Source organism: Hippocampus guttulatus, chromosome 2 (genome assembly GCF_054856545.1).
Source record: "Hippocampus guttulatus isolate MCC_2025c chromosome 2, RoL_Hgut_1.0, whole genome shotgun sequence".
Taxonomy (NCBI): Eukaryota; Metazoa; Chordata; class Actinopteri; order Syngnathiformes; family Syngnathidae; genus Hippocampus; species Hippocampus guttulatus.
In genome coordinates this window covers 21,783,932-21,905,827 of record NC_141262.1, presented here as the reverse complement: position 1 = coordinate 21,905,827, position 121,896 = coordinate 21,783,932, and the positions used below count along the sequence as shown (strand labels likewise).

At 44.0% G+C, this 121,896-nt stretch overlaps 8 protein-coding genes and 1 long non-coding RNA gene across 14 annotated transcripts; 6 read left to right on the top strand and 3 right to left on the bottom strand.

Moving 5' to 3' along the window:
* Window positions 1-2,047: 2,047 nt before the first annotated feature.
* Window positions 2,048-16,766, bottom strand: nfkb1 (nuclear factor of kappa light polypeptide gene enhancer in B-cells 1). 2 transcript variants are annotated; one of them, XM_086101837.1, is made up of 23 exons: window positions 16,483-16,766; window positions 14,774-14,817; window positions 14,610-14,694; window positions 12,476-12,516; window positions 10,728-10,826; window positions 10,208-10,359; window positions 9,930-10,093; window positions 9,091-9,249; window positions 8,131-8,235; window positions 7,960-8,051; window positions 7,462-7,600; window positions 7,162-7,341; window positions 6,994-7,098; window positions 6,341-6,587; window positions 6,144-6,261; window positions 5,206-5,404; window positions 4,957-5,126; window positions 4,752-4,854; window positions 4,541-4,671; window positions 4,260-4,326; window positions 3,407-3,570; window positions 3,133-3,235; window positions 2,048-3,022 (listed from the first exon to the last, which is right to left on the bottom strand). In XM_086101837.1, the coding sequence occupies exons 2-23, from the start codon at window positions 14,810-14,812 to the stop codon at window positions 2,904-2,906; spliced, it is 2,781 nt and encodes a 926-aa protein (XP_085957963.1). In that variant the 5' UTR covers window positions 14,813-14,817; window positions 16,483-16,766; the 3' UTR covers window positions 2,048-2,903. The 2 variants fall into 2 exon arrangements, with proteins under 2 accessions (XP_085957963.1, XP_085957972.1); XM_086101846.1 differs by having other exon boundaries at window positions 7,213-7,341.
* Window positions 16,767-18,610: 1,844 nt separating this feature from the next.
* On the bottom strand, window positions 18,611-33,547 carry dgkq (diacylglycerol kinase theta). Its single transcript, XM_086101823.1, has 23 exons — window positions 32,876-33,547; window positions 30,511-30,590; window positions 30,332-30,431; window positions 28,674-28,759; window positions 28,453-28,578; window positions 28,027-28,180; window positions 27,728-27,796; window positions 27,546-27,646; window positions 26,679-26,878; window positions 26,490-26,580; window positions 26,353-26,407; window positions 26,214-26,275; window positions 25,438-25,588; window positions 25,324-25,362; window positions 25,059-25,174; window positions 24,440-24,591; window positions 24,155-24,303; window positions 23,754-23,929; window positions 23,564-23,664; window positions 22,600-22,746; window positions 22,405-22,516; window positions 22,081-22,233; window positions 18,611-21,327 (listed from the first exon to the last, which is right to left on the bottom strand). Exons 1-23 carry the CDS (start codon window positions 33,072-33,074, stop codon window positions 21,193-21,195), a joined length of 2,754 nt encoding a protein of 917 aa, XP_085957949.1. The 5' UTR covers window positions 33,075-33,547; the 3' UTR covers window positions 18,611-21,192.
* Window positions 33,548-34,910: 1,363 nt separating this feature from the next.
* On the top strand, window positions 34,911-59,756 carry mgat4b (alpha-1,3-mannosyl-glycoprotein 4-beta-N-acetylglucosaminyltransferase B). The gene is made up of 15 exons (XM_086101810.1): window positions 34,911-35,232; window positions 48,387-48,566; window positions 48,758-48,901; window positions 49,192-49,325; window positions 50,182-50,228; window positions 50,524-50,637; window positions 51,432-51,507; window positions 51,593-51,707; window positions 52,669-52,799; window positions 54,161-54,268; window positions 54,333-54,526; window positions 55,394-55,472; window positions 55,553-55,640; window positions 57,998-58,110; window positions 58,929-59,756. The coding sequence occupies exons 1-15, from the start codon at window positions 34,926-34,928 to the stop codon at window positions 58,950-58,952; spliced, it is 1,854 nt and encodes a 617-aa protein (XP_085957936.1). The 5' UTR covers window positions 34,911-34,925; the 3' UTR covers window positions 58,953-59,756.
* A 1,036-nt stretch (window positions 59,757-60,792) lies between these two features.
* On the top strand, window positions 60,793-72,270 carry canx (calnexin). 2 transcript variants are annotated; one of them, XM_086101797.1, is made up of 15 exons: window positions 60,793-60,861; window positions 63,730-63,936; window positions 64,011-64,084; window positions 65,179-65,237; window positions 65,305-65,446; window positions 65,542-65,623; window positions 66,952-67,144; window positions 67,215-67,404; window positions 67,604-67,717; window positions 67,794-67,950; window positions 69,677-69,892; window positions 70,878-70,997; window positions 71,546-71,678; window positions 71,763-71,878; window positions 72,071-72,270. In XM_086101797.1, exons 2-15 carry the CDS (start codon window positions 63,733-63,735, stop codon window positions 72,125-72,127), a joined length of 1,857 nt encoding a protein of 618 aa, XP_085957923.1. In that variant the 5' UTR covers window positions 60,793-60,861; window positions 63,730-63,732; the 3' UTR covers window positions 72,128-72,270. The 2 variants fall into 2 exon arrangements, with proteins under 2 accessions (XP_085957923.1, XP_085957914.1); XM_086101788.1 differs by having other exon boundaries at window positions 72,068-72,270.
* A 1,970-nt stretch (window positions 72,271-74,240) lies between these two features.
* Window positions 74,241-87,623, top strand: maml1 (mastermind-like transcriptional coactivator 1). Of its 4 annotated transcripts, none has more exons than XR_015098978.1 (6): window positions 74,241-75,684; window positions 80,850-82,172; window positions 83,949-84,188; window positions 84,868-84,997; window positions 86,028-87,004; window positions 87,383-87,623. XR_015098978.1 is itself a non-coding variant. In XM_086101776.1 (6 exons), exons 2-6 carry the CDS (start codon window positions 75,364-75,366, stop codon window positions 86,936-86,938), a joined length of 2,925 nt encoding a protein of 974 aa, XP_085957902.1. In that variant the 5' UTR covers window positions 74,241-74,630; window positions 75,357-75,363; the 3' UTR covers window positions 86,939-87,623. The 4 variants fall into 4 exon arrangements, 3 of the variants coding, with proteins under 3 accessions (XP_085957902.1, XP_085957895.1, XP_085957882.1); XM_086101776.1 differs by having other exon boundaries at window positions 74,241-74,630; window positions 75,357-75,684; window positions 86,028-87,623; XM_086101769.1 differs by having other exon boundaries at window positions 83,952-84,188; window positions 86,028-87,623.
* Window positions 87,624-87,777: 154 nt separating this feature from the next.
* Window positions 87,778-89,904, top strand: LOC147208906 (leukotriene C4 synthase-like). The gene is made up of 5 exons (XM_086131733.1): window positions 87,778-87,847; window positions 88,136-88,235; window positions 88,300-88,370; window positions 88,449-88,530; window positions 89,781-89,904. Exons 1-5 carry the CDS (start codon window positions 87,778-87,780, stop codon window positions 89,902-89,904), a joined length of 447 nt encoding a protein of 148 aa, XP_085987859.1.
* Window positions 89,905-92,348: 2,444 nt separating this feature from the next.
* ccdc69 (coiled-coil domain containing 69) lies at window positions 92,349-99,117 on the top strand. Its single transcript, XM_086101743.1, has 9 exons — window positions 92,349-92,671; window positions 94,635-94,680; window positions 95,094-95,302; window positions 95,391-95,478; window positions 96,057-96,130; window positions 96,234-96,335; window positions 96,403-96,522; window positions 96,753-96,850; window positions 98,143-99,117. Exons 1-9 carry the CDS (start codon window positions 92,651-92,653, stop codon window positions 98,303-98,305), a joined length of 921 nt encoding a protein of 306 aa, XP_085957869.1. The 5' UTR covers window positions 92,349-92,650; the 3' UTR covers window positions 98,306-99,117.
* Window positions 99,118-102,416: 3,299 nt separating this feature from the next.
* emx3 (empty spiracles homeobox 3) lies at window positions 102,417-113,570 on the top strand. The gene is made up of 3 exons (XM_086106003.1): window positions 102,417-102,944; window positions 111,290-111,474; window positions 112,405-113,570. Exons 1-3 carry the CDS (start codon window positions 102,587-102,589, stop codon window positions 112,573-112,575), a joined length of 714 nt encoding a protein of 237 aa, XP_085962129.1. The 5' UTR covers window positions 102,417-102,586; the 3' UTR covers window positions 112,576-113,570.
* Window positions 105,149-106,513, bottom strand: LOC147208904 (uncharacterized). The gene is made up of 2 exons (XR_015100293.1): window positions 106,398-106,513; window positions 105,149-105,926 (listed from the first exon to the last, which is right to left on the bottom strand). It is a non-coding gene; the product is annotated as an uncharacterized LOC147208904 (long non-coding RNA).
* Window positions 113,571-121,896: the final 8,326 nt, after the last annotated feature.

Below are 121,896 nucleotides of genomic sequence, written 5' to 3'. Positions count from 1 at the left end.
TTTACGGCTAAAAACGCCTTTCTTTACGTGGTCGTTTTTTTCGGCTAAAAACACCTTACTATACATGGTCGTTTTTTTTCGTCTAAAAACGCCTTCCTATAAATGGTCGTTTTTTTGTTTTTTTTTAGTTAAAACACCTTACTATTCATGGTCCTTTTTTTCGGCTCAAAACACCTTTCTTTACGTGGTCGTTTTTTTCGTCGAAAAACGCCTTACTATATATGGTCGTTTTTTTCGTCTAAAAACGCCTTACTTATACACGGTAGTTATTTCAGCTAAAAACATCTTATTCTACATGATCGTTTTTTTTCGGTGAAAACGCCTTACTAGATACATGGTCCTTTTTTTCGGCTAAAAACGCCTTACTATACATGGTTGTTTTTTTTCGGCTAAAAACACCTTACTCTTCATGGTCGTTTTTTTCGGCTAAAAACACCTTCCTATTCAGGGTCGTTTTTTTTTTTTTTTTTAGTTAAAACACCTTACTATTCATGGTCCTTTTTTTCGGCTCAAAACACCTTTCTTTACGTGGTCGTTTTTGTCGTCGAAAAACGCCTTACTATACATGGTCGTTTTTTTCGTCTAAAAACGCCTTACTTATACATGGTAGTTTTTTCGGCTAAAAACACCTTACTCTACATGATCGTTTTTTTGGGCTAAAAACGCCTTACTATATACATGGTCGTTTTTTTTTTCGTCTAAAAACTGCTTACGAGACATGGTCTTTTTTACGGCTAAAAACGCCTTTCTTTACGTGGTCGTTTTTTTTCGTCTAAAAACACCTTACTATACATGGTCGTTTTTTTTCGTCTAAAAACGCCTTACTATACATGGTTGGTTTTTTTTTTTTTTTTTTAGTTAAAACACCTTACTATTCATGGTCGGTTTTTTCGGCTCAAAACGCCTTACTTATCCACGCGGTTGTTTTTTCGGCTAAAAACACCTTATTCTACATGATCGTTTTTTTTTCTAAAAACGGATTACTAGACATGGTCGGGGTTTTTTCGGCGAAAACGCCTTACTAGATACATGGTCGTTTTTTCGGCTAAAACGCCTTACGATACATGGTCATTTTTTCTGGGCTAAAAACGCCTTTCATTACGTGGTCGTTTTTTTCGGCTAAAAACACCTTTACTCTTCATGGTCGTTTTTTTAGGCTAAAAACACCTTATTTCGGCTAAAAACACCTTCCTATACATGGTCGTTTTTTTTTTTAGTTAAAACGGACCATTAAAATGATACCATACTTTGCTATAAACAACCAAAACAATATGTCTTTCCTTTGTTTTGGTATAAAGAAGCACAAGAACATTTGGAAAATGTTGAAATTTAATGAATGTATCTTTTACAAAACATTTCATGAAGCACCTTACATTTCTTTCAACAAATGTGCAATTTACTCTTGAGAGTGTTTCTAAAAGTCCAGTCCATGAGTTTGTTTTTGATCTTGCTACGGGCATCCTTCACTTTATGGTGAAAGTCCTTGTGTCCTTATCAAATCCGTTCCACTTGATTTAATAGAGAACGTCCTTATTACTGGTCCATTATTATTACCAGTCCATTATTTCTCAGCGACCTTGCTTGCACTGGTCCCTTCCACGATTGCTTGCGTGAGAAGACGGGAAATTCAAAGCATTCAAGAGATGAAAAAAAAAACAGGTGTATGGACAAAAGGCTTTTCAACCAAGTCTTCATCAATGCTGGTACGAGCATTTAGTTAGCCCCTGCCTAACAGCAGAACGTCCTGCGCTACCAACTAGCTTGTGAATTAGTCTGAAACGATTTAGGATCTTCTGGCTGTTTCCATGGAGAGAGCTGTAGAGTGACGTTTATGCAAGATTGACATGCGGGCAACTGGCACAAGGGTTCCTCAACACACTCCCCCAAAAAATTAGGCACTTGGATTTCGTAAAAACAACAACAAAAACTATCAACGAAAACGCTTGCTGGCATATTATGCTAATCAAAAAACGGCAGGTTCCTTGTGCATTCAAAAACCAATAAGATCCTTAAAAATTCATCAGACAAAAAAGACCAGACAAATGTATTTTCTCTCCCTTCATCTTTATTAGCACATTTGGTATTGGAGTAATCCAAAAGTAATTACAAGTTAGATTGCTTTGATATTTTGTTACTAACATTATGTGACCAACTAATTTTTTTTAAACAGGTGTTAAACCAGTAACTATTGGAATACATTTTGAAAGTAATCCTCCCAACCCTGATGGTGGAGGACTTAATTTTGGTTTGGGGCTGCTTTGCTTTCCCTGGGCCTGGACACATTGGAAAAAGGAAAAGTTTGAGATTTGAGAGCATCCATTTGCCAAATGAAGCTGGACAGAAGACAGCCGAAGCAAAGGGGGAACCATGGATGAACATGTCAACGGTTGTGACTTGGAGGAACATCCCAACATGTTTGAGGAGCACTTTATGCAAAAATTTAAGCAATTACAAATGCATTTTTTTCTCTTTTTTTTTGCAAGTGTTTCCGTGGTCGAGTATTTGAGAGCTTCAGTTCCTGAGCGGGTGACGGACAAAAGATTTACATTTGAAGGAGTGTCTGCCAAGTGGCTTCCTGTTCAGGCGTACGGGAGAAAGGAGTGTGCACGCATCCTCACTAAGCACGAGTATGAATGTCGACACACGTGTGCGCGGCCATCCACTCCAAACTGGTCCACAAGTTGGAACAAGTTGAATGCTTCCAAAGTGGTTTCTGCGATGACGTGAGTTTACCTATGTGTGTGCGCATACATGTAAGTGCGTTCGTGTACACTGTCTTTTTAAGCAACGATTGTATTTCAAGTCGTACTTCCTGCCCCCAAATTGGTCTTTGCAGTTGGGAAGATGGGAGCAGGGGGGGTGTCTATGAGCATCTGCCAGTCTTCCGGCAACCAACCAGACACTCACGCCATGGAAAGCTCCACCCCACTGTCGCACACACCACTGTCCAAACGCCCGACGTCCACCTTGAGGTCCTCCAGCTGAGCGCACACCACCCCGTCACAGTCGCTGCCATCGCCGCCTGCAGGTGGTGGCAGGAAGTGTCATTTCATGGTTGCAAAGAGCCGGAAAATCGGATGAGGGCGGTGTCATGGAAATGCGAAAGGTTGAGCCACAAAGGCTTTCGCTCACCCGTCTTCTGGTCACACAACGCCTCCTCCAGGACGCTCAGCGCTCTGCAACAGCCAACTGATTTGAGAGCAGCTCCAAGGTCTCGCACCGTACCGCCAGACACCTGAAACGCATGCGTGCGCCTTCATACTCCATAATCATGATGTGTACTTAACATGTATTAAAATATATAGACAGGAACCGGGCCAAACCATGAATATCGAAAGTTCAGTTCTTGCTTGAATCATTCAAGTCATCTTTTGTTTGCAAATGTTCTTTGCGCCGCCACAGTTACCTCATAGGAGTCGATGAGCGTCTTGGCGGGGTCCGAGCTGAATCTAAACGCGGTCTTGAGGATTCCCAGACCGAGAGCATCAGCCAAGTTTTCCCAGCACGCGTCGTTCGCCACGGCGCCGCAGAGCGTCGTCTTCACCGAGGTTCCCAGGCTCTGAAGGTCGCCTGGGTCACAATAACGTGTCTTGAGCCTTCATCTTTGTGTTTTTTAAACAATTGCACCTAATTGCAGCCAATTATGTAACAACCAGACTTTGACAGATTAATTGTACAAAGAAGTCTTTTGACAGTACTGGACGCTCTTTTCTGTCAGTTGGTTCCAGGTCCATTAAATCGAAGTCCTGCTGTATTTGTGTGCGCGTGTGTGTGTGTGTGTTCGGAGTGACTGATTAGGGATGGGTACCTTTCATTCTGTATTTCGGTTCAAATTTTCAATACTGGTACACAACGGTAGCAATTTAACTGATTTACAGTGTAATATACACTTATGTTTACGCCACACCTGTGTGACAGACGTATGTTGTCATGGTGATCGCTTACAAGACAGCAAGTCAAAGTATTGAGTATGTAATAATTGTCGTAGATCAACAGTTTTCCATATGAATAAAGGCTTCATTTGCCTTCACCGTAGCATCCTATGATGCATAATAAAGCGGATGTCGTTGGTTGTCCGAAAGATTGCATGTTTGTTGCAAAAGCACCTGAAAAAGAATAATCACAATCACAATTTTGACGAAAAATAAATTAATAAAATAAATTTGCAATGAGATTATTTTCCAAAATCGTTCAGCCCTAATTTGTGAGTGCGTTGGTGTACACGAGCATGCATGTGCAACATCGCTCCACAAACTCACCCTGAGGTGGGAGAGCCACACTGGGACATTTGGGATGGTACTCATGACCGCTGAGAAGCTCCAACACCTGACAACACACAAAAGCGTGATCGTCTTGCCTCTTCCCTCTCAAGACATCATTTTACTTCTCCGGTATTCATTGCTTGTGTTTCAGCTGAAATCTAGGATAGATGGATCCACTGGAATCTGCTAGTTGTAAACCTTTCATTCCTGACATTGCTGACATTGCACTTGTTCGGGAAATTTCTGATGAAAGTGAATATTTTCCAAATGGGTGTGACCTGCTCAGAGGCGGCCATGTTGATGGGGCTGGTCCCCGGAACGCAGCCCTCATCATCATCTTCGTCATCGTCACCATCGTCTTCATCCTTGTAGAAGAGCGGCTCGAGGTTCTCCTTGTGAGGGTCTGCGCCTGAACACGCACGCAAAAGTGTGACGCTGAGCCGGATCATCAGTATGCTTGACTGTGTGCGTGCGTGCACATAGGCGTACCCGCTGCCATGAGTAGCGCCGTTAGCTTGACGGAGCCCCGCCCAGCGGCAACGTGCAGGGGTGTGGTGCCGTCGTAGGTGCAGCAGTCCACCTTTGCATTGCCCTGTTGACCACAAAGGTGCGGGGTGATGACATTGTCACCAAGCGTGGGTTATGACATCATCAGAGGGCATGCGTTGCGACGACGAGATGAGCGCGCCGTCACCTCGAGCAGCAGGCAGCCGGCGAGCGATACGTTGTCGGCCTCGGTGGCGAAGTGCAGGGCGGTCTTTCCGCTGCCCCGCTCCTGAGCCTCCACGTCGGCCCCGCCCTCCAGGAGCTCCCGCAGCGACCGCAGCTGATTGGACGCCACGGCCAAGTGGATGGCGCACAAACCTGCTGACGACAACCAAAACACTCAACCAACAGCGTGTGTATGTGTGCAGTCAGTGCTTGTGTGTGCACGGGTGCGTACCGGCAGTGTTGCAGTCGTCGACGCTTCGTCTGACGGCGTGCTGACGCAACAGCAAGCGCAGTATGGAACCCCCCTGTCGCGCGGCCAAGTGCAGTGGCGCGTCGCCGTGGCGGTCACTCAGCGTGGGGTCGGCCCCGGCCGCCAGCAGCGCCTGCGCCGCCGCCGGCTGCTGCGTCGTCACCGCCAGGTGGAGAGGGCTCTGATCAAAGTGAGATGGGGCGGAGCCCACGCGCACACATGATGATCTTGTATGCGATGGATCTTAGCATGGCATGTTTCACCCGACACTGGCAACCAGTCCGTTGTTTGCCTACATGTGCCCTGACACTGGTGGGTGGCAATGGTTATTAAACATTTTCATTCATTAAAAAAAAAAAAAAAGACGTTGAAAAAAAATGAAATTACATTTTACATTTCATCAAACTAACAAAATAAAAACAAATCCTTTTAAAAATGGAAACTGAAAGTGCATCTTACATTTTTTATTTTAAAAAAAAACTATAATTCCAGCCAGAATGAACTTTGCTTCGTCTTTGTCAATTAATTTCAGAAATGACAAGGCACAAAAGAACTTTCATTCTTTGAGCAATTTTACTTGATTACACAATACATAGTGGCCTCCCCCCCCCCTTTCACTCAACAAATGCTTCATATATTGAGAAAGAAAAAGCCTAAAACTAATACTAAAACAAAGCATTTTCAAAAAATATAACTTAATACAAACTCATATGCGGGTTACAAAAAAACAAACCTGAACCTGAAAAAAACTACACTGTCCATCATCCATTTGTTCCTATTATGGAAGCCCAGACTTGCCTTTTCCCAGTCTATGCTGTGTCTACATGTGACCCGACTGTCACTGTCCAATGTTACAATAACTGCCGACCACTGTTTTCTATGGTTTGTATGTGCAGTGACATTGAATGATGCGGTCTGACCTGGTAGAGATGGTTCCTCATGTCGAGAAGTCGGTCTCCCGGCGGCAGCGCTGCGAGCACCCGGGTGAGACTGTCCAGTGCCCCCTGCTGGCCATGCAGGACTGCCAGGTGGAGTCCCCTAACACACACAACACGCAGCGGCCACGTTCAACGTTCCGACAAACACCTGAGCGGAGAGGACATCAAGGCGCACTCACGTGTCTCCGTTGTCGTCCTGTGCCGCCATCAGGGGATGCTGTGAGGCCAGCAGGTACGCCGCGTCGCCAGTGGCGGCGTACAGGAAGACGGCCGATGCGTGCTCGCTGGTCGCCTCGTCGTCGTCGACATCTTGCTGCAGTTGCAGTTGCTGTTGCTGCGGTGGGCGCGTCACAGCGCGGGTTCCTGACCCGTCATCGGGATCTTTGTCTGTGTCATTGTCATGTGCCATGTTGCCAGGAGAATTCTCTAAAAGAAAAAAAAATGTCCACAATTGTCTTCTAAATCTGTCTTCCTCAGACTTCAAGAAAAAAACCTGTTGAGATCTGACTGCATCTATGAGGCAGCATTTCATCACCATAGGATCCTTCAACTATCCCAACTCCAGACTGTTCAACTGATACTTTACCAAAATTCATTGATTTTCAAAATAAAAGCCTTAAAAAGAAAAACAGTTCGTTTACTTGTTCCCCAGTCCAACTTGAAATTCAATTGTTGTTCCATGTCTTTTCGCGATTAATTCCTTCAGTGAGGGCGGGATTACATAAACCATCCCAAATGTGATGTCACAATGAGGCACGACGAGACCACGAAAGGCCGCCGTTTAATTTCCCAGTGGGCAGGCGGGCAATTAGCAGCCGAGCACGTTTCTCACCATTTTTGACTCCACCTCCTTCAAGACTTGTCGCATAGCCGGTGGGACAAGCTCCGCCTCCAGCTCCTCTCCCGTGACTGAACACGGACAAACCTTGGAAGTAACCTGCTGGAACAAAAGCCTTGATCAACACTGATGATGTCACGGCAAAGCCCTCGTTTTCCGCACCTGGCAGTGACACATGCGAGAGGGGCTCAAGACGGGCGTGGTATGTTTTACCGCCTCCGGCGGAGCCTGGCCCTCCTCCTGGTCCCGGGCCTCCTCGATACAGACTGCCGCCGCCGAGGCCGCTGAAGTCCTGGAAGTTGGGTAACGTCTTCTGACGCTTCCTCTGCACCTCCTCTTTGTCTACACACGGACAAGACAAAACTGCTCTCAACATTTGTGTGCTGTATGATGGTTTCGTGGCACCGCTGACATTTTATGGCATTTTTGTTTGCCGGTGTCACGGCGACGTATAGGACGTACCGATGATCTGCGGGTGGTACGTGAAGGGCTTGGGCTCGCTGGTCTCGCTATCCGACTTTCTCTTGAGCTGCACCATAACCGGCGTGGGCTTCTGCAGGTTCTGGTCACGATACTTGGGCGTCTTGAACACGATGGCAAACTGAGGAGGTGAAGTATGTCGCCGCGGTTACCGGGATTATAATGGTTTGGGATTTTTCATTACAGGTATGTATTTATTTATTTATTTATTCATTTTTGTGAGCAAGTTTGTTATTTTAAATGTGTTTTTATTTTTTCAAAAATATTTGGTGCATTGTTGAGCACAAGATAAAAATAAAATAAAAATTCATGAAGTATTGTGTAACTACAATACTTCAACAAAATGTCTTCGTTGAAATGGAAAAACATTTTTGGTTTATTTTATTTTGTTCATGAAATGCTTTTTCAACCATTTTGCTAGTTTTTGTTAACTATAATAACCTTTGGTGGTTACAACGGGTTGCGTGTGAAGGCGCTTACCTGTCTGTGCACATCCGTGGGAGAGAAATCTCCAAGAGCTTCCCAGGTGAGACCTGAGTCGTCTTCCTCGAAAAAGCGCACCAGGATGTCGTCTGCGGCACGCACACACGCACACGTTCGTCACGTGACACTCGGGGAAAGCTCAACGTGCACTTTTTGTGCGTGCGCAACCTTTCTGGACTTTGTCACACAGAAGGTAGACCTCCTCTCCACCGCTCACGCAACCTGCCGTACGGTCCATGCGAACTATCTTCAAGTTTGATGCGTTGGGAGCCTCTGAGGACAAAAATAAACAAAAGAAAACAAGTCAGGTCTGATTATCATCTACCAGGAAATTATTTTTTTCCTTGTAAAATCACTCGTTACTCTTAATACAGCTTTCTTCTTGAAAAAATACTTTAGTCTCATATATCTATGTTTTTTTTTCCGGGGAGGGGAGGTGGGGGGGGGGGGGGAATACATAATTGTTGGAAAACAAGGACTTTTTTTTTTAAACAATTTAAAACAAATTACTTTTCATCTTGAGAAATGATGACTTTACTCTTAGTCATAACTTTCTTGAAAAAGAAAAAAAATCAAGTCCACTTGTTTTTTTTTCTCGACAAAACGTTCTCACAATGACTTGAAATAGGGACAAACTTGATTTTTAACTCTTTTAAAACTATTTCGAGTCACGAGTAACAAAGACTTTTTTATTGGAAAATAAACATCTATTTTTGTTTACTTCTTTTATGGATACTTTTCTATTTTACTATTCACATTACAGATTTTTTTTAATTGGAAAAAAATCATGTAAACCTACTACCAAAAAAACAATTCACATTTTTTTAAATAAATCTGTGATATTAGTTTTCTAGAAAAAACATTGCTTGTGAATTGTTTTTTCAGCAACTCAAAAAGTACTACTTTCCTAATATGATTATTTTTCTTGAAAAAAGGTACTATTGCAAAATTAGGACTTTTTTATGTAAACTTTCTTGAAACTGGCTTTTTTTTCTTTCCTTGGTCAATGTGTGTATGTGGCTTTGTGTGTCAATGTATGTCTGTGTGTGCATGTTTGTGTGTGGTGGAAGCACGGTTCGTTGAGCCCATGTGCGCATGGTGAGGTTATTGGTGGGTGTGTGTACTGACTGCTGTCGTAGATGGGGTGCGAGAGGACGGGGTGCAGCGGCCGGGTGAAGGCGCCGTCGCTGTCGGGGAGGAAGGCGCTGAACATGAGGCGCACCACGCTCAAGTCCATCTCTTTGGCCTGCACACATGCTGCGCCGGAGATTGCGCCACGCTGCTGCTCTGCAAACGCCACAACACAAGATTACGCTCGTTTGCGCCGCCTGCGAGAGGCGGTGGTGCTCTGCGGGAAAAGCGCTGACACTTGAGAGGCAGCAGAAGTCAAATGTGTGGAACGGGGAACGCGGAAAAGCGGGACCGGCTTGTCCAGTCCAAACATAAAACAGTGAGAATTACACATTTAAAACAAGGAAATTCCTTCAGAACAGCCTGCTAGTTTACTGCTAACATCAATATAAAATGCCATTGAGATGCTAACAGCGACCGGATATTGGAACATATATGGTGAAATGACGCCTGTTGACAGATAATGGAACATTACTCACAGACGTATATTCTTTATCCTCCGTAAAAAGCAAGTATTAATACAGCATTTTCGTGAGGGGTAGCAGAAGTAGACCTCCCACCTATGTTCGCTTCGGGAAGGCGTCAAATTACAACCAATTTTGCCTTTCATGCAGAGCACTACCAACATTGCAGCAACTGTGTGCACATTCACACACGTCAGTAAAGTGACGATCAAGAGATGATGTTGGCAATTGAGACTTTCCGCTAACCCCTTTCATATGGCTAGTTTTACAAACTGGAAATTTGTGGGCTGAATTTTCCCCATGTGCTGTGTCAGCAGCTTTCACACAGCGACACGGGAAAGAAGAGACGCACACGCGGACGGATGGACGGACCGGAGAGCTGTCGGGGCACGCGGGCTTCGGCGCGTGGGGTGTCGACATCTGGGTGGATGGAAACCCCGAAGTTGTAGCCCATGCGGACCGCCTCGCACATGCGCTCCTCCAACGTCTTGGCCACATTTTTCTTTGTCACGTGCTGGATACCCAAGTTGGGGAATCTGAACACACACAACAAACGCATATGTACCACTGTGTGTGTGTGTGTGTGTGTGTGTGTGTGTGTGTGTGCATGTGTGTGTGTGTGTGTGTGTGTGTGTAATGGCCATCCCTACGTGATGCTGTCGTCTTTGGGGGCCACGTCGAGGATGCAAATGCCCTTGTCGCACTGCTTGCCCACCAGACTGTGCGCATGCAGTCGGGGGAGAGGCGTCAGCGCCGTCACCAGCTGGACCACCACGCGGGCCGGACCCTGGTAGTGACAAATCTACGCAAAGCACACCCACCAAAACTGTCACTCGCTCATCCGATGTAATGCCACGACAACCAGGAGAAAGCACGTTGTTAAAAAAAAAATTAGGTTGCGTTGCATAGAACTGGGATTCAGATTAACCCCTCAGCTCAACGGTGCGGCACAAATATTACTCATTCCACGCAGAGGATAAAGAATACATATCTGGGAGCATTGTTATATTGTTCACGTAGTTGCTGCACTTTTGTTTCCAATCTGTTGCTTAAATGATTGAAGCAATGAAAAATAGATTTTATCTTTGCATTAAGATAGCAGACTGAAAAGCTTAGCTAAAAGATTGTTTGAAATATACAAGATGCAATTGTCTTTGTTTTGGAAGTTACTTTGACGGCGGGATACGTTTTCTTGTTCTTCTCGCTGGTGGCTCCAGGCAGGCCGCCGTGAGACGGACCCTCGCAGCCATAACGGAAGCGGAAGCCTCGCTGACAAAACGCAAACACACAACGTTGGCGGTCCGTCACGTGACAACATCATGCTCACGAATGAGCGCGCTCATTCATTCATCCTTTCTCATCTTCCAACATTTACACATCATACATACAAAATGCAACAGGTGTCATATACATCTTATGTATGTTATAAGGAATACATGTTTTGTATCCAGTGGAAACTGAAAATGTGAAACATCTGGAAAAAGGAGTCGCACATCTGAGTGTGTAACATGCGTGACGTCTGCATGTTGCCAATATTACAGAGCCGCTAACCCTTGTGGCAATCTCGGCAAACCGCAAACACAGGGAAAATTCACCTTCAATATAGATTGAATCCATTCTCAGAAGTGACACCTGAGGGTAATTATAGTCACAAACATTTTATAACAGCAAAAATATCTGGTTAACACTTAAATGGAAAAACTGCCAGGGATTGAAATGTAAAGCAATGTCCAATTAAAATGAACACAAATTATGCTTCTTAAAAAAGTTTTTTATACTTACATCAAGCTAGCTAGCGAGCATTTTCCTGCGTCAATCAAACCACGGCGGCATTCCCTTTTTATCCTTTGACAGTATACAATAACATTTTTAGTCGTGTGTTAACCTTTAAATTGTCAAAAGTAGGGGTGTCAAACTCATTTTTGTCGCGGGCCACTGTGGAATTACGTCTTCCCTCGGAGGGCCGTTACGACAGTGAAACCGAATAAATGTTTAATCATCACATCATATTATGACTTGTACACAAAAAACAAAAAAAACGATGGCTCACTAGTTTTGAAATCAGTCAAGTATTTGTTCAATTATTATCCAAGTGAGTGTAAACCGGGTCACAAAGTTATTGCGAAATGTCACAGTTATTTATTACATATGACAATTCGAGATTTCGGTACAGATTTAAGCAAGGGTCATTCATGGAAGTTGACACATATGATTTGCTTTCGCGGGCCACATAAAATGAGGTGGCGGGCCGGATCTGGCCCCTGGGCCTTGTCTTTGACACCTGTGGTCTAAAGCACATTTAACATGATCAATTTCACCTCATGCGATTGGCTGGCAACTGATTCAGGGTGTCCCCCGCCTACTGCCCGGAGACGGCTGGGATAGGCTCCAGCACCCCCCGCGACCCTAGTGAGGATCAAGCGGTTCGGAAAATGGATGGATGGAATTTCACCTCAGTGTTTCAATAAATAAACTGTATATTGCATCATACAAGTCATGGGTTTGATTCTGGCCTTCCTGTGTAGAGTTTGTTTGTTGTCCCTGTGCCTGCGTTTTCTCTGAGTTCGCCAGTTTTGTCCCACATTCCAAAAATAATGCTGGGTAGGTTAATGGGACACTCTAAATTGTCCCTAGGTGTGATTGTGAGCGGTTGTTCGTCTTATGTCTGCCCTGCGATTAGCAATGATGTTTAAAACAAAAAAATCACTCGGATTTGTGCTACAAGCGTATGCGAACGGCCCACAGATGGTACGCCACATCGAATGTCAAATCGGGAGCGCCAGCTTTGTTGTAAAATATAGATTTGTTTGAAAAGGCACTTTGAGATCGAGACTCATCTGCAATTACAACTCAAAAGGCCTTCGGACCAATATGACGGGAGACGGGTGTTGTGCAGTTGACGTATGCCGGGCGCGTACCTGCTTTGGCTGCTCCAGGATGTGGAGGAAGGGGCCGTCCCCTGAAAAGAAAAACACAACTTCTTCAAAACGATGAAGTCAATTTCCCCATCATGGTGCAATAGCGTAATGGAGACTTGGATTGTTTGTTATAGCGCTCGGGTCTTTTAATTTTTTTTTTTTGTATTTACTGATATCTTGAAGGCTGGCCTATGTTTGGAAAAAAAAAAAAGTTGGTGACGATCCTTGGCATCGAATGAGTGGATAGCAACCCAATGTGGACAAAAATAGCCGCAAATCGGATGCTTATTTTTGATTGTTGTTGCAAGCATGAAGATTTAAAATATATATTTGGATCCTCACTTGATCACTGTGAGACATTTTTTAATCGGATTAATTGCGAAAAAAAAAATCAACAGTTTCAATCACTCTCTTCAAATAATTGTTATTTGAAACGATCATGACACAATGCATAATTGGTGGCTACTTGTCAAATTTCATCTGTTGCAAATTTGCTGGACCAGGACGCAACCCTGTGATCAAGCAGGCGTCGCTGTACTGAATGTTTCTGGGGAACAGGAAATGGTGGTCTCCATGGAAACAGTCAACTTGAGTGAAGGTGACTGTCGTCGTTCCTGCGTGGGCTCCAGTGATGACTTTCCATGTGCAACTTTTTTTTTTCAATATAAAAAAGTCGCACTGTGCCGTCAACATCCAGCGTGCATCACGTCAACGCCACAGTGTGAAGGCGGCCTGGCGTCAAGAGTGACAAACAGGAAGTGAAAGCGTAGGGACGCCGCCCGCTGTTGTCACGCCACGAAACTTCTTTCACCTTCCCACCACCACAAAGTATCGCTTGAGACTCAAATTTTCATTTTGTTTTCTTTTTTAACTAACTTCCTCTCTTTCAAGTGAGTACGAGACATGAACAGGATTTCATGTTCAGGTTGAGGGTTTCCGCACTTCATATATGATGAACTAAGAACGAGTGGAAATGTCTTTCAAGCTTGTGGGAGTGCTAAAACTATGAAAGAAAACATTTTATTTATATTTTAAAAAACAGTTGGGCGATTGTATCGTCTGGTATTGGACCTTTCCAGAATAATCCTATCTGCCCGATAGGATATTCGTACTTTCTCATGAAGCGGTAAATGCTGTTTAGTGCGGGAGTCACTCCAAATTATGTCCTTGTTTGTCCACTAGATGGAGCTCCAAACCCATTGCGCATTCCAATACACGTCTAAGGGAGCCAAAGACTCAGTTCTAAAAATCCTCATGGGAGTCGTGCGCAGGAACATTGACACCAACAATGTGGAAGTTAATGTGTTCCGTTGGTGCCGAAGAAGCTCTTGAGCACGACTTTGCTTTGACAGCAAAATCTTTCACTTGTTACCGTCAACAACAAGTGGAACAATATGGAGCTGGTCTTCTAAAAACTACCACATATATTAGGAAAACGTGTTGTTTCCGTGTTTGTGTAACTGTGGATGCACATTTCTTGATGGGAAACTTAAAAAAAGGAAGAAGAAAAAGATCAGGCTGCCTTCTCTTGACCACAACAACCTCAACCTACTCTCTCACTTGAAACGCGTTTCTCACTCACTCCGTGAACAGCGACAGAATTTCAAACGCAACTGTGTCAAAGATGACGTGTTTTGACATATGACAAAGTCATCATGCTTTCGTGTCAAAGAAAAGAAATGTGATTTCAGGTTAAAAGGGCATCGTGCAAAAATCATCTTTTGCCACGAATTTGACTCGTGATGTTGCTTGTACACACGAAATTTAAAAGATTCAAAGATTAACTCATGGGTTCATGCTTATTTTGTTTTGTGTTTGCATTTTTTTTTGCACTTGAAAATTCCTCTCTGTTGTTTAGTTCAACAAATAACAAAGTACAATTATTTAGGAAAACCGTCCAATGTTTTGCCTGCATGCATAACTGTCGTTGAAAGCATCCGGGAACCAAAAAAAGAAATGATTCATTTTTAAATTCAACTAATTAAGTTGATTTTTTTTCCCCTCAGGCAAATATCAGACTCGGCCTCTCAAAACTCCAGACAGGTTGGCCACCAGTCTCCGTGCGAGTGGGGATCACGTCAAATGTTTGAGCGAGGACAACAACTTCTTGTGCGGAAGGAAGTGATGCGCTTACCCATCCTGGTGGACGCCGGGTGCGACTGCAGCACAGGGAATTGTGGAATGTCCCACGAGGGATCCATCATCAGCGTGTCCAGGATCTGACGCCGCAAACAAATACAAACATTTGAAATGAAAAATTCAAGACATTGTTTACTTTGATGTAACACGCATGCACACCTGACTGCCAACAGGAAGGAAGTGCTCGTCTCCCGCCATGCTGCCTGAAAAGAAAGAATAAAGCGATTGTTTATTCTTGGTTGATTCTGTCTTACTATGTTGATGACTAAGAAAATGACACGCAATCATTTCCAAAAGATGTTCAACCGATATTGAATTGAACATACTACAAATACAAGATATTTAACATTCAAAAGGATAAACTTTGTCTTTTGCAAATAATCATTATATGGTTGTTCTGGTTGGCCCACAATTTAATGGGAGCAGCCCATCAGTCCATTTACAATATGGACAGCACACTGAACTAATCAACATCAGTGGCAAAGGTATGTGGTAGCAAGGTGTGGTCAAGAACAATGTCCATATATACATTTTCAGAAGAATTTGTCTTCAAAAAGAATACATCTGATTCTTACAGTCAACTATATCCAACATTTTCACAACAAAGCAAGCAAATGTGACTGAGAAGTGATTGTTTATCATACCATCCACAGTCATGATTTCATGAAATAAAAAGCACACAATTCCACAACTTTGCTGAACACATTCATAATATAAGCAGGAAACTCAAGTAAAAGTAAAGATAATTGTGAAGAATGAAGATATTGTTCTTTTTAGATATGATTTCAATGAAAGGGCCATTAAACACAAGATGCAAAATACATGTTTCCTTTCAGAGGAGGGGAAACATGTAAAACATGCAAGACACTGGCCTTGGAGAACTGAGGTTTGACACCCAAGCAAAGCAACGGCAAAGAAATTTTGTCAATTAAGATCAGCAAAATATTGTTACTTAGACTTGATCATCCTTGGATTATGTATGTGTCTTGAGCAAAGGTTCCGGATGTGTGTGCATTTTATTTCATTAAACACTGACTGTGGATGGTATGACAAACAATGATTTCTCCGTTAGATACAAGGTCGCAAGAATGTGCAGGTGTCCGTGAGGGCTGGTCAAAGCCAAAATACCAGGGTCGATTTTTTTGTGCTAGTCCAGTTCTGGCTGTAGGTGCTCTCCCCACCCGCGTGGACACCTGCCCCCCTCCCCTGCCCCGTTGGCCCCGCCCTCTGCACGCCCCTGAATACAATCCATGTCAAATCCGAGTTCAATTCAGTAATAATACCTTGAAAGATTTTAAAGTACCTCTTGACTATGTCGATATTTGTAAGCCAACTACATGCCAAGTACGAGTGAATTCAAGTATTACTGACTTGACGTTGAAGTGAAATGGAATAATAACAAATTGGCACTTGCGGGTTGACGAGCCCAGCAATTTGCTTGCCATACATTTTCATTTTGTACAAGTGGGTCTCATTCAACCTTTAAATCCGAGCAAAACGACGATGACGAAGTGAACCGACTTGAGTGGGGATCGTCGCTGCCTTCCCCGAACCCTTTCAAACTTCTTGCCCGTGGGAGCGAGGGAGCTAAATACGTACAATGTCGTCCCTTCCAGTCTTCCCGGGGACCCTTTTCAAACCCGCGCCCTATCCTTTTGCGATTGACCAACTTTCCCGAGTGGTCCGCCTCCAGGCGTGAAAACGTTTCGTGGTTTTTGGACGAGTTGGAGCGCAGCAATCGACTTTCAAAGCGACTTGAATGAGGAAGTGAGCGCGCGACAAAAGGACGCTTGTTTAGCGAGGCGACTTTGGCCAACGTTCGTCAACATTCGCCGGTGAAAGTCGCAGTTGAAAGCGTGTGTCGTTACCTTGTAGGTGGACCGGATTCGCCTCACTCGCTTCTTCGCATTTGTGTCAAATTGACGACTTGATTGACACGCGCAGCGCCGCCATTGCAGTCACAAGCCGCCGTGACGTCATTTCGCACAACAGCACGGAAACCAGGAGAAAGAGAGAGACAGAAAAGGATTTGGGCAAATGTCAACCAGAACACTTGCTTTACTTGTTCTTCATTGAAAAAACAAAAACGAAACAAAACATGCGAATCCCCGGCATTAAAGCTCAACTTGCTTCCCGTCGGGAAATTCCCCGTGCCTTGACGCACTGCAGAGATTCGCACCAACGTAGACGTATCACTCTGTTTGGCCACAACAAACGTCTCGACTTGATCTCATCATTTGGGGTGTTTCTTCAGCAAAGTAATTTTATGTCCATTATCAAGCCGTCTGTCGATTATCGTTTTCAATTAATCAGATTTATAAAAATAACTTTTTACAATGATTTTTGTAAAAAAAAAAAAAAAAAAAAATCAAATGGATATCACTGTCATGAAAACAGGACAGGGCGGCCCGGTAGTCCAGTGGTTAGCACGTCGGCTTCACAGTGCAGAGGTACCGGGTTCGATTCCAGCTCCGGCCTCCCTGTGTGGAGTTTGCATGTTCTCCCCGGGCCTGCGTGGGTTTTCTCCGGGTGCTCCGGTTTCCTCCCACATTCCAAAAACATGCATGTCAGGCTGATTGGACGCTCTAAATTGTCCCTAGGTGTGAGTGTGGGCGTGGATGGTTGTTCGTCTCTGTGTGCCCTGCGATTGGCTGGCAACTGATTCAGGGTGTCCCCCGCCTACTGCCCGGAGATGGCTGGGATAGGCTCCAGCACCCCCCGCGACCCTAGTGAGGATCAAGCGGTTCGGAAAATGGATGGATGGAAAACAGGACATGAATTTTACCCGATTGCTAATTTTGAAAATGCACGAAGAGAAATTATTGTCTTCCAGGTTTGGTGTGCAAAATCTGTCTGAAAATCAGACGAAGCACTTTTCATTTTGTGGAATCAAAGCAGATGTTTGCACGTCTCAAGATAACCATGACTCCAGAAATCGGAGCTTCCCCATTAAGAGGCTGAACTCCTAAATATTCCAGTTACAACATCACGAAAAGAAAAATCAACTAAGTAGGTGTCTATTCATTAATTAGTTTTCAATTCATTCACGAATTGTTGCACTTCTAACAACAGTCCCATTTACATTTATAAAAGAAACAAGTACGGGGTGGGAGGAAATCCAATCTCGAAGGACGACCAAAGAGGTCAAAGTGGACCAAGCGCACATGACATGAAATAATGTCGCAAAAAAAAATGACAAATGTTGATTTTTTTGCCCTGCTTTGCACTTTGTCAAAAGTCCTTCACTTCACACTGGTTTGCATTTTGCCATACAGAGTGAGCTCTCTACGTACGTTTTGAAGATCTTCACTGGGGGAACCTCCTGCACCCTGCTGGTCAACTATGGCAGCACCACAACTTCCACTTTTTTTTTTTTTAATTAAACAAACTCACGATCAGTTTTCAAGCAAGGTTAAGCTTTAAAATTCAGGTTTCACGCCTGGAATAACAAAATTCAAGTCAGGGGTAGGGTTTCAAAGTGGAGTCTTAAGAGTTCTGCTTTCAAACAAGGGAGCAAGCAAGTTATGGTTTTCAGAGTTGACGTTTCAAATTTCTAATTCATGTCTCGGTTTTGATGAGGAAAAAGTGTTCGGGATTCAAGTCAAGGTTAGGGTTTGAAAGTAGGCTTTTAGGTTGTGGTTTTAAACAAGTGTTAGGGTTACACGTCAAGGCTATTCTGAGCAAGGGTTATGGTTTGAAGGAAGCGTTCAAGATATACATTGGGGTTTCAAGTCAGTGTTAAGATTTTAAAGTAGGGGTTCGGTGTTAAGGTTTCAAAGTAGGGTTTCAAGTGACAGTTCGGGTTTCAAATTAAGATTTTAACCCTGGGCTAGGGGTTTAAACAAAGTCAGGTTTCAAGCCTGGCTTAGTGTTACCTGATACCAATCACAACAAAAGTGGTGGCTAAACTAACATTGTTGTTTATGTTGCCGAGCTGAAAGACAACTTTGACTTTTGACACCCCGGGTGGATAACAACATGAAACAGACAGGCACGCACACAAATTATTTTTTATTTTTAATACTTCCACCAACATTCCACAATGTCGAGACAGTAAAACAAAGCAAACGTGACGCCATGAGCACACTATGACGTCATCGGTGGTTTGGAGTGAGTTGCTCTTTATTGTTGACAAATGTTCATGACAATTTGCATCGGTCAGGCACTGCTCACCAGTTGTTGAGAGCCCTTGCAAGCATTGCTTCCATATCACTTGTAAGATGTAGTTGTCCAAGTATGCCCAGTGCCCAGTATGACATTTCTGCATAATGTTATGGGGGAGTACGTAAGACACAGTTGTTCTACTAGTGCGCTGAACTGTCTCACTAGTGAGGCCGAAGAATGTAGTAGTGGATGGATCTGATATCAAGGCAGTTGAATGAATGCTGGGTTCATAATAGTCATCATACTAGTGCAGTGTTTTTTTTATCCCACGAAACAGATATGATGGGGGTGGGGCTTAATCACCACAACCAGGATGGACGGACAGATGGATGGACACTAGTATACTGTAGTCTTCATTACGTTATGAAAGCACATGAGCAACAAGATGTCAGCAACACAGCGGCGGAGTGCACCACCTTAGTGTTGGCGGACATTTCTAACAACTCGCAGTTGCAAACGTGACACAACCGATTTAATCTGCCGATATTAGCTTTTAAAATTGGCAATTTTTTGGATCAAGATAATGATTTTGTTTTTGCCAATTTTTCTCTTAACTACTCGAAGACAAAGTATTGTCAAATATTCTGATTGTAATTAATGTTTATGGTTATGAGTGTTAAGGGGTTATAAATAAGCTATTTAGTTGATTTATTTTTAAATTAACCGGCAGATTAATTGGTTATCAGAATTTTATAACACTCAATATCAGAATTTCCCCCCCCCCCAAAAAAAAATCCATATCGGCAAGGCCCTAAAAAGAACAATGACGACATTTGTTGAGGTCACGTGATAGCTAATAAACGGGACAGTGTTCAAATAACACTTGTAAACACACTACCACTTTTCCCGCTCCCATTCATGTGTCACCACTTGGCTAACGCACTAAGCGACATGTAAGTAAAACAAAGGTAAACAAGATGACCATTTCAAGTAAGGGGGGGGCTTACAAATCCAACGTGACCTACGCTCATCTTTCTTCTTGGAGGATGAGCGAGTGTTGGCACGTTTCAATTAAACACGCTAATAACTTGCTAAAACCAAAAGCCCGCATATTCGTTTAGAGGGTACCCTGAAAATGGGATAGGAGCCACCGATATTCCCAGAAAATATGTAGAATGTTACGATAAAATGAAATTCCGTTTTAAATTAAGAGAAAAAAAAGTTGTAAAGTTATGAGTATGGTCCTATTTTAAAAAAGTCATGTTTGAGGAATAGAGTATTTTTTAAAGAAAAAAAGTTGGAATGTTACTATATATATATATATATATATATATAAATTGTAAAGTCAAAATGACAAATGAATATTTTCTCATAAAAAGTAAAGTTGCAGTCTTATGAGCATTAAGTTGTGTTTTGTCATGAAATTTGGTCAAGATAAAAATTTGTAATCTCACGATATGAATTTTTCTTTTCAAAAAAGATTGCAATATTCCAGAATAAAATATATTTTGTCCAAAAAAAGTCATTTTTCCAACAACAAATTCAATATTCAATAAATGTAATAATTAAATTGAAATAATTTTCTAAAATTAAATTGTGACAATTATGTTAAATTCAAACTTTACCAGGGGAAGAAATTCACTTTTTAACAAATGAATCTGAAAAATAAAATTTTATTCTCAGAATATGATGTGCCTTTTTGGACATTTATTCCTGAAAAATCTGTTGTTTGTTCTTGGGAAAAAAATATTTTTTCCAATTTACATGATGGTAGGTCCCGATCATATCAGAGCTTTCTATTGTGAAAGTAGGGAAGCGTCCTTGCTTAATCTGTCTTGTTAACGGGCTGGCTGGTACCCATCAGGGGGTGCAAAGCACCAAAATATGTGTGTCATTCACGTCCACATAATTGCAAAATACAAAAAAAAAAAATTACCGCCCCAAAATTCTTCAAGGAATATAACACCAAATATTTTTTCCCATAAAAAAATAAAGGATGGCTCCTAAAGAATAAAAGAAAATAAAAGATAAAAATAAATCTAGAAATCGGTGAACTCAAGTGTGCTGAAAGGCGAATATACAGGGTTCGCTCGCATATGAACATTTTAAAAATGCAATTACTTCTTGACATGATTTTGTCTGAGGACCCCAGTCTGAGAATCACTGCGAGTCGACATTTTCAAGTAAACATTTTACAAAATAAAAACATCTTGTCTTACACCATTTCTGACTTCACACATGAAGAACTTTTTTTAAATTTCAAAAAATAATTAGCACAACATCAGCAAAGCTATGTTAGGATGAACCAAACACATCGTCATGACAACAACATCCAAATGTATGAGTAGTCGGTCACCATGGCAAGCGCTCCTTTACAACAGAGTTTGCAGTGAGCGTTTCCAGCGTTTCCAAAGCGACGTCGTCATTGTTTTGTTTTGTTTTTACCTGAGCCACGTTGGCGTTGTAATCTGACATCACAGTGGGACGCCACCCGAGGAGACGGAGCTTTCCGAGGATCCGTCCCAGGAGGCGGAGCTTTCCGGACGCCCGTCCTTGGCACCGCCCGCTGACTTCCTGTGTTTGTGTTTGGACTTCCTCAGCATGCGCACCTGCGAGCCAGCAAGAGACCCCACCGTGGTCACTTCATTAGGTACATCAGATATAAATTTTTATTTTTCGAAATATGACTTTTATTTTGAATTATCGACTTAATTAAATGTAATCAGTTTGATTTGCATTTGCCCCAAATAATAAAACTCAGCTCATTCATCTAACAACAGAAGCTACAAAGTTAAAATAGTTTTTTAACTTGCGGGCCCAATTAACTCATTCAGTACCAGCCAATTCTGGACCAAGTCTGAAAAGACGTTTAAAAACGTCTTTGGGAGTGAATGAGTTAAATATCGCTGGCGTCAGGCCAAAACATTCCAAAACCAAATATGGTCGAAGTCCTACTTTTTTCCCCCTCTCCACAAATAGATTGTTTGTTTGTTTGTTTATTGAACATAAAACATATATACAGTAATAATTTGACAGAAAATAAGGTAGATAAAAAAAGTAAAAAGAAAGAAATCAATCTTCATTCAACACAGTTATTATGTTCAAGGGAGTAGGAAGAAGTAAAAAACATATCTAGTCCTACCCCGTTATGTGATTGTATCTAATAATTCTGTACGTCAGTCCCCATATTGAGCTTTTATTTTTGACAAGTGCTTGACCAATCTGAAGTGTTGAAAATATTTGCTCTTGCTGGTAAATCAACAAAAGCGCTTTATTTTTTTTTTTTGTATTTTTACGGAACAGGGACGTTTGCATTCCCCCGCCAAAGACAGCTCAAGAGTATGTCGTTTGTGTTTGTTGACCTTGGGTCCAGCAGCGGAGATGATGATGAGTCCTGGAGGTTGCAGCCACGGCTCTCCATCCACCTGCACGGGGAAAGCTTTCCTGAGCGCTATGCGCATGTAAGTCCCTTGGGCGATCCGAATGCCGGAGCGCAGGCCGCTCTGCACCTGACCCTGTGGAAAGGACGAAGCGGCACATTAACCTTTTCAGGGACAGCGGTGACTACAGTGGACAGCTTATCATGTTATCAGGTTACAGGTGGTCATTACTGATGCATGAAAGGGTTAAGCTGCGCCGGCGGCCGTATAGTAACCCATTGGTGGCTGAAGAGTACGTCTGCTCACCATGTGAACAACGCCAGTAACGCCCACCACCTCCAGCAGGCCGTCATCCACGCTTTGTTTGTTGTAGCGAGTGTCCGCATCGGACCCCCACAGGTCGGCGCCCGAGCCCCAGCTACAGGCGCACAAGACACGGGGAGGGTGAGGTCACGGGGAGGGTGAGGTCACGCGGTCGACGTGTACTGAGCTCATCCTCACCTGGGAATGTTGAGGAAGATGAGGCCTTCGATGTTGGGCAGTGCAACTTGGCGGCCATCTACTTGCAGCTGCAGTTCCCTGTGCAGACTGCGGGTGGCGCTGATCTTCTGCAGGCCCACCTTGACGTACACGCCCTTGTTGTGGAACCTGGCAGCCAAAAATAAAAAATAAACAAAAAAAACAGCGGCTGATGGGGAAAGTCCGTGGTGAGTCACATGTTTGTTTTATTTACCTCTAGTGCTATTTTCGCTTCACTTACTACACTTGCAGTACAGGAAGCAAAGTGGAAAAAAGGTGATGCAGCCACACTGCATGCTGGGAATTCCCTGCAGTTTTTGGTTTTGTTTGAAATTAGAACAAAGCTAAGTGTAAGATGAACGTTTGTGTTATGTTGACAGTTTATAAAACTCAATTTACTGTAGAAAACTTGAGGGAGGGAATTATTTTTTCGACACTGCAGCTGTGCCGAGGAGCTTCTTCTGCTCTTGGTTTGAGGATGACAACAAACATGTCTTTTGCCTAAGATTAAAAATATTTTTAAAAAATTCACATTTTTTCAATCATGTCAAGTTTTTGAGCTATAAGATCCCCATTTTGTTAAAAAATATATGAAATAAATGTTTGTGTATATAAATAAAACACTACAACAAGCAACAAGCTTTGAAAACAAACCAAAAAAATGCATACAACTCAATAAAACTTATTCCCATGGTTACAAGCTTAAGAGAAAAGTCAGCACTAATTCATTCCTCTTAATTCCTACCTTGCTCGCTTTCTGTTTGTAGATACTGTAATGCTTGTGCTGGCCGACTGGGAGCTGCACACACCTCTCACCACACTGTCTCAATTTAATATTTGTGCATTTTCTACAGTGCCAATTTGAAATAATGTCCTGGTTCAGAATAAAGTGATGGAAACATTTTTTTCTTTTTTAATCAAGCTGATGTTGACGATTGCGGCGTACCTGCTGGTAAACTTTTCCGGGTCGTCTTCACGGGCCTGGTGGAAGTCGAGGCTCAGCTCGGCGTCAATGCCCACTCCGAAGTAGTTGTTCATGTGGACAATCTGGGACAATGATGGACGTCAGCTGACACGGGAATTATTTTACTCCCTTCTGCGGAATTTTGGGCTTTGACACGGACAAGAAGGCGCACCTTGGGTGCTTCCAGGAAGGCATCAGCGCAGTTCTCGGCAAGGTCCTGCGCGTCCAGCAGGATGGTCCAGCGGTCCATCAGAACCTCGTCCGCCTCGTCCACGCAGGCCAGAATGTGAGACGGGTCTTCGCCGCTGTAGCCTGGGCCCCAGCGCAGGACACGTGACAGGTCGTTACCTTTGGGAGGAACGTTCGTAGTTGGACATCGGCGTAACGTGGACCACACTCATGCGCTCTGGCATTCAGTCTATCTCACACACCCACAACCACACACACACACACGCATACTCGTAGTCTCTCACAATGACAGCCACAGGCATGCACAGAACACCCCCCCCCCACACACACACAAGTACACTTGCAGTCACGCACACAGAGCCATAGACACAGAGCGCGTGTGACCTGTTCCAAGCGGCACGATGCCAACAGGCGGTTCTCGGCAGGCCAGCTGGTGCCGCAGCGCCTCCAGTACGCCCAGCACCCAGCCCACTGTGCCGTCGCCCCCGCACACCAACACGCGGAAGCTGGGAATGTCTCGGAAAGTGTGGAGGCTGCACACACGCACACACACACACACACACACACTCACACACACACACACACACACACACACGCACACACAAAGCAATCCTTATAATTTGCTTCCTGTCTCAAGTATAACGCTGGTCACAATGGTACGAAAGTCACCCTGGCAGCGGTCCTCCATTGGAGAGGTCAAAGACTTGGTGCGGGTTGAGAATCTTGCGGAAGGCATACAGAAGATCTTTGCCCTTCAGGCCGCCGCTCTTTGTGTTGACAAATACCAGCAGGGGGCGCACGTCGTCACCCAGCAGACTGAACTGCAGTGACACCACATCAATAACAGGGTTAAATGTTAGTTGCATCCCTTCAACAGTGACAGAACACCTGACCAACATGTCTCATGTGTGTTGTGTTGTTGTTCCCTTTTTTGGCCAACAGAGGTCACCCAGTGGCCACTTGATTAGGTACAGTACATAAGCTACAATAATAGAGCAGGAAGTTACAAAACCTGGACACTAGCAAGGGGTCAGGATGTCTTCTGTAAACATGCGACGATGTGTTTTATAAGCATGTGTGTCATTTACCATTCAAGTCATATTTTCTACTGGAATGTAAACGGTAACCGGTACATAAAAAGATTGGATTGAAGAAAAAAATACAAAAGGGCATCATGCCCTACAGTCTGAATCTACTTTTTAGGCACATTCAAAAAAAATAACAATAATAATAATAATTTAGATGGACAGGTTGATCATGTGAGCAAGTTACTGTTCCCCCAGTGTACCTGGATGTCCGGGATGACGAGTGACGTGAGCGACTTGTCGTTGACGGTCACGTCTTTGGCCAACATGAACACGCGCTCGGCTTCAGCGAAACAGGACAACTTCAACGCCACCGCGCCTGCACGTACGCACACGCACACGCGCGCACACGCGCACGCACACACACACACACACACACACACACACACACACACACACACACACACAAACGTGTACTGTACAAGAGTGATATCATTTGTGGACTGGTCACAGTAGCGACCAGCTCACCTTGACTTGCATACACGTGGCTGATGTCCGCCAGGTGACCTGCAGACAAGACGAAGATGAAGTCATGTTGACCCTGGTATCATGACTTGTGCATGCACGCATGTGTGCACTCACTCTTAGCGCTCAGCTGTTCCTGCACGAGCTGCCAGTACTGCTCTTTGGACAGCAGGGGTGGCATCCCTCCAATCAGCAGGCTCACCTGCACCGTTTGGCTCCGCCTCTCCGCCACGTAGAAGCGAGTCTGGTTCATCTGCCACAAAGACGTCTGGGGAAAAACCCACAGATGCACACACAGGCGGAACATGTGATATAAGTGCCCACAAAATAGACGTCTCTTTGGTCGATAGAAGACAATCTATCCTCATGCGATGGCTACCTGTCCCTGACACGTGACTCATTTTAATCACATTCTGTGACAAAATTGATATATAACTGACATGACTTACAAGCTATTGACATGGGCATGGATATTAACTCCTGACACATTTACTGACGCAACTGACATTTTACTGGCATGTTTCCTGATGAACTTGTACTGACACATTTGCTGCCAAATGGCTCATTGTTTGACTGAGACATCTGAAACCTTACTGACACGTTTTCTAACATGTGCTTAACATTTTAGGGGCGTGACTTGTTTACTGAAACACGATTGACTTTATCTTTCTGACTCAGATAGGTTCACGTTAGCACAGATTAAAATATATTTTATGTATTTAATGACGCATGTTCAACATTTAACTAACATTTTTCTTGGCATGTCAACAGTGACGTGGCTGATGTGACTGACTTGATTGACACCGGCGGTCACAGTTTCATTCACCGGCAAAAGGCAATCCATGCTGATGCTATCTGATGGTAACATCAATAATAATTGCTCCACGACTGACCTTCCTGATGTCATGCAGTTTGGCCAGAATGTTCTGCTGCGGTGTCAGCGTTTGCTTCTGCACTGAGGACACACAGAAGTCGTGACCTTTACTGTACTTTGTACCTAGGAAAAAAGCCAGAGGCCAGGGGGTCACTGACCTTGTTTGCTGCTCATGAGTACTTCCTGCAAGTCAAATTGTGTCACGCCGTCTTTCTGTAAGGAATAGCAGGACTTTGTTGTTATCATGTGACCGCTTCCTTCTTGTTGCGGAAGGTTCTGTGCTGAAGGTGCGTACATTAAGCTCCAGCTGCTCGAGGGCCTCGGTGAGGACAGATGCCGCCGTGCTGTCCTCGGACACGGACACGCTGACGTGATGCGATCTGGGGCTAAAATGCACACCCGCACACTGTTGTTGACTTTTTTTTTTTTTTTTTGTCGGAGGCCGGCGAGTGCGCGCGCCATCTTGAAAAAGAAGCAGCCTAACCTGGTGACGCCGCCGTACACCTTGATGACCTCAGGCCGGCCCCGTTTGGCCCTCAGCATCCAGGCGTCGCCTCCGTCTTTCAGCGAGCCGCTGTTCCGGTTCAGGACGTCGTCGCTATGGAGACGCTCCAGTCCGCCCACCTCCTGCAGCTGGAACTGCTGAGGGTCATCTGGCAGGTAAAAGGCCCGCAACGCCGCCTCCTGTGCCGTGACGCCAACACATCTCAGTGCATGCACATGGCACCTTTACTGACATCTCACTGGCATGTGACTGACATGTTATTGCTAACTCTTCAACACCTTCAATCAATTGTATTGACGTGTGGCTAACACCTTAATTGACATTAGGGAAGTAACAGAGATCTTACCGATATGCGATTGAAATGTTTGTCGACGCGTTACTGGCACATGACAGACAAACACTGGCACGTGGCGTTTGCTGAAATGACATCTCCGAGTGAAATGTGACTGAAATGTAACTGACTCCTTTACTGACATGATGAGCATCTTATTGATATACAATGGATATGTTTGTAGACACGTTGACTGACACAGGCCTGTCATCTTGATTGTTTCCGTCATGTGATTGATAGGTTGTTGACATGATTTATGAGCAACTGACATCCACCTCAAGTGCCCGACTTCTTACTGGCACCTTCACGGACGTGTCCGTGACGTCTTAACAGTTTTAAGGAAGGGAAATTCAACTCGCTGGTGTGATGAGCATCTTACATATTTGAATGACACATGCTTACCGACTGGTTGTTGACATGTTTTATTCGTGATTGAGATTGGATATAAAGTATTTAATGAGACTGTTAATGTTTATGGATCTTAGTGATGATGGTCGACATGCTGTGTTTCCTACCAGAACTTCCTGGTTCCTGGTGGCTCTGACGATGGAGACGAGACGGAAGTGACCGCGCCTGAGGCCGTCGTCGCCGTCATAGACCTTAAGAAACTGTTTGCCTGCATCACAAACCCATCGAAATCGATTAGCGCAGTTGCTTTTTTTTTTCAACTCACAAGAGCAGTCGTGCGACAACCGACCATGCTCGGGCGTTGCCGGTTGACCGTCTTTAGATGCCACAGCGGATGTGTCCACACCATCGTTGTCATCTGCAGGGCGATGTCATGAACATAACTGAACAATATTATCAACATTGTGACAATTTAAGACACGGGTGTCAAACTCATGGCTTGTGGGCCAGATGAGACCCCTTGTGTCATTTTATGTGGCCCTGCGGTAGATGTCTGGTCCAAACTGCTTAATCATTATAAAAATTGTCAACTCATTCTCATTATTCTCATTAGATGCCAGGCAGTGAGGAACTACGGCGGGCACATACCCAGCTCGTGGCCGCCAGTCTCTGTGATGCGGAAGCAGTGATGCTTGCTGAAGTTTCTAGATTGGAGGCGCACGCAGGTGGGATGCAGCAGCATGCGGCGCAGACGGCCCAGGGTGCACTGCGGCGCTACCCTGAGATAGCACGCCGCGTGACACTGCGGGGGTGAGAAACAAGTGTCAACACAGATGGCAGCGAACGCTACTCACAACGGGCAAAGGTTCTCTCAGTACTTAAGTTGAAGCGGGAAAAAAAAAAGTAACCCGCCTATTTTGAAAGTACAGAAGTCAAATGCAGGGAGGGAAAAGTGAAAGTTGTCAGAAAGAAAAGTCTGTTTCAAGTACTGTGACAAGGTACTTGCACTTTATGACATCCCCTGACCCCCACGGGCACAGCTACCTCCGCCTACGGCAGGAAGGCGCTTCTTACCGTGATGCCGCACCACTCGCACCTCATCCCCGCCAGAACGTCGGATGAGCCGCAGGAGCGCCGGCACAGCTGGCAGCGCGCGGCCGACGCCAGGTTGCCCTCCCGCCAGTGGTGGTGAAACGTGTCCTGTGGGTACACGCAACCGCCGTGGGTCGGAAAACGCTCATTTTCCAAATTAAATGCATCGCGGGAAGTCCCCCGGGTGAGCGGCGGTCACTGACCTGCTGCCGAGTGCCGTCCACGTGACAAGAGCGGCAGTCGGCACACGTGAAGGCGGCGCAGTTGGCGTGCACATGCAGCTCGCACACTGAAACCAGAGCGAGAGCATCTCTTGTTTGAGTGTGCTCTTAGCATCCAGGACAAATGAAAATCTATCTAGAGGTGGAACATCCATCCATCCATCCATTTTCCGAACCGCTTAATCCTCACTAGGGTCGCGGGGGGTGCTGGAGCCTATCCCAGCTGTCTTCGGGCAGTAGGCGGGGGACACCCTGAATCGGTTGCCAGCCAATCGCAGGGCACACAGAGACAAACAACCATCCACGCTCACATTCACACCTAGGGACAATTTTTAGAGAGTTCAATCAGCCTGCCATGCATGTTTTTTGGAATGTGGGAGGAAACCGGAGTACCCGGAGAAAACCCACGCAGGCTCGGGGAGAACATGCAAACTCCACACAGGGAGGCCGGAGCTGGAATTGAACCCGGTACCTCTGCACTGTGAAGTCGACGTGCTAACCACTGGACTACCGGGCCGCCCTAGAGGTGGAACAATTTATCAAATATTCAATAACCATGGGCGGATCTAGACAAGTTTACCGGGGGTGGCAAAGGGGTCCCTGGAGGTTCAGTTGAACATTGAACTCAACAGCCGATGGGTCTTGAAAATGTCAAAATGCCCTAAAATGGCTGGGAGTGAAGGAGTTTTAAAAGGAGGATCAGTGCGGGAGTAAATTCTGAACTGGTGATGAAAAAGGTTATACAGTGAAACTCCTGTACAACGAAATCATGTTTGCAGCAAGAAATTTTTCACAACAGGGGGGTTTTCACTGTAGCAAATTTGATCTCAGATGTAAACACACACACACGCACACACACACACAAACACACACACACACACAAACGAGTGTGTACACGCACACACACAAACGTATGTGTACTGTTTATTTTTATTCCAATAGGGCATAAATATGAGCATACACTTATTTGACACTTCATAGTCAGTGTAGAAAGAAAAAAAGGGAAAGAAATTGCGAAATTTACAGTCAGCATTCAATTTCACTTACATCCATTTCTTGGAAAATGTATTTTATTTTGCTTCCTCCGTCTTTCATTTTGATCACTTTTACCCTCTCTTCCAGCGTCAGAGCTCTTCTTTTCTTAGCTGCTTGACATCCAAAGGTCCGTTTTGTAGCAATGTTCGCAATGCAACGTTCTTGCTGCGTCTGAAACTAACAATAACAAATACTTCCTGGACTACTGCGCATGTGTAAACCAGTGTGGTGGTTGCTGTTGCCGTTTCCGAACGAAGCAGTAGAGGTCGCTGTTGGATTAGACTTCGTTGTAGTGAATCTCGTCGCGAGGCAAGAGCAGAGAAAAAGATTTCGTATAACGCAACAGGGTTTTTTTTCATTGTTTGGGGGGCTGGAGAGTGGGAATGCTGTTAATGCATGAAGATTTTTTCACACTAGGGGATATTTTCGCCCATGCAGGTTTCGTTGTAGAGGAGTTTCACATTGAAATTTTGAATTTGCTAATTTATTCTTGACAGATTCATTGACGATAGCGAGGGCTGGCAAGACATTTAGCAAAGCTGGCAGCTGCCTATTGTCTCAAAGAGAGTGCCTGCTGGCTGCGGAACCACGAGCATTGGGCTGACCTTCGCAACGGAGAGCGCCGTTTCCCTCCGTCTGTTTCCTGCAGACGCTGCACATGCGCCTCTTGTGAGTGTCCGGACCGAAGCAGTGGGCCACGGGGATCTGTAGGCGTCAACGTGAACACTGCGGCGTCATCGTGTGATGTCATCAACAACGATAATGACGACAATGCGTTACTCACCCGTACGGCAGAGGGCGCCATGCTGGAGCACAGCGAGCGAAGCGTCTTCAGACATTTCTCGTGACACATCAAGTTGCACACTGAGGAGAAAGCAGAAGAGAACATGCAGTACAGTATGTCTAACCATAGAAACAATAGACACCTTTGACATAGACCCACTTCACCATGACAACAGAGGGCATATTTCAAACGAGACACATTTTGCCAAAGCAAGGCAGATTTAAAAACAATAGACATCACCAAGCCAACAGATGACATTTAATGATTATTTGAAAAAAAAAAAAGTTTATAAGTTTTCACATGTATTCAATTAAATACAGGTTTCACATGATTTGCAAATCATCGTATTTTCTTTTTATTTATCTTTAACACGACTTCCCAACCTCATTGGAATAGGGTTTGTATTTAAGGCACAACACGTGTTAATGCTATCACCATGGCAACAGAGAAGCTTCATCAACAATTTGGTATCATGTGACAAAAGACACATTTTCATTGGCCAAGGACACACACACACACACACACACTAAGACTTCTGTTTCCATGACGACCAGAGGATCCAAGAGAACTGGTTCTCACATTGAGAAACACAAGCACACACTTTCACATTCTGCTCCTCACACGGATGACGGACAACGCGTGTGTTACTGGGCAGAACATGTGTGTACACGTGGTGTGTCTTTGTGAGGACCACTTTCAATGTGCAACAATTGTAGCAAAACCTGCTTACAGTGCATTGAGGATATTTAAAGACATGGAAGCATAGTAGAGATATTTGGAGACATTGATAGAGATCATAAGAAGGTTTTGCGTGTATGAGCCACCAGGCATCTGTCAGAAGTGGCCGCCACACTCTCTGCGGCGCAAGCAATCGCCATTTTCCATGTTTGGCTTTCTTGGTGTTTTTTACCTTGGCACTACATACCACGACTGACGACATGGAATGCGCGTCCTAATTTTTAATCACAACTTGGAAATTGCTCCGAAGAGCAACAAAACGTTACAATACTCACACAAATGGTCGATGCTAACCATGTATAGGACTTTAAATCTTTTCTGTTCCAGTTAATAAAGCTATTCTTTGTTGTAAGTTGGTCCATATTTCTTTTTTTATTCTCTTATACATTTATAAGGATACACTGTTATGCAGAGGTGTCCAGAACTTATAAGAATTTTATAGACAAATGATACTACAGGTATTTATAGTCGGAGGGGGGGGGGGGGGGGGCAAGATGTTTTCTTCTTCTTCGGGGGGGCATGACAGAAAATAATTGAGAACCACTGTGGTATAGTAACAGGCAAAACAATTAAATGCTCTTCCACTAGATGACAGATGGTACAAAGGTAACCTGTGAATTCACTTTTTGTGAATCGTTCTGAGAAGTGGTGATTTTTTTTTTCTGATATGAAATGTGTGCCTTGGCTCAGTAAAAGTTAGGAAACACTGATCACATCAATGGGGCAAATTTTCAAAACACTGCGTGCACTCGTGTATAATACTATCCCTCAATCTTTAATGATTTCCTCCAGCAGAAAATGTGTGTTATTCTCAATAATAGCTTCTTTTTTCGTTGAAAAGTCAAGCTCACCCTTCTAGAATGAAATTTGTATTATGACCTATGAATAAATCAGCTTACGAAAAGCCTCTTGAAATGCATTGTTCTACTCATCAAAGAAAGGAAATCTGCAGAAATTCCATGAAATTGGTAAACTGCTAATTTCCTCATCACTTATGAATCAGACATGGGCTAATCCTTATACTATTTTCAGAGGTTGAATTGGGCATAAGTAGAAATGTCCACATACATTTTGGTGGCAATTGATCATCGTTTTTCGAAATTATGAGCTATGTATGTACAGTGATTTTAAAAATGGACAAATTGTGTCCGGTTCCTCCGCTGACTCCCACCAAGACGTTGGGAAGTGGAAGGGAGGCACGGCTATATTGCTGTCGAGAAAGGAGCGTTTTTGAGAGTAGTTCGTTATTCATCGATTTCTCCAAAACTAATTGATAACATTGAAAATGCAAGCTGATATCATTGTCCTGAACAAAAACTACACACGTTTTTGAGTGAGAAATAGCCCATCCTAGACGGACGGATGATGCCTTTTAGCTATTTGAAGACACGATAAGGACGTTTACAACAAAAGAAACAGTGGGCCGATTGATGGATTCATTTAAGTCTCGACATGCATACACAACGGGTAGACATTGATAACATTTGAAAACACAGCTAGGACATTGAAGGAGGCAGTTAAGAATCTAAATCAGAGTAACGACATTTGACGACACAAATGTAACGGTGGTGACCATTGACATGTTGTTGACATGTTGTTGGTATGTTGTCGGCATGTTGTGCTGTACCTTCACACAGGAAGCCGAGCAGCCCCCACAGGAAGTCGCTGCAGTGGTGGCAGAAAGTGGGCTTGGTGAGCGTCACCCTTTTGAAGCTGTGACCAAGAGCGCAAGAGTCCTGCTGGCGTTTCTTGGTCCCCAGCGGACTCTCCGTCAAGTTTCGGCTGCTGTCCACAGATTCCGCTCGAGCCGGACTGCCGTCCGCCATGCTTCACGTCACGTCACGTCACAAACATCACGTCCACGCCACGTCACGCATGACGTTTTTAACAAAAATATTAAACGTCCATGCCCACCGCGTTCGAAGCCCGACAGGTCAACACGAGCGCGTTTGGGTCCACGAGGGTACCTTCGAGCAGTGACGTCGCGAGCCGGCGTGGGTCCCGCCCAATTTGCTTCCACAAGATCCCGATCGCGTTCACGCGCCCGGGTCTCGCTCGCGCGCGCAGTGAATGGTCACGATTCAAGACTTCCGCCTTGTGGCCGGACGGTGGAGGGGTCACGTGATGTAAAGCGCGTGCACGCTGCTAGTGTTCACGATTGAGCCCCGCACGTATACAGTATATGGCCTATTCATATATATGTCCGTGTATGGAGCACGAAAATACAAAACGCAGACGGTAACAAGTGAAGAACGATCTGCTACTTCCGCCGTCTTCTTCGCAGCGTTCATTGAAAGAGACTAAGTGCGTCACGTCCTTCCTGCCTTTGCCATTACCTACTTTCGTTCCCGACACGATGACGTCATTTCTTACTAAATATACTGTATTATTGAAGTGTCTGTCAAGAGCATTTCCTTGTAATTTCCTATCACCAAGCGCTGAGCTGCACTTACAAAATATGGCCACGTGGTGTCAGTGTGACTCCGCAAAAGTCAATGGGAGTGTATGAATCGCGTGTGCGTGTTTTAGTTTATGTACTGTCGTCGTGTGCGAGCGTGCGAGTGTAAGTGTGTGTGTGTGTGTGCGTGTAGCAGGGGTGTCAAACTCATTTTTAACGCGGGCTACATCTTATGGTTCCCTTCGAGGGCTGTTAGTACTGCAAACCCATGTAAATGTGTCCTAGCCTTTTGTTCTCATACATGCAAAACAAAACGATGGACAGCTAATTTTGAAATCGTAAATCAATAAATTGTTTGATCAACAAATTTTCGATGTATTTTATAGAGGGCATTAATGACAAAAAAAAATATCCTGCAATAACTCATACGTCCGTGTGTATGAGGGTGCTGGCGCACCGAAATGAGACAGGTCCACACTTATAACGACTTAATACCGCCATGGCACGAAATACTCTGTAAAAACATGTACAGGTATGTCATCCTGATTCTTGACGAACGCAAGCCAAAAAATGTGATTACACTTAGTAAGTGTTTTTAATTGTGGAAAAATAATAATAAAGATGCCCTATTTCAGATTGACCAGAGCATGCTATTGTTTCTTGTGATGTACTGTAATTTACCATTTAAATCAGGGCTGAATCCTCGAGAAAGGTAAAGTGCAACCTAAAAAAAGATAGTTTAAATAAATGTAAGATGAACATTACTCTTTACATGGAAAAAAGATGTCAACATGAAACGCAATACTGTACAATAAAGAGAAGATGGGTTGAGCAGCGGCAGCTCAACCCGTATTGTTTTGTGTTTTTTGTTATTGTAAAGTGTCCTTGGGTGTCTTGAAAGGCGCTTATAAATAAAATGTATTATTAATATTATTATTATTAAGAATGTGCAAGGGATTCATTTTGCGACGTTCCAAGTGACACACTCAAACATCAAGTCTCAAACATCAGACAAAAATCCTCCTCAGTTTGAGAAGTTGCGTTTGCAGCTAAAATGTGTTTGTTAGTGTGTTTGTTTTATTTCTTTAATGGAAGTGAAGTGGACATACACGGCCAACGTAGAAACCACAGATGATGAACGTTCAAGACGTACAAAACATACTAAAACCAATCGACGTCCGCCTACCTGTTTTGTCCCTCTCAGGCTCCTCCCTCGCTTCTATCTCCCCTCCTCTCCTGCGCTTTTCCCTCCCTCCCTCGTCTATCGTCATTCTCGCGGATGCTGCCTCCACATCAACACCTCTTTCTCTTTCGCCCGAACTCGCTCTCCAATCTGTCTACCTGTCTCTCTCTCTCTCTCCTCCTCCTCCTCCTCTCCTTCCTTGCATCTTTGCTTCCCTTCGTCCCTCGCTCAATCGCTGCCCCCCCCCCCTTCCCCTTTTGCGACCCGCCCCCCTCTCGGTGCGGACATGCTGAGGTCGGTGTGGAGATGAGGTTCCGCAATGTGTCCTTCTTGACGCTCTTGCTATTTGGACTGTGCGGGCTGGTCTCGCTGTCCTGGTACACCGCCTTCAGCTCCTCCAGAGGTAAGAACCCTTGCGCACACGTGACACGCGCACGCACGCACGCCTGCACGGCTCGGGAAGAAAATAGAGTAGAAGATGGTGCTGATGATGATGAAGAAGAAGTGAGGCTGCAGGCCAGGGAGGGAGGGAGCGCTCCATTCACGACAGAAGAGGACGGGGGAGCGCTCGGTTTGTTGGTGTCAGGTGAGGTGGGGGGGGGGGGGCTTGGGGAGACATGACGCTCCACGCTGGGTCGACAGTGGGGGTGACGGGGGTATCGGATCCTTGTTTGGGGGCGTGGCAAGTGCCATTGAGGTGGAGATGAAAAAAGGCCAGAAAAGATGGAAAGTGACATCTTTGATCTGCAATTTAAGTTCCATGTCTTGGAACCCTCTTTGTCCTCACTAGTAAATAATTCAGCGCATCAAACGAACAAATTTGTCTTCAGGACAAATATTTCACCTGTGTCACACACTAGAAGCCTTCAGGAGCCTCGTGTAGCATCTAAATGCCAACTTGTTGTTTTGCCTTTTGTAGTAGTCCTAGAAGTATGAAAAAGTTGTCGACTAAGTCACATCAAAAAACATCATACTTTCCATAAAGCACGCTACTAGAACAACTTTGTCTTAATAATACTATTTTTTTTCTCGCCGCTAGTGCCACTTTTGGCTTCTAGAATCCAGTTCAACCTTACTGGTGTAAACTACTAGACTCCACTATTGTTGCACTAGTTGGCATGTGTCACAAACTAGTCGCCTCAAAATGCGCACTTACAGTATTGCCTCATTCGTAACATGTCCTACTAGTATCCCAAAGTTATCCATTTTTTTTAAATCAAAAAGCATTCTAGTACAACAAAATCAGATAAATTCTCAACTGTCTCTCCGTAAAGAACAATAGTAGAATGACGGAGGCACACTAGTAGAACAACTGTCACTTCGTAATGTACATGCCGGACTTGAGGAGAAGAAATGACCTTGGAGGTCATTAATGAAGCGCTTGGTTTGCCCCACAGCACGTGCCGGCCTGCTGCACATCTGTGTGATTGTCTGTGTTCCAGAGGAGCTCTTCCTTTTGCCTCAGTGGAGAAGTTAAAAAGCCCGGTAGGGTGGCAAGGGGGGTGCGCTTGTTTTGTCCCACTGCACAAAATGCGTCAATGTGTGGAGAGGGGAACAACAAGTGCCTACTCAACAAAGATGAAGCGTTTGATTTGTGGTGCTGCACATGACAGTTGGTGCTTTGATTGAGATGCAACCAATACTATCGTCTCCAGGGATCACTTTGGTTATTCGTACAGCAACTGGCTGGGGGAAGGGGAGGTCACACCGTTGCTGTGACATCAGCTGGAATGGAGAGTTGGCCATGTTGTGGGTGGCAAGACTGGAGCGGTGTTTTGTGTGTATGTGTGTGTGTGTTTGTGTGTGTGCGTGCGCGCACAAATTTATGTCTATCCGTGAATGTGTATTTGTAAGAGAGTGTGAGAGAGTATCTGTGCTCCTGTGTTTGTGTGCGCGTGTATGTGTGTGTGTGTGTTAATGTTTTAATGTATTGTTGTGTATTTTTGTGTCAATCTTTGAATGTGTTTGTGTGTTTTGTTTGTGTGAAAGAGAGAGGCTTGCAACTGTGAGTGTTTGTGTATTTCAGTGTATTTGGATGTCAGTGCGCACGTGTGAGAGAGAAATTGTCTGCATCTGTGTGTCAGTGAGTGAGTATGTGTGTGTGAGTGAGTGTGTGTGTGTGTGTGTTTGCTGCACGCAGATGTTTCCGGCTGGGATAACTCCAATGTGCGCAACATGTCAGGGGACTTGTTTTTCCACGGGGGGGCTTGTTTTGGGATGCGCCACATACCATCCGGGTGGTGACAGATGTGTTTCTTGGCGAGCGTCCACGCATGACATCACGTGAGCGAGAACGTTGACACAAAGACTTTTTTGAAAAGCACGTGACACTTCCACACCTGAGTGTCACGACAACACCATGCTAATGGCTTGGCACGTCAAGATGGCTGCTAGCTTCAAAATGGTAAGCAGTGTTGGGGTAGTGCAGTCTGTAAACATTTACGCTGCCTTTCTAATTTGGTTGGAAAAGGTCAAGTTGAAAAGATGGAACAGAGGGAAGAAAAGGCAGGGCTCTTTCAAATGATTTCGACTCTACTCTTCCACTCTTCCTGTCCACAGGGACTACAAAAAGCCTGCTTGACGTATTCAGTTTAGTCAGAAAATCACTGAAGAGGCCAAACTTGCACTGTTGTTGAGTAATCATTCTTTTGATGGGGAGGGAATGATGAATGATTCCAAACGTAGGATTCGCTCATTTCCGAGACTCCTGATTCCATTGATTGTTTCTATTTTAGAGACAACAGGGTAGTCCACTATATCAAAATCCCTCCTTCATGATGATTAGGGAGTACAATGAACCCCCACATATCATCCATCCATCCATTTTCAGATCCGCTTATCCTCATAGGGGTTGTGTATACATACTGGCGCCTCGGCCTCACACTGCAGAGGTGCAGGGTTCGATATTCCTGCTCCGGCCTTCCAGTGTGGAGTTTGCGTGTTCTCCCTGTGCCTGCGTGGGTGTAAGAATAATAATAATAATGATGGGCATCAATGATAAGTGATTATTTGCTATTCACAAGAAGATAGCCAGGTTCCTATCCACCGCAAACAGTGGGGGTTTCAATTAATAGTGTGATTTACAGTGATGGAACGGTGGAGGTCCATTTTATACAGTAAAAATCCTGATATAGGGAATAAGTAAATGATTCCCAGCATAGCCAATATACTGTATGTGTATTTTGTGTATGGCAGCCTTACATTTCAAATGTCAATGTGTGTGCGCGTGCGTGTCTGTCTGTGATGTTGACAATGCTGTACTGTGTTATACCTTCAGTGGCTGCCCTCCAAAAAGAAAGTAAGCTTGACTTGTTAACAACACAGACTGTGTTTGACTCTGGGGGGGTTAGCAGGCTTGTGGAAGGTAGAGGCGAGTATTGGGGTGAGGTGTGTGTGGGTGTGTGTGTATTTGTGTGCGCTCGGCAAGTTCAGGCAAGCATGCTTGCTGACTTTGGTCTCGGGTGCTTTTTTTTCCCCTCTCCCTGGCTGCAAATAAATTACAGCGCTTAAACAATCCTGGACAAAGCACGTCAACATTTCTCCTTCCATTGCGTGAGTGCGGCACACGCCAAAAACCTAACACCTTCTTCCTCCAACGTTCCCTGGAATCAGTTCTAATGAGTTGGCAAACGCTACAGTGGAATCTCGACTGAGGAGTTTGTCCACTCACCTGCAAGTTTTCTGCTTTGTGTTGCAAGGCAAAATATGAATTATGAGTGAGATTCGGTTATGACGTCCCTCGAGTGTAATGTCCTGGCATGCAGGCAAGGAGAGCAAGAGTCGCCTTTTTCAGTCGTGTATGGCAAAGGACAAGTCAATCAAACATCCAATTTCAAAATGGCAACACTTGCAAGGAGCATGGAGCCGTTGCAACCGAGTCTGGCTTGAGTTGGCCACACGACTTAAAGACACACATCAATTCATTAATGCTACAATACATTTGTTTCTATATCTTTGTGTTGTTGTTGATTCATTGCAATGTGACTCCACTGGAGGTGATTGACATCAAACATGTGAGCTGCAAGTGCAAAAGTCAAAGTCCTCTTTAAGGTTGTGTGCGAGTGTGTGTGTGTGTTTGTTGAAATATATTTAAAGGCTCATCACATGATCTAAATATAATCAGTGTTGTGATGCCGTATCCAGGGGCTGTAAGAGACCTGACACTTCAGCTTATAACCACATTAAAACCAAAGCTCGACATTGTTCATGCCGATGCGTATTTGGAACCGAGAGTCGCCGCTTGGAATTGAAATGGATTTCCATGGGACAGGAGTAGTGAACCAATCTCTTTTTTCATCAATGGATGCTACAGCTTCTTGTTGACTTTGAAACTTAGCTTGTAGCCGACGTGTGCACATTTTCAGCATGACGTCTCTGATCCACTGGTTAAAGGACACTTTGATTCTCTCCTCTTTCATCTCAAAATGCTTCAAACAACAAAGCGTGTGACGGAAAAGTGGTTAGGACTGCACAACTGTCCATGTTTTATGTTATGTGTTGTGTTTATTATTTTACTTTATGTTAACTGTTTTGTGAAGCGCTTTGTTACAGCTGCCGCTGTTGTGAAAGCGCTATATAAATCATCATGTATTGTATTGTATTGTATTGTATGTACACACCAACTTAGTGTAGGTGTACGTGTGTGCCCGAGCGTCATGGAAAAAGTTTTGAACACGTTGATAGTTTTATGTGGATGTTTTGCTGCATTAAATGACTCACTTTGTAGTGTTGTGTGTGTGTGCGTGTGTGTGTGTGTGTGTCATTGCATGTGTGTGAGTGCAGTATTAAATGGAAAGTTGTAATTGTCCTCCGGAGGCTCATCAGTTTCTATGACGACTTGTTGCTTCCTGCATCCATTCTTGTTTTTGCGCTCATAAATGCTGCATGACAACAAACAGACCCACACACACGCATGCACACACTCACAAATTAACCAACACGGCCCGCTGTACGTGCGCGTGAGTAAGAAGTGATAAATATTTGACGAGAGCTCAGCTTTCATCTTGAAGGTTTCACCTCTTTTATACGGGCAACAAATCAACTTTATAAGCGTGATTGAATGACACTTCAGCAGCGCGACTTACTGGTTCTGCGTGTGATGATGACACCGCTAATGTCGAAAGAAACATTTGTTCGGCTTGAAGAGACCAACTCAAGATGAAAAATCAGCTCCTCTTCCTCCCACTGACAAACCATCTGTGTGTATGTGTGTGTGTGTGTGTGTGCCAGATGGTGACATGCACACTTGTGTTTGTGTGTTGGTGAGGAGCCAAACGAGACTGGGTGAACGGTTCATTTTACTTGAGAATGTGACACCCCCTTGAGTGTGTGCACACGCAGTAATCGATGACCATGTTAAAGCTCACACACACACACACGCACACACACACACACACACACACACACGCACACACAAATGGAATGACTGTCCACTATAAGTCCATTATATCAACATCCGTATGTATTGATTAGGGAGAATTTGATGAATGCATTTAATGCCTGGGTGTCCAATTGTTTTCTTCCAAGAGCCGCATACAGAAAAGTATGCGAGGGCTGGTTTGACATTCTCCGATAATCAAGTAATTGTGTATGATAGTTATTATAGCTTTTTTGAGGGGGGCGGGGGGTCATTTTTAACCTCTGTTAAAAGTGCTAAGAATTACCGGTAGGCTTTTTCCATTTTTAGAGGCGGGCCGTAGGCCCATATCTCGCTAGAATAGAGCCACCCTTGCCCCTGCCCGGAGCAGATCACCACATTCCAAAGCAAAGCAAGAGTCATTTGTAATAAGATGACCATTTTTAAAGCAGTGTTTACTCGAGGGTCTTCATGATTCATTCATGTGATCCGACCTTGACGTAAACAGCAGCAAGTGGAGGAAGACATTTTTGTCCACTGAAACAAAATTATTTTTATTCATGAGGCATTAGAAAGCAAAAAGAAGAACTCTTTCTTCATCGTTGGATTCATAATCGCTATTCGCATTGCGAAGGCGGATGTCACAACCGGCCCGCTTTTTCAACACCCGGGCCATGTGGAAAGTTATTTTTGTATATGCTAAGGGCTGCTAGGGACTGGTTTATGGGTTGCAAATGAGCCCTGGGTCACAGTTTGGACACCATTGTTGAATCATTTCTGCCTGAGACAAATCCACCATCTCAAGCCCAGTGTATGAAAATACTTTGTTGTGATTCAGGAGTAAGGAATGAAACTCAACATCATGACTGCCATCTGGCCCGAGAGAAGAAGGAAGGTCAAACAGTCATTTGAGAATTGTAGTTGACTTTATTACATCATACTTGATGACTTTTTTTTAAAACCTTTCACTCAACAAATACTCTATACGTTAGAAACAAAAAACTGGAACTAATACTAATAAAAATTCAACTAAAACAAAAAACTTTCAAAGAAAATGCACGCTAATAAAAATGAACAAACCTGCCCTAAAAACTAATTAAAATGAACTGGTTTGGTTTGGTTTGTTTATTGAACATAAAACATATATACAGTAATAATTTGACAGAAAATAAGGTAGATAAAAAAAGAAAGAAATCAATCTTCATACAACACAGTTATTATGTTCAAGGGAGTAGGAAGAATGACAAGTCAACCATAATGAAAATTCCACAGATTTCAAGCAGCGACGGTCTGACTGAAAATGTTGATTAGTCGCCGCTTATTGGAGACACATGTCACTGCAGCTGAGTTGAATTCAATCCACGTTGATCCAGTCTGGTCCAGTCCAGTCCGGTCTCGTCCCCTCTGAGAGAAGGTGTTGTGGAATAGTGACTGGCAGGTTGTGACAGGCGTGGCGCTTGAGGCGGCCTTCAGGCGTCTGCATGGACTTGAGACGTTTGGAACAGTGACGCTCTGTTCGGCGTCTCGGCTCGCTTCCTGTTTAACAGCCTTGACACACACGGCAGGCACACAAGGGGTGCAGTATACCGGTCGGCAGCTGTGGCTGTGGAGAAATGGACTGGTCGCCAGTTAACCTCAGGGAGTGTCTAGAGAAATGGCAGAGGTGGTCGCCACACAATATCAGGCCACATAGACACCCTCCGTATTGACTGGTCTCCAGCCCATTTCAGGGCACCTAGACAAATAATGGATTGACCACCCCTTTTGTTTGTTTGGAGGGGTTTTTTTCCATTCTCAAATAACCTGCTAAAGACAAGCATCTCCAAGTATGCGTGCGTGCGTGCATCATCGAGGTGCGGTCACCATGGCAACCGCCTCCCCATCAACCAATCAGATGGAAGGTCACTTCAGGGTCAAGTGCTGTCAACCTTCAGCTAAGTTCAAATGCTTGAACTTTGATGCCCTGGGTCACGCTATGCCGCCATCTTGGATGCCGACATGCTGTTGATCTGCCTACCGCCCCTCGCTGGTCACTCGGCAACTCAACCCATGTTGATGTAACTGCGCGAGCGCGCGAGCATAGGCACACAGGAAGGCATGATCTTATAGACAGGAAGTACAGCCACGCTGGAAATGGATGCTTGGTGCAACAGGAAATGGATGCTTGGTGCATAGAGGAAATGAGCTGTCCCACCCAGCTACACAATGCTTCTTAAATTCCATAGAACACTTCCGAAATACTTCAGAAATGTGTCGAGGGTCACGGTAATAAAACTCCAGTTGGTCAGCTGTATATATTGAAAACCTTTCCAGCTTGGCTACTGTCCACACGTTGGCACCACATTTGAATCTTTGGCATGACAATCATCCCTTTGGAAACAATGACCTGATTGTGTGTGTGTGTGTGTGTGTGTGTGTGTGTGTGTGTGTGTGTGTGTGTGTGTGTGTGTGTGTGCCTCGATGGGATCACCACCTTATCGTGGTGAGGCACTTTGCGCGTCTCCATGACCCCTAGAGCTATGTCGGCAGGAGTCCCGCACTCCTGGCAGGGTCACCCAAGCCGAACAGGTCGAAGGGTAGAGGCCAGACAAAGAGTGATCCCAAACCGGCACCTGGGGGCAGGCACAGGCGGAGTCCAACAGACCGGACTACCGGCAGCCCCCTGCAACTCTTGCCAGGAGAAGGTCGTCATGGGTACCCTCATGCCACCGGAAACCACCTGGCAGGAGTGAAGATGGTGGGAGTGAGGACTGCGCGCCCACACCCTCACCTTAATCCGAACCTCTGCGCAAGCTTCTTGCCCCAACCCCACACCCAATCCCCCACCCTGCATCCCCCTAATCCCCCAAAGTCCTGTGGCGATGTGGAATGGCGGTGGGCACAGGCCAAGGATGTGGCTGGGAGTGCCTAGCCAAACCATGCACACAGGCGGCAATGGAGTGATGGTCGTTGACACTGCGGGATGGAGCAGCGCATCTCTTCGGCAGCTTCCATTGTGACTGAGCAGCTCCACACTGCTCACCCCTGAGATGGGGAGGGACCTAGAAAAAATGGTCTAAAAATTGTCTGCTCTCCACACTCCGGACGGTAAACCGCAATCGTCGGAGCATCCCCCTTGCGGTCGAAAGGATAATAAACGAAATAGAAAAAATCTATGCATAGCTTCGTGGAACGTCCGCACACTGCTGGACCTGGCTGAAACTCCTGACAGGCCCCACCGGAGGACAGCACTTGTGGCCACAGAGCTCGCGAGGTATAACATCGATATCGCAGCTCTCAGCGAGACCAGGATACATGGAGAGGACTCCCTGACAGAAGTTGGTGCAGGGTATACCTTCTTCTGGAAAGGGGTCCCTGAAGGCACTCGTCGAAACCATGGAGTTGGCTTTGCTGTGAAGTCCCAACTGCTGAAGCGCATCCCAGAATCCCCCACCGGCATCAATGAAAGGCTGATGACATGGCGCATTCCCCTGGCAAAGGGACGCTTCGCCACACTCATCAGTGCCTACGCACCTACTCTGAATGCCGAGCAGAATATAAAGGAGGATTTCTACAGAACTCTGGACACCATCCTGCAGCAAACACCGGCTATGGACAAGCTCATAGTCATGGGAGATTTCAATGCTAGGGTGGGCACGGAACACCTGGTATGGAGTAAAGTTATTGGCCAGCATGGAGTGGGAAAAATGAACAACAACGGCCTTCGGCTCCTCTCTCTCTGTGCAGAACATCAGTTGGTCATCACTAACACCATTTTCCAAATGAAGAACAGGTTTAAGACCACCTGGCAGCATCCCCGCTCCAAACACTGGCATCTCCTGGACTATGTGATTGTCCGTCAAAAGGACATACGGGATGTCCTCATCACCCGTGTCATGCGCGGAGCTGAGTGTTGGACTGACCATCTCATGGTCAGATCCAAACTCCTCATGAGCATTCAACCCCGTCATCCAAGGACAGCTCCCAACAAAAGGCTCAACTGTGCAGCATTGAACAACCCCACCACCAGAGCCAACCTCCGGCGACTCCTTGCTGAAAACCTTGACAAGATCCCGGAGGAATCAAGTGACTGGCCAGCTCTGCACCAGGCTATCCAGAGCACAGCTTCGGAGGTGCTTGGCCAGTCAAGGAGACGCCACCAGGATTGGTTTGACTGCAACTCAACCGAGATACATACACTTCTGAAAGCAAAGCATGAGGCCCATAAAGCTCTCCTGTCCTGCCCTACATCTCTCACCCGTAAAGCCACCTTTTCTGCAGTTAGAACAGTGACCCAGCGAGCACTCCGTATCATGGAGGACACCTGGTGGGTGCAGAAGGCAAATGAGATCCAAAATCTGGCAGACTGTAACAACACCCAGGGCTTCTACAATGCCATCAAAGCACTGTATGGTCCCAAGAAGCGGGCAATTGCTCCAGTCCGATCAGCTGATGGCTCTGCACTCCTCAAGGACCACCATGAGATCCTTGCCCGTTGGGCAAACCACTTTGAACATCTTCTCAACCATACCAACCCTGTCAATCCACACATTCTGGACAATCTTCCAGACCTGCCAACAATCATGAGCCTCGACGCCCCACCATCCTATTCTGAAACCCAGCAAGCCATTGCGGGCCTAAAGAACAACAAAAGCGCTGGACCTGATGGCATCCCTGCAGAGGTTTTCAAACACGGAGGTTATCTCCTCACGCGCCGACTGCACCTCCTGATTCAAAACATCTGGGAACATGGGACCGTCCCGCAGGATTGGAAGGATGCTAACATCGTTGTTATCTATAAGCAGAAAGGGGACAGAGCAGCCTGTGGGAATAGCCGAGGAATCTCTCTCCTCTCCACCGCAGGAAAGATCTTGGCCAAAATCATGCTCAGCAGGCTAGTCGAGCACATCTCAGAAGGTGTACTTCCAGAAACCCAGTGTGGCTACCGGAAGACTAGATCCACCACTGACAAGATCTTTGTTTTAAGACAGCTAATGGAGAAAAGCAGAGAACATCAAAAGGACCTGTACATAGCCTTCATCGATCTCAGCAAAGCCTTTGACACCATTAACCGTGAGTTGCTCTGGAAACATCTCTCCAAACTTGGGGTCCCACCCAAGTTTCTCAGCATCCTCCAGCAGCTGCATGATGGGATGCAAGCCAGAGTGCTCATCGGAGGACTCCAGTCAGAGCTCTTCAAGGTGAAAGTCGGGGTGAAGCAGGGCTGTGTCTTGGCTCCAGTGCTTTTTAACATCCTCCTCTCTGCCACCACGTGCCTCTTCCACCGTGGCATGGGACATGAAGACGGTGTCCATATGGAATACCGCCTAGACGGAAGCCTCTTCAACATCAGACGGCTCCAGGCTCACACAAAGACAAAAATCTGTCAGATCTGTGAGCTTCAGTATGCTGATGACTGCACTATATTAGCTCACAGTTCAAACTCTATGCAGCACGCCCTCGACACCATTTCCAATCTGTACCAATCCTTTGGTCTTCAGATCAACATTAAAAAAACTGAGGTCATGTTCCAACTCGCTACCCCAACCTCCACATCCCCCAGCTTTCACATTAATGGCACTCCACTAAACGTAGTGGACCATTTCACCTACCTTGGCTCCACTTTATCTTCAAACTGTTCCCTTGACACTGAAGTCCACACCCGTATTAATAAAGCATCATCATCCTTTGGTCGCCTACGCAGCAGGGTCTTTGAAAACCGAAACCTGAAGACCTGTACCAAGATTGCTGTGTACAACGCAGTGTGTCTCTCCACTCTGCTCTACGGGTCAGAGTCATGGACTCCATATCGCCGGCACATTACTACCTTGGAAGCCTTCCACATCCGCTGCCTGCAAAAGATCCTTGGCCTGTCCTGGGAAGATCGAATTCCCCATACAGACATCCTCGAAAGCACCAATTCCATCTGCATGGAAGCGGCCGTGGCGAAAAAACATCTTCGGTGGATTGGACACACCATTCGCATGCCAGACAACCGCCTGCCCCGCCAGGTCCTCTATGGCCAACTGAGAGGTGCAAAGCGTTCTGCTGGGGGCCAAAAGCGGCGCCTCAAGGACTACAGCAGGGACCTCCTAAAGCGAGCCAACATCAACCCCACGCAGCTTGAAACACTTGCACTCAACAGACCAACCTGGCAGATCACTTGTGCTACTGCAATCTCTGAAATACACAAAATTAACCAAGCCAGACGAACCGAGAAACGCATTCAACGACACCAGCGGGCAGCTGGTACCCCCCTGGTATCCGGTTTCCCTTGCTCCATCTGTGGTCGAGTCTGCGGCTCAAGAATCGGTCTCTATGCCCACGAGAAGTGGCACCAGCGACAGAGTTGCTGACCCCCCCCCCACCCCCACCCCCACCCCCCTACCCATCCTCCCCTCCCTTGGAGCAAGTGTCATCATCAGACATGATGGACAGCTAGAAATGTGTGTGTGTGTGTGTGTGTGTGTGTGTGTGTGTGTGTGTGTGTGTGTGTGTGTGTGTGTGTGTGTGTGTGTGTGTGAGCTATGACTGACTTTTGCCATGAGAAAACCTTGCAACCAGACCTGTCCAAATTTTGATTGCAGATCTCTGCATTAGAGCATGTGCAATAGTTTTGATGCACTGCTCTTTCATGGTCCCATTTAACAACGTTTGCCTTTCTGGAATCAGTTTTTTCTTGCTCTTTGATGACATGAAAGCTGCTTATAAGATTCTCATGTTAGTACCACTTACTCACATACATTCAGTCCATACTGTGCATAGTAAATATCATGTAATCCACTAACTGCACTTATCCTCATAAATGGACTGTCATGTCAACTCAGTGTATTCACTTTAATCCACATGGGAAAACAGATGTTAGTACATGTCACATTCTAGTTTATTTAGTACTACTGACAACTGCAAAAAGTCTGGTCCATGGTATGGGGTAATGTCCTGCTCTGTGTTCTGACATATGTTTTCATCCCTATTTAGGTCTATGGACATGGCATCTGTTTTATGATTTGTCTATATTCTGTTTCATAGTCTGGTCTATTGTCTGGTCCAAAGTCAGGCTATCTTTTGGTCCCTGGTATGGTCAATGTTCTGGTCCATGATCTGGACTATTTCCAAGTCTATGCGTCTATGAATTTGGCTAGATTCTGACCCAAAGTCTGGTAAATGTTATGGTCTACAGCTTTGTTTAGATCTATGTTCTAGCATAGTTTTGGTGGATACTCTGGTCTACATCCTGCCATGTGGTCTTGGCTATGTTGGGGCCTACTTGTTTTGTACTTGTGTATAGCCAGATCCTTAGTGTAGTCTGTCGTCCTGATTCATGGTCAAATCTACATTTTGGCTCATGATCTGGTTGATGTTCTGGTCCATAGTTTGGCCAATGTTGTGGTTCCTGGTCTGGTCTTTTTCCTATTGTCGAGCAGGGTCCTGGGTCATATCCTTCCTTAAATTATTGTCTATGTTCTTGGTTATGTTGGGATCTGTGTGCCTACAATCTATTCTGTAGTCTTTCTGGTCGAATGTGTGTTCTGATCAATGCTCAGGTGCTGGTCTTTGTTCTATGGTCTTCCATATGTTCTGGTCCATAGTCTTGGCTACGGTCTGACAATGCTCTCATGCATAGTCTAGTTAAAACTTTGATTAATGATCTTGGCTATTGGCCTTGTCCGTATTCTTGTTCACACAGTGGTTAAAAATGTCATTTGAATATTGTTATATAAAACATACAGTACATATGATGAAAATGTGGTTGGTGGTTTCTTTACTTCATGGACAAGAGGAGAAAGTGTCATCAGTTGAAAAAATTTGAATCATGGGCGACCAATGATGACTTTTTTGAGTGCTCTCTGGTATATATTTTAGTCCATAATCACGTCTAAGTTTTGGCCCATGATGTAGTTGATGTTCTGGACCTGGTCTGGTATTTGACTATGTTCTGACACAGTTATCGTCCATAGTCTGTTCTACATTCTGTTGTACGATCTTGTCGATATTGGGTTGTATGCGTCTAGGGCGCAGTTTGTATTCTAGTCCATACGTAGGTCTCTGTTCTGATCTATCGTCTGGGGTATATTCTCGACCATGCTCATGACCATGTTGTTGTCCATGTTGCAGTCTTTCAGGCTGATGCTATGTCCGGCACCAGAGACATGGACATGGTACCCCATTTATGATTTGGGACTTGACCCGGGTATGTTGTTCATGTTGTGTGGCTCAATTAGGAGATGTGGTGGACATTTACCAGCGGGAATTCCTGGCCTTGAGGGAGCGCCTGCACTCGGCCGAGCAGGAAAACCTGCGCCGTTCCAAAGAGCTCAACCTGGTCCTGGATGAGATCAAGCGGGCCATCGCCGAGAAGCAAGCGCTCAGGGACATCAACAGAACCTGGAGCAGTCTCTCCGGTATGGAAATCCGCAAGTCACACAATCTCACTTCCTCATGACCATTTTCGATAGTGCTTTTCCTCATTGGGGTCAAGGGTCAACTGGGGCTGCCCCCCAGCTGACTTTGGCCGAGGAGGCAGGGTCGCTGACCGATGACAGGAAATCTATAGACAAACATTTAACTGGTCGCTGGTTAATATAATTTCCAGAGGAAACCAGGATGAAGTTGTGGAATGTGAGCATCAGCAAGAATTTCCTTCAGCTTCCCTCTGTCCTCCATCATCTTCCTCACCTCATCAACAGAGAAGATAGCCTTCAGCCCGCCATCCACGTGGGACAAGGACGCACCGGAGGTCCGTTAAGCCTTCTGTTGTGCTGCGTTTGTGTGTGTGTGTGTTTGTGTGTGTCCACGCTGGTGAGGAAGTCCCTCAGTCTATCCATCTGCCTGTCGGTGTGCTCATGTTGCGTTAAGGAAGGCATGTCCTTTCTCCACCGAAAACAAGGAGAGTGTCTTGAAACTAATTAAAAACAGTTAACCATTATACTGTAGCCTGTGTATTTTGATTCTGTTGCATTATTGAATGTATGGAGTCACCTTGTTGTTTGTGTCTGTGTTTGTGTGTGTGCGCGCGCACGAGCACAGTTTCCATAGTAATGGGCGTTCCTAGCGTGAAGCGGGAGGTCCACTCATACTTGACGGACACGCTCAACTCTCTGATGTCACAACTCAGCGCCGCAGAGAAGGACGACTGCGTCATCGTCGTCCTGATCGCCGAGGTCAGCTCACCACAGCGGCGCCTGTGTCTGCGCGGGCGTGAGCTTGCGTGCATACTTTGTAAAGGTCAATTATTTGGCTAATGAACCAACACACACGGAGTGTTAATGTCCGTATTTAGTGGATGTTTTAATGCTAAGAATAAGAGAAAGGAACCAAAAAAGAGAAGGAACGTAACTAGGAATCAGGCTATGAAAGAGAGAATAAAGGAAGGAAGGAAGGGGGGAAGGAAGGGAGGAAGCAGATGAAGATGCAAGGAAATGGAGAAAAGAGCAAAGAAAGAGGGAAGGAAGTTCTGTTGACAAAGAAGTTATTGTTGTCGGGTTTCTGGGATTTTCATTTGTCATATGATGTCACCATGTGACCCTTTTGGAGGCTTTTTTTTTCTTCCTTGAGCTAATAAACCTATCAAACCACCAGACACAATTCTTTTTCTCCCTACCATATACACACACACACACACACACACACACACACACACACACACAATCTCAGCCTTGAAGAACAAGTTGATGACATCTTAATTTCCACCTCCTGCTCAGCCAATCAGGAAGTGAGCAGTCCTGTGACTTGGGCGGGATCCAGGTTTTGAGGTCACACTAAGGTCATGCAGCTGAGTCACCGCCGGTTGTTTTGGTGTACTGGACAGCCCAAAGGGGTGGAGCTTGCAGTTTCGCGCCCCATTGCTGCCACCGCAGCCGCTGCTGCCCTTAATCAACGACACATGCGCTCGCTCCTTATGAAATCTTTTTACAACTTTTTACTGACCATTGTGAGAGAGTTACTGCATGCACGTGTCCCAATGCATTGTGGGCATGTGGCATGACTCTTCTTAAATGTATGTGTGTGTGTCTGCAGGCAGACCATCAGTACGCCGTGAGCGTGGCAGACAACCTGAAGCTCCTGTGAGTGGTCTGCATGATGGGATGTTGTTACCATGGCAACAAACACCTTCACATCCTGTCTGCTCTTTCATCTCCGAGTGCACGTGTGTGTGTGCGCGCGTGTGTTTCAATGTGTGATGTGTGTATATTTGTCAATGTGTGTGTCCTTTCCTGCTTTGTCTCTCTGTGTGTCCATCAGGCCACATCTTCCTCACTGTCTGTCATCTTGCTCGTCCAAAACTCCCCTCCTGTTTTTCCTCAAACGTTCCTTCGAGGTTCTTTTGACCAGCACAGACAATTCAATCCTCTGTGTCAGTTTCCCGTCAGAGATCCAGTCGGGCCTGTTGGAAGTGGTCTCGCCGTCGGTCAACTTCTATCCGGACTTCTCGCACCTGCGTGAATCTTTTGGAGACCCAAAGGAGAGAGTCAGGTGGGCTGCGGCAAAAGCACAAATCTCTCTCAAGCTTGTTGGTTTGTGTTGATGAGAAGCTGCCGTCTCTGCACTGCATCCACTTGCGATGCAGTTTTAATGCGATTTCAAACCACTTTGTATCCGATGTATTCCACTGTGGATTCTGCTTTTAATCCACTTTGAATCAGATTTTAATCCACTTGGAATGCGGTTTGAATTCCCTTTGAATCCTGTTGCCATCGAAATTGAGTCCACTTGGACTTTTTAGAGAAACAAATTGTGAAATAGAATGACAACTTGATGTGAATGGAAATGTCGTAAGAAGCAACAGGGAATGAAGGAAAGAGAAAAGGAAGAAGGGAAGGATGGAGGAAAAGGAAATGAGAAGTGATGGAAGGAAGAAAAAAGAGGGCAAGAGAGGAAAGCGAGAAATGAAAGAGGAAAGAAAGAAGGAGCGAGAAAATAAAAGAGTGAGGCAAGGGATGAATGAAGTAAGGAGAGGAAAGAGAAGGAACCAAGACAAGAGTGGAATTAAATGAGTAAGGAAGCGAGGAAGGATTAAGGGAAAGCAAAGGCAGGAAGGCATGAGGCAATGAAGTAATGTTGCTCTACAAGATGAAACCGTAGCCACACGATGACATCACATGACATGATCACATGACCCTTTTGGGCTTCTTTCCGGTTGTTGTTTTTCGTGATCTTCAGGTGATCATAAAAGACGATTTATTTCCCTCCTCTGATATCATATGGCTGGTTATCAAGGCTACAGCAGTACAGCTTGCCGATTGGCTGACGTGACGTTTGTGGAACAGGTGGCGCACCAAGCAGAATCTCGACTACTGTTTCCTCATGATGTACGCGCGCTCCAAAGGAACCTACTACGTGCAGGTATACACACACACACACACGCTCACCCGCGGGTGCATGCTCACTTTCGCGTGTGTGTGTGTGTGTGTGTGTGTGTGTGTATCAGCTGGAGGACGACATTGTAGCGCGGCCCACCTACTTGAGCACCATGAAGAACTTTGCCTTGCAGCAACCTTCCGAGGAATGGATGATCCTGGAATTCTCGCAGCTCGGCTTCATCGGTAAGTCTTGACCAAGAAATTGGCAGCAGTAATCATCAATCCACCACTGCCTCAATCCAAGGATTGAGAAGATAAGCGGCTCGGAGAATGGCTGGATGGATGTTGTTTATTTGGTACTGCTAATATGATAAAACAAACAACTTTACCACAATCAAGGAATATCACACAACGGATTGAAGCAGATTCAGTAACTGGTTGGGGCTTTTTTTTCCAAAGTACTAACAGATTTGTTTGTAAATGTCTTATTTTGATTAAACGCAAAAGATAATCAGCAAGCTCAGAAATCCGAATCATAACTGTTGAGAGGCTGAAATCAGAGGATTTGGACAATTTTAAGGTTAAACAATGGTTCTGAACTTTTATTCGATTGTTCAAATAGTTGTCCATTCATTTGACAATCGAGATTTGTCGATAGATCGATTAATATTGACAATTCTGATGTAGCGAGAGAGAGAGAAAGAGAGAGATGCGTAGGCATGTGTATTGATCCATCCATCCATCCATTTTCCGAACCGCTTGATCCTCACTAGGGTCGCGGGGGTGCTGGAGCCTATCCCAGCTGTCTTCGGGCAGTAGGCAGGGGACACCCTGAATCGGTTGCCAGCCAATCGCAGGGCACACAGAGACGAACAACCATCCACGCTCACATTCACACCTAGGGGCAATTTAGAGCGTTCAATCAGCCTGCCATGCATGTTTTTGGAATGTGGGAGGAAACCGGAGAACCCGGAGAAAACCCACGCAGGCCCGGGGAGAACATGCAAACTCCACACAGGGAGGCCGGAGCTGGAATCGAACCCGGTACCTCTGCACTGTGAAGTCGACGTGCTAACCACTGGACTACCGGGCCGATGTGTATTGATGATATACGTTAATGCATATAGAGATATGCAGATGTAATATATATTCATGTGGAACAACGCCAGCGGGACACTGACTCTGTACATTTGCACGCGCGCAGGTAAGATGTTCAAGTCTTCCGACTTGTCTCTGATCGTGGAGTTCATGTTGATGTTCTACAAGGACAAACCCATCGACTGGCTACTGGACCACATCATGTGGGTGAAAGTCTGCAACCCGGAAAAGGACGCGGTCAGTCCCCCGATTATTCAAAACCTCCTCACCGTGACCTCACACGTTTTCCCACGTGCCAAAAAAGCTTTCCACGGATAGAGGAAACCTCTTCCATGTCATCTGGCAAAGACAACATGCCAAATGGGGTAGTTATATGAGGTCTATTTTTTTTTTAGAAGGAACACAGACCAGCAGCCGTAATTAGCAAGTGAGCTAGCGGGCCGAATGGCTTGAAAGATTAATTTGTTCTCCTCTACTGTCTTAACTTGAATGTGTGAAGGGTCTGTTGAAAAGCTATTTCTGTATGTGAAATAAATACCTGACATGGCTGAAATTCAGAAAGAGCTAAAATGAAGATCGGCTCGAGTGTCGCTGGGGTTTATGGCACACACGTTGTTTTGATGCGCAAACATCAAGCTAGCACATTGTAGCCTCTTCAAGGGTGTCTCGCAAAATGACTCAAAGACAAGCCAAGCAAACACTTTCTGTCTACCTGTAAGGAAAATGAATGGGTTCCACAAATCTGATGATGGAGTTTTCCGTCACAGTGTTTCCCTTTACAAGAGGCTACTTTTTTTTTTTTAAATATGTTTATTGGTCGCTACTTCGCGGATTTTCGTTTATCGCGGGTGGTTTTCGTCCCCATTAACCGCGATCAACGAGGGATTACTGTATGTCTGGCGATCGTCTCCGTTTTTGTATGACATCCACTCCATTTGTCCTCCTTTGCCGCGGGTTCTGCTGTATTCATTTGGATTTCCGTGAAACAAATGTACAAAAGTTTTTTTTTAATTAAACTTTTTGATACACCTGTAAACATAAATCGTTTGCTGTCATTTTCAGTTCGATTCAAGTAAGCCCCGGTACACACGTAAGGATTTTTTCACATGCTTAAAGATTGGTTTTATTCACCACCGCTTCCTTGTTGGTCAGTCAGGTGCTTTGTTGTTTGGCTACATTGTGTTCACGTGAAATGGCTCGAGTACCACGTGGCTTTCCCCAGACACGTGAAGACTTTTGGTCCCAAATATTGAACATATTTCGTGTCTCAGATTTTTGGCGCTGAGTGACTCATTTGGACCAGATCATCAGTTCAAATCCACTATGAACAGACCTCATATAAAAGTATCATCCTGTAGAACAATCTTAGAAGACAAAAGATAGTCGGGTGTTTGACGTACTTGGTGGCGAAGGGGCAAAATTGGCACAAAAGCACCCCGATTGTCTTGGATGTGTAGACCGGGCCTAAACTTTCAAACTGGAAGTCTACCACCGCCTATCTTTCATTGACATTATGAAAAGGACCGTCCCTATTCTTCTTGTTCCACATGAACCATCAAAGCCATGCAAACAAAGCTTGTCGTCTTGTGTTTCCCCAGAAACACTGCGACCGTCAAAAAGCCAACCTGAGGATTCGCTTCAAGCCGTCGCTCTTCCAGCACGTGGGAACGCACTCCTCGCTGGCCGGGAAGATACAGAAACTCAAGGTGACGAACGTCGCCATCAACAGAAACGTGAACGTCAACACCAACGTGCGGGTTTTGCCTTCAGGACAAGGACTTCGGGAAGCAGAGCCTCCACAAGGGCCATGCCAACCCGCTGGCCGAGGTTACCACCAGCCTCAAGACGTACCAGCACTTCACCCTGGAGAAGGCCTACCTCGGCGAGGACTTCTTCTGGGCCTTCACACCAGTGGCGGGCGACTTCATCCGGATACGCTTCTTCACACCCGTACGCATCGAGAGGTTGGTACGCAGTCCCTATGGGGGGGGTTGCTTCGAGATGTTTATTTGTCACTTCCAATTGAAGTTGACTGGAAAACTGACACATAAAACAAAATAAAATTAAACATTGGGCATTTAAACAACGACCAAAGTACACTGGGAAAAAAAAGCTTTGACGTGACATAAGTTAAACATGTACAGTACATCGATTGCACATGATTAAAATGCTCTACAGTCACATTATTTATGATGAAACGGTGTGAGAATTTGTAAAAAAAATATTTATATTTGTCTCTTTATTTTTATGAAACTCGTGTCACGTCATCTCATACAATCACAAAAAAGGATGATGTAGCTATAGAGTTGTGGAATGACACTGTTGTGCATCTGTGTGCCAATGAGAATATTGAAGAAAAAAATGTGTTAATCACATTTTAAAACTTTCACGGACAGCGGTTACTACAGTGGACAGCTAATCATGTTATCAGGCTCCAATAATAATAATAATAATAATAATTTTAAACTAAAAGGACTGCTTTTTCAGTGCATATGATTCCACCTACCCAAAGTATGCTATCGTCAAACTCCATAGACAGGCAAATGGACATTAGCATAGACTTTAAAGCTTCAAACAACGGCCACTGTTACACACACACACACACACACACAGCACCAAAAACATACAAATGGAGCTTACAGAAAAACTCACGTGCGCACTGTCGCTTTCAGGCGGACGCAATCCTCATATCTCCAAAATCATAACTTCTCAGGAATTTTTCTTGAACCTCCTGAATCCCTATTTCAATACAGTAAAAAAAAATGGTGATACTTTCATTTTGGATGTCTGTGTCATATGTTGATGTTGCTAAAATGTCGTAAACATTCCAGGTATTTCTTCCGAAGCGGGAATATTGAGCATCCGGGAGACAAACTGGTCAACACGTCGGTAGAGGTTCTCCCATTTGATGTGAGGCTTTCAATTCATCTTGCAAACAGAATAAATGAGGAACCCAGAGTGTGACGTGACATACTTTGGCTGTTTTCTAGAACATTCAGGCGGACAAAGAAGCTCTGACAGACGGGAAGGACAAAAGTCAGAAATACCATCGCACAGAGGATGGATTCATCCGGATTGGTCAGTCAACATCTCCTCCTCCTCCTCCTCCTCTTCTTCTTCTGCATTTGCTGCATTCGGAATCATTCATTCATTTCCTACATCCGAATCACCAGAAAGAGATTTTAAATTGACATTTTATGGAACTATCCAAGTCCCATATTTAAAAAGTAGCCTAAAAAGTGAAATACAACTGAACTGTTTTTCTTTTCCAATCACAACTTTGATGTCCCTTGAGGATGTCGTTGACCAACATATGACATCATAAACAACATGATCCCAACCTTTGAATGCTTCATGGATTGAAAAATGATCCTTGCGGGACTCCTCCACTCACAAGTAGCATCACACGAAACCCACTATTGACCCCCTTAACCACCAAATCGCATCAAAACCCACCGAAAACCATCAATATGCTCTCTTATTGAATCAGACGATTGCGCGGGTGCATGAGCGTCAAAAGCAATAAAACAGACACATCCCAGCAGCAGCCATCAAGGTAATCCCATTAGTGCGCACATGCTTCCCGGAGCGGGAAGACGACCTCACACAGGGAAGCACGTGGATTATGATTAATGCTGACCCTAACCTCAGCCGCCCACACCCACCCACCGCCATTACCACCATCAACATCAGCCCATCCCCAGAACGGCTGAGCACTAATCACACATAAGCATCAGCTTTGCTTTAATGGACTCGCATGGAATACTACATGTAAGGTCTCCTAATGACACACGCAAACATTATACTCATGACAACCTCAACTCAGCGGTGGGTGGTGTTTGATTCGACTGTCCGTTCAGATTTCTCAATCACAACAGAATCTTCAGTTACTTCACGATCTGGTAGTGCTGGTTAGCAGGGCACGAACCGAGTAGTCGACTGTATCACTCGGCCATGGCGATTGGAGCTTGAGCTCGATTCAACATTTGCATGTTTTGGCAAGAACACGGCCCGCCTCGCAGGAATTAACACGTGGTGGGTTTGCGCGACAGGGGTTGTTCAAGACTCTGACAATATTTGACTAAAAAAACGAGACCCATAGCATGTTCACTGCGATGTTTGCAAATAGTAGGAGGAGCGCTTGACATGTGCCGGGATAATTTCAGTGTGTGGGATAGTGTATTAAGAATTCAAGAGATGGCAAGGACTATTCCACAATGTAAGCTTTCATTCACAACCGCAACGCCTCCTGGCAATACTCGGCCATCATTAGCGTAAACATCCTGGAGCTGCTCAAGTCAGGCCTTCAAAATAAAAAGCATGCCAGCGCCACCTGATTGAAAAATCCATCTTTTTTGATGTTTTTTCATCTTGACTGGTTCTCGCTCACGCATTCAAAAATGGAAGACAATTGATATGGACTCTTTCATTCACGCATCATTAGCAACCAGTCAAGGTCACGCTCCGAATGTCATTGCGGAGTAGTGAAGTCAACGACATCCTCTGATAGGTTGTTCAGAGAAAAACTTTACTGTCCTCTAAAATGTCACCCAATCGCCATTCTTTGTAGCCTGCTCATCCTTTCTTCTTTGGTTTCTTCTTTTTATCCCCCAAATGAGGTTTTCCTTTCCCGAATGTGGTTTTAAATAGTGCATTTTGGTCAACCGTGTTCCTTTGAAGCCCTCCAACACTCTTTTGTGATTAAAGCACTCCTATCCCACTGAGCGGCGAACACTTGTGAGTGTTTTCGAAGGCAGCGAATGTTGCGTTCATTTCAGTTTGTCAGCGTTCGTTCGCGGTCGCAAAAGTTCGCAAAGAGGTCGCCAGACGTTCGCCTGTACTCTTTTTGTCGCAGGGGAAATTTGAACATGTTCAAAAATTTCCTTGCGGCAATCACGACAACAGCATTAGGCGAACGTTTTGGTGAACATTTGCGACCTTGCACAAACCCTGACGACCTCTCATGTGAGCGCGCATTTTTGTACCTTCGCCAACAGTCGCCATTGTTTCCCCCTCAGCGAGAGAAGGGTTAAAGGGCCATCTAAACAAACTTGACTTGCAAAGCCAGCTGCACGCTTGAATGCATTTCATCATCAGCATCTCTGGTGGCTAATCTTTGTACTTGATTGAAAAGTTTGATGTCTCTGTAATGTTCGAAGGTAAATATTGATTGTGAAGTGCTCCAGATGATTTTGTACACTCCCAATGGTTTGTATTATTACCTTGGCATGATAGTGAGGCGATAAAGAGATGGATTGCGTTGGGTAAGTCCCCGCTCACAGCCCAGGCATCAAGTGTAGCATAGCCCGCCACTGTCCCTGCAGCAATCAATAGATATAGTGAGAAATCCCCCCAAAAGGCTTTTAGTCTGCTCTTATTCCAACGTAGCGTATCGAACCCATTGATCCTCTTCTCACTGTGTCGTTTTCTCTCAGGAATGTTCCAGAAAGGCATCGCAGAGGGGGAAGTGGATCCCACCTTTGGACCCTTAGAGGCCATTCGCCTCAGTGTCATCAGTGACTCTCCCGTTTGGATCATCCTCAGTGAGGTCGGACTGCTCGAACGTTGCTTCATAGAATGCAAAGGACAGGAATCCAATGGGTTCATTCCTGGAAGTCAACATCTTCCTACCTGGAATCAAACATTTTGATCAATTCATTTCCGGAGTACAAATGCTCAAATTGAAGGCATTGATTCCAGGGATGTTCCAGGAAGTGAACATGTTGATTCCTGCAGATCTCTCCACACCCAGAATTGATCTTGTTACAACACCAGGGATTGAATTTGTTGGTCCCATGAATTTGACCCGTTATTTTTAATTTAACTAATTCACTTAATTTGATTCCCTGGAATATAATTCATTCATTTAAAGAGTTCATTCTGGAAATTGTTGTTCACATGTTGAATGCAACGTTTAATTGCAATGAAAAAAAAGTCCTTTGAATTGACTTCATTTGAACATATTACAAGAAGGGAAAATTACATTCGTACATGATCTAATTATTCAAGGAATTGGATGTGATCACATGTGAAATTTAATGCTTTAAATCATATTCAATTTGTTCATACTATAAAAGAAATCCCTTTTAAGACCTAAATTAAAGTCCTGGAATTAATAAGTCTCTTCCTGGAATTGAACACGTTAGATGCATCTAACGTGTTCAACGTAGTCTACGCATGTGGAATTTACATTTTAACTCCTGAAATGTAAAGCATCAATTTCTAGAGTTTAAGATTTTACGTCTGCATGTGTTGATTTGAAACATTTTAATCACGGTGATTCCTTTCATAGTGTGATGATGATGATGATGATAATGACCATGAATGTGATTGTTTGTCCCGTGTGTTGTCTGTTGTCTCCATCAGATTTTCATCAAGAAAGTGGAGTGATGAATGAGCGGGGGACTCTGGGTCTTGAGGTCTCTGTGTCTTGGGTCCCTCCTTCTTGCTCAGTCAAGCCTCCCAACTTCCACAGTGCCACAGCGTCACCCTCTGGTAGCATCTGGCCCCTGCAGGTAGAAAAAGCTCAGTCAGATGACGCAAGGTCACGTGACAAGAAGTTGAAGTCATGTTAAACGTTCTGACACCCGAATGGCGGTTGGGGAAGGACTGACGTCGGATGATGATGGTAACGTTGATGACGGTGCCATTTTCGAGGTCTTATTCTCAGGCAGAAGCCACTTGGATGTCACGCGTAGCCGATAGTCACAATCCTTTGCTGAGACTGACACTGACGGAGGTGACATCCTGCGAAGACGTTCCTTGGCTTCCTCGTCCAAATGTTGGGAATGACTTCCTGTGTGCCTTCACAAGGCTGTACACTGGACAGTCAGATGCACGGACTGACTGACATGCAATTCCCACTGGAAGAGCGACGGTCCACATGACATCAGATGACAACCTTCTCTGCTCCAGTCACGTGACAGATGAGAGATGTTCACATGACAGCAACACACACACAGTTGGAAGGATGCCATGGTGATCCCCGCTCAGAATGAACTCTTTGCTGTACTTTGTTGGAAACTACTTTGTACTCCCAACTGTTACTTCAGAAGAATTACTCCGCTTTAGAGAGGTACTTTTCTGTACTTGACACTTTTCTACTTTTATGTCACGTCTAGTTTCTTGTCATATCAGTAGCTGATGAAAGGATAAATTATTAAAAGAATCATCAATAAATATGTTTGAATTTCATTGTCTTCTTGTTGAAATATAGTTTGATTTACAAACAACTAAGTCATTTATTTCAATTAATTTTAACATTTTACTAGCATCATTACAATCATTTTTAATAGTCACTGAAGTACTATTTTGTAATATACCTTGAGTTCAATTAAAGCAGGGGTGTCAAACTCAATTTTGTCACGGCTCATCAAGTACAACGGATTATTCAAATATTGTTTAAATTACTGTAATGAGGGGTTTGGTAACAGGAAAATGCTGACAATATCTCTATTGTTTATGAGATTTGAGAGTTAAAAATTTTGGTCGACATTTTAGCAAGCAATTGCTAAAGAAATTGGCAGGTTTAATAAAGGTTTTCGTAATGTTTGATTTGCTTACATGGGCCACATAAAATGGTGTGGTGGGCCAGATCTGGCCCCCGGGCCTTGAGTTTCACACCCGTGTACTGAAGGCACAACTACTTCCACTGTACACGGATATCTCTGCACTGTGAGGTCGACGCGCTAACCATTGGACCAACCTCCACTTATACAAACCCAATTCCAATCAAGTTGGGACATTGCGTTAAACATCAATAACTCGAATGATTTGCAAATCATGTACAACGTATGTTTAATTGAATACACTGCAAATACAAGATATTAAATGTTGAAACTTACGGAAGGGCCAATGAAGAAATAAAAGTAGAAACTGGTACTTTCTTTTTAGCAAATAATAGTTAACTTTGAATTAACGCTTTCTGTTCTTAATATTGCAATTTGTTTGTATGTATTCATTTTTACATATGCATAAACATGAATAAAACAATTATTTCTGGCCTGAAACATACTTAAATAAAACATTAATATATATATTTTTAAAACGATACGTCGTAACGGACGCTTCCGACAACCCGCTACAACGACCAATCAAGCCTTGACATCCGTCGCCAGCTTGACCAATCAGTGCCGTCCACGAGTTGCAGCTCCCCGTCGACCAATCGGCCGGTGACAGTTGACAGAGAACGTCACTGTGTCCTTCTCGTCGACGAATCAGAAGCAGGCAAGGGCGTTCCAGACAACTCTCCAATATTCCCACGTGATTGTAGACGGCAGTTCCCAAGCAGGCGGCAGGGGTGAGTTGATTTGTCCAAATAAATGGTGGATGATTGCTCAACGCGTCGAGTATTTTAAAGCGTTGTTTACGCTCTGCTTTTGTACACTACATGTGTGTTTCGTATTGTTGGGAGAAAGGCGAGGTTTGGGCGTTCGATCGAGAAGCTAAGTGAGGTTAACCTTACTGGCCCGCTAATGCTAGTGTGCTACGTTATCAGAACGTGTCGCTCGTTACCCAGCTAACTGCTCACGACTGGACGATGCAACTTCCCGACGTTCACTCGAGTTAGGATAACGAATTCAGCCTTGGCTGGGACGGCAGATGAGTGACAATAAGGCAAGGCCCGGCTAAGATCAAAGCTAGTCCTTTTAGTATCGCGGCGACTGCATTGCGTTTTTCAACTATTATTTTTTACTGTGTATCAATCTAAATCATTTTTGTCCACGATTTTCATGTTTTTAAGAATAGCCCCTTGAGATGCGAGGGGGTCCTTTCAACACATAATTAGGGATGCAACGATAACGGGGATATCGCGATATTTAAGTTTCCAGGATATCCTTATCGTCATGTTACATATTAAAAGCATCACATCTCTGTCAAAATAAATAAATAAAACGTTACTTTAAATCCGAACACAGTATTGTGAACTGCGAAGACCCGGATACATTGCTCTGCTGAGCCAATAGGGAAGCATGACAATAAAATGACTGGGCATGTCTATTTTGTTGGTCACTGTTATGGACAAAAACACATTATTCTGCTTTTATTTCCAATATCATATTTTAATTTCATAAAATTAATTTTAACAGATCTGTGATTTCCACTTAAAAAAGCATTTATTATGACTTAACATTTTTAAATATTAAATTTCCATTGTGACTGGTTGAATATGTGTTTGTGGACCAGCAGACCCCAGTCATTTTGTTTTTCAGACAAACAAAACACTTTGTCACACACAAGTACCAAACATTTACAGGTGTGTAAAGGCCTGTTCCTCATCCACATGGTAGGAGGCAGTGTTGCTGTCACCATTGAATAGAAACAAGTCATCTCCAAAAAGCCCCTCCATGAGCTTCTATTTAGTGTTGATTTAGCACAAGTCCGGAAACAAGATATGACTGTCATTTGTTTGCCTCAACCTTGCTTTGTCTTGACATTGAAGATCTGCTGTTGCTGCAGGGGTATAGAAGAAAAAACAGCAGCAGGTTTTCCGTTTTGAATAAAGGGGTGGAAATTAAAACCGTTTTTTAGATTTACTAATTCAAAATAGTTGAAAGATTAATCGATGATCAAAATAATTGGCAGTTGCAACCCTTATTTCCCCATATGGTCAGTTTAGCCAAGCAAAACTGCACAACCATAAATACAGTTCTCACGTTTAGCTATTTCTTGTTTTCCCTCCAACAGCGATACAATTTGGATTCCTTATAACGTTTGCAGTTTTTGCTTTCTTTGGCACCATACTGACTTTACTGTTAATTTAGAGGCACAAAAAAAAGCACAATTAAGCCAAGGGCATCCATGCCAATGTTTTTGAACTCAGGTCAAATTTCTTTGAAAATGTCGGTTTGGACACGAGGTTGCAAGCTTGTTTGGGATGAGAAGTGAACTTGGTACTGGCCCTTTGAGAAAGTGATCTGTGGCACCATTGACTGTTAGAATTTGTGAGTGGGTTGCTAGGAGACCAGAGACTAGTCCACATGTTTGGATCCAGTCTGTCCAGTGGATCTGGTTCAGCCTGATCAGCGTGCACGTTGATGCCAGGAAACCTGAATATAAGGGGGGGGGGGGTATTCATATTGATATCTGTATTCTTTGTGGTTTTAATAATTCTAGGCTTTTGTCTTATCAACATGGTTGTATTTCTTGAAATGTGTTTTTCTCTCAAGCATTAAAAGGTTATTTCAGGTCATTTCAATTTCTGGTAAATAGGCGCAGTTGTCTCGGTAAGCTATTTGGAATTTTCTCATCACGGATGAGAATGGAAGATGCAACACAGCAGTACACTGTAACCTAGCTTAGTGGTGTGCCTATGTAGCGGCCATGTTGGTCAGGCGGAGCATTCCTACTCGCAGTGCTGTATCCACGTTGAGAATCAAATAAAAACTCAGTTCTTAACTGATTTTCTTAAGGCATTTATGTTTTTGTCCAACGCTATGATGTTTCAAAGCACATTCTAATCCTACAGAATGTTTGTGGGAAGGGGGTGGGGGGGGCAATACATTCTTGTTCCTGTTTAGGTCAAGGTAATCTTTATTGTCAAATATGCCCTATGTACAACATACAGCACAGATGAAACTTCTTTCTTTTTGTCTATTTGGAGAAACAAAGCTTCAACAAACAAACCATGTTGTTGATTATCAAATGAACCTGAAAGGCATTATGTTTTGGCCCCCACCCACCTTTCTACTAAACACGCCCACACAATATAATAAGCACTCATGTGTGCCAGATGGCTGCCAAGTTAACGGCTACGTTCCTATTGCCAATACCACTAATCCCATTAGCCTGATTAGCGTCTGTGGGCTAACAAGCAAATCTTAAACCAGCGTAGCCACATTTTATTGGCAAATTGTCCTGGAGTTCATGCGACTTTTGTTTCCATGGTTCAGTCAGCTTCCCACCATGCATTAGTTTGTCATGTGACCACGAGGGCAATCCCCTCAGGCCTTTTGTGAATGTGTTCACATCTTTGTGTATGCGTGTCTGCTTCAACGTGTGCACGCGTGTCCCATGGTGTGATGATGTCACGAGGGTGACTAGTGTGCCCTATTGGGCCTTGGTTACCATGGCGCACATCCATCGCCACAGTAACATGAAACGTTTTTGTGCGCGTGTCATAAACAAAGCCTGTGATCTCTTCATTCCTTTTGCATGTCGAGTGCAGACGATGGATCGTACGGCGTGGTTGTGCGTTGTCTTGGCGACAGGCGTCCTCTGCCTGAGCTTGGCGCCGGCATGTGGAGCCCATGACCATGACGAAGACGTCCTGGACGACGACCTGGACCTGGACCTGGAGGGAGGTGACGAGGAACTGGAGCACGAGCACGACCATGATGCCCCGGCGCCTCCCAAAACACCGCCTACTCCCACTGTAAGTTGATTGTCGATTTGCCGCTAGTTGTTGGTGACGTAATGTGTAACAATGTCGTGGTGGTGGCGGCGCAGGTGACCTACAAAGCTCCGGAGCCAATGGGAGAACACTACTTTGCTGAATCTTTTGACCGCGGAACGTTGGACAGGTGAGCGGCAACTTTGCTATTCAGACTCGCTATACAGTGATGCCCTGAGTTCATTTTTCCCCATTGAAATGAGTGGAAGTGTCATTATCGATCCCAGCCTCACCATTAAGAACAACAAAATGTTGTCATGTCTAAGGCCTGATCTTTACTGAATTGTTTTTTAAAGCAATGAATTGATTTTTGTTCAACATTTTCAACACATTTCAATGTAATCATTACTTTATTCCATTTTTATTTTTCCTACATTCAAGCTGAGTGTGCATAATGTTGCAGCAGTTTATAATTAGAGGTGCTATGATTGACAACTAATCGATAATTGTTTTTGTCAATAATAATCAATTAAAGGTTTAGATACCTTTTTCCCGCAGCTTCTCAACAGGACATATTTCCATGGTCCTCCATGAAGGCAGACTGATCGTTTATTCTGTTTTTAATTCTAACACAACATCCCAACATCGTTGGAATTGGGTTTGTAAATATGGAAAATATTTACCCCGCCACTTGTCCTTTTCAACTCGCTTTGGTAATGAGGCAAATGGGTAGCACAGACCCTAGTGTTCTTGGCAGTGCGTGACATATATACATGCCTGTGCTTATGTTGTCTGTCTACATGTGTTGCTTCCTTGTTTGTGTTCAAATATCTAAAAGGTTATAACAATGACACCAGTGCTAGTCATTAACCCATCTGTCGTATTTTGCATTGTTTCTTTGCATTGAGCTAAGTGTACTTTCTTTTAATGGAAATAAAAACACACTTTGAACTACAATAACACTTACTCTGTGAATTCTGTACATACTGTATAGATGATGCATTTGAGTGTATGCTTCAAATTGTCCAACTTGAAGCCGTTGTGAGATTGCTGCCAGTACAGTTTTTTTGTATGAGCCCATTCGTTGTGTGCGGTCACAGTGCTGATCTCTAATCTAAGATGTTCATCTACTGGTGGTGCATCATGAATAATTCTCGCTTCCCTCCTCTATCCATCCCAGTGGGGGGGTGAAAACATCTGCTTGCCACTGAATGTTTGGATTCTAAAATGTGCAACCATGTTTTTGGCACAATCTCTAACGGCTGTCAATCAATCACCTTCCAGCTGGGTGCTATCCAGTGCCAAGAAGGACGACACCGATGAGGACATCGCCAAGTACGATGGTGGGTGTGCTGCACGCACATGATTATGGTGATCATAACGACGAATGATGGTGACGATCTGGTCCAGGCAAGTGGGAGGTGGAGGAGATGAAGGACAGCAAGCTACCCGGCGACAAGGGTTTGGTCCTTAAGTCGCGAGCCAAACATCACGCCATCTCCGCCCTGCTCCTGCGACCATTCACTTTTGACACCATGCCGCTCATTGTTCAGTAAGAAAGCATGAACCCGCGCATGCGCGCACACACTTGAAACACCCTTGAGTGACATACGGGATTGTGATAATGTGGTGTGTGTGTGTGTTCAGGTACGAAGTGAACTTCCAGGCCGGCATCGACTGCGGTGGCGCTTACGTCAAGTTGCTCACTCAGGTGCCTGAACTGGACCTGGTCAGTATCAGCACCCTTGAACCTACTACATTATACGTTACATATTAGGGCATGGATCGTCACTGAAAATTAACTTGCAAGGAATTTGTCAATGCAAAAAGCATCAGCTTCAAAAAGTTTCAATTTACAAAGCTGATTCGTCAAACGAGATCAAAATGGCACGATTTCCTTTTCATAACAGTTGAGGTGTTGCAAAGGCTGGTAAATTTTCTGTTTACTAAAAGTCTGCGCATTTTAGTCTCATTCTTATTTCAATCAAAATACTTTTTATTTTAGTCTTGTTTTAGTTGATGAAAACTGATGACATTTTTTGTCTATTTTTTTCTCAAAGATATAACTGATGACATTTTAGCAGAGGGGTTACTCAAAGAAAATTGTCTCTTTTCAGGAATGCAATTTCATTTCATCCTATCAGTATAGGACAAGTCCCTAATTGTAAAGATGAAAGCAACATTGTCCTTTAGCCAAAACAGTGTCTATACTCAAGAATACTTGCATTTCAGACATGGCTGATGGACTGATTTGAATTATGTTCGACAACATTTTTATTTTACCAAGTATCTTAGAAGTAAACACACATTCAAGAAAATTGTATCACAATGCCACAAACAGTCATGCACACACGCACACACACGCAAATGTGATGAAAACTGAAATCTGTCTCAACCATAAGAAAAGCTGTTTTGATCCTTTTAAATGACAACACATGAACTTGGAATACATGTATTCCCTGAAAAACACAAATTCAAAGTGCTTGTTAATCACACGTGTAAACACTGAAAACCAGTCGCATTGAAATGCCAAGAACAGTAATTACTTCAATAGCCACGAAAGTAAAACAAGCACACCAGGCTTCTCAAAGAATACAAAAATACTCGTCTGTCCATTCATTCTGTTCAAACTGTTTTCCAAGTGAACGCTCCAAACGTTTTTTTTGTTGGGTTTTTATTTGTTTTGTTGTTTTTTTAAGCTCTTTCGAAATTAGAAGCTCACATACGTAAAACATTAAAAACGATGGAGCGACAAGAGTTCCTCCCCAGCTCTGGAAGTTTTTTTGCCACCTGACCTCTGCAACTCTCTCTTACCACTTTGAAATCCAAAGTCAAAACTCACCCATTTAAGATCGCCTACTTACTGAAAACACACTGCATTGTATTTTTTTTAAATTTCTTTTGTATAGTTGTTTTATTGGTTTAATGTCCATGGGGGTCTCAAAAGGCGCTTCACAATAAAATGTATTATTATTTTTGTTGTTATTATTATTACTATTACAAGTCCTGGGTGTGCTTAATGATATACATGTGTTTGAAATGTGTATGTGCGCGCAGTCCCAGTTTGTGGATAAGACGTCGTACACCATCATGTTTGGACCGGACAAATGCGGTGAGGACTACAAACTGCACTTCATCTTCAGACACAAGAATCCCAAGACAGGCCAATATGAGGAGAAACATGCCAAGAAGCCCGACGCTGACCTGCGCACGTACTACACCGACAAGAAGACACACCTTTACACTCTTGGTCAGTTACACAAACACACCCACACACAAATATGTCCACATGATTGACTCATTTCCATCCACCCTCCTAGTGCTGAACCCCGATAACACGTTTGAGATCCTGGTGGACCAAACGGTGGTGAACAGCGGCAACCTGCTGACTGACATGACCCCCCCGGTCAACCCTCCCTCTGAGATCGAGGACCCCGACGACCACAAGCCCGAAGACTGGGACGAGAGGCCCAAGATACAGGACCCAGATGCCACCAAACCTGAAGACTGGTCAGTAAAAAATGACAGCGCCTCCTAAATCAGATGTGCTTGATTACAGAATAAACTTTTTTTTTTTTTGTATAAATGCGGCGTTGCAAGCTTTAGCCATGCTTCACCAAAGTTTTCTATTTCGGGATGTACAATTAAACATGTTGATTCATGGCCCAGCTCAAGCTGAAATGTCACAATTTTGTTGGCATGCGCGCAGGGACGAGGACGCTCCCGCTCAGATTCTCGACGAGGATGCCGTCAAACCCGACGGCTGGTTGGACGATGAGCCTGAGTACATCGGAGACCCAGATGCGGTCAAGCCCGAGGACTGGTGCGGTGTCGCCGCGACTGGTCAGGTTTAAATAGCTACCATGTCTCCACGTGTGACCTGTGTATGTGTCTGTCAGGGATGAGGACATGGACGGCGAGTGGGAGGCGCCTCAGATCCCTAACCCGGCCTGCGAGGCGGCGCCTGGCTGCGGCATCTGGAAGCGCCCCACTATCGAAAACCCTGATTACAAGGGCAAGTGGAAGGCGCCCATGATCGACAACCCCAACTACCAGGTGACCTGTCAAACCGCAGATGTTCTTCTTGCATATTTATGCCAAGGAACTACATAGGGGTTGGGGAGCTTCATCTAGATAAAAGTGGTACTTTGTCACCATTTTATGGCATCTTTGCCATCAAGAAACTATGTTGGAGTTGAGTTTTAGGTAGATAAAAAAAAGTACCGTATTTTCACGACCATTCGACGCACCGTATGGTTGGGCGCAGTCTCATTAATGGGTGCTATTTCTGTATTTTACACATAGACAAAACGCACTGTATTATTGGGCGCGATTTTAAAGTGGTAAAACATACGCCAGCTTAAACATACGGCATGCATGCGCGCACGCTAAAAACACGTTAGCTTGTAGCATACGGTAGCATGCCAAGACATACAGATACAAGCTAAAAACACGTTTTTAAAAAGGCAACGAAGCAAAACGGAGTTCCGTTGTATTTTATTTAGCCATCGTACAATGTACTCACGTTTTTCGATCAATCATCACCCAGAAATCCATCAAAGTCCTCATCCTCTGCATCAGAATTGAACAATTGTGCAAGTACCGGTAATCCATCAAAAACGCCGTGTTCCCTCTCGTTGTCAGTCACTCTCATTGCCATGTGGCTCCACAGAAATGATGCCGGCTTTGCCAAAAACTCGAACAACAGTGCAAGCAGACACGTTCGTCCAAGCAGCCACAATCCATTCGCAAATTGTGGCGTAACTCGCCCGGCGCTGCCTCTCACTCTTTGTAAAGTTGTGTTTGCCATCGATCATTCATTGTTCCCATGCCGCTCGCAACTTTACTTTGAACGCCCGGTTGATGCCGATGTCCAGCGGTTGGAGTTCTTTAGTCAAGCCTCCGGTAATAACGGCAAGCTCAGAGTTCATTTGCTTGACTTGGTTTTTCACCGCTGCTGTGAGATGGGCACGCATGCCAAAAGCATAACCGATGGCTTGAAGTTTGAACTGAGCTTCGTAGGCGTGTCTCTTTGTAGAATTTATTTTCGGGGGTTCTTAGAAACCAAAACCGAAGTTGTTTTGCAACAATGCACATAGCCACACTCTATACAGGTGTTGGTACCTGCTTGTAGCGTCGCTTTAGGGTCCACTTACACGCCCACCCTTCACTCATTGGCGGCCTGCTTCCCCGCATGCCTGTCACTCACGTCTGCCTTTTCTCTCTCTTTCTCTCCATATATGTATATATACACGCCCACCCTTCACTGATTGGCCGACTTCTTTGCCGCATGCCTGTCCACAGTCACTTCCGCCTTTTCTCTATATAAACAGCGTGTCGGCTGTCAGTCAGGTTTTGGAACTCAGCGCATAGACAAGACGCTCCGCATCATAAGGCGTCCTGTCCATTTTGGAGAAAATTTTAGACTTTTAATGGCGCCTTATAGTCGTGAAAATACGGTACTTGGCTGTCATCTCACTTCCAAAGAAGTATGTTCGAGATGAGGAGCTTTCGTGAGACAAAAATAGTACTTTCTGCCATCTTGTGGGATCTCACTTCCAAAGAGCTTTGTTAAAGTTGAGGTTGGCTTTGCTGCCATCTTGGTGCCAAGTAACTATGTTGGCGTTGAGTTTCACTTAGTCATATATTTTGCGTGAGCATGTCTCACACGTTTTCCCGATTTACAATTGCTGCAGATGGAATTTTTGGAGGGAAAGGGGGCTGTATCTTTTTTTCCCCCTTGGAGGCCCGATTGTGACGTGGCTGTGTGTGTGTCCTGTAGGGCATGTGGAAGCCACGCAGGATTGCCAACCCGGACTTCTTCGAAGACCAGCACCCATTCCGGATGAGCGCCATCAGCGCCGTGGGACTGGAGCTGTGGTCCATGACATCCGACATCTTCTTCGACAACTTCCTGGTCACTGACGACCGCAATGTGGCAGAGCGCTGGGCCAACGACGGCTGGGGCCTGAAGAAGGCGGCTGAGGGCGCTGCTGAGGTACCGAATCCACCGCTTTTATGCAAGATAGAAGGCATATAATTCATTTTGGCATAAATAGTACTTTTTTATAAGAATATATTCGTAGCACTATTTGACTTTTCTCTTTTAAATGTGCAATTTTGTAACTTTTTTATTTTTGTAAATACTGTATGTCACTTTCTGAACAAGCCGTTTTAGAAATGTGACCTTTGTGGAAAAAGCACGAACTCTTCGAGAAAATGTTTAACGCTTGTTTTGTCAAATAGTCTTTAGTTTACACCTTTTAAACATTTTAAGTGTACAATCTTTCCACAAATGTCCTCATAACTTGATTTGTATGACTTTATTTCCAGAAATGTAACTTTTGGGGCAAATATATAACACTTGTTTTCTCTAATTATAGTCTTTAGCGGAACTGGTTATAACTTTTTGGCGTTTTGTTGAAGTACCAGTAACCTTTTTGGTTGTTGTTGAAAACTGAAACTTTTTTTTTTCCAAGACTTAACTTGTATGGCTTTTTCAGACAGGTAAAACTTTATTTTCAAGATTTTTTTGGTAGATGTATGACATTTTTCTCAAATGACTTCTTTGGAAGTATGACTTTTTTTTTAAATGACTTGTTCAGGACCATATTTCCTTTTTTCCTTCAAATGACCTATAGAGTAATTTTTCAACACTTTCGGAAATACACAATTGTTTGTGGGGGGGGGGGGTTCTTTTTTTTTCAAAAATGACTTTCGGAACCGTATGACTTTTCTCAAGTGACCTCTTTGGACATACTTGAATTTAATCTCAAATGACCTTTTATTTCTGGATGTGTAGAACTTTCTTGGAAATATTCTGCTTTTTCAAAATTATAAATGCCTTTTTCCTAAAATATCACAATCCAACTATTTTTCGGAAACACTTTTTGTCCTTCAATTTTACTTATTTTCCAAAATGTATGTGACATGGAGAGTTTTGTGACCCCTCCTTAAACGCGTTTTGCAATGTTTTGGGGCAGCCAGGCCTGGCGGCTCAGATGATGAATGCGGCAGAGGAGCGTCCTTGGCTTTGGGTCGTCTATGTGCTGACCGTGGCATTGCCACTCATCCTCATCGTCGTCTTTTGCTGCACCGGAAAGGTAACCGCATATGCAGACACACACAAAAAATTGAAAGCTCAAATTATTAAAGTTCAATTGAGAATGAGTATCGGAGTGTTTTTTTTTTTTTTGTAGCTCGAAATGGAGCAATTGTTTAATAAAACACTTGCTCCAGTTCCCTGGGATTAACGTGCAAAAACAAAAAAGCTCCACAAACTTAGAAAGTTGCTCTACAAATGATGTTATTGATTCACAAAACTGCACTGCTCTACAAAGAAAATATTTTGAGTCTTAAATAGGACTGTTTTTAAAAAAAATGTACCATGTTTTTTTTGTAAATAAAATTTGCCTTTTTTTCTATAATACATACTTTGTCTAAAATACACTATTTCCAAAGAAATGAGAATTTTGTGAAATTGACTACTTTTTGTTGCACAAGTGTGACCATTTTTTTCCAAAAACGTTTTCTCAAGTAGGATGATATTGTACTTCCAGTAAAACAGCTCACATATGCGTCATACGTGATGACAATTGACGCTCCTCTTCTTGAGAGCGAAATGCTGGCAATGACTGTTATTTGCGTGCAGAAGAAGAGCGAGGCCCCGGCCGCCGCGGACTACAAGAAAACAGACGAGCCTCAGCCTGACGTGAAGGGGGCCGAAGAGGAGGTCAAAGAGGAGATCAAAGAGGAGACCAAAGAGGCGGACAAGAGCAGCCCAGGTCTCTGATAGCACCGAGCAAACTTTTCTTTGACCTTTCTTCCTTTGTGCAGGCGTGACCCAAGCCGTGCGTGCTTATGTGCAGACGGTGAGTGTGACGGCGAAGGTGTGCAGGAGGAGGTCAACGATGAAACTCCTGCCGACGAAGATGATGTGGAAGGCGACCAGGATGTAGAGGAGAAGGAGGCGTCGGCTGAGGAGGTGACAAGAAAAACACCCTTCTGTTAATCTAGTGGACACACTGAACTATGGAAGCCGCTAAGAATATATGAGATGTTTCACTTAGGCCTAATCGTGGCAAATAGCCAATAATCAGCCAGCCCTGTTAACTTTTCTTTTGAGAGGACTTTGCCATCAGGACTTGGATGTGACTTGTTTCCTTTGTTTCAGAAGCTGGAGGATGACATACTGCGGAGATCTCCCAGGAACAGGAAGGTCAGAAAGGACTGATCAGTCTCAACCCGGAGTTCACCCCCCCCCCCCCCCTCCCCGTGCCCTTCCCTCATCTTTGGCCGCTCTGCCTTCACTCGGAAGCGGGCGGGAAAAGAATGAAAGCGAAAAGCGCCGATGATTCCAGCGCCGGCAGGACTGACTTAGCTGTAAGGTTTTTTTTGTTATTTTAAAGAGATTCTACAAGTCCATTGAATCTTCCTGCATCATTCCGAAACAAAATATGAGAGCGAACTCCAACCCACTGCACTGGCGGATGGCCAATCAGACGACACCGGGAGGATGTCACACACTTGCTAATCAGCCTCATTTGCGGTGAAACGATGAATCAAAACCAAGTCTGTGGAATGTAATTTAGTAGTTTAGCCACTGGCACCCATTTCCTATGATTGGCATGTATTTGACATGAGGAAAAAAAAACCTACTTGCAAAAGGTACTTCCACAGTTTAATTGTTCCTCCTGCCAAGCAGTGAAAGAGCATGTCATTGTTGTTCCTGACACTAAACGTCACTGGCATAGATGGGTGAACAAAACATATTATGTAGAGTAACTCTCCATTTTCATGATTTTGCTCATTTAATTTTCATTTCACCACAATTGAGGAAATTAAAACAATAGGTCGTCATCTCCTTCTCCTCCTTTACGTTGATGACATCACTTGTTGTCACATGTAAATCCATAATGAGATTGCAACGAAATCTGAGGGTTGATGGATAAGAACATTTTCTGGTTTGAATTTTTTGTTTTGTTTTAATTATTTGATCGAATCCTTCAACGTAGCTCTGCACTGAACAGGAAGTGGCTGAGTGGCATATCCTGTTTTGAGGCGTCACTCTGTCTGTGCATCTATTTCATTAGCTATTTAGCTTAGCCCGAACAATGGAACTTGAGTCGGGGTTCCACCCCCCCTTTTTTTTTATTTTGTGTTTGTATTCGGCTACTTATTCCCTATACGTAGTGGAAATTTTACGAACTATTTAGGTTTGCAAAATAAGCATCCCGATATAGTGAATTGGTAGTGGGGAATGATTTTGAACACGGTCGCTACATTTGCAATCATTCACTCATTCCTGACTGCCTAATCATAATGTCATAATTATATAAGGGACCGTGATAGTTCTGAAAGTCTTTTGGTCCATGGCGTCATTGTCGCCATCATGGTGATATCTCCTGCTAACACACTGTATGTCAGGTCCACTCGCTAAATGCTGCTTGTTTTTTTTTTTTTAATTATTTTGGATTTTTTTTTTTTTAGTTTTAGCTTTTTGTGTTGAAACTAAAGCGTTGGCCCAGCCTCTTCCTGGGCTGTACATGCAGCGTGGCGAGCGAGATGCCGCCAGAAAGGTCCAACTTTGACTAGAAATACTGTGACAGACGCTGATGTGTGTTTTGATGAATAAAAAGGCCAAATGGAACATAGAACTGTTGCATTTCTTCTTCTTTAGCTGCTCTAGATTGATTGGAGATGTTTTAAAGGCAACACTGTGCACTTGTATTAATCGCCGACACATGAGCTGTGTTAATTTCTGTATGAAAAATCTAATTGTCTAAAAAAATTTAAATAAATACAATGCATGCATTAAAAAAATATTTTTCAACCAATCAAAACTAATCTGGAAAAAATAGTTTTCCAAAATGCATTTTCAGAAATTGTGTTAACATTTGAAAAATCACAAAAATGGTGTGCACATGTGTTTATATGTATCACACACGCATATACAGTATGTACTGTATATATATATGTATATATGCGTTTGTATATGTATATAATGTGTATATATATGTATAATACACATATATATTATATATATATAATGTGTGTGTGTATGTATATATATATATGTACAGTATAGCGAGAGTGTTGGGGGGGAATCCCAAAGTTTTAATGACAAAGAACCAAACATTTTTTTAACCCAAAATTTTAGGCTATGAATTATTTCAATATAGTTTTATGGGATGGAAAACAAATGTTGGCAAATCAATGAGAAATTGTTCCCATGCCTGTCGTTTCCCTTTCGCATACTCACCCATCGGCTGCCGTATATTGGGCCCTGGTGCTGTCCATCACCAGCAAGGGGGCGGGGCATGAACATTGCTCTACACATCGAGGAAAAAAAGAGAAAGTTACCAAAATGGCGGCGTCAACCTGCCCGTCCACTGGAAAACAATAGACGAGCACGAACGGAGCCACAAGCAGCCCTAATACGGGAGAATCACCGTCAACCTGCGGCGACCTCTTAAAAAAAAGAGCTCGCTCCGAGTTGGCTTCGCTCGGGAGCTAACTAACTTGTCAGGCAGGCAGTCCGTCAGTCAGTCTGTCCCCCGAGCAGAGTTACTGAGCTAGTCAAAGAGCTAGCTTTGGCTACACGGGGGGAGGGTGGTAAGGGAGGCGGGCGGCCGCAGGAGGAGGCGACCAGGCGAACAACCGGCCAAGCGGGCGGAGGATCAGCTGTTGCCTCAACAGATGCCGTAGAGAGCACACGGCCCAGCCCCACGTTCACAGTAAGTCCCTTTTGACACACGCGGACAATGTTGTCGTAGCCCCCTAAACGAAAAGGCCACCATTTTGTGCGCCAACCGAGCCGGAAAGGCCTCCGAAGTTGGCGAACAAGTAAGTCCGCTCGAAAGAGTCGCCGAGTGGCTTAGCTCGCGTTAGCTTAGCACCCAGCTAACATCCATCGAGCGACTGAAGTTGCCACCGAGTTAACATGAAATTTCCCCCCTACAACATGCCCCGTGCCCCGTGAGCTCACTCAGGCCAAGGGGCCCGCTTCAATTGCCACTTTTTTTCAGTCGTGCAACTTCTAGCGAGTGGAGGAATGTGCTAGCATGTAAACACAACACAAATGTTGCTAATGCGCTAATTAGTTAGCTTTCTGGCCAACTTGGACGCGGCTTGTCGCTGCTCGTTTCCCCGCAGCTCGGCCTTGCGTCTCGCTCTTCTCCCCGGCCAAGAGGCCGGACGGAAGGACGGACGGCCGGCCGGCCGGCGGTGACAGAAGGCCGTGAGCAATCCCAAAGGTCTCTTCCAATGGAGCCAGCAGCACGGCTGGCATTCTAAGGGTCGAGAGACTGACGGACGGACGGAGAGGGTGTACGGACGCTCCTAGCCACAAAAGCAATAATTATCATAAGCAAGAGCCACAGTCGGCGTTTTATGGACCTAACCTGAGCCAGCAAGCCATTTTTTGTATTGATGATGGCGGATTTTGTTACACCGCGACACAGCGCGGTGATGGAGCGGCTGCGGCGGAGAATCGAGCTCTTCCGGCAGCATCACAACAGCTGCGAGAGACGCTACGAGGCTGCCGCGCTGGAGAGCCTGGAGCTGGAGAGGCAGCAGACCCTTGCCCTGCACCAGCGCTGCCTGCAGGCCAAGGCCAAGAGGTCCAACAAGCACCGGCAGCCCCCGGCCAGCGCCGGGGAGCAGGCTGGGCATAGGGCTCCCGGGGCTGGCGGCGGAGGAGGAGGTGGCGGTGTTGGAGCGACGGGCGCGGAGCTCGGCGACGGCAGCGGAGTCGCCGCCGAGCAAAGCCGAAACAGCACGCTAATTGCAGTGAGTAAAACCCCACCACCACTCAGTGAGATACTGGTTCCTTTTGTTGTAATGTTTTATTTTACTGTTTGATTTTAGAATTATGCTGATTGAAAAAACACTTCTCCTACTGTTGACACTACGACTACTACTTGTATCAAAACACTGCTATGGCTCCAAGTATTAATACCACTAAAAGTTCTACTCCTGTTACTACTACAATTCCTAAATCTATGACTACTTGTACAATTACTGATTACATCATGACTATGACTACTACAACAATATCACTACTACAGCTATAAGTACTACTACAATTGCTACTACTAAAACTATCAATCATATTATGACTACTAAAATTAAGTAAGAAAATTCATTTGAGTATTTTTTTCCAGGACTATTATTGGAACTGTCAGGGGTGCATCCTAACAATATTTTGGTCTTTACTCATTCAAGCCATGAGATGGTTTCGTAATGGGGCTCGGTACATTTTGAGTTACGAGTGCTTGGTTCAACAGAAGCTAGCTCATAACTCAAATGTAGCCTCATGTCACAAAGCCTAAAAATTGACTAATTGGCGGCTCAATACTGGAAAAATCAGCAAGTTGTTGCAGCACTTCACAGGGGACGAACCCGGTGTCTCATCGTATGAACCTGCACTGATTGTCGCTTAGCTCGTTCGCAGCGTACATGTACCTTTTTCTACTTGAGAAGAACAACGTGTGACACGCTACTTGTGACTCTCGAGTGAAAAGAGGGTGACAGTGTCTAGAATAGACTTGCTTTGGAAGATACTTTCTGCAGTCAAGGGTACCTGCTTTTGTATAATAATCGTCATAGGGGTAGGTAGGACATGTTTTATTTACTGCTGCTTCCTTGTTGGTCAGTCAGCGCACTTCAATTGGCTGCATTCCATTCACGTCATAGTTCGTAGAGTCAAATGGCTGAAGAGACATTGGTTTTCCCCACATACCCAAGATTTTAGGTGGTAACTATTCCAGGCCTGAGGATTTCACGGTAACGATCGTTTCCGGTAGCATGTTGTTTCGGTGGGATCATTTGTACGGTACGGTACGGTAAAAATCACTGCGCACTAGTTGACTGTACGCGATAGAATCTCTCCTGTGTGGTCACCGCGATTTCACTGTGCCTGTATGTGTGTTTGTGGTGTGGTGTGTGAGAGTTTTTCTTCTATTCTACTTTCGTTTTGTTTTTATTAAGTGGGTTGGGGGGGCGGAACAGGAAACATTTGCGCATGCGGGTTGCTATTTTTGTCTGCACGCTCAGAAAGCGCGTGGATGATGGATAGAGATGGCGGCGAGAAAAAAAACACACAAAGGTGTATTAGTTACTACATTTAAGAAATGGGAATGCCAGTCAGATTTTTCTTTCGAATCATCCGAAGGAGGGCGTATTACCAACCTGACGTGTGATGCATGCACAAAACACGAAAGAGAAATGCGACGGGCGACACGATAACGGGGCAAGTACTTGAAGTTGGTCATTAGATCTAGAGGCTAATTGCTATGAAAAATATGAAACGGTCTTAATCGTTTAATATTTCAGATTGATAGCCCGGCCTGATTATCCAGACAAATCTACTCTTAACGCATCTCAGTCCACATGATTATCTTCTAGGAAAGTTTTAGAAGATTTAGTGTTCAAAGGCGTTTGACGCCCTTGGCTGGGAAGCGATAAAATGAGAACAAAAATGCACTCATTACCTTTTTTTGGATTTAGCCAAAGTCATTGTACCTTAATGAAAGGGAAAAAAACAGCTCATACTCCAACAAATCCAAATAGCTCCAATTGGAGTCATTATCTGCACCAAAATACTTTACAGAGCTACACATACACTTCTTGTAAAACTGTCTTGAAGCAAAGACTACATTGGCCCATTCCGGCAATGACTTCTGCCTTCTGAAAGGTTTTTCTTTTATGTTGAAAATGACTTTGCTCAACCAAGATACCTTACTATACCATGGCCAAAGGGAGAACCCAGGCTCGTTTTCAGTGCCATAAATACTTGCTCGTGGGGACAATCCCTCGGGGTTCTTTCTACATTATAGGTGGTCCTGGGTCACTACGAGACAGTATGTTAGGCCATCTTAAGTTCACTGCCTCTGGCCTGACAGGGCCACTACAAATTTCATAAACTAACATGTTGCTGCACACATTTTTTTTCCTGTCAGATTTAATCTTAATATACTTACCTGGCGAGTGCCAGTTCTGGCAACCACAACATGCCTCGCCCAAAACCAAAAAGTCACAATGTCAGACGCTGTAAATGCGGCGTGGCAGCAGTTTGCTGCTTTTGTCAGAGTAAAATAAGTATGGAGACATTCTCTGCTTCGCTCTGATCTGACACCGAAAATTCTGATTCGATCACGGCCGATTTGTGTGCAGAGTTAAGCATCCATCACATAGCTGGTGGACCTCGAGATGTAAACAGACACATATCGCCAGATAAAGAGCAGATGAACATCGAGATAGAAACAGCTGGATGCCTGTAACAATGGGTTGAAATGAGATAAACGGCAGACAAAATAAAATGTGACCAGTTCAAGCTTAGCATTCCATCCAAGCGCCATCATGAATATTTGACATTTTTGTGCCAGAATGAAGAGCAAGCATTTAGCAGGAGGCATTCTTTACTCATTGATTCATTTGTACATGTCCTGTTTAAACAATATTCTAATAATCAATTAAACTGTTGGATATTTTCCTGGTGAAATGAATTTTAAAAAAGTTTTGACGTCTCAGCGGCTCGTCAGTATGGCAGTAATCTTAGTTGTTCTTTGCAGATGATAAAGAATAAATGCCTGTGATTATTGTTAAATGGTCTGTCTTAGGGATGCTCTAATCAATCGATCACTGACAATCATCGGTGATTATTTATGAAAGTATCTCTGAATCTGGCACCAGAAACACGTATGATAACATTCACACGCTTAAAACTTCATTAATGAATTTTCTGGGCCACTCAATGCACTCTGCCAAGCCAAGTGGCTCAATCATATAACACGCCTGTGCATTGTTACGGTGTTTTGTTCATCGGCGTAACAAAAAAAAGGGCGGGGTCAAGGATGCTCTGTGACCTCCACCGCAGGCAGAGGGCTAGCATTAGCATCTTGCTTCGTTGTTTTAGTCTGCTGTTAGGTTTACACACACGATGACAAACTATTTGGCACATACTGTAGCTTTGCAGCTCCAGATAGATCCAAATCGATTGATAGATTCAAATAGATAAATGGATTATAGATCAGAACGATAGAGTGGTCCTGACTGATAGCTTGATCGCTACCTTCAGAGATGGGCTGTAAGTTTATAGTCAAATACATCGAAATAAATTTGTCCAGATATAAGAAAACCTTTATTAGTCTCGCAATGGAGAAATTCATATATAGACCAAGACAGAGCTCGAGATCCATCCTGGTTTTTGGATCCAGATCGAAGCGGTAGCATTTGCCTTTAGCTGCAGGTTTACGTGATTAGACGCCGGAGCAGTCAGAGCTATTGTGATAGACAAGCGGACACACTGGCACGTTGTTGTCCCTCTCAGAAGGTCATCTCCATGGCTACCAGGGGTGGAGTCATACCAGAATTTCAAGTTTTGAAACTTCAATCACTCGGTTGTTCAGCTCACTTTGACTCACCAAAAACGCTCTCGCACGCACACACACACACGCACACACTCACATACTCACTTGTTACTGGCCCACTTGTCACATGACTTGATGTTTACAGCTCATGGGGGAAGGTACCGAGTTTGTCACATGCTGTAAAAAATCTGTGGAGACCAGGCTTGGGCAAACTTGTGAAGCATACTATGTACAGGTCGCTTTAAATTATATATATTTTTGTACAATTTAAAAACAAATATTTGAAGTAACCATTTGTATAAAGATAAATTGGCGGCACGGTGAGTCGTGGGTTCACATCCGTCCCCGGCCTTCCTGTGTGGAATTTGCATGTTCTTCCCATGCCTGCGCTGGTTTTCTCCGGATACTGGTTTCCTCCCACATTCCAAAAACCATGCTTGGTTGGTTAATTGATAACTCTAGGTTGTCCGTAGGTGTGATTGTGAGTGTGAATGGTTGTTTGTCTATTAATCGATATTATGAAAATTATTTGTAGTTTTTCTTTATTATGCCTGGACTTCTCAAAGGGAAAGAGTTAACACATCCTTGGCTCCAATGCAAAGTGGGCCAGTGGCATGTGGACCAGAACCAGGGCCATGCCCATTGTCCTGGCTCCGGTCCTGGTCTGTGCAAGCCTCCCGATGGAGGAAGCAGTCCGCCTCGTTTTTATGGTGGGCAAGATAGTGCGCGTGTCCTCAGGTCACTCAGTTTGTACTTCCAACATGCTTGTTTACGTTCAAATATTTTAACTTTAAATGTCTAGAATTTTGATGACATTGGCTCATCATGTTGTAGTAAATGGAACACTTGACAACCATATGCAGAATAATTTTCCATTTTTAGTTGAAGGCCCAATAATGAAAATGACTCGGTGCTGACTCAGCTGTTGCTTTTGCTATTTCTGGATTTTATTTTGGGTTCATGTATATTTCCAAACTCAGCGTTTCTGTCGCTGTTTATGTCTCATGTTTTCCTACGCTTGGGATACAGTACCCCACCCCCTCCCCTCATGGCTTACCATCCCATCCCCCGTAAAAATTGAAATCTGCGAGAAGGGAATATTTTTTAAAACATTCATGGCACTTAATTCTGTCTATGTTTTTTTAACACACTTAAAACAATCCTAATACATTTAAAGGCATTGAATATATTGAGAGCATTGAGTATTGTACAAACAATGTTTACAGTAAATAAGTCAAAACATTTTTTGCTAACAGAGTAAACTCATCTGTTTTTCAGTGGGGAATTTTAAAACGTTTTTTTCCATCTGATTCATCGGTTAATCACAAATAATTAACAGAAGTCAATTACTAAAATCATTTACTTCCTTCCCAAGTCATTAATCTCTGTAGAAATTCTTTTCATTTTTTTGTTTTACTGCAAATCATGTTATTTTTCTGGACTGAACACTTGGCAGACAAAAAAAAAACAATTCGGCCGACTGAAATGGATTCAGAGCATTTTGATTCATTTCAATGGCAGAAATTAATTTGATTGGAAGTCCTTCATGTGTTTCATGGGCCCCATTTTTGGTTTGCGTTGCAGTTGCAGGAAACGGTCAAGAGAAAGCTGGAAAGCGCCGGTTCGCCTTTGGGCCGCGAGCAAGTCAACGGCTTTTCGGACGGCTTCCCGCACAACAAGAAGGCCTGCATGGATGCCGCCGCCAAGGCCAATGGCTCTCCCATGGACTCCAAGTTGGGTCTGGGCGACGCACTGGCCTCCAACGGCACCCACGGGCCCGCCATCGAGTTGGCAGCAGATGGCGCCAAGGAGGCGGCGGTGGCCGACTTCCACCGCAAGGAGATGAAGCAGGAGCCCGATGACATTCTGCCCATCATGCCGCCGTCGGCAGGAGGAAACAACAACAACCTCTTCCCGGACCTCAACTTAGACGAGCAGGAGTGGTCAGACCTCATGGAGGAGCTCAACTGTACCGTGCCCTACGAGGACATCCAGGACATCCTCAACGATGGCTTCGAGGACCGCAAAGACCCTCTGGAGATGACGCCCAACCAAGGAAGTGGCGGAGTGGCTGGCAGCCAGTCCTCCCAGAGTCTCCTTCCTCTGGATTTGGGAAGCGTGAAAGCCGAGTTTTCCCCGTCCGCCTTTGAGCAGGACTCTCGCACCGGGTCCCCTCACGTTCGCTCGGCGTCTTCTGGGCCTCCCCCTCCTCCTCACCCCACCAGCTCTCCGGCAGCCACTTCGTCCGCCTCCTCTCTGGCCGCTCCCCCGCCTAGGCAGCACCCGGCGCCCCCCAATCACCTCCTCACCAAAGACCTGTCCCCCGCACAACAGCTTCAGCAACTGGCTGCCCAGCAGCAGCGGGCGCAGCAGCTCCACAGCCAGCTGCAGCACAGACAGACGCCACCCGCCGGGGCCAAGTTCCACAGCCAGGGGGGCCCCCACGCTCACCCCCCGCCCTGGACGCAGATGGCTGCCCCCTCACAGAGCCCGCTGGGGCCGGCGTTTGGTGTGGACAAGCCGGCCACCCCCTCCTTATACCCACAGGACTTCAATTCCAGCACGCAGAAGCAGCGCCTTATGTCTGGCCAGCCCCCCAAGGGCTCGCCCAAGGCAGGGGCCAACAGCTACATGTCAGGGGCCGCCGGCCACCCCGGCTTGCTTAGCCACCCAGCTCAGGGGCCCCCTCTGAACCACGCGCCGGGGGGCCAGGCGGCCATGTTGAACTACAACAACACCAAACCCCTTTCCCACTTTGAGGCTGGGCCCGGTCCGCCTCGGCCCGCCAACAGCCAGAACCAGAACAAGGCCGCCTTGCTCAGCTTGCTCAGACAACAACAGCAGCAGCAGCAGCAAATGAAGCAGAAGAACAACATGAATTTCCGGCAACACCTAACACACTCGCAGGTAACACGCACGCACACAGACAACTTCATGGATGTCTGTCATGGACTTTTGAGGTGCAACAATTCAGTGGTTAATTAACATCTAATCAATAATGAAATTAATTGAGAAATATTTTTGATGATCGATTACTCGTTTAGAGTCCTTGTCGAATTAGATATTTTCCAAATCTTCTGAATTTCTGCCTCTTAATAGGAAACTTCTGGTTTCTGTCCTCCTCCACAAAAGCAGACTCATCCCGGGGGGTTTTTTTGTTTTGTTTTGTTTTTAAAAAAAAAGGCATTTGCAAACATCTTTTAACTTCGAAAAGAATGGTCAACATTTTTTTCTTTTTTTTTCTCTCTCTCTCTGAATGTTTCACACCCAACCAGTAACTGCAGAATCATCAACTGGTTGGTCTACTTAATGGCTTGACTGATATAAAGGGATGTTTTTTAATATAATCGGATTTATGAGAAAAAAATTGATATATTATTTACAAAAATAATTTGTTGCAGATAAGGCTGTCACAAACAAATCATTTTAGAATTGATTAATCAATCAATTATTCTGCTGATTACTTAGGTAACCAAGTAAACCGACAATTTCCCCCCCAGCTTTTATTGAGGCCCTCATGTACTGTTTTAGTTTTATTCTTTCTTTTCTCTCTATCATGGTCATGTACTGTTTTAGTTTTATTCTTTCTTTTCTCTCTATCATGGCCAATTCAAACCCTTGATAACCAAATGTCTTAATTCCTTATTTACTTGATTGAATTGTACAACTTGGCACAATGGGATTCATTCTCGACCCAACAATTGAAAATATCACCTTTTGTGTGTGTTTTCTAGCAGATGATGTTACAATTTTACGACACGTTCTTAGGTTTGGCATTGATTGGCTTACGGAACTCGAATGAATGACCACATTTAGATTTGGCACGGTGGAGTTACTCTGCTCATCATGTGGTCATTAGTAAAACAAAAGGGGACTATTGAGCAAGTATGTCATTTTCTAGCTTGCTTTAAAATGTACAACATTGGGCGAGCAGACTGAAATGTGCAAGTTTAAAAAAAATGAAAAATAAAGTAAGAACTGATCTTATGCAGTAAAGTAAGCAATAAATGTGTGTGTGTTTACAAAAAGTCTGTCCATGGCCCAAAGTGTCCTCAAGGTTAAAAAGAAAAACGCTATGAGCTCATGTTAATGAGCTCATAGCTAACCTTGGCACAGCAGGTGATTGGGCAAGAGTTTGTCCTGCAGGGGGTGCTAGACACTGCCTCCAACCAGCTGCTTGAACGTGACTCATTTATCCATCCATCCGTGCCGGAGCCTTTCCCAGCAGTCAACTCAAGTCAAAGTCCATTGGGGGTTTATTTTGCTCTACTTCTTGCAGGCCCCAACTGACACAGACAACACTCAGAATCTGTGCGTGTGTGTGTTTAGAAACATGTCATTAGGTAGGGCCGGGCAAAATGACTGAAAAGTACATCACGATACAAGTATTTCATATTGGCCGATGTATACATCTCTCTCTCTCTCTCTCTCTCTCTCTCTCTCTCTCTCTCTCTCTCTCTCTCTCTCTCTCTCTCTCTCTCTCTCATATTTTACTGATTTTGACGGCGGTCTGACATGACTCACATGATCGTCATTAAAAAGTACAATATTTGGTTCATAAAAAGTAATTGTGAAAATACATGATAATACATGGATTAGAACCAAATTGCTTAGCTGTGGCCATACTTTTTCTTTTTTTTTTGGTCCATATGTGGACGTCACACTCTGTTTGTATCTTTGTAGCAGGACCAGAACTCGTACCCGGCGCCTCCGCACGGGCCCAATCCCGCTAGCACCCTGACGTCCGCGCCGGGCGGTAGCGGAATGGCGGCCCCGCCCGGGCCCAACGCCATGGCGAATAACCACAGCAATACGGCCTACCTCAGCAGCCAGGCGGCGGCACTCAAGCAACAACAGCAACAGCAGATTCTGGACCAGCAAAAGCAGCAGTACCTGCAGAGACAGCAGATGATGGCTGAACAGGTCACTTTCCACTCCATCCATCCATCCATTTTCCAATCCGCTTTATCCTCATAAGGGTCGCAGGGCATGCTGGACCCTATCCCAGCTGTCTTCGGGCAGTAGGTGGGGTACACCCTGAACCAGTTGCCAGCAATGCAGACATATACGAACAACTATTCATACTCACTCACACACAATTTAGACTGTTCAATCAGCTTGCCATGCATGTTTTTGGGAATGTGGGAGGAAACCGGAGTACCCGGAGAAAACCCACGCAGGCACGGGGAGAACATGCAAACTCCACACAGGAAGGCCGGACCCGAACCCACGACCTCGGCACTGTGAGGTCAACGCACTAACCATTTGACCACCGGGCTGCCCCCTTTCCACTACATTCCTTCCAAAAAGGCTCGTGGGCCTCCATGTTGCTGACGCTCAGAAGCGTTGCACGATTTCTCATGGGACCAAGGTTTATGATAGTTAACAAAAACCAACAAAATAGCTCAAAGTAAAATTGAAAAATAAATAAAACAAAAAAAATTAACAAGCTACATTGTACATTTATAAAGCTACCAAAAAAAAACAATTTAGACCTTGTTAATGTTAGACGTCTTAATTATTGACCCGTATGCGACTTCCTCTTTTCTCCAACCACACGCTCGCCGGTGACAAACTCTGTTGTTCATGTTGCGCCGTGCAGGAGAAACAACGTCAGCAGGACCAGCAGCTCCAGAGACACCTGACCAGACCACCCCCTCAGTACCAGGACCAGCCCGGACAGAATGCCAATCAGAACGCTTTTGCCCAGGCCCCCGTCAGCCAGTTTACAGGTCAGAAAATCATCAATATGTGCTCCATCACTGAACAGGCTTTTTTCAATCCACTCCAAATGTATTTATTTCTACAGCACACATTTTCCCTCTTTCTTCCAAAATCTGTTTGATATTTTCACTGCCAGCTCTACCAAATTTAAAAAAAAAAAAAAGAGAGAGAGAGAGAGAGACACGCAGATGCAGGAAGGACAAATATTAAAATTTTTTTGGGGAGTATGCTTAGAAACAACAACGCAGTTGTTCACAAAGAGTAATAATATCAACTTACAGTATGAGCACTACTTTCAGCCTTCCTGGTGTTCTTCACACATCTCCAAAGCATATTTGCAAATATAGATTTTTCTTGCAGTGGCATGCAAATGAGCCAGTGCGCTCATTTGCGTACAACACGGCTGTTTCGTCATTGACGTCAATATCACTTCTCCTTTTTTTTTTTCTTCTTTTTAAGTCACAATGTTAACTGCACGGACTTGAGAGACGTCACTAAAATATTACACCTCGATGTCAAGTCAATTATGAACATCAGTTATGAGTTGGGCTCATATACACAAATGCAAGTAAATATGTTAAATCACAGGGTCAATGAAATGTTTAAAAAAATACAAAATGCGTTAAAACAAAAAGCATGGCACGTGATGGGAAATTGGTGCTGATCACGTCGCTTTCAGCTGATAGGAAAAAAATCATGTTTTTAATGTTCCCAAGTTTTAAAGGTTGCAAATCAAAAGCTGTGCTATGCAGTTATTGATAATGTAGTGCGACAAAAACATCAACCCTACGATGTTACTCTTCTCTTATTTCGGTTATTCTCGTTTGTGAGCTATTGAGTTAGTGTTGTTGCTATATGAATTTCACATCCCATACGCTTTGCTATGTCTTCCTTGTGCCTCATATTCCAGGTGTTTAAGGCAACTGTTAGTCATGAAACAATTAGATGTTGTTCTTGCGATTATGATAGGAATTTCAAATCGGGACGTTTTCATGCTTTTGTTGCGACTAACGCGTGTCATTCTTTGTCCGCCCTCAGCTTCGTCTCAGTCACTGGCCAGCGTGTCTTCCATGGGAGGCCCCGCACCCCCCAGCCAGCGCATGTTTCCTCATCCACAAGGCATGATGGGACTCAACATGGCCTCCGGTGCCATGTCGGCGGCCGGCGCGGCTCCACCGCCAACAGTTAGCCAGGTGGACCTTGGGCTGACCTCCTGCGGAGGCGGAGCTGGTGTGGATGTCCAGCAGGTGCTGTACAACAACATGACCCTTCACCCAAGCGGTGGGCATGGCAGCGGCGGGCATGCGCCCCAACAGCGCCAGCCCCTGTACAGGCACACCCTGTTGTCCCAGCAGCACCTCAGCAAACAGTCCAACGCCGCCGCCATGTTGAAGCAGCAGCAGATGGCCACCGCCCGCATGCCCGCCAACATGCAGGCCGCTCAGAACGCAGTTTGGCAGCAACCAACGCCACCCGCTAGCGCCGGCCTTCCTCCCAACGCCTTCACCAACGCCACCAACGCCTTCCACATGCAGCAGCAGCAACCTCGCATACCCAAGATGGCCGCTACCGCTTTTAACACCAACCCCACCGGGCGGCCTGTGGCGGGCATGATGCAGAGCGCCCAACAGAGGGCGCCACCCAACCCACAAAACCTGGGCCCGCCCCAGACTCAACAGCAAGCCACTCAGAACCACCCGACCAATCAGAGCGTTCTCCCCGACCTCGTGGCATTTGGGGCGACGGCCAGTGGCGGGCGGCAAGGCCTGGCATGTAACCAAGGTTACCAGGTCAGCAGGACGGCCAATCAGCAGCAGCTCTCCTTCGGCTACAACGCCACTGCCGGGAGCTTCGCCGCCGAGAGTGACTTGGTGGAGTCACTGCTCAAGGGGCAGAGCGCTCACGAGTGGATGGCTGACCTTGACGAGCTGCTCGCCTCTCACCAGTAGACGCCGACACGCTTTCCGTCGCCACCAACTTGGAGCGACCCGCCCGCATCTTGTCTCGAGTCCCGGGTATTAGTTGTCACCATGTCACGCATTTTATTTGACATCACATGTTATCAAATGTTCCACGAATCGTCAGATGGCACATCGCACATGTGCCCCCAAGCAGTGTGATGTGACACGTCGCGTGATGTTACGATATGTCATGTGACACTTGCCATGCATCATGTGACGTCTGTATCACGTGATGCATCATGTTACACCACCTGGGGCATATGTTGTGCAACACGTCACACATGACATTAACCAGACATGTAACATCAGACAAGTTGTGATGCCACATGACACCATTTGTTCACATGTTTCGTGATGTCAAATGTTACATTACGCGTTACAGTGAATTCTTGAGTTGAGTTTGACGTTGACTTCCCGGTTGCACTCACACAGGTTGGTGGATGCACGGTTCCCTCGGACTGGAATGCGTCGCCATTGGCCGGCGGGCGGAGTTTATGCGCCACCTTGTTCATGTTTAAATGGTTCTAAATCTATTTTTTGTATGTAATGTTGCGATCTGGACATAGATGTTATTTTTATATATGGCAGACCATTTTTGTAAGTATTTTCTACTTTTGATATGTTTGAGTTAAACAAGAGAATTATGTCTTGTAAATATACTACTCCAAAAACACTTCCCGTGTGTGTGTGTGTGTGTGTAATGTGTAAGGATGAATTGCATTATTTGCATGCGTTGCCAATAATTTGACATTAGTGCTGGGGGCCCCGCCCACTTGAGGCCACAGTGTTGGAACCGATCGCCGAGACCGCACACTGGACAAGACGCCATGGATGAGCAGCAGCAGCATCAGCTTGTTGGCCTGGCTGCCGTTACGGTCGCTGCCGTTCTGGAGCAAGGTGAGGCAGGCAGCCATTTTGGAGGAGGGGGCAGGGGTGCTGTCATTCCAATTTGGACATGTTTTGTAATTGTCATTTTTGTAACTATTTTGTTAAATTGTGTTTGCGGTTTTCGTTTGAATGAGAGTTTGGCCATTGTTGTATATGTATGTTATATATGTTGGTGTGTAAAAAAAAAAGTTTGTTTTTTTATGGTTATTCGTGACTAATCGTGTTTTGGTGTGCAGCTTGTGTCAGTGTAATTGTTTAATTTGTGTCTGAGTCCATATTGTGTATATGTGTGCGCAGCGTACTTCTCCTTGCAGGTGATAAGCGCCCGGAGGAAGTTTCGCGTGTCGCCCCCGTGTACGAGTGGACCTCCCCAATTTGAGAGAGTCTTCAGGGCCCAGTAAGTGCATGACGTCACATGATGAACCACCTTTGCCTCCTCCTCAATTCTGATGAACTCGCAGGGCGAATTGCTCAGAATATTTCCCTCTCTTCATCGCCATCCTGTGGACGTCCGGAGTCTTCTTCAGCCAAGGTGACGTCACAGCAGCAATCAAAGGGGCGTGTAGTTTGCGGTGACGTACGTCATGAATCGCTTGTGCGTGTCCCCCAGGTGCGTCTTGCGTGTGCGGCGCGGCCTACGTGATGGCGCGTCTGTGTTACTTTCAAGGTTACGCAGAGTCGCCGCAGCAACGGTCAGTTGGCATACCTCACATACCGTGACATTATTTATGAAACGCTATTAGTATAGTGGGGCCTTGAGATACGTGTGACCTGACTATTTTCGAACCACTCCCCCCCCCCTTTGGCTTTTAGATATGAGCACCTCGCGGTGGCAGTGAGCTCACCTCACGTGACAATCAGGGTAATTCGTAACCCCCCACCACCCTTGAAAGGCTTTAAGTTTTTGTTCACTGCCACCTTAAGTTTATTCTGAAATTAAAACAAACTAAGTGGCAGTTTGTGTAATACAAGCCCCCCCCCCCACACGCGCACACTTAACCTACACTTGTCACGTTGCGTGGTGGACCCCAAAAAGCAGGCAGGAGCAGGGTGTATTTGAAGAATTGTATTTAAAACAAAGAAAACTAAATCCCAAACAAACAAAGTCCAAAGTATCAAACAAAACCCATGACTAAAGCTAAAACATAACAATGAACTAAACATAACAGAAACTAAGAGCAAACAGCAACACATATGACAGTAGCAAGAAGCAACAGCAACACACATGACAGTAGCAAGAAGCAACAGCAACACACATGACAGTAGCAAGAAGCAACAGCAACACACATGACAGTAGCAAGAAGCAACAATGACCCGGCACTGAGTGTTCGGGCTAGAAGTCCTTTTAAAGCCCTAATTAGTTATGACCAACAGGTGTGCAGCTTCCGGGGGAGCCCTACAGTGCCACCTGTTGGTCCCTAAACCGAATCATGACAACACTAGCAGAATGCTAACAGAGGGAATCTCTATGAATACACGGGCTAATAATATGCCCCTTTAACACCAACAGTGCAAGCAACACATACAGACAGACAATAATGGCACTACAGTACCAGTAATATATTTATCCTCTGTAAAGAGTCCCAAATAGGGGTTGAAGAGTTGAGAGAATCTGAGATGTCTCCATGTATTTTTGTCTGATCAACTGCCCACATTTGGCCAAGACACTGTGAGCAAAACTATGACAAATTTCAATTTTTGGGGGGTAATTCTATTTTATAATCACTGTATGTTTTTACTGTTGTCATTACAAATAACATGACTTTTTTTTCCCCCTGGAACAACTGAAACTCATGTTTATTCATCTCAAAGAAGTGGGAAGATGTTTTGAGTTACGAGCGTGGTCACAGAAAAAATTCAAGTCGTACTGTATGTCAGGGCGCCCCCGCACCTTGTATGACTTTACAGTGGTGACGTCATGACGTTGTTTGCCATTTGTCAGTTTGCGCGCGCTCTACGTGAGCGCGGGCTTCCTCTGGCTGCTCATCGGCTTCTCCTGCGTCGGCATTTTGCTGTCCTTCTGGCGACTTGCCGGCCGACTCCAACTTCTCAACTCGGCCGCCTGAGCTGTCGGCCATCGCCCCAACTTCAGCGACTAATAAAAATGCAATCTGTCCAAATTTTGGAGACTTTGTTTTTAATTGCATAGAGTACGGTGGCCGACAGAGGAAATGCGCTGCAAACAGCCGAACGCTGCTAACACAGGAATGCTGCAAATCAAAATGTTGATACAAACACACAAGTTGGCTAAAACCCACAAAACAAAATTCCTGCAGGTAAGACATGCTGCAAACGCTACAAACACAGGAAAGGAATACTGCAATCGCAGCAACAAAGTGGAAGCAAACGTACAAACTACAAAACAAATGCAAAAAAAAGCCTCAAAACGCTGCGGAATTTCAAAACACAACTGAAAAACCACTGCAAGAAAACAATGGTTCACGCCGCTAAACACAAGTTTGTCAGGCCACTCGGGGACACCACAGGCACAGTCCTGTGAGACCAGATCATGTAAGACCTGAGCGGGATTGCCTTAATAATCGGTATTGTAATTGGCCATCTAGAGGAGAAACTAAAAGGTACGTTTAACTCCGTCAATTAAAAAAAAACATGGACGTTATCTTTTACAGGATGATAATGCGGCATCATCGAACCGTGTTTGTTTTTAAAAGCTTGTACAATATCTAATCAACGCAAAACAAACAGGAAGTAAAATTAGACAAAAGACGGTGGTGTCATTGTTTTGGTGCAAATAATGACAGTTTGGCGCGGTAATGAAATGTACGCAATGTGGGTGGAGCCACCTTGAAACGAGGACGTTCCTTGACAAATCTTGGCGTGTGCACTTTCCTCCAGAGAAATTGACTCCCCCCTCTCCCTCCCGGTTACATGAAAGTATTCGATAATGTCAACGCCAAACAAACTTTCTTTTGTGAGCGTGAATAAACAACTTTTTTTTCAAGCATTTTGATGCACTTGTGACCTTCGGTGGCTTAACAGGCGACCGCTGCGCTGCATTGCAATTGTATCAAATGAAGAAGAAGCCCAACAAAGACGACTTGGGTTTTTTGTTTTGTTTTTTTATTCTCGTAATGTTCACCACATGTGCACTTTTAGTTGTGATCAATATTGACGAGGTGTCTCTCCCGCGTGTGGCAACTCCCGTGTGGAATTTATTACGCGTGTCTATTTGGAGCAGCAGTTGTTGTTCTGGGAAACGCGACTAAGTTTCCGTCCACGGATGACAGCTGCTTGCTTGCTTTCGCGGCCAACCGCTGACGTCCAGTTAATCACAATCACATTTTTATTTGGAGAGGTGCGTCTTCAAGATATGTAGTAACGAATAGCCTCCACTAGGGGCGCTCTTCACATTTGAGTCATCTTGTTTTTTGATTGATTGATTTATTTACTCTTTGTTACTTTAGGTCAGGCAATTCCGAGTCAAAGGAGACAAAATATAAGCAAACAAAAATTAGACATCAACAACAAAACCCCGGGCCTCCAGAGTTCCTTTTATGTTTCTTTCACAAACATCACTCAAGCTGTCTTTTTCGTTAATGTCACTAGAGGGAGCCACGGGATTTTGTTCCAGTACACCAGAGGGTTCTGTTATCTGAAGTGTCATGGATATGGCAGGCGTTTTGCATTCACACATTAGCAGACGGCAACATTGATTGCATGGTTTTTGAGCTATGTATGAAGTTGCAAAAGTGTCAGAACATGTCTTTGCCATTATCACACGTGTAATAAGACAATTTGGTCCTTGGTTTGATGAGTACTTTGGATTATCAATTGTGTTAAATTTGAAGGGCAACGCATCTACATCGTGCAACTGAGAGGACTTTAATGAAGCTGTCTATATCAATCCATCTAAAACCTACGAACCCCTCAACTTACATATTTAACGTAATTCACTTTGTCTTTTGCATAATGCAACAACAATGTATTTCAGTGGGCCACCGTCATTTGAAAAAGTGAAATAGGATTACTTTAGTACAAATGCCTTACATTTCTAAATCAATAACATTTTGGATAACGACCCCAAGAATTGTTGAGCTCTTTTAAATTGTGGAAAGGTGAACTTCAGTCCACTTTCGTGTCTAATTGCTAAATTTACATTAATGATAGTGTTGCTTCTGATTGACTAAACACAAGCCAGTCAATTTACATTCATAAGTGTTGCTTCCAATTGAATAACCACATGCCAGTAGTAGTTGTTTGGGTTATGTTTTGCGGTTAGTACGGTAATTTTGAAGCGCAGACAACAAACCCTCCTGCGCATGTCCCGGCCTCGGCCACTGATGCCTTCAATGACACTATGAAATTTTTAACTCTCCCTTCTTTGAGTTACGCTATGATCTGCTTTTAACTCAATCACAATACAATATATAAAGTGGAGTCAGTCTTCAGATTTTGTATTTTCAAAGTTAAACTCGAACACATTCACGTTGGGCTTCTCGAAGTCTCTATCTTCAAAACACCAACAAAGTCTAGAGAACGCACAAAAGGAACACAGGTAAGCAAGTTTTGTCTTAATAGAATGTAATGTTTGCAATGTTGTGTTTTCTTTAACAGTGTTTCCAATGCGGAGAGTCAACACGCCGTAGGGAAGCCGAAGTTCTCCCCACGCTGCGTCTTTGAACGCATCACACGTCAAGCCGGGCGGCGGGGCGTTCAGTAACTTTGCTGAAGCTCGGCCAAATTTTTCGGCTTTTTCACGGCGGAGGACGACGGAACAACGAGTCCCCGAAAAGACGCCGTCGAGGCCGAGCGACGAGAAGGGCGACACGAGGCGAGGCGGCTTCAGCAGGCATGGGCTGCAGCCACAGCAAGGTGAGCCCCGCTGACCACCGAGTATCGAGGCCCCCGGGCGGCGTGCTCCGCAGCCGCCCAAACTTCCATCAAAGCCAAAAGTCGAACCTTTTCCTGGTAACTTGCACGAGGCGACGAGAACGTTCGGCAAAGTACGACACGTTTGAGAGCACAAACGCGGCCCAAGTTGTACTTTGTTGAGCGCACATCTGTTTTCAATCTGGTCTACATTCTCCGTGCAAACTCATGAACTAACACAATGATGTCATCACGCGCAACGCTTTGATTTAAACGGCTCCCGTACATGTTTACGCTCATTTGGAACGAAACGAGGTTCTTGATGATCTGCAACAAAACTGAGTCATTTGAGATTTAAAAAAGATTAGATCGTTTTTGCTTTAAATAAATGAAGCAAGATCCTCCAGCCAACATGTCTAAACAAACATTTTTTGATTGAGCTCGGAAGTTTAAAATGACGTCATTGTCACGTGTCCAATCAGTGACTTTCAAAACTAAAACATGAACGGGGTCACATAGTTGACCACCGACTTTTTAATGGTGTGCATGTTGTCGTCAAAGGACAAAGGCAGCCAAATGTTGTGACTGTAATTCATATCTTTGTTACTGTAAGCGTTAAGGGACCCAAAAATATATAATGTATATACAGTATATTATAGTGATGTACGGCATGAGAAATTTCAACCGATAATTTAGAATATATATGTAGCCGGGGTCCTTGGAAAGACTGGACTGAACACAAAATAATTTTTATGTGGGTTTTATTCCAAAATCCCATGTTGGTGTATTGTAATCCGGCTTTCAATATCACCCTCAATACGTCCTAATTTTGGGTTGTCAGACCGATAAAAGTGACATATTTTTTCCAATATCGGGCTGATCAATATCTCCCCGATAAATATCATGCACTAATATTATTTTATTGTACTTTATATTTTATTGGTCATCAGATTTTTTTTTCTTACATTTATCAGCATTGGCCTAAAAATAAACCATATTGATTGAACACTGTTCAAGACACCTGGATGGAAACTTATGGATATGACCCCCTCGCTCCAAAGTCTCCTTAATACATTAGACGTGAATATGCCAACAGGTCCCCTGCAGACCACATCGCAAAACCGTTGATGACTTCCTGTCATACGCGTCGACTCCCGACTTGTCTGTTTCCTGTTTCTTACTCTGTGCGGCGCGAGAGCTTCTTACGTAAGTGTCAGAGCTGCGTACGTAAATCTTTCGCCTAGAATAGAAAGTGGCGCGTGGTCAGCACTAAAATGTTTTTATCTTTTTAATTGGTTTAGTTGCTTTAATTGGTTTAGTAGCGCAGACGTGCTCAGGCTGTCTAATGTGACCGGATTGACATGCTAGCATAACAACTAGCAATTAGCATGGTCCCATGATGCTTGTGTGGCCTTTAAATAAAATGTCTGTCCACATCCGCTCCCCCTCCAAAAAAATCTGATGTCAGTGTTTTTCCACCGAGCTTATAGAACAAAAAACACATTTGACACTTTAAACAATATTAATAATAGTCTCAACTCAAATGTATTTGCAGAACACCTTAAAACAGCTACCGTTGTATACAAAGTGCTGTAATGGAGCAAAAATAATTCATACAACAATAAAACAATAAATTAACAAGAAAGACAGTAGAAAGTACAAAACTAGTAAAACTCCAAAGAAGAAATCTATCTCCAAAGAATAAAAATTAGTTTTAAGACGAAATTTAAAGCTGGCCGGGGGGTTGCTGAATGTTCAGTGGGAGGTAAATGATTTCAAAAAGAAAAAAAAAAGTCATTTGCTACTTGCCAAGTGGAACTGAAACAGGCACCTGATTTCATTCCGCGCTCCGACATTTTCATCGGACTTCCTGACCAAAGCGCCAACTGATGGCAAACGTCTTTTGCTCGATATTTTGGTGACTGTGCTAACATGTTGCCCGGTGTCTTCGTTCTTGGTGTTTCAGAAGAAAACTAAGAAAGATGACAAAGACAACAGCCGACAAGATGGAGGTCAGTTTATTATTATTTTTTTTTTGTGGTGGTAGGTGTTTGTCAGTCAGTCAGTCAGTGTGTGTGTGTGTGTGGAGGGGGGGGGCAAAGGAGTTTGTGTGGGTGTGTGTTCATGTCTTTGTGTATGAATGTTTGTTTGCACTATTGTGTTTATGTCTGCATATTGTCGGCCACATAGCGTAACGGCCTTTGTCATTTTTCAATATTTTTGGAAAACAATTAGTAGAACACACTCGTATTTTTATTGGGTCTTTTTCCTTTCGCTTACTTCTTCACCCATCTGGTGGGAGTTTTGTGGCCGACGATATGTTTGTGCTTTTTAATGTGCTGCTGTGTTTGTGTGCGCGCGTGCTAGTAGAGGAGATGATAAAATCTTTGTGGTTGCCGCCATGTGACTTGCTGGTCTCTCTCAGCTAAGCGTGCGCATTCTGAGCGACGCAGTGGCGGCGTGGCTAATGCTAACGCGGCAGCGGCGTTGGAGAAGCACCTGGAGCGCTTGGAGTGGCAGCTGAGGATCCTGAAGGAAGTTCTCTCGGCCAATGGCGGCGCAGAGAGGGCGGAGCTTCTCAAGGAGCACGCCGACGAGGAAGTCTGCACGCTGGTGCTCGCCCTACTCGACAAGGTGGGCTCGGCTCGACGCGCGTCCTGCGCAGGCAAACGCGCTCGGTGGCTAACGTGGCGCGGGGGTGTGTACTTGTCTGTTTGCGAAGGCCAAGACGGAGACGTGCGCTCAGCTCAGCGCCGTTCATCAACAACAACGGCAGCAAACTGTGCAACAACACCAACAACACTTGCACGGTAGTTACCCCCCTATGTTATGTGTGTTATGTTTGCGTGAGGCTTCTGAAGGCGCGTGTGACTGTGAGCACGTGTCTTCAAATGTTAATGTCAAACTGGAAATAACATTTGGTTTTAATTTGGATTTGTTGTTTTGAATTCAACTGACATTTTGTTTTTGAATAATTCTGGTCGTTAATTTTGTGATTTCCGGGACGATTGAGCGCAGCCAGAGTATAAGACACATGCACTGAATTTCAAAAAGAACACGATGTTGTACACATTTATTAAGACGCAGAGGAAAAAAGCACCCCCCCACCCTACTTGTGTATGATACGGTCCCCTGATTTGCTGGTTGCCTTTATCCATAGCTCGTAAAAAGTCATCAATTCGCCACTTTGTTGTTTACGCCACAGGGTTGAAAGCGTGGAGGAAAAAAACACAAGTAGTCAGGAAATTACGGCCGCTAGCTTGAGTAGAATTTGATTGTCGCGCTTTTAATGTAAGTGACTCATTCCAACAATTCTTTGTGGTGCTTTGAAGCTTTGTATTGGGAGGATTTGTGTGCATGTCTCTCACAGCCATGTTGTCTTCTACAGAGGTTGAGCGAGCTCACGAGGAGGTCAAAGTTCAGTTGACGGAGAAATTTCAGATCAGTGAGAACCTGTTGAAGGTAACCGCGGCAACCATTTGGTACGCGTGTGTACCACGCTTATTGTCATCAGCCTGCTTTTGTGTGTGTTTTTGCACACGTGTGTGTTCGTGTGTGCGTGTAGGTGGAGGTGAGCCATTTGAAGGCAGAGCTTGAGCGTTATAACGAGCTAAAGAAGCGTGTCCAAGAGTCCACATTCAAGAAAGATCTTCTCAGGAACATTCAGGTAAGCGCCTGTCTCCGTGGCAACCACCGGCCACTTCCGCCTCAACACCGTTTACGCAATGTGTCAGGCGCACGGCAGTCCAGGTGCATTCTGGGAGTCGGAGCAGGAGTCTTTACTGTTCGTGATCGAGATGAAGAGCGAACGCCTCAGGGAACAAAATAGGAAGTTGCAAGACATGGAGCAACTGGTAAGGCTGAGCTTCGGCACGCGACTTCGCGACGCTGTCGTATGTCTGACGTACTCGTTCGTACCATGTCGTAGTGGTGTGTGGACGATCGACGTATATAGTGCGTCATCTAGCGGTAGTTTGCTGATGTAGTTGCTGCGTCAGTTGAGTTGAGATCAGCAAATCAGGGGAGCACTTTCCCAAGTTTTTAAGGTGATGTCAGCCAAGGTGATTTGGTCATCGTGTTTCAGGTGGAAGAGAAGCTGTGTGCCGAGGACCACTTGGTGCAAACGTTGCAGCAGAACGAAGACTTGCGAGTTCGTCTGGACAAAAGTCAAACCGTCCTGCAGTAAGTCGTCCGCGGGTTGCTGATCGATACATGCCCCGACATTGGCTGGTGACCAATCAGGGTGTACCCACCTCGCGCTCATAAGTAAGCTAAGATGAACTGCGGCTCACACGAAGGCCGCCCATCACCGGGCTCAGGGAACGACCGGCCGAGTGCTTCCACTTCCAACAAGCTAAGCACCTTTGGGCTGCCTTGACTTATGAGTTTAAGTCAACTCTAGACTGGACCAGTGTCCAACCCCTCTCGAGAGGACTGGTACCAGAACCCAAGCTGTGCGCGGAGGCGAGCCTGACGATATCTAGTTGGAACGTCTCTTCCTCACGCACAACCTCGGACTCCTTCCCGGCCAGAGAGGCGACGTTCCGTGTCCCTGAGCTAGTTTCTGTAGCCGGGGATCAGACCCCAGCTCACAGGGCACCTGACCTCTTTGGCCCCTCCCTCAGGTGGTGAGCTCATAAAAAGAGGGGCCCACGTTGCCCTTTCAGGCAGTACCCGGCTGGGCCTTACGGGTCCACGCCTGGCTACCAGGCACTCGTAAATGAGCCCCGCCTCCAGACCTGGCTCCAGAGGGGGGCGTCCGGTGACCTGGATCCGGGAAAGGAAAAGCAAGGTCCAAATTCTTCACTCATCATGATAGGCCTATGAGCCATGCATTGTCTCTTTCAAAACCCAGCTTGCAAACATCTCAAATCTTAACTTTTTTTTTTCTTCCAACAAAAAAAAAATCATTGTATATTTTTAAAAATGAAGATGAACCCTTTCAAGGACAGCGAGCGGTTCCTACAGTGGACAGCTTATGTGATCAGGTTACAGGGTGCATGAAAGGGTAACTCATTCAGTGCCAGCCAATTCTGGACCAAGTCTGAAAAGACGTTTATAAATGTCTTTGGGACTGAATGAGTTCATAGAAGGACCAATTTTGTTGATGTGACCAACGTCTCTTCTACTTGCACAAATCAAATTGAAGTTGAAATGAAAATACTCAAATCAGGAAGCCAAAATGGCGTTGGCTGGCCCAAGCTCAACGTTTACTTGCAAGTCACGTGTTTTCTTTCTAGAAAGTTTGAACCGTGGAACCCCTTGCATACACCCGCAGATTCACATAACTTAGGGCTTTATTTTTTTCTTTATTGTTCCTTAATTAAAAACACTCGATCCCCGCTATTTGCAGGGGATTGGGACCAGCCCAGCCCGCCAATAGCGAAAATCTGCATATAATTGACCCCTCTTGAATTGGATTGGGAAAAACAATCCAAATAAGCATCTGCTAAGTGTTGTTTTTTGCGGTTCAGGCACACGTGTCGCGAGCGCGAGGAGGCGCGCGCGTCGTTGGAGCGTCAGCGTTTGTTCAACGAGACGTTGACGCGGGAGAAAGAGCAGCTGCTCTTCAAACTCGATCACAGAGACGCGTGCCCCACCCTCAACATGGCTGCGGCCGCCGTCGCGCCCTCCTGATCGGCCCCCAGCGGACGTTGGCCACACTTACAACACCAAGTCCCATGACACATTTTTCTTTTTGTTCCCTGGACAATGTTGAAAGGTTTGATTTCACAAGTGCAACAGGTGAAATCTTTTTTTTAAAATTATTTTCACAGGACACAACAAACAATTCTAAACTTCAGGACTCCCTGATGCTGAGTCATGTGGCCATGATGTCACTCACAGCTTGCAGAAATGCGAGCATGTTAGCATGTAGCTTTTTTTTTTAAAATATAATTAAATGGTGAGGTTTGAGTTTACTGACACAACTGATGTTGGCATCTTCAGTGTTCGAATGCTCCATGTTGAGGTGGCATGTTAGCATGGAGCTCCTACTAGCTCAGAACCAGTTTGTCATGTTCATGTGTCCTTATGTGCAAATGCTACTTGTTGACATGTCACGTTAACATGTTACCATGTACCTTTTTCTAGTTAAGAACAACTTTTTCGCGTTGCCCTGTCCTCATGTTACAGTGCTACATGTTGATGTTACACCTCAACATGCATGTGGCTTCCTCCAGTTAAGTGATTGTTACATTAGCATGTCCTTATGTCAGAATGTTCCTTCTAGTTAATATTTGTCGTGTTAGTGAATTCACATAGGAAAATACCAAATGTCAATATCACATTTCCGTACATGCGCACAAAATGAAGAGCAAATTTGTAGTGTTGGTGTGTCCTTTTGATCAAAGGCTGCATATTGATGTCATGCTAGTATGTAGCTTGTTAGCTTAGAAGAAGTTTGTTGTGGTTAGCGTATTCACTCATTAAAATGCTAAATGTCGACATCACATTTTAGCATGAAGCTTCTTCTGGAACGAGTTTGTGGTGTTAACGTTTCTTGTCCAAACGTTAAATGTTGGCGTGTCGTATTTGCATATTAGCATGTAGTTTTTGGAGTTAAGAATGAGTTTTTAGTGTTGGCGTGTGACATTAGCATATTAAGCAATGAGCATGCAGCTTCAGTCGAAGCTGCTTGTTTGATTCTACTGTTTTTTGTTTTAAAGAACTTCCTGTAAATGTTTTTTTGAAACATTTTTCAGGTGGTTTGTTTGCCAAAGATGCATTTTTGTTGTGAAAATAAGAATTGTCACGCACTTGCACTTTTTTTTTACAAGTTTCTTTTTAAAAACTTTCTGTGGACTGAACTGTCATCTTGGAGTTTTATCTTCATGTTGTGAGCTTTCGATCACGTTTTTGTTGCCATGACTCAATAAAACAAGAGAACACAATATAAACAATAATCATGCCTCCCCACCTCTCCAAAAATGGTATTGTCTGACAAATTGTTTTCGAAGAAGTTGTAGATTTTTGACAGTTGTATATTTTCTTTAACTCTTTCGTATTTCAAGATATATGGTCATTTTTAAAGCCCATCATTCAAGAATGTCTTTATTTTGTGTAAATTATATTTTTGAAAAAGTACATTTCCAAAAGAATCAAAACTCTCTTGATTAACATCCATCCGTTATCCAAGCCGCTTATCCTCACGAGGGTTGCGGGTGTGCTGGAGCCTATCCCAGCTCTCTTCGGGCAGTAGGCGGGGAACACCCTGAACTGGTTTATGTTTTGTTTTGTTTAATTGTATATTATTCCCACTACGATGTATTTAATGTTCATGTTTTTATTTGATGTGACTGACAGTTCGGCCACTGGGGGGTGGCAGAGAGCTGTCGGAGACGTTCCCGCCTTCACACACGAACACTCTTGATTGATGCATTTACGCACACACTGGCAGAAAGTCCACATCCTGTTGTTGACTAATGAGAGGGCGTGGCCCTGTCCTTGGCACCGCCTTTAATGAGAAAAACGGTTTTGGCCTGGGGCACAAAATGCTAATGGCTAATGTCTCGAATGAGGACGAAGTGGTTCACACGGGGTTCCGTTGAGGTGGGACACGGAGAGAGATGGCGGACAGGTGGCAAATGTTGTTGGTACTTTAGTACAAGTTGAGATACTTGCGTGATACTGAGTCAAAGAAGTACCAATAAACTTTACTGCTGATTATGTCTGATATTCGTTTTGACTGGAACAAGGACAGCCCCCCCCCCCCCCCCCAAAAAAAACATAGGAAACACTGGTGGTTTTTGTAGCAATGTTAGTGGTGTCCTCTGGGACTCAACCTCGGTCTTGTCTGTTTTTTCCAAATGATTCATCCTTGATAAGTATCCTAAGCGATTCAAACTGTTTTTTCCTTCTTGTGTTCTCAGTTTGAAGAATGATTCACTGATATCACTCAAAACCATTCGAACAAAAATAACACTTGGCAAACCTTTTTTTTGGGGGGGGGGGCAAACATATTTCAGAGACTTCTGTGTAATTCTAGGATGCTGACTCAAACATGACATTCGATTCTTTGAATCGGCGCGAGTTTTTGAGATCATAGATTTTTTTAACAGTTAATACACAGAAGCGATAAGATTAGGGTCTTTGACTATATCGCATCCAACATGACAGAATACCCTTTGGATATGCTTGAAAGGACAGATACCGTCTCAGCAAAAAGAATGCCAATGTCAACATTTCCGTGTTTTCAGCAATTAAAACAAGTGGAAGATCTGAAAAACTACAGCCAATTCGGAAAAACGCAGTGCCATTTTCGAATTCCGCGACATCATCCATCCATTTTCTTTACCGCTTTAAACAGTTGAAACTTTTTGGGCACCCAAATGTATGTTGAACATGATTGTTCGTGGCTGTTTTAAACAGGGAAATCATCATTGATTTCCCTGTTTAATCATTGTAATGACATTATGATTCATATTGCAAAATGTCTATTGTCCGTAGTCGTTACATTCGTTATTAACGAATTTCGTCCTAAAATTCAGGGAGGATACAACTTGTTTTAATGCAGACGTGTGTGTATGTAATGCACGTGTGCGTGCGAGTGTTAAGTGTTTACGCATATAGGCTACTTGTACAAACATGAGTGAAAACAATAAATGATGACTTACGAATTTTATTTCACACATTTTTGCTCTTGACAATTAGCAAAACTACCAAAATATATCTGAAATGCTTTGAAAGTTTGTGAAGCATCAATCAATTAATTATTCAAATCACCATCACCCCCTCCCTCATACATTCCCTTGTTTCACCGTCTTCATTGTTTATGTCTTGTGACCTGTTGTAACTGTCATATGCTTGTGCAGGAGTTTTTTGCCTCACTCAAATTATCCTGAAAATTAGGGTAGTTCGAGCGTGGTTTTTTTTCTCCCCCTCTCCCTCCCTTGTTTCTTTCTGACTTTCGGGTTGAGTGAACGCTGGCGCGTTTTGGCTGCCGCTGCTCAACCCGTATTGTTTTGTGTTTTTTGTTATTGTAAAGTGTCCTTGGATGTCTTGAAAGGCGCTTATAAATAAAATCTATTATTATTATTATTATTAACAATGTGACGTAAGTTTAATTGGATTAGTTGCGCTTTTACTGACAATCATACATACAGTATGATTTTAAGATAAAACAAAAACTTTAAATCAATGTATTTTGTTTTATATTTGTCAATGTTGACAATAAAGTTGTACTTGATACTTGATGTAGATTATGTAAAAAAATATCGATGAACCCTAAATGTTTAGTTGTATATTCATTTAAAATTCGATGTGGACAGGACGTGTGTGTGTGTTTGTGTGTGTGTGTGTGTGTGTGTTTGATTTGTATGTTTTTGAAGGTTTAGTACTTTTAGCCTCATGTAATTGATCCAATGCGTGAATATTTCGATGGAGTTATAATAGAGTACTTGAAACAAGTGCAGTCTGGTAAAAAAAAAAAAAAGATTTAATGTTGATATTTTAATTGAATCTATTTTGATTGTTTTTTTGGGACTGTTTTAGATTTGAGATGATTTAGATTCTCGGGTTTTTGGTTTTGATTGACAGATTTGAGTCATTTTAGGGCTTTGACTCATGTTGATTTGAAAAGGCCGACAAGTGCTGCAAGCCGGACTTGGTTGTTCCTCCTACTTATCGCCTTGTGCGCATGCGTGGCGTGCGCGGTGCACCTCCGCCAAGGAGGGCGAAGCTCTGGCAGGTGAGTTGCACGTCTCACAAGCACACACGCGCGCGCACGTGGTGGGAGAAGTTTCTTTGCGGGGGGGCGTGGAGGTCCACTTCGCGCTTGGACTTAATTCCCTCTATCGCTCGTCACATGATCGACTTGACGAGCGCCAGGACAAGGAAGCGGAACGGGCACAGGTGCTCGGGGGAGCGGCATGGTTTCGTTGTGAGGTGTCGGGGAATCGGGGGGTCCGTCCGGCCGCCATGTTGCAGCCGCAGCAACTCGGAGGCGTCAAGAAGTGTTTCTCCATCGAGGCTTTGATTGGGAAACAGCAGCAGCGGCAGCGGCCCGCCTGCTTCCAAACCGTCCGGGCTGCCTTCGAGGAGCCCATCCGGCCAACCGCGCTCCGCTTCCCGGAGGCCCTGGACCCACTCCAAGTAGGTTCCCCCGTCCGGACTTCGTACCCGTCCGCCGGACCCAATTTAGGACTGCACGTGTTCGGCCGACATCATCCCGGACTCGGAGTGAGCCTGTTGTACCCCCCCGCAGCCACCGCCGCCGCGGGCCCCCCCGCCTCGTGGATCCTCCACAACCACCACAGATACATGCACACGCAGGCAGGTAAGCACCATAGGAAGAATTACAAGACCCAAAATGCAGAATGTCTCACACGGAGCCCTGAGACAAAATGTTTGACTTTCAAAAAGACGTGTAAGGCATGACGTCATGTTGGGTCCAAATAACAAATGTTTCTCATACAAAAAAGCAAAAAAGAGCTCAGCAAAACTTTTACCCAGGCAATAATTTCATTTGAAAGTCGCTTGCACGTGATGGGAAAAGTGCTCAACTGTTGCCATGAGCCAGCATTTATGTTGTAGTCCTGATTTTATAACGGAGCAAAATACATCAGCATCTTTAAATCAATTTGTTTGACAACAAAACAATGAAAAAAATGATTCGTTGTCATTTTTAGCTATTCACTTATTGATTTCAAGAACAATTCATAAATGAGACACGAACAATGAATGATTCGTTGTCGTTCTCGTCATTGTTGTTATTGACCCCAAACAAGCACTTTTAACACTTCTAAAAAGAAAATCGGATCAGCAATCGTGAAAAATTATACATTAAAAATTCGAAGATAAAACCTAATGAGAAAAATTATGAAGCGATGAAACGAAAATGGTCATGATTGTTTTCTAACAGCAAACGTGATGAATTCATTGCTAGTTTGTCAAAATATGCATCATTCCAAACCTGACGTTTACATTGTCGTGAACACGTTAGTTTTACTCACGTGTATTATTTTTTGTATGAATATAAAAAAAATCAAAGATGAAAAACGGACTTTACTCTTGTACTTGTTTGTTGACACAACTATTTCCCGTAAGAACGTTTGTCATGAAAAAAAATCACCTCAACGCGTCTGTGAAACTTGTCGATTTCATTATTAGTTGTGCATTTGAAAATCTTTAGAAAATAATACTTCCAATTTCCAACCAAATAAAATATGAAAACGTTTGTTGATCATTTTGAAAATCGCGTAGTTGTTCGCAAAAAATAAAAGAAAAAAAGCCAAACGGCATTTCAAGTTGAAGTGCCACTTTTCATTTTTTGTTGTTGGAACTTTGTATTGATATTTCGTCACAGGTATTTATGCATACGTGCTTTGCGTTGAATGCATTTGCTTTTTATCCATTTCTTTTGGGGATGAGTTGATCAAAATTTGACTGACACATCCTTGTGTTGACGTCATCGATTATTGACGATGATAATGATGTACGAAACGTGATATTGACGTGAAGATGACGTAACGCCCAGACTTAGGACGGAAGGGGCCTCAAGGCCTTCATGGAGAGTCTGGGTCCAGCAACCTCTCGAAGAAAGCCTCTTCGCGCGCGCTTGTATGGCAAGCCATTTGAGCATTTATTCCAAATCCCTGATATCAAACATAAGTGTGTTACACTAGTTCGATCTCCTTCAGCACTAGTTCGACACTCGGCCACACTAGTGACACCGAATGTCGAACTAGTTGCACAGAAATCCTCACTAGCCACTCATTTTTGGCAACTAGTGCCACTTTTGTCCAACTAGTGCTGACAAAATTCTAACTAGTGACACCTGGAAGCACACAAGCAGAGGGAACTTCCCAGCTAGTCAGCTTTTTTATGCCCTAGTGGCCCACTAGACCAAACTAGTGAGGTTCAAAGTCTTACTAGTTTACTAGTAAGGTTTAAAAAGTGTTAACTAGTGAAACGTGGATTGTTCTAACATGTTAACTAGTGGCCTATGATTTCCTGCACTAGTTAACTAGTGGGAGCTGAAATATCCACTAGTTAACTAGTGGAGGATAAAACATTGATAGTGCACTAGTTTAAGACCGTTAAAGCCTTGATATCCAACTAGTGAGTCCAAAAATGTTACTTGCTCACCAGTGATGCCCCAAATATCCACTAGTTCCACTAGTGCGACATTTTGACTTCACTAGTTTGACTAGTGAAGTCAAAATGTCGCACTAGTGGATGTCACCCTACTCACTAGTCAACTAGTTAAATGGTCGTTTGATTTAACTAGTGATGGCAAAATGTTCACTTGTACAACATGTGAAACACTAATGGCTCACTGGTCACACTAGTTACGCTAAATGCTAATCAGGAGGCAGGACAGTGCCAGAAGTGAACACCTCCTATTGGCTCCATAATAAGAGCACCACCGAGCAAAAAATGAACCCTTTAAAACCTGATTCTGAGCTTTAACAATTATTTACCGCCATTTGCGTAATATCTACAGTATACAGAAGGAATCAAGCAATTTTTACCAGTCAATGTATCTGTAGGTGATGTTTATTTATTATGTACACGGAGATAAAGAGTAATGGTACAGCTCTACAGTATCTTTCCACTTTTATATATGTATGCTATACTAAATAAAATTAAGTATATAATGCAACAGTTCTGCAACATATTCTCCCTAAATAATGATGTGAATTTTCAGTTGTTGCTAAATCAGTTAGGATGCTATAATTTGTGGTGTAGATGCGAATTTAGGAGAGCAGGACAATATTTCGCATTGCAATTGGAGCAGCAGCTTGGTTGATGATGTCCCCAAACCGGCTCATCTATTATATTTGTCGTGCAATACAACGAAAATGAGCACAATTGAAAAACATAGGCTTCTTATATTTTAAAATAAAATAATCACATGTTTACCGTTCTGGGGTTTCTACAATCATGAATGAAGGCATTATTTACAGCATCTTGACAGCAGTGTGATCGAGCAGATTAGATGGAGTAGAATTTGATTGGGGCTTCACTGATTTATTTCATACAATTCATATCCAAAACACAGTTGAAAAATATTTGATTGTTAAAATATTTAAATACAAGAACTATATCAAGAAATTAACAAAACATACCGTTTTTTTAATGAGGAGAAAATTCTAAAAACATATCACAGATGACAAACGTTGTGCCTCTCCTCCTCCTGTTCTTCAATGAAGCTGATCACCCTCCAGCTCCCGTTAGAAACATCGTGCTGCTGAAGGTGTGCCGTCAGAATGGTTGTGATGCAGGAGGTGCTGTGGACTCTCCCAGAAACGAGGACCTAGTTTAGTTTAGTTGTAGATCCAGTAAAACATAGTGCAAATGTTACATTATTTATAATGCACAGTTACAGTCTTGTGAATATTAAAAAATGTACTTCATGTAATGCAGGCAGCGAATAATTCAAACGAACTAAGGCAGCAAACAGAGCAAAATCATGTTCCAAACATTAACTTTAACTCTTTTTTAAATGTCAATTAGCTTGTGAGTAATAAGACAAAATGTGACTGTCAGAGCAAACGGCAGATTTGAGAAAGTCCTGCCGAAATAAATCTGCACCCGACTGCGACTGTCAGCGTTGAACTGCCGCCATTGCTGTCAAAGTCAGACACATCTCCGAAATCGTTGGAGCAGATTTTTAAGCAGGCTTCATCTTGATAAATTGACCACATATCTGACATTTACACCATAACTTTACCGCCTAAAATAATCGTAAAACAACATTTTGTGTAACAACAAGAGTAATATTTACCCGAAAAGCTTTCAATGCGTCTGAAAGTTTTCTCCTCCGTTTTTGTTGGGGCTTGGCTCGAAATGCATCATGATTGGCTGCCCGAAGTCCACGTGTCTGTCGGACGTGCTCTCATTGGTCTACAATACAATCACGGATGAATAAATACTCAGGGTTTGCCAGGCAAGCCCTTTGAGTATTTATTCCATATTGCCCACTAGTTCACTAGTAAGATCATTTTGAGGCTTACTAGTGAACATGTAAGCCACAAAACGCCCACTAGTTCATTAGTAAGATCATTTTGACGCTTACTAGTGAACATGTAAGGCCATAAATGTGCCCACTAGTTCACTAGTAAGATCATTTTGAAGCTTACTAGTTGACATGTAAGCCGCAAAACGCCCACTAGTTCACTAGTAAGATCATTTTGATGCTTACTAGTTGACATGTATGCCCTGCCCCAAAACGCCCACTAGTTCACTAGTAAGATCATTTTGATGCTTACTAGTTGACATGTATGCCCCAAAACGCCCACTAGTTCACTAGTAAGATCATTTTGAGGCTTACTAGTTGACATGTAAGCCACAAAACGACCACTAGTTCACTAGTAAGATCATTTTGAGGCTTACTAGTTGACATGTAAGCCACAAAATGCCCACTAGTTCACTAGTAAGATCATTTTGAGGCTTACTAGTTGACATGTAAGCCACAAAACGCCCACTAGTTCACTAGTAAGATCATTTTGAGGCTTACTAGTTGACATGTAAGCCACAAAACGCCCACTAGTTCACTAGAGACGTTCGTGTTTATTCAACTAGTTAACTAGTGGGAGGCATTTTGTCTCACTAGTCAGACCAAGAAATGAACTTGTGCAAGGTTTGACTGAACATTTTTGACATTTTTCCTACATGTTGGGCTTTTCTTTTCACTTGTTGGTGTTAATCAGCACTTGTGAGCGACTGTGCACAACGAGTGCAACAAATATCTAACATGTAGGGATTTTTGTTGCACTAGCTCATGTTTTTGGCATACTAGCTGGCATGCACATCGCACTAGCTAAATAAAATTGCTTACTAGTTGACATGTGTGCACAACTAGTGAACTTGTAAAGTTTTGTAACTGCCAAACATGTAAACTAGCCAAATGTGATTATTTCACTAGTAAACTAGATGTGTGCACATGTCACCTAGTGCCCAGTTTTGTCAAACATGTTCAGTCAAAGTCTATACATGTTCAGCATTGAGCCTGACAAGTGAGACAAAATACGTTCCACTAGTTAACTAGTGATATGAAACTCTGTGTCACTAGCTCACTAGTGTGTCACACTGAACCCAACTAGTTTACTAGTGAGGAAACATGTGTATCACTAGTTAACAAGTACAGTGAAAATGAGCCCAACGAGTGTAACTAGTGGATATCTCTACATTGACTTGTGAACATGTTCACATTTTGAAACCGTCTAGTTAACATGTAAGGTCAAATCGATTGCACCTAGTTTACTAGTTTGGATTTCTGGATTCACTCGTCGACATGTAACCAATAATGGGCATCCTCTAGTGAACTAGCTGCAAATCCTCAGGACAACTTGTAAACTAGTGTAAAACATGCAAATGAAGTGGGTGTGATTATGACAAAATCTGAATCCCGATTGGTGTATTTTAACTGCAGATCCAATAGGAATCCTGCAGCCACATTTCTGCCCCACCTCCTCATTATATTTTGTGCAACTAGCTTACTAGTGAGCAGGTTGGCATCCACTAGTTCTACTAGTGAACATGTTAGACCTCACTAGTTGAACTAGTGCGACATTAAATGTCACACTAGTGCAACTAGTAAATATTTGGGGCATCACCAGTGAACAAGTAACATTTTTGACACTCACTAGTTAGATATCAAGGCGTCAAGGGGCTTTAACTAGTAAACTAGCTACTGTTTTATCCGCCACTAGTAACTAGTGAGTATTTCAGCTCGCACTTGTTTACTCGCGCAGGAAATCACGGGTCACAAATTCACATGTTAGATTAATCCATGATTGACAAGTTGACATGTTGCTGAAAATGAACGACTAGTTGGAGTTTGTATGCAACTAGTTCGACAAAGTGTGTCACTAGTGTGGCCGAGTGTCGAACTAGTGCTGAAAGAGATCGAACTAGTGTAACACACTTATGTTTGATATCAGGGATTTGGAATAAATGCTCAAATGGCTTGCCATACGCTTGGGTGTGTGTGAGCGCGTACCTCCAGGTGGAGGTTATGTATATTTGTGTGTGTTTGTCTCGTTGTGAGTTTGAGTGTCGTGTTTATGTGATTATTTTTGTGTGTGTAAGTGTGGGTGTTCTTGCAGGGCTGTAGTGCATATTTGCGTTTGTGTGTACTTGTTCATGTTAAAAATGTGTGTCATTTTTGTGATCGTGTGTTTGTGTGTGCGTGTACCTGCAGCTGGAAGTTGCATGTTTTTGTGACCGTGTTTTATTGTGTTTTGTGTGTCTTTGTAGGCGATTATTAATCCTTTTTAATTTTGTTTCGATTTACATTTTTTTATTTATCATTCACATTGAGGTCAAATTCTTGTTCTTTACTGGAGTTTATCCATCCATCCGTTATCTGATGAATTTTTCTACAAAAGCACGTTAGCACACACTTCTTTCATATATTAAATACTTTGTGTGTGCGTGTGTACTTCAGTATTGTTCTAACGAGAAGTAGTTTATTCCGTCACCCATCTGGTTAGCATCTCAGCACCGTCGCGTGTAAACCAACGTCAGGCAGGCAGGCAGGCGTTGGTGGCTAACAGGCACATGAGCGTGTGGTGAAAAAACGCTAATGAGTACAATCAGGTGTGTTTGGAACGAGCGGACTCACAAGTCCCAACTTGTTTCTAGTGCTCTGGGGACGCTAGTTTAGCGTCATCAACCACTCATCAATGCCATCTGCCGCTCCCCTGCAATGTCCCCGCCCACCACTTGTTCATCACTTCCTGTGTGTTCGTGCGTATTTTATCGATCTTTGTATGGAAATATATATGTGCCATCAAATTGAAAATCTAAATTTATTCACACTGGATTTGATCACCATTAAAATATTTAATGTAGACTTTTCAGCTTGGAAAATTCCAACATTCAGCTGTCAAAGATCACCAGGTGAACCAGACTGAGGCGGTCACGTGAAGCACTTCCGGTTGTCTAAGGTTGATTGCTCTGGCCTGGCTTCTCTCAGTGACCCAGAAGCGCCATTTTGCAGCCACATTTGTCGCTGCATGTTGATTTTTGGAGCCCAATATTGACTTTTTAAAGTTAAAAAGTGTACATTGAAGGTTTTGATGGTAATAAAATTCAGTTAGTAAATTCAGATTCTGGTGGCATAAATACGCTTCCATCTTTTTATCATGACATTCCTCAATGAAGGCGGAGCCTTTGCGGAAGCAATGTTTTAGTGATAATTTGAGACTTGTTCTCTATTGCTGTGCGAAACGTCAATAGAAAAGATGATGTTGCAAAGTAACAGCATGGACTTCGTTTGGAATCATTCACCTGTTATCGAGTCCCGACTCACTACAAAGGGACACTTTACAGAACTCTCTATATCACCGAAATGAAACTCCCTAAATAGTGGCTAGCGAATGAATCACAATTCGGTTTGCCGTTGATCCTCAGTGTGTGCTTTGCATGTGAATGCGACATGTCTGCCGCTTGGCGCTCGCCGTCACTGTTGTCGTCTTTGTCCCGGCGGCCACCAAGTCAACCGACGTTTTTGCGTGCGGCGTGATGGTCACGGACGATCTTTTCAGGCTGACCATTTACACTTTTGTTTTTATGTAAACGATATCAAACGTTGCAATGAAGGACCGCACCACACGCACGCCATTGGCCGACATTTAGCTGCCACATACACGCTTCAAACAAATCAGATCAACGATTTTACTTTTCCTACTGTATCCCAAATCCTCTAAGAACGCACAGGCTCCAACCGTAAAATCAATAAAATGACAAAGAAAAAAAAAAAAAAAAAAGAGAAAATGGCTTAGCTTGGAATAGCATCGCTAACGTGCTAAACACTGCTCTGAGCTTCATTTCCTATAATGTTGGGCCAGGGTGGAATATGTTGGTTCTAGAGTGTAAACCTAGTTTTTAAGGTTGGTTCTCAGGTGGAAAGTTGGGTCTAGTTTGTTAGGCTGGTTCTAGGGTGAAAAGTTGGTTCCAGAGTATAAAGTTGGATCGAAGATTTAAGCTTCTTCTTTGGGTGTCCAGGTTGGTTTTCGAGAGTGAGGTTTATTCGAGGGTGTACGGGTGGTCCTCGGGTTTAATGTACGTCCAAGTGGGTCGGATTGTCAAGTCAAGTCAAGTACATTTTTATTGTCAAATGTGCTACACAAGTTTCTAAGGTTGATTTTTGTTCCTAAATTGGGTCTAGTGCCTAAGGTTGGTCCTAGGGTGTGCGGTTAATGCTGGGGTATAGGATTGGTTTTAGGGTGTAAGAGTGGGTCTCGTTCAGGGGTACCGCCTGTTTTTGATGTCTTCCTACCCCAATACACCAGATTCAAACGATCAGGATCGTTATCAAGAGCCCAACCTGACAGGAAATGAAGCTCATGGAAGTGTTTAGCACATTAGTGATGCTAATCCAATCAAACACATTTTCGCTCGTTTCTTGTGATCCTTTTGTTTTTATGGTTGGAGTCTGTACGTTGTTTGAGGATTCAAGATAAGCCACATTTAAAACAGGCTGAAGAGGGGCTCTTGAGGACTCCTGGTCTTGTTTCTAAGTTTGGGTCTTGTGAATGTGTTTGCTAACATTAGCATTCTTTTTTTTTTGTTGCTAACATTAGCATGTTAACATGCTTAAACCCTGCTGTGACCTTCACTTCCTGTTAGCGGCCCACTTCATGCTTGTGACCTCCCGTATGGTGCGTTCAGGTGACGACGGCGGTGCGGAGAACCTTCTGTTGCATGGCGCTTTCTCCCGGAAACCCAAACGGATCCGCACAGCGTTTTCTCCCTCACAGCTTCTGCGTCTGGAGCGAGCATTTGACAAAAACCACTATGTCGTCGGCGCGGAGAGGAAACAGCTGGCCTCATCTCTCTGCCTTACGGAGACACAGGTGAGCAAACGGCAACACTGGAAGTGGTCCTAGGCTCTAGGGTCAAAGTGTGGTCCATTCTTGGATAGAAGGTGTCCACGTTTCTCAAATCTTCGGTAAGTTTTCGTGTTCGCGCCGTCAAAAGTATAGAATGTGGGGTTGGTTATAATGTGTAAACATTTGTAGAATATATATTTAATTTGTAAGGTTGACACTCGAATGTAAGGTTGGACAGACTGTTAAGTGTTGATGGTCTAGATCGGGGGTCGACAACCCGCGGGCCTAGAGCCGCATTCGAATCAAACTAAAGGGTCCACCTAAGAAGAGTGTTGAGCAGAATGAAATTTCTCCCATATTGTAGTTGTGAAAATTTTATTTTTCTGTCTTAAGGTTTATTCTTGATCTCATCTGGACTTAGGGTTGGATTTGGACTCAGACCTTTGTGGCTCGAACTTGACTTGGACTCGATAGAAGTGGACTACAGCCCTGCCCGAATTTAATTTGGGTTCCAGGTTGTATGGGGTTAAAGCTTTCTCAAATGTACGTTTGGTTCTACTGTGTCAAAGGACTGAAGGGAAGGTTACTCTAGGTTCTAAGGTGTCAAGGTGACAGTGTAAGGTTGGTTTTAGGTTGGAAGGTGCCAGTTTATGGATTGTAAGGTTATTTCTTGTGTGTCAGGTGTCAAATGTCGAGAACGTAAGGTTCTAGAGTGTAACGTGTGGTCGTTCTAGTGTTTCAGGTGTAAGATGTCATACAGTATCAATCTAGAGGTGTGGTTGGTTGTAGAGTGACAGTGAGTTTTGGTTCTAAGCCAGGAGGCGCGTTGTCATTCCAGTGGTACCATATCATGTTTGACATGGTGGACATCTAGTCACCCTACTCTCTGTATATTAGCATGTAGCCAAGTTAGCCTGTCCTGACACCTGCGTGCATGTTTGTGCGTGTGTGCAGGTGAAAGTGTGGTTCCAGAACCGCAGAACCAAACATAAGCGTCAGAAGTTGGAGGAGGAAGCCCCCGAGGCGGACCACAAGCGCTCCAAAGCCAGCCAGCACGTCAGCAGATGGCGAGCCGCCACGCAGCAGAACCCTGCCGAATGCGTCGGCGACATCGACGACCACTGAGCTAACGCGACTAACGCTGGCCCGGAAACGCCGCGTGGACGCCTAACGTTTGCCATCCATTCGGACTGAGATGAAGGAGAAAGAACATTCTTGGTTTTCAAGTGTGCCAACAAACACACAAAAAGGCTCTCCAGTGCGAGCTACCGTTAGCCTCCTAGCATGACACGGTGCGTCAATAATCACTATGAGTACAAACCCCCGCGGAAACTTGCATTCTCTCTTGTGATGCGAGGTCACTTGCTACCTAGCTGCCATGCCATTGGCTGAAGAACTTGTTGCGTGGGGCGGGGTTATGTATGAGCCACACTGCGGCGTCACAATCTCACCAAAGTGAGGACAGCTCACCTAAAGGCGTGTTTTAATGAATTGTCGCCCACCTCCAGATTAACTAGCTTGTTTCATTCCAGGCACTCCAAGAACGCAAGAAACTATTTTGATGCAAGATATTAATAAGTCACTTTTACATAATATATCTCCTTCAACAAAAAGAAAGAAATGTATTAATAAAGTGGGGGAAAAAAGCAAACGGCGTCTGTTATGAACAGACGAATGCCAGCCTGGTGGACATCTGGGACCAAGACCAGCACACGGACGCACGCGCACGAATACACTGCAGGATTTCCATCAAACTTCAATTAAACTGAGAGCCTGAAAAACTAAAGAGACCCGGTGATGATGATGAGTTTCTGGCTGTTTTTCCAAGAGTCGACTGACCCAAAAAGGGACACACTTAGCCCGAAATGAAAGGAGGGATTTTTCACATCGCTCTTTGGCATCGTCCTCTTTATCATGCTGTCTCGTTCTCGGAGGTCATGTGACAGTGTTGTCATGCACTACGTTGATTCGGAATGAGAATGATTTGAAGCGGTCTTCCTCTGATTAAGGGGGCGGGGCCAGAAAGATGGAACAGTTTGGTCTTCCTGTGTTTCACGTATGAAAAATAAAAGTCAATAGAATGAAGTTTTCCTTACCTTGTTTTTTTTCCTCCCACCCAAAAATCCATTTTAAAAATAGAATGAAATATGATGTGTTGTGTTTCCATGGAAATGAGTGAGGACACCCACAGATGGCAGCGAGAAATGAGCACTCAAAGTCAAACTTTCATCCTAACAAAAAAGTGATTTAGTTTTCATTTGACATCTTAATAACTGAGCAATTTTCTTTGTGTGCTTGATTGACAGCTTGTGTCCGGCCCACTTTTGTGCCCACAAGTTAAGTCACGACTACAAGTGCTTACATGTACATGAAGTAAAAACTTCACGCACTGTACGGGAAACTGAAATAAATATACATGCAATTAAAGTACTGCCTTCTTCCTCCATGTATCCAAGTAACTGAATTTTCAGTACATGAAGCACATAGAGGGACATAAAGTATTTGAATCTATTTAGGTACTTACAATTCACCTAAATACCTGTACAAACAAATATGCAACTGAAGTAATTAAATGTACCAGAGACATCATCAGATGACTTCCTGTCGGCACGGCGACCAAAAACAGACAAGCGCGCAAAACATCGACTTGGCCCTGGAAAGATTTGGTGCCAAAGAAGATTCAAAGGTGTAAATGACTTAACACCTCATAATGACATAATTACATGCTAATTACACTCAAGTCACAGGGAAGAAGAAATAAGAGATAACCCAGCATCACTCACATTTTTTTTTATATATGGTGTATACATGTGCAGATACCGGTACTATATATATACTTATATGGAATTTACATGCATATAGGTGTAGTACGTACTGTGTGCAGTATATATGTATATATATTTGCACACATACGTGTGCATGTGTGTGTGTGTGTGTGTGTGTGTTTGAGCGTGAGAAAGAAAGCGATGCTAATCAGTTAAAACGTTAGACAATGAGGAGTGAGAGCATTTGAAGCTTGTTAGGTTAATCAACACTTTTTGTATTCAAATGAGGTAGTCTTCACTCATTAGTTCAGGTGTGTGAGTGTGTGTGTGTGCGCGCGCACGCTGCAGCTTCCGCTGTTAGCTTGATAGGAAGCGATGTGAATGTTTGCAGAATGGCCAGTAGTTGATTTCGTGGTTGACGTATATGTCATTCATGTCATTGATGTTGATCGGAATGTCATTGATGTCATTAATCTTGTCATTTATAACATTGTTGAGTTTCTTTTAAATGGGTGATGGCATTGATGTTTTTTATTCGGCTATTGTTAAGGTCGCGAAACTGTCACCAGTGTTGTTTGGGTCAATGTTATTTGCGATTTGGTCTTTCATGTCCTTAGTTGACGCTGATCTTTTTCATGATTATTTTCATCATTCGGGAGGAGCACGCGTTTAATGCACGGAACTCACGGAGTGTTGCTTAGGTTAGAAACCGCTTTGATTGAACATTTCATTTAAAATCTTCGGACGTCCCTCGTTGATGAATGGACGTTAACAGTCCTTGCCCAGCTTTCAACACATGTCAAAAATCGAAAGAAAATGTTTGTGCTCAGCCTCTTTAGCCCCGCCCCCGCATGCAAACGATTCCAGCGATTTGCCTCAATGTCACGCCGCTGCGCCAAAGATGGCCGCCTCCCATTCAAAAAGGCCCCCACACTGCTGTGATGATAGCACACATTACTCAAATGTGTGCGCGTGTGTTTGCGATTGCTCAAAAGCGCCGGTTGGCTCCGTTCGCTGGCCGTCGTCAACGGCAGCAACAAAATAAACAAAACTTGCAATGGATATCGTAGTCTGAACGTGTCAATGTGTTGTCATCAACACTGTGTTGTTAAGTTGATGTTGATGATGAATATCATATTCGTCCCGTCAATTATGTGTCAGACATACATTCAAGCTTCGTTTATCTCGGGAGAATGGGGCGGAGGGCATTCCAGATTTCTTTTTTTTTTTTAACGGGAAGTTTGTTTGGAAACATTTAAATTCTTGAATTCTTTACGGCTGATGACTTGAACACGACTCATCTGCAACAACCGTTTCGGACAATGAGAGAAAAATGTGACTTTCATAATCATTTGGAAGGCGATGTGTTTGATGGTCCCAATCCGAGTGTACTGGACAACTGACACATAAAACAAGAAACCGTTACACATTGTGTATTTCTACACTAAAATGTTCAACCGAAATTGATTACAGTGGTACATCTCTGTATGAAATTAATTGGTTCCGGAAGAAATTTCTTAACGAGAAAATTTAGTCAGTAGAGACGCGTTTTCCATGTAAACGCCCTAATGCATTCAAAGCCCCCGCAAAATTCAGACATACAGTAAATGTTTCCTAAAGCGTAAAAATGCATCAAAATATGTAACAAATGCATGTTAAAATTAGATTATTGCACAATAAATGAGAGTTGTAGACAATGTAAAAAACAAAGAATAAAGACAAAAAATGATGTTCATTTAACTTTTAACTGCGTCCACATCGGGGGGGTTTTTTGCCCTCTTGAGTTCATGTTCTCTCTCAGAAGTGGTTTTTGCCTGGCGTTTTGTAAAGAACTGATCCAATGACGTTTGCTTTTGTCGGCTTTTAACAATACTTCGAAAAATATGGCAAACATCAGCATAGTGAGCGATCGCCCAACTGGTGAACACTTTTTCTGGGGATTCACATTTACCTAAAATCATCAGAATAGCTCATGGCCCCAGAGGCGAGCACCTTTCGTGTCTTGAAATCTCTTTCACAGCTAGAGGCAATATTTACCTGTTGAGGCATTTCGTAACTTGAAAATTTCGTATGAAGAGCTGTTCGTAAGTAGAAGTACCACTGTATAGCAAACGTTTGTTAGCTGGAGGCTAATATACAATGTGAAACACCATAGACAGGCTAATGGATATTAGCTTAGATGTTCGTCACCAACAAAGGGAACATGCGACGAACAGAGCAATGTCCAGCATTCACTCTGCTCTGTGGGAACAACGACTATTATTTGAGTTTCGTAGGACACTGTCTCAGCTTCATGGTCTTTCGTTTCTCCGCAACTTCGTTGTTATTAGACTTTGAAATTGACAAATGATGGGGGCCCGTACCTTATGTTACATACATATGTACATACATACATACACTGCTGTTTTTGGACTCGATTGTGTTGTTGCTTATTTGTTTGTAATATTTGTATTGTAAAAATTATATCAATAATAATAATTTTCTCCATATGATATCATAATCATCTGCCTTATAGTGATAAGCTCGAATGATCCAGCAAAGATGGTAGTTGGTGTATTTGGCGGCGTATTCGATTTTTTTTTTTTTTAAGTGTGCTGCGGTTTCCAAATTGGCTTCTTCACAGACACATTTTCTTCTTCTTCTCCTCCTTTGACGCCCCGTCGCCTTGCTGCTGGCTGGTGGAGTGCGAAAGGATAATGATACGAATTATGCTTTTAATGACGCGTTAATTAGAGTCACGCAGCGCCGAGAGATGACGCGTGAAACGGTGGTTGCACGTACGGAATAAATAACGCACCAGATTGGCCTGCATATGTTTCACATTACAACTTTACAACTGCGCTGGTGACAACACGCAACACACTCGCACAACTATTATTAGCAGACTCTTCAGAAACCTGAAACAACACAACAACAACAGCAAGACGAAAGCTAACATAAATTCGAGGTTGGAATGTGTGGTTGGCTCTTCCACGATATTCAAATTGAGCTAATAAATTTTGCCGAGTGGTTCTGATAGTGTTTTTAGAGCAGCAGTGAGGGCCTTGGTGGCCCTGACCGCTCACCCAAACTTGACAAGAAGGCGATGATGCACATGAAAGAGGAAAAAAAAAAGACTCACCTTGATGGAGGAAAGGTTGAGCCTTTTTGCCGTTTAGTTTTTTTGTACATTTAGCTGTTTGGCTATGTAACCATGTCCTGTATGTGTTTAGCCAATTAGTCCTTTAGCCACTTAGCTGTTTAGCCATGTAGCTATTTAGTCTTTGATGATTTATCCATTGAGCAGTTCAGCCATTTGACTATTTAGCCCTTTGGTTGTCTAACCATTTCGCTTTGAACTTTTTATCCCTTTAACCATTTAAGAATGTAGCCATTTAGTTATTTAGCACTTTGGCTATTCAGCCATTTATCAGTTGAACCATTTAGCCCTTTGGCTGTTTAACTGTTTAGCTGTTTAAGCGCTTAATAATTTAGCTCATAGGTGTCCTCGAGAGTTGCCGTCCTGCATGTTTTCCATCTCTCCCTGTTGTAACACACCTGATTCAAATAAACTAGGATCGAGATCAGGCTTGTGCAGAGCTTGCTCATGAACTGTGATTTAGCTGTTTAATTAGTTAGCAGGTGGCACGCTGATCGACTGGTTAGCACGTCCGTCTTACAGTGCAAAGGTGCAGGGTTCGATTCTGGTTTGGACACTCCTGTGTGGAATTTGCATGGAGTTTCTCTGCGCGGGTTTTTTCTGGGTGCTCCGGTCCCCTCCCACATTTCAAAAACATGCATGGCAGGTTAATTTCCCCAGTGTGGGACAAATAAAGGATATCTTAATGGAACACTTTACATGATCTCTCGGCGTGATAGAGAGTGCAACTGGTTGTTTGTCCATGTGCGCCGTGCGATTGGCTGGCAACCGTTCAGGGTGTCTCCCACCTACTGCTCGATGACGGCCGGGATAGGCTCCAGCACACCCGCGACCCTCTTGAGGATAAGCGGATTAGAAAATGGGTCGATGGATTGCTGGATAGTTTGGTATCCATTTCATCATCTGGTTATTGATCTCTTTTGATGCAAAACTCGTAGGTGTGTGTGTGTGTGTGTGTGTGTGTGTGCATGCGCTCACACACACACCGCGCCCCTTGTGATGCGTTTATGGTCGGCTCTGTAAAAAAGGAGCTTAATTTCTTCTCTCAAACTGACGCTGCCGAGCTGCAGATGGCCACCTGGACCGCCTCCCGCAGGACCGCCTCCCGCCTGTCATTGTCGACAAGCGGCTCCATGCAGAACACGTTTAACCTTTGAACCTCCAGCTGCTGTACCAGTGCGGCAGCCATAGATAGACAGACAGCCAAAAGGACAGACGGACGGCAGGACAGATGGACAGACGGACAACAACGCAAACTGCTCACACCTTATCGTGCTACTTAAAGACCCCAATTCTGTGTAATGAAAGTTGCGGTTGCCTTTAAAAGGAGGTTCTGTTTCTGGTGAAGTAAAATTCTGGTTCTGTTGAAGGGAGAACGTCAAGTTTCGCCATTTTGCTGTTTAACCATTTGGGCTTTAAACCATTCAGCCTTCTCAGCTGTCTAGCTGTTCAGCCCTTTGACTGTTTCGCCATTTAGCTATTTAGCCCTCATCCCATTTAGCCGTTTAACTCACAGTATGAACATAAGAGCATAATATGCCCCTTTTGAGCTGCATGCCTACAGGAATGCTAAACCAGGATGGGCAAGGATGTCGTACATTCCTTGTGTGGATGGTAAGAAAACAGACAGAACAAGCATTGTGCTGCAAGGCTGTACAATTACTGCAAGGGACCTGAGAAGGTGACCTTTCACAGGAAAAAATGGGATCCCCTAATACCACCATCCTTCCCCAACACCATCACTACCACCAAAATGGTCTGCATTGATTGAGCAATTTTGACATTGACAAAAATGTAAACATAACAAAAATCAATTGCAAAGTCCGATTTAATTTCAATGTCCACCCGTTGCCTTTGATGAGAATGTTGCCCCTGCCAATATGGCTGCGATCCCATCTTCATATCCATTTAGCAGTGATGTGTTTTGAGCCGAAAAAAAAAGACCATGAAGAGTAAGGTGTTTTTAGCCGAAAAAAAACGACCATGTATAGTAAGGCGTTTCTCGACGAAAAAAACGACCATGTATAGTAAGGCGTTTTTAGCCGAAAAAAAACAACCATGTATCTAGTCAGGCGTTTTTCGCCGAAAAACCCCCCAAACATGTCAAGTAATCCATTTTTAGCCGAAAAAAACGACCATGTATAGTAAGGCGTTTTTCGACAAAAAAACCCGACCATGTATAGAAAGGCGTTTTGAGCCGAAAAAAAACGACCATGAATAGTAAGGCGTTTTAACAAAAAAAAACGACCATGTATCATAAGGTGTTTTTAGCCGAAAAAAACTACCATGGATAATAACGCGTTTTTACCTGAAAAAAAAAAACGACCACGTACAGTACAGTAAGGTAAAATGACAGTGTATAGTAAGGTGTTTTGAGCCGAAAAAAACAACCATGAAGACTAACGTGTTTTGACCCGAAAAAAACCGACCATGTATAGTAAGGTGTTTTTAGCCGAAAACCCCCCCAACAATGTATCTAGTAAGGCGTTTTTCGCCGGAAAAAAAAAACGACCATGTATAGTAAGGCATTTTTTGACAAAATTTTTAGCCGAAAAAAACGACCATGTATACGAAGGCGTTTTTAGCCGAAAAAAACGACCATGTATAGTAAGGCTTTTTAACCCGAAAAAAACGACCATGTATAGTAAGGCGTTTTGAGCCGAAAAAAACGACCATGTATAGTAAGGCTTTTTAACCTGAAAAAAACGACCATGTATAGTAAGGCGTTTTGAGACGAAAAAAAAGGACCACGTATCGTAAGGCCTTTTTAGCCCAAAAAGATGACCATGTAAAGAATATATTAAGGTGTTTTTAGCCGAAAACCCCCCACCATGTATAGTAAGGCATTTTTAGACGAAAAAAAACGACCATGTATAGTAAGGCGTTTTTATGTATAGTACGGCGTTTAACCCCAAAAAAACGACCATGTCTAGTTCGCCGTTTTTAGCCAAAAATCACGACCATGTGTAGTAAGGTGTTTTTAGACGAAAAAAACCCGACCATGAATAGTAAGGTGTTTTTAGCCGAAAAAAAGGACTATGTACTGTATAGTAAGGCGTTTTTACATGAAAAAAACGACCATGTATAGTAAGGTGTTTTTAGCCGAAAAAAATGACCATGTACTGTATAGTCAGGCGTTTTTAGCCGAAAAAAACGACCATGTGTACTTTGGCGTTTTTAGCCGAAAAATAAACCTGGCTGAGAACGCCTTACAATACATGGTCCTTTCTTTCATGGTCGTTTTTTTCGGGTTAAAACGCCTTACGATACATGGTCGTTTTTTTCGGCTAAAAACGCCTTAGTATACATGGTCATTTTTTTCGGCTAAAAACGCCTTACTATATACATGGTCGTTTTTTCGGCTAAAAACGCCTTACTATACATGGTCGTTTTTTTCGGCTAAAAATTTTGTCCAAAAATGCCTTACTATACATGGTCGTTTTTTTCGACTAAAAACGCCTTACGATACATGGTCATTTTTTTCGGCAAAACCCGCCTTACTATATACATGGTCCTTTTTTTCGGCTAAAAACGCCTTACTATACATGGTCGTTTTTTTCGGCTAGAAATTTCGTCCAAAAACGCCTTACCATACATGGTCGTTTTTTTTCGGCTAAAAACGTCTTACTATATATGGTCGTTTTTTTCGGCTAAACATTTCGTCCAAAAACGCCTTACTATACATGGTCTTTTTTTTCGGTCAAAAACGCCTTACTATAATACATGGTCATTTTTTTTCGGCGAAAAGCGCCTGACTATACGTGGTCGTTTTTTTCGGCTAGAAACACCTTACTATACGTGGTCCTTTTTTTTCGGCTCAAAACGCCTTACTATACATGGTCCTTTTTTTTTTTTTGTTAAAACGCCTTACTATACATGGTCGTTTTTTTTCGTCGAAAAACGCCTTACTACACATGGTCGTTTTTTTTCGTCTAAAAACGCCTTACTATATATACATGGTCATTTTTTTCCGGCTAAAAACGCCTTACTACACATGGTCATGATTTTTGGCTAAAAACGGCTGACTATATACATGGTCGTTGTTTTCGGCTAAAAACGCCTTACTATATACTTTACATGGTCATCTTTTTCGGCTAAAAACGCCTTACTTTACATGGTTGTTTTTTTTCTGCTAAAAACGCCTTACTATACATGGTCGTTTTTTTCGGGTTAAAACGCCTTACTATACATGGTCAGGGGTTTTTTTCGGCTAAAAACGCCTTACTAAACATGGTCGTTTTTTTTCGGCTAAAAACGCCTTACTATACATGGTCGTTTTTTTCGGGTTAAAACGCCTTACTATACATGGTCGTTTTTTTCCGCTAAAAATTTCGGCTAAAAACGCCTTACTATACATGGTCGTTTGTGTTCGGCTAAAAGCGCCTTAGTGTACATGGTCGTTTTTTTCGGTCAAAAACGCCTTACTATATATGGTGGTTTTTTTCGGCTAAAAACGCCTGACTATACATGGTCGTTTTTTTTCGGCTAAAAACGCCTGACTATACATGGTCGTTTTTTTCGGCTAAAAACACCTGACTATAC

What these genes read in the sequence shown, in the direction of transcription:
- ccdc69 (XM_086101743.1), top strand. Translation starts at nt 92,651, where the DNA reads ATGGGCTGCAGCCACAGCAAG. An exon ending in TGCTCGCCCTACTCGACAAG is followed by an intron (nt 95,303 to 95,390) that starts GTGGGCTCGGCT and finishes CTGTTTGCGAAG; the next exon opens with GCCAAGACGGAGACGTGCGC. An exon ending in TGCAAGACATGGAGCAACTG is followed by an intron (nt 96,523 to 96,752) that starts GTAAGGCTGAGC and finishes ATCGTGTTTCAG; the next exon opens with GTGGAAGAGAAGCTGTGTGC.
- dgkq (XM_086101823.1), bottom strand. Translation starts at nt 33,074, where the DNA reads ATGGCGGACGGCAGTCCGGCTCGAGCGGAATCTGTGGACAGCAGCCGA. An exon ending in GGAACAGCTGAGCGCTAAGA is followed by an intron (nt 25,363 to 25,437) that starts GTGAGTGCACAC and finishes TCTTGTCTGCAG; the next exon opens with GTCACCTGGCGGACATCAGC. An exon ending in CATCGTGCCGCTTGGAACAG is followed by an intron (nt 23,930 to 24,154) that starts GTCACACGCGCT and finishes TTCCTCCCAAAG; the next exon opens with GTAACGACCTGTCACGTGTC.
- emx3 (XM_086106003.1), top strand. Translation starts at nt 102,587, where the DNA reads ATGTTGCAGCCGCAGCAACTCGGAGGCGTCAAGAAGTGTTTCTCCATC. An exon ending in ATACATGCACACGCAGGCAG is followed by an intron (nt 102,945 to 111,289) that starts GTAAGCACCATA and finishes TGGTGCGTTCAG; the next exon opens with GTGACGACGGCGGTGCGGAG. An exon ending in TCTGCCTTACGGAGACACAG is followed by an intron (nt 111,475 to 112,404) that starts GTGAGCAAACGG and finishes GCGTGTGTGCAG; the next exon opens with GTGAAAGTGTGGTTCCAGAA.
- mgat4b (XM_086101810.1), top strand. Translation starts at nt 34,926, where the DNA reads ATGCTGCCTCCACATCAACACCTCTTTCTCTTTCGCCCGAACTCGCTC. An exon ending in CGCCTTCAGCTCCTCCAGAG is followed by an intron (nt 35,233 to 48,386) that starts GTAAGAACCCTT and finishes TGGCTCAATTAG; the next exon opens with GAGATGTGGTGGACATTTAC. An exon ending in GGATGGATTCATCCGGATTG is followed by an intron (nt 55,641 to 57,997) that starts GTCAGTCAACAT and finishes GTTTTCTCTCAG; the next exon opens with GAATGTTCCAGAAAGGCATC.
- maml1 (XM_086101756.1), top strand. Translation starts at nt 75,325, where the DNA reads ATGATGGCGGATTTTGTTACACCGCGACACAGCGCGGTGATGGAGCGG. An exon ending in AACACCTAACACACTCGCAG is followed by an intron (nt 82,173 to 83,948) that starts GTAACACGCACG and finishes GTATCTTTGTAG; the next exon opens with CAGGACCAGAACTCGTACCC. An exon ending in CCCCGTCAGCCAGTTTACAG is followed by an intron (nt 84,998 to 86,027) that starts GTCAGAAAATCA and finishes GTCCGCCCTCAG; the next exon opens with CTTCGTCTCAGTCACTGGCC.
- nfkb1 (XM_086101837.1), bottom strand. Translation starts at nt 14,812, where the DNA reads ATGGCGGGAGACGAGCACTTCCTTCCTGTTGGCAGTCAG. An exon ending in TCCTGGAGCAGCCAAAGCAG is followed by an intron (nt 10,827 to 12,475) that starts GTACGCGCCCGG and finishes GCGTTTTGTCAG; the next exon opens with CGAGGCTTCCGCTTCCGTTA. An exon ending in CCGGCTGCCTGCTGCTCGAG is followed by an intron (nt 4,855 to 4,956) that starts GTGACGGCGCGC and finishes TGTGGTCAACAG; the next exon opens with GGCAATGCAAAGGTGGACTG.
- canx (XM_086101788.1), top strand. Translation starts at nt 63,733, where the DNA reads ATGGATCGTACGGCGTGGTTGTGCGTTGTCTTGGCGACAGGCGTCCTC. An exon ending in ACCATGCCGCTCATTGTTCA is followed by an intron (nt 65,447 to 65,541) that starts GTAAGAAAGCAT and finishes GTGTGTGTTCAG; the next exon opens with GTACGAAGTGAACTTCCAGG. An exon ending in GCCACCAAACCTGAAGACTG is followed by an intron (nt 67,405 to 67,603) that starts GTCAGTAAAAAA and finishes GCATGCGCGCAG; the next exon opens with GGACGAGGACGCTCCCGCTC.
- LOC147208906 (XM_086131733.1), top strand. Translation starts at nt 87,778, where the DNA reads ATGGATGAGCAGCAGCAGCATCAGCTTGTTGGCCTGGCTGCCGTTACG. An exon ending in CGCTGCCGTTCTGGAGCAAG is followed by an intron (nt 87,848 to 88,135) that starts GTGAGGCAGGCA and finishes ATGTGTGCGCAG; the next exon opens with CGTACTTCTCCTTGCAGGTG. An exon ending in GAGAGAGTCTTCAGGGCCCA is followed by an intron (nt 88,236 to 88,299) that starts GTAAGTGCATGA and finishes ATGAACTCGCAG; the next exon opens with GGCGAATTGCTCAGAATATT.